The sequence below is a fragment of the Mytilus edulis genome, chromosome 13 (genome assembly GCF_963676685.1).
Source record: "Mytilus edulis chromosome 13, xbMytEdul2.2, whole genome shotgun sequence".
Classification (NCBI taxonomy): Eukaryota; Metazoa; Mollusca; class Bivalvia; order Mytilida; family Mytilidae; genus Mytilus; species Mytilus edulis.
Window position 1 is genome coordinate 51,664,672 of NC_092356.1, and position 116,380 is coordinate 51,781,051.

Sequence of the window (116,380 nt, forward strand, 5' to 3'; positions counted from 1 at the left end):
TCGGTAGTTAACATACAATATTTTGTTCCTATATACCGTCTATCAACAGTATTTGTCTATACCTACTGTCGGAAGATAACATACAATATAGTGCACCTTTATACTGTCTATCAACAGTATTTGTCTATACCTACCGTCGGTGGTTAACATACAATATAGTGCTCCTATATACCGTCTATCAGCAGTATTTGTCTATACCTACCGTCGGTGGTTAACATACAATATAGTGCTCCTATATACCGTCTATCACAAGTATTTGTCTAAACCTACTGTCGGTAGTTAACATACAATATAGTGCTCCTATATACCGTCTATCACCAGTATTTGTCTATACCTACCGTCGGTGATTAACATACGATATAGTGCTATTATACATACCGTCTATCAAGAGTTTTAGTCTTTACCTACTCTTGGTAGTTAACATACAATATAGTGCTCCTATATACCGTCTATCAACAGTATTTGTCCAAACCTACTGCCGGTAGTTAACATACAATATAGTGCTCCTACATGTGTATATACCGTCTATCAACAGTATTTGTCTATACCTACCGTCGGTGGTTAACATACAATATAGTGCTCCTATATAATCAAGAGTTTTAGTCTATACCTACTGTTGGTAGTTAACATACAATATAGTGCTCCTATGTACCGTCTATCAACAGTATTTGTCTATACCTACCGTCGGTGGTTAACATGCAATATAGTCCTCCTATATACTGTCTATCAACAGTATTTGTCTATACATTGTACATACCGTTGGTGGTTAACATGCCATACAGTACTCCTACATATCGTCTATCAACAGTATTTGTCTGTACCTACAGTCGGTGGTTAACATGCCATACAGTACTCCTATATACCGTATATCAACAGTACCTGTCTATACCTACCATCGGTGGTTAACAAGCATTACAGTACTCCTATATACCGTCTATCAATACTATTTTTCTCTACCTACCGTCGGTGGTTAACATATAATACAGTGCACCTATATACCGTCTATTATCAGTATTTTTCTAAACCTACCATATGTGGTTAATATGCAATATAGTGCTCCTACATATGTATATACCGTCTATCAACACTATGTTTCTAACCTGTTTCTATACCCACCGTCGGTGGTTAACATGCAATACAGTGCACCTATATACCGTATATCAACAGTATTTGTCTATACCTATCGTCGGTGGTTAACATGCAATATAGTCCTCCTGTATACTGTCTATCAACAGTATTTAGTCTATACCTACCGTCGGTGGTTAACATGACATACAGTACTCCTATATATATACCGTATATCAACAGTACCTGTTTATACCTACCATCGGTGGTTAACAAGCAATACAGTACTCCTATATACCGTATATCAAAAGTATTTGTCTATACCTACCGTCGGTGGTTAACGTAAAATATAGTGCTGTCTATAAAAATTATGTGTCTATACATACTGTCGGTGGTTAACATAAAATAAAGTGCTCCTATAAACCGTCTATCAACAGTTTTCATTTATACCTACCGTCGATGGTCAATATAACGTATTATATGGTCCGTATATAGTGCTCATATATACCGTCTGTCAAAAGTATCTGAATTTACCTACCGTCGGTGGTTAACATACATTCTAACATGACGTCCTTTAAACGCTTTGAGTACACACCCGTGGTAAAATATGAATATATTGCCAGTGCTGTTCCGATTGTACTCCCACGTCATATGCTTTTTTATGAATGAGATACCCGACGTCATAGAACAATGACGTTAGAATGTAAGCATTTTACGGGAAAATACACGCTTGTGAATCCGAAAATCATCACAAGGAAACATACACAAATGATGCTAAAATGTGGCAAAAGCCCTTTATTGTACATCATATAAGAAATATAAATAAATTATCATTCAAATTCATCCAAAACTGTCTAAATACATTATTTTAAATAGTTTAAACATGTCACTAATGCAGTTTGCTCCGTTCTTTTACGCTAGTTTATTAGTGCGTTTATTTATGGGAACGGCAAATATTTGCCTACACCTAGAGCGCTTCGATCCAAAAGAATTGCCGTATGTGTCCTATCAGAATCGAAATAATTCATGGGGGCTTGAATATATCTAGATTTTACCACGGGTTGTCCCTTTATGCCGATATTTTACCACTCGCTATCGCTCAGGGGTAAAATATTTGTCATATAGTGCTCCTATATACCGTCTATTAACAGTATTTCTTTATACCTACCGTCGGTGGTTAACGTAAAATATAGTGCTCTTTTATATACCGTCTTTCAATAGTATTTCTTTATACCTACTGTCGGTGGTTAACATAGAATTTAGTGCTCCTATATACCGTCTATCAACCGTATTTGTCTATACCTACCGGCGGTTGTTATCAAAACAAACTGTTTTCAATCGACAGTCCAAAGTTTCGTATCTATACTTCACTCTGAATGACTGATGACATTTATTTGACCAGTAGCATTCCCTATTGTATTCATTATTTAGTTTTCTCCCTGAACTTGTCTGAAATATTTGCGGCTGTACTGATGGCAAACAACAATCAATCAATTTCTTAAAGTACTTCTTAATCTAAATAATATATTATTTTTTAATCTAACCAGTAATATGTGATCGGTGAATGTACGTATGACAATTACGCCAATTTTGAAAAAGCATATTTTTTTTCATTTGCGCACATTGACATTTTTTAATTTGCGCCAAATTGATTCGAAAGGTTAGGTCTGATAAATTTAGATGATAAAATTAAACTTGTTTAACCAAACGCAGCAATTCAATGAACACAAGCTACAATATAGATAAATGTGTGTATAGACACATGTTGAGCTCATGGGTATCATCATTTAATCACACTTCTGGTACCCGAACATTTACTTTCATATATGGAACCGATGCCATAAAGAAAAAAACAGGCTTTAACTTATAAAAACTTATAAAATTTTGATAAAAAAGGGGATGCTTTATTGTAGGGAAGATATCACAAGGTTGCAGTTCAACAGAAGTGTTGCATGACAATACTCAGTTCAAAAAGAATTGTGCATATGCAAATGTGCTTTTTATGTCAAACTGTTACAATCTTATTTTATAAAGTGCTACTTCAAGTGTGATGTACACTTGCAATAAACTTATCCTGCTTTCAATCCGCCTCCTCCTCCTCCTCGTCACGTGTGAGCAAGTGGCAGGTGGCAAAAGGCCAGAATGAATATTTTTGTTATTTATTATATAAATAAATTCTATACATCTTATATGCCTCATGACTTGTGTTTACCTGTTAATTTGTGCAAATGAAGAAAATAAATTTGGCGCAAAGAAATAAAAAAAATAGGCGCTAATTAAGTGCAGATTGGCGCAAATGGAAAAAGCCGAAGCAAATATAATCTTTTCTCGTATCAAGATTTCAAGATTTTATTCATAACCTCAGACACATACTTGTGTACAAGAGGAAAATAATGTATACAACCATATTAAGATAATACATAGCGAGACAGGACAAACGAAACACAAAGACATAGTATATTTTAAAAGACAATTGGTATAATTAGATTAAGTATTTTATGATTTTCTTCACGAAAATTGATAATTTCCTTTGAACTTGTACGTTACATATAGACAACAAGCCAGTGAATTTCTTCTTCCTTGGATTCATTACATAGTAATTTGGTACAAACTTTGATCTAAGAGCAGAAACATCAGCATTTTTACAGGTAAACAATATATGAAACTCATCCCCTATTCCCTCATTAAATAATGTACATATTCTATTTTCCCTCGCGATCCCCGCCCATCTACCCGTCTCAATAGGTAACTTCAAATTCGAGCATCGAAGTTTAGATATGTAATATCTGTCCTTGGGTAATAATCGCAATAGATACGGTTCCAAACCAAACTCGAGTTTGAATTAATAAAGAATAGAATTCACCCCTATCAGATCAAATTGGTGTTTTCTTTCTTTTCTTCGTTCAGTTTCATCTAGTCCATTTGTTCATTTGACTCTGTCTCCATCACGACTAGGATGCATTTTAATTTATAATGTAAAGTCGTTCAGGTTTTTGTTTTATTATATATAAAAAAAAGAAGATATAGCATGATTGCCAATGAGACAACTCTCTAAAAGAGACAAAGTGACACCGGAATTAACTATTAAAAAAAACCTTTAACAGATCACGGTACGCTGACGGTACAGATGTCTGTAAATTCAGAAATTAATGCGAGGTTTTTATTATTGCGACAATAATTAAGACTCGCATTTTGAAGTATTGCGTTTGAATTAATCAGGATTTATTCTTAATCGTTGTAATCAAAATCTCATTTCAGGCTTTAATGACACTCATCGCATTAAATATTTAACAATTGCACGCAACAAATTTACATTCAAAGACTATGAATTTGATGTATATTTGACAAGATTAGTTCGTTCAAGTTGTATATATGGAAGTGTTTAACGACCTTGACTGGCTTTTCAGCCCTCGCACGGTCGGTAAAATTGCTAAAAATTCTATAATTAGTGTATTATTCTCCCAAGTTTATTTGAAAAGGTATAATTCCTCTATACAAATAGCAAAATCTTTCATAAAATATCCAGTAAGTTGGACAAACGTTTACCAAATCATCCCAATACAGTTTGATTTATATATTCATTTGCTATTCCGTTCTTGCACAGTGATATAGTTCATTTTGCGTCATCCCATATTCTAGCAAAGGGAGATTATCTCAGCATCACCGTTACATTAGTAATAGCTCTCGTACATACAATAGTTAGCTCGAACTGTATGATCCTGTGTGAATCTGATCTTTATATTAAAAGTGCATAAATGGTTCACATATGGGTCTTATTTAAACATTAAACAGTATCAAAACAATTAGTGCATTATGATATAACCAAATAGGCATGCAAAAAAGAATCAATAGGCAAAATATGCTTGTCTACCGTCTAATTCTAATTGCTAATATTTACTGTATTGTACATAGCTCAATTCCATTCCATTCCATTCAATTTTATTTATTTTTTAATTTTCAGCAGAAAACAGTATTTCTAACAATTAAATTGAATTAATTTGATATGACGTTGACACACGGTAATCACTCTCATGTTTTTATTTACATCGCTGTCAATCATCCGGTAAAGATGAATATTCATTACTACCCTCGGTAGTTAACGTCCCTCGATGGTTAACTTTAAGTGCCTACCCATTTATTGAAATGGGGCTCCAGTACATTTAAGCTGCTTGGAATTACGTTTTTAGTCGACCTAGATAGAACGATTAATTTAAATCATAGGCCAGTTTTAGATATAATATAGACAACACTTTGAAAAAATGGTCAAAACAGTATCTAACCCTCTTTGGAAAGATTACTATTTTAAAAACTTTGGTCATAGCTAAATTAAATCATTTGTTTCTATCTATCCCTAGTCCAGTTGAGAATATGTTACGTAATTTAACAAATAAAATGTATCATCGCTTTTATCTGGGATAATACACCAGATAAAATCAAGCGATATATTTCATACCCGTAGCCAGGGGGGGTTCGAGGGGTTCGGACGAACCCCCCCTTGAAAACTAATAAGCACTGTTAAAGTCGATGTTCTGTTCGAATTGTGACTGTTAAAGTCGAGTTTGTGAGTCAAACGAACCCCCCTTTGGAAAATCCTGGCTACGGGCCTGTATTTTATGTCAAGATTATTATAAGGGTGGTTTAAAAATGCTAAATTTAAAAGCATTTATACAGGGACAAAAACTTACATGGGTAAGACGTCTGTATAATTCGATTTCAAAGTGGGTGAGATTAGTCTCTATTGTGGAGCAAATAAATTTTATTGAAATAAGTTGTATTGGGCTTATCAAAAGGTCATCAAATAAATATCGGCAAGAAATTTTTGATACTTGAAAAACCCTTAATCAAATTAGAAAACAAAGATGCATTGATGAAATTCTATCGTATTCTTTATGGGAGGAAGCAAACTTTAAAATTGGTGGTTCAAGAGTCTACTATAAAAACTAGGCAAATGCGGGAATTTGGACAGTGCAAGATTTGTTAGATGACCAGGGCAAAGTTATTTCATTTCAAAATTTCCATTATAATTATCAATTTAGGCCAAATATTTTTCATCATTATGGAATAGTGCACTCGCTTAATGAGTGGTTAAACACGATCAATATTGAAGTAAAGGAGAAACAAAATTATGCAATACTACCTTTTAACATATAAGTATCTTTTTTGAATAAAAAAAAAGGGTTCAAAGGAAATGTACAAAGTATTGAATGAAAAATATGTTACATTTGCTGCAAATGAAAAATGGAAATCTCATTTATTTAGATATGTTTAGTAATTCAAGATCTGACTGCCCTGAAATTTTCAGACACATCAGGCAACCAGTTCTTGGGTTTCTGTCCCTGAATTGGTAATTTTAAGAAAACATTTGTGACATTCTGTTCACACATCATTGTCAATATAATGGAAATTGATGCAACTGTTGTACAAGTGAAAGGTTTAGCGTTATAAAACCAGGTTCAATCCCGTGACCATTTTCTACATTTGAAAATGCCTGTACCAAGTCAGGAATATGAAAGTTGCTGTCCATTCATTTGATGTGTTTTATCTTTTGATTTTGCCATTTGATTAGGGACTTTCCTTTTTGAATTTTCCTCCAAGTTCAGTATTTTTGTGTTTTTACTTTTTTGTATCCTAAGAATAATAATGAATTCACGGTAACAAAACCTGAAGCAGTAAAAGACAATCGGGGAAAAAATACTGTTTCTGCAAATTTATTGTTCATTTTATGAAAGAAAATATATCATTACAAGTTCAAAGTTTTTGATGGGGTTTGTGTTGCTTATTCTTTATTTTTCTATGGTGTGTCATACTATTGTTTGTCTGTTTTTTTTTTTCATTTTTACCCATAGCGTTGTCAGTTTATTTTCGATTTATAAATGAGTTTGACTGTCCCTCTGGTATCTTTCTTCCCTCTTTTATAACTGTGTTATACTAGTCTCAGTAATAGTTTATATAATGTATAAAGTTCAAATCCTTTTTAATACTTTGTCTGTGTTGTCATTACAGACGGTTCGATTTGACTTATTAGTCGGTCCGATTTGACTTGGTCCGAGTTTTCTCCGGGCCGAGTTATCCTAAATTCTTAATTTGAGTTGTCTTTCTTGTCAGCGGCCATTTGTAAACAAGTGCTTGCCAACAATTTTAGAAAATTTTCATAAAATTGATTCATATTATGGTAAGTTTGATGTTTGTGACCTTAAACTACACGAAGAACATATAAACGGATCTCCTGTTGTTGGTGATCGCAATACTGGTATACCAGTATTGTCGACAATACTGGTATAAAAATATTGTAATGTACCAGCTATATTTTAAGGTTCATCATAAGGAATTGAAGTGCCATTGAAAAATATGGCTGTGTTTACACCTCCAAAATTACTATGAGTACAGACAAACTGGTACATCCAGGAAAGTTTTAAGGCATGGCAGGAACTAGATATATAAAAGTTATATGAAGTCTACGTTTCAGAAAATTAAAAACTTACCTGGATTTTGATGTTCATTTTTTTCCAGTCTGCAGAAGATAGCAAAATAGACAAACACCCGAGTTTCATTTGATACGGTCCACTCAGTTACACAGTTTAAACCTGTTAAATCACCTATTGTTTACAGGTGTCTATTGTCCATCTATTGTCCATTTAAATCAATACTACTCACAACATTGATTATATGAGGGGAGCTTCTCAATCGTTTTCACTACTTAGTTAATTTTTGCACCTTCTGCAGGAACGAAAAAAAATGGATAGCAAAATCTAGAAAAGTTTATAATTTTCTGAAACATAAAATGCATTTAAAATTTATATATCTAGTTCCTGCCATCCCTTAAAACTGTTGCAGGTGTATAGGTTAGTCTGTACTCAGAGTAAAATTTGGGGTGTAAATACGGCCATTTTAGCCAAAAGGTTATGATGAACCTTAACTTTAAAAAACCCAAAAAAAACCCACAATACTGAGGGGGGATAGGACCCTTATCGGGACTCCGGGATCGGGTGTTTTTAAGCTCGGGATTTCGGGATCCGGGAATTCTTTTTTCCAATTTCGGGACCTCAGGATTTCGTTTTTTATAAGCCCGGGATTTCGATTTTTTTAAACTCGGGATTTCGGGATCAGGACCCCTCCTACCCTCCCTCAATAATGGTACATTACTAATCTACCAGTATTGTAGTTGTATTGTTGACTGTACTTTAAGGTGTACATGTATATTAACCCTTTCAACGCTATACACGGCATATGCTGCGATGACGTACGCCGTTCGCCACTGCTATTCGCGGCATATGCCGCGATGAAAAAGGATTTTTCATAAGGACTCTTAAACCATTCGGTTTTCATTCGGGTTCTCTCTAATTTTTCCTCGTTTGAATCTAGGATATGCAAGGTCTCATTTGCGCTTGAAATCCCGACAATTTTTATAGTAAAATCATGCAGTAGAAGGAAAATAGAAGGAAAATAAAAACAAATATTTTGACAAATGCAAATGGCGGAAATCGGAAACGAAGCTGTAAATATGGAAAAATTTCAGCATTTCCTTGGCGAAACTTACAACGAGGAATAGTTAAAAGGTTTCTTGTTATCTCAATGTGTTTATTACATAAAATTTGTGTGGGAAATATGATTTGATCGATCATTACGAGACGTAGAAAAAGGGGGAAAACGGAGGTTGACTGAAATTTTTTAGGACGGAGCTATTTATTTGTGCCACGATTACATAAAACGTTATGTATGGTACAATACGCTACGGAATCGGGCAACTGGTGTCTTCTTTACAATATGGCAGATAAAACAACAAAATAAATAAAGACTAAAAGTAGTTTTTATTCAAAATTCAACACAAATGTAATAAATTACACCTTTTACCTGTTAATTACCTGAAAACGCAGGTAACCTGATAAAAATTTCAGTAAAATAATTGCCTAACATTACAGTTCATGCTCTCCTGAGCATTTTTCATGCGATAACTTTCTCTGTATCTCATATAATAAAAAAGATACAGCAGTCTGAAAAGGAAAATACTGTTCTAATGAATGTACAAAAAAAAAAATGCAGCAGCAGCAGCCATTTTTCTATTTTTTTGTGTAGCGTTGAAAGGGTTAATGAAAAATGAATTTTAAGCAAAATATGATCATGATGATATTGAAGTTCAAAGTTATATTTAGTCCAAATAATTATGACGTCTTGAAAGGCTATTATATTTTTTTTCTTTGACGCCTTACGTCGAAGTAAGGCGTCAAAGAAAACATCCAATTAACACCTTCAACTTTGTACTCGCGTCAGACTATATAATTACACGCGCCATAATATACAATCTTTGTAAATAGTGAACACCTGACAGGCTGTTGAAAACTCGATTGTCATTGTCATTAATTCCCTTTAATCTTCAATCGATATGCATAAACATGATAAATATCATAAAATGAGGCAATACACAAAGTAAAATGATTTCACAATTTGTTTCTGTATTTCTGGACAATGATGCACAAATAATGCATTTTGCAAGTTTATTTATACATTGTATATGTACAAAGAGAGTTTTAAAAACAATTTATAAGATAAATACATGAAATATATTATGTTCTAAAACACAAGTAAAAGTAATAGGATACATGTCAACTGGTACTTTCGGCAACTCGTACTCAACCAACTCGTACCCTATTTTTACCAACTCGTACTTCTACTAAGTCGTACCCAATATTTTTTGACATTATAATATACAAATATAGCCTTTGTATGAGGTCGATACAAGGATATATTGACCTGAAAAGGATATATTGACCTGAAAGAAGTATATTGACTGAGGACGAAGTCCGAGGTAGATATACTTCTTTGGGTCGATATATCCTGTATTTACCTCATACAAAGGCTATATTTGTTATATTATTAATTTCCGACCATGTTTGTATCAAAATCGTTATTTAGGTTTGTTGGAACTTTATAGATATTACATTGTCTCCGTGACAATAACAACATATTAGTTGTTATTTCTTAACTTTATTTTTGGACATCTTATGTATTTGAAGATTTTTTTCCGTCAAATCATCGATCACAGATATCATTTGTTTCAAAACGTTAAACAATATCCTGAAATTCATTACATGACGTCACAAAGTGTATCGGTTTTTAGATATTCTAAAAATAACCGTGCAATATGCTTTTTGCCGGTCAATATGCTTTTTGCTATCCGCCGTTTTCTCTCTACCTTCGACTACCTTCGAAAATATAGTTTAACATGTGACTATCCCTAAACGAATCAAATTTGTTAAAATATAGGAATTAATAATATTATAAGTTACCGACGTTCATATCCGTAGATATGGATATTTTAACACCCTGAAGTAGATCCATAGAATATTTGAAAAGGATATTTTGTACTGAATATTGCGATGGACATGTCGTTGTTTTCCCGTGATAGAAGAAACTATTTTTCCATTATAATGCTTCATATTTTATTATTTTCTAGCTGTTCTACTGATAGGATTTATATCTAAAAAAATCCTCAAGTGTTTCGCTCGATCCATAGAATATTTGAAGAGATTTTTTACTGAATACTGTGATAGACACGTTTGTTTGTTGATGTGTTAATATTTGTGTTATATAAATATGGCAGTCAGTTCGTTTTCTCGTTTGAATTGTTTTACATTGTCATTTCGGGGCCTTTTATAGCTGACTGTATGTGGTATGGGTGGCCTTTGCTCATTGTTGAAAACCGTACGATTACATATAGCTTTTAATTTCTGTGTCATTTTGTCTCTTTTGTCTCTTCAGTGAGGATGGTGATTGTTTAAGTATAACTCAACGGCCTTTGATGTTCATAGTGCGCACTTATACCGAATTTTTGTTTTCTTTTACTTCTCTATGTTTATTCTACTTTTAACAAATCCATTCTTTTTTTGTAGGTATGTTATACACTAATGACCACTGATTAGTATATTGTGTACTCATAATTATTTTAATGTGCAATGCCGTCCAAACAATTTCAAACAATCAATTCTAAGGAATACTAATGATTATAATGATTTGCATTTGGTAAGCTTTGATATATTTAAAACAATTATGATTGCATTTTATTAACAATAAAAGTTTTTTTTATTTATACATGTATGTTGCTATAATGATATACGAAAGAAAATTACAACAACTATGCATATAAATAATATCAAATAAAGCAAGGGTACGAGTTGGTAAAAATAGGGTACGAGTTAGTTGAGTATGAGTTGCCGAAAGTACGAGTTGTCGTGTACACATAATGTCATAATACGTAACGACAGGGTAAATGTAATACTTGCTGTTATACATAATAAATAATAAAATATCATGTAAATAAACATGATAAATGTAGCAATTAGATCTATCATTGTCTATGTTTCAATTTTTTTTCTATCAATATTAACTTTCTTGTCACTAAAATTGTTTTCTTTTGTATATTCTTTTAATATTAGTTTGGAATAAGTTATTTTAATAAAAAAAATATTTTCTTGTCGCTAAATAGTTTCTTGTCGCTTCTTGACGCTTCTTGTCGCTTCTTGTCGCTAAAATTCTTCTTGTCACTAATTAGTAAGGCCAGTGAAATCAATAAACAACCAGTTAAAATTAATTACTAGTCACTTGTACAAAAAAACCAAAAGATTATACATGTAGTAATTACATGCATGTATCTCACATTATTCAAATAATTCATATAAATAATTGCTAATAATTTTATTACATTTCTATATTTTATTTGATTCAACTGAGATAAAATAAAAGGAAATAAAAGCTTAATTTGATTTTATTATCTGAGTTATTATTAATTCTAATAAATTCAAGCAAATTATTACACTTATAATATCGCTGTCAATTCAGCATTTTCATACATGTACATGGTATAGATGTACTAAGATCATATGCATTTGTTGGTCTTTATTTTCTTATTAATCTTTCTCAATAAACATGATAAAAGATATCAATATTCATTTAACATAAAAAGATAGAGAAACCTCAGCCTCAGTGCAGATTATAATCAAATTAACTATTTCGTCTACATAAATGTTAAGGTTAGTTTAAACAGTTGATTCAGACCATGGGCAATACAATTTGTAGCAGATATATCTACTGGTACAAATTCTCAAATACTAATACATGTATTAGACAAGCACTCCTACAGTAAGAGAGCCATACAGGTGCTATCTAAACAAGCTTGTTACTTGTAATCTAGTTAGCGTAAGAGAAAGTCCACAGACTGAATATCTAAACATCAATATAGGAAGTGGGGGTTACAGAAATGCGATCTGAAGCAGAAATAAACAATACAAATGCTGATGATACAGAAGCTATATCAGCATAAATGTCAAAATAAAATTCCCTAAAATACACAATTGAGTCTTGGAAAGAGAGAGCTGGAAGAAAACATAGAAGAATGTAAAGAGTTTGTTAAAATGCTTTTTAAAAGAAAAAAAAATGAGAAGATTTTGATTACAATCGATATCACAGTGTACCATAAATGGCATCATCAGTTAAACATACAATAATTCCATATACAATTGTCATGTCATATGTTAATATCATTATGCATATATATATATATGTGAAACTGTAATAAAAGATTAATTAATTGGTGAATATGTCAAAGCGACAACCATCCGACCATAGAGCAAACAACAGCCGAAGGCAACCAATGGGTCTTCAATGTAGCGAGAATTCCCGCACCCGTAGGTGTCCTTCAGCTGGCCCCTAAAATATGCATAATAGTACAGTGATAATGGACGTCATACTAAACTCCGAATTATACACAAGAAACTAAAATTTAAAATCATACAAGACTAACAAAGGCCAGAGGCTCCTGACTTGGGACAGGCGCAAAATTGCGGCGGGGTTAAACATGTTTATGAGATCTCAACCCTCCCCCTATACCTCTAGCCAATGTAGAAAAGTAAAAGAATAACAATACGCACATTAAAATTCAGTTTAAGAGAAGTCCGAGTCCGATGTCACAAGATGTAACAAAAGAAAATAAATAAAATGACAATAATACATAAATAACAACAGACTACTAGCAGTTAACTGACATGCCAGCTCCAGACCTCAATTAAACTGATTGAAAGATTATGTCTTCATCATATGAATATCAGGTACAATCCCTCCCGTTAGGGGTTTAGTATCATACTATCATAAAATATATGAGAAGAACATAACCCGTGTCATGCCAACAACTGTTTTTTTAGAAATAAATGTGTTTAGTTCCGATGCAAAGACCCTATCAGTGAATCAATGTTAAAGCCAAAATATGCAATCTTTAATGACCTGACAACAGTATCGTAACTATATCCCCTTTTAATAAGTCTATTTAAAGGTTTTGTTAGTTTCTGAGGAGAATACTGACATTTTTGTGCTTTATAAAGAATATTTCCATAAAATTTTGGATGTGAAATACCTGAACGTATAAGATGTCTGCATGTTGAGTTATATTTACGAATTATTTCCTTATACCGGTGATAAAATTTAGTAAATGTTTTGACCAGTTTGTGATATCGAAAACCCTGGTGTAATAATTTTTCAGTAATACACTGTACATAAATTTCTCTCGTTAAAATCTAATACATTGTTACATACACGAGCGAATCGTACAAGTTGAGATATATAAACACCATAAGATGGTGACAAGGGAACGTCACCATCTAAAAATGGATAATTAACAATAGGAAATGAAAAATCATCTCTTTTATCATAAATTTTTGTATTAAGCTTCCCGTTTATGATATAGATATCAAGATCGAGGAAAGGGCAGTGGTCATTGTTATCATTAGCTTTATTTAAAGTAAGTATGTATTGTTTATTTAAAAAAAGACACTACTGGTAAAATACTGGAATACATTTGTACAATACTGGTACAAATTTTTTATACCAGTATTGTGCACAATACTAGTATATATGTACATTTGTACCAGTATTGTGATCTCCAACTACAGGAGATCCATATAAACTACCACACTTATTTCTTCTTCTTCTTCCAGTATGTGGGGAAGGTCTATTAACAGGACAGATAAAACCAGAACAGTTATTTTCGATAGGTTTTTATTTGTTACTTTTGTATAACTCAACATATTGTTAAAAATTGAATTATATAATAAAGAACAGGGTGTTTACTTATAGTATTTATAAAATGGCTGGAATTGCTGAGAAAAGTTTACTTATAAATAAAATATTTTCTCCAAAACAACTGTCTGGCATAACATTTTTGTAGGATTATAAAGTTTATCATGTTTGTGGAATATTCATTCTAAAAATCTATGATTTAATATTTTTTTCGTCTTTTAAAGCTAAAAAAGTCTGCCAGGAGAGTAGCCTTTTACGTTAATTTTTTTTGTTGAATAAATTCATGAAGTTCAAAATCAAAATATAATGTTAAATATCTTCTTCAAAATAAATGTCTGATAATCAAATGTTAGTTCATTGGAAAGTTTATATCATTTGTGCATTGATAGTTTCATTTAAATTACATTACAGTCAGTTTAAATTGAGCTGTGAACTTTGTTATATGAGTCGCATTATGCTCAGAAAGGATGTTTTTAACTTCAAATTGACTAAGGATTAAGAATAAACAAAACAAAAGATTTCTGATCAACTTTTTTTGCTCTTTAAGAGAAATGTGGTGAAACCCAAAATTCAGAAAACCATTGATTTGTTGGTCTTAACTGATCATTTGAAATAATAGTAGGCTAGCCACATTTTAATCTTTTTTTGGAGCAAAAAGTCACATATTGCAAATTAAAAAATGATTTAATTAAAGATATATTTCATATAGTCTTGTTAAAAAATCTGAAATATGACCTACAAAATAGCAAAACTATATCAATCACTGTTTTGCTGTAGCCAGCAACAAAGTCTTGAGTTCTGTGTACAAAATCTTTTTTTACTTGGGCAAAAACAAAAATAATATGTATGTTTATGTCTATATATATAGTAAAATGATGTATTACAAAAATACTATTATATTTGTACATTAAATTCAGTTAAATTGCATTTGTATACAACTTACAATATGTATTGATATTTGCCAGTTAATAAGTATTTTATGTATGATAACACAATACATAATACTTTGAATTGAGCCATTACCAATAGACTATTTTCATATAATCTACTTTTGACTCCGGTTTATATTATTTTTAGACAGGTTACATTTCATGGGTGTGATATTTGAAGGGAAATTTTACTATTTTTCGCTAAGTTTGTCGTTTAAAGAAAATATGAAGCAGTATATTTTCCCAGAAGAATTGTACTAATTAAATGTTTGATTTTAGTTCTTTACGTTACTTTTAATTGACAGAGTACTAAGGTGTGGTAGGTAACCTGTTGAAAAATATTATAAACCAGAATCAAAAGTAGGTACATGTAATATGAAAATAATCTATTGTTATAATTGTGTTTGTACTCATATTTTTTTCTATTTTATGTTAATTCATTAGATTTAATTTTTTCAGTGTAAACATCTAAAGAGCTATTAGCAGAAATGTGGCAATATTTTTGGCCCCACTTTGTTTACCATCTGATGAGATGGTTTCCAAGAGACAACAGAAAGAAAATGTAAGTGGCACAACTAGTATATTACATGTACATGTATATTGAAAATGTGCTATCAGTATCTTCTTTGTAATCATGGTAACAGAAAGTGTTGTGCGCAGCACAGAACATTGAAGTATTAAAAATTAATTTGTCTAATATACATGCATGTAGATTTAAGGATTGTAGTTGACAGTAATTAAACATGGTAAACAAATAAGAAAAACATATTACAAATACATTTTACTATGATTGTTTGAATTACTATGCTTTTCTAATGTTTTTATTGTCAGAAAATTAATGTAGACAATTCATGTATTCATATTTTATAGTTTTAGACAAATTTTAAAATGACCATTCAAATCATAGTCATTTATTCATTGTGACAGACATGCAGATTTGAATTGTAGTACATTTATATATATATATCATGTACTGTAGTACACCGCTAGATTAAAACTGACGAGGAAAGGTAACACACGGCCAGCGAAAGCTCTTTTTTTGAGAGCCCAGGTGGTTGTGTGGTCTAGCGGAACGGCTGCAGTGCAGGCGATTTGGTGTCACAATATCATAGTAGCATGGGTTCGAATCCCGGCGTGGGAAGAACCAAAAATTTGCGAAAGCAAATTTACAGATCTAACATTGTTGGGTTGATGTTTAGACGAGTTGTATATACATTATGTACACAGCCATGTATCACCATCATTGATGGCAATCCGATGGATACATCTGATTTAGAGTTGTCACTGACTCAGACGTACTTATAAATATAATTATTTTCTGTGACTGTATATATTACATTAATTTGTAGGATCCTTTACTATAGATAATTTAGCTGATCTGTAACAATAACATCTTCATGCCTTATATATCATGTACTGTAGTACGCTGCTAGATTAAAACTGATGAGGAAAGGTAACACACGACCAGCGAAAGCTCTTTTTTTGAGAGCCCAGGTGGTCATGTGGTCTATTGGGACGGCTGCAGTGCAGGCGATTTGGTGTCACGATATCACAGTAGCATGGGTTCGAATCCCGACGAGGGAAGAAACAAAAATTTGCGAAAGCAAATTTACAGATCTAACATTGTTGGGTTGATGTTTAGACGAGTTATATACATGTATACATGTATATATATATTCATAAACATCATAAATTATCTTAAGTGAAAGCCTACTCTTGATAAATCATTAAAGAATTGATTTCTTCCTAAAACATGTTGAAGTTTTGATTTTTTAAATTCTGATTTGTAATATTTTTGTTTCAGATTTATATTGTTGGCCATCTTTTCCTTGGCCTTACTGGTACCCCAGTTTTATGTACTGGTTCTTAAGAAGACAACAAGATGGTGTATCCAGCCTTTGTTTCAACTTCTCATTGTATCCATAGTCTTCACCATGATTGCAATAGGTGAGGTTATACATGTATTACAAAATCTTTTACAAGCAGTTCAACGTCCTAAATAATAATTTTATGATAGCCGGTCAGTAGTTTGTGTATAATCTATGTCAATTTAGTGTTTGTAAAATAAATTGATATCGTCTTGTTTATTGATAAATTGTTTTTTTTAAGCTGCAATTTGATATCGATTAGTCTTATTGTTGTTTAAAACCAGATATATCATACAGAAAAGCATAGGCCTTATATAATAGTATCTACTTATAGTTCTCCTATAATATCAGTGTTCCCATTCAAATTCCCAAAGTTTTTTAGGATAGCAATATTAGAATAAGAAGATGTGGTCTTATTGCCCATGAGACAACAATCCACCCAAGTTCAAATGACATGAATGTAAGCAATCATACTTTATGGTAAATCTAATTATCTAGACTTAAATATATTTATACAGAAGAGGGAATGCATGGAACTATCAGATAATTATAACCTAAATAAAAAACAAAGGATGGTGTTTCCATACACAACACAAAATCATGCTCAGCAAAAAAAACCCACAAAAAAAGCAGAGAAACAGGGCTTTTGCTGTTCTTCATCTCAAAGTCACAGTGAGGCCTTCAATTAAATTAAATTAGATTATTGAAGGCCTCACTGTGACTTTGAGATGAAGAACACGTACAGCAAAAGCCCTGTTTCTCTAAAAAAAACTAAATATGAAGGTCAAGACTAGTTGAGACAGGTCAAGACTGGTCGAGACTAGTCTAGACTAGTCAAGACAGGTCGAGGCAGGTCGAGCCTTGGTCAAGACCATTTCAGACTACACAAAGATCAAATTTAATTAAAACAGAGCAATACATCCTCTAGCTTCAGGATGAGTGGAATAGGAGTATGAATTTAAGAACTTGACTAAAGTTTTCTAATAGCAATTCACTTTGTTTGAAATGTATCAACAATAAATAAAACTTTGATTTGATGTTTTTGTCATTGACAAAGCTGTTCATCATCTTGGAGGAAATGTATCAATTATAACCAGCAATACATAATGTTGATGTTCGTTTCAGGTTTCACATTACTGTTCATGTTGATGAACCCAGTACCAAGACTGATCAAATTTGTCTTCCATGTTTTTGGCGTTATTTGTTTCATAGAAGGTTTGGTACATATTGGTCTGACATCACAAGCTGCAGAATGCGTAAGTTTTTCTTTGGATGTTTTTGAACTTTTTTAGGAATTTCTTTATTATAAATATTTATATACCGTATTTAGTTGTTCTCCATTGTCTTTGAAGATAATAAAATTTAGAAATTTTCCACTTTGTTCTATTTTCTATTCATAAAGGTTAGCATCATGTATGAATTTTATGTTGCTTGATCATTTCAATCTTTTAATGATTTATTTCAAAATGGATTTTCATCTTTTTATTTATTAGAGCCAAGAAATTGCATTTTTAAACTATCCAAATGTTCTGATAAGAGAAGTAGTTTCACAAGTTTTTATTTATTTCTATTTGACCTTCTTTAATAATCCCATTAATTTTCCACCGTTACTTTTATGCAATTTTCAGTGTTTATCAATTTTTAGACTCCCGTAAAGTGTGGTTGAAAAAAAATGCTTTTCATGAAAACTATAAATAGTTTAAAAATATATGTGTTTAAGTAGAAGAAAGAAAGAAACCAGCTTTATTAAAGAATTGGATACTCAATTTTAAGTAAATTCATTGGGTTGTAAAAGCATTGACCAAAAGTACTAAAAATGTCTGCACTGTCAACGCTTTTACAACCCTATGAAATTACTAAAAGAAGCATTCAATACTTAAAATTACATATTTCGCTATGATCATGAAAGCATGATTACAATTTTGTATATAGATGTTTCCATTCTCTATTCTGTGTATGTTTTTACAGAAAAATACCACAGATGAATTATATCAGATATGTTACGGGTACAGCTGGGTGTGCGCTATTAGCATTAGTAAGTTTCATTATATGAATTCCAAATTATAAATAGAAGAAGATGTGGTATGATCATCAATTAAATCATAAAATGATTAAAGGCCAAATGATTTTAAAATTAGTGAAATTTCAGCATGTTTGCATAAATTAGACTTTCAGTTGTTACATTTAAAAATACAAATTTCAAGCTTTTCTCCAGACTACAGACTGAAACAGATTCTCTTATTTAGGGAGCTACCATTTGATTTTTATGGGGGGCTAGGATGAAAAATTTTGTCCTGCATTTTTTTTTAGCTGTAATCTCTGTCCTGCCTTTTTATTTTTCACTCTGTTCGGTCCTGCCTTTTTTTTTTTAGTTTATCCTGACATTTTTTTACCTTAATTGTCGTCCTGCCTTTTTTTTTTACTCAAGACTCCTGTCCTGCCTATTTTTTTCAAATTTCATCCTAGCCCCCCCATAAAAATCAAATGGTAGCTCCCTTAGTAAGGATTATATGTGTATTATAATGTAAAGATAATAGGAAGCTTTTAGTTAACATTTTGTGATCTTGTATATGCTCTATTGTCAGAGAAGTTGTTTTGAGACATAAACCCTCTGGTTCAATATGTCTAAATTGTACACACTATTTATAAATTACACAGGACTGATAGTCAAGCTTAGAATGTCACATCAGGGATCTCCATGGCCTGTTTAACGATGGCGCTCCGCCATCGTTCAAATGTCTTGCGCCATCGTCAAATGACCTGCGCCATTGTTCAAATGACCTGCGCCATTGTTCAAATGTCTTGCGCCATCGTCAAATGACCTGCGCCATCGTTAAATTGTCTTTCGCCATCGTTCAAAACTGTTATCGTTTTAATAGCCAGACGCCATTTTTTTAGCAATTATAATCAAATGCATGTAATTGCATAACCCTCAGGCTTTTTTATATTATAATGTCTATAATCCAATACAGTTCTAACACCTGAGGGATATCCGGATTAAGATCGCTAATCACTTGTACCTGAGCTTGTACAGGTAGATCAACAAACCAGACAGGAGAATACAATCTGAAGATAAACGATTCATTTGTCGAATTATTCAACTAAGTTTCCGCAAATTCTATGATAATTTAGATTGAATAAATAAATTAATAATCACAGTTACAAAGAAAACAGTTTAAAGAGTCGAACACATGCTTTTATTTTGACTTACGCAATCGACATCACCCTTTTTTGAGAAGTACAAAAAAAGATGTAAAACAGTTATTTTTATTTCATCTGAAATAACTCGAGTACTGCTGTATTGGAACGATAATATAGAATAACTTTAAAAGTTAAAAAATAAAAACTTTTATTTCCTGTAAAGAAATGTCGTATCGTAATTCCGAATTCATTTCGTAGTTTACAATCAAATTGATACATCCGCATTTCCGGTTTCTATTCAGACTCGAAAGATGCATGTTGCATAGCATCAATTTGCTAAATAACATGGATAAAATCATTAAAAACCTTTTCTTTTGTCAACGTTTGCTTTACAAATCTCTTTAACATTTTACATAACCCGTACAAATCGTTTTGTTGTTGCTGCAAATCAGCCATACCGGTAATGCGGTAATGGGTTCATGACTTCTAAATTAAGTATCCGTGAAAAATAAGCTCTACATGATTTTTAACCCCCATAACAATTACCAAAATAGCAAGAAAACTACATGTGGACCTTCATGACAGCTTTTGGTCATTCTCGACTAAAGTGGGGGCATGAAGGCTTGGCCTTTGAAGTTATACTTCTACATGTTCTATTTACAATGAAAATTCAAATAAATATAATTTAAATAAGCAATGAGTTAGCATGTTCACCAATCCTTATGTGGAGGGATGGTATACTTTCAATCACGCTTCACTGTACGTCGTACGCATGGTTTGTGATGGTGAAAGGAGTAGGGGCATTAAGGCCTGGTTTTGGCCCAAGAAAATAAAATGTTTGAGAACTTTTTCAAATTGGCACATACTGTATAGAAATGCATAGGGTCAAAAAATATAAATGAAAAACATTAAGATTTTTATGTGATGACGTCACAATTACGTCACAATATGTACCGTTTTCACAAAAACGATGAAAAATACAGCATTTATGCAGTTTTCTATATTTATTTCCAGTGTGGGAACATCGTGCGCAGCCAAGAAACAACAAAATAATTTAACAGAAGATTTGTTGTAACTATTGACAAAATTTCACCAAATATAAAGTTGTTTCTTGGGTGCGCACATACTTTTTCAATCCAAAATATACTTCAAATTTGATGAAAAACAAGGAAAATCTCGAAATTTTTATGAATATGCAAATTAAGTCATGATTTGTTGCCACTGGTAACTTGTTCAATGTCCAAAATTGTTTTGTTTTTCTTAATGTCTTGTACCGTAGTCAAGTTTTAAGTAATTTAAAAATATGTATGATAGCTTTTAAATTTGCAGTTATTTTTGGGCCAAATAAGGGCCTTATTGCCCCTACTCCTTTCCTCCATGGTGAAATTTTCATCCATGGAGATCCCTGCACATGGAATAATTCTTTGTGTACTAATTGTTCCTGCCAAAAAAGTGTCCTTTTTATAATATGAACAACTTAATTCATTAAACTTAGTACAAGAAAAGTTGCTTTGATTGAAAACTGATTCCCATTGGAACCAAATGAGATTTGTTTTTGCTACAAAATCTGAAAAATAGAGTAAATTTTATCAATGCATATAAGAAAATTTGGCATGATTGCGGATGAGACCATTTTCCTTGAGAGATTAAATGACAAAGAAATTTACATCTTTCTGTCACCATACACTCTTCAACAATGAGTAAAACTTTAACCCATACTGCATGGATAGCTATAAAAGGTATAACATCTTTGATTGAAAGATTTGACCAAATTTAAAACATTTTTTATGAATAAGTAATTTCAATTTACCAATTGACCCATTGAACCATTAACCCTTTACTATGAAGTAATATATAAAGCGTCTGCATCAGAAATGTATAGGGAAATGAGCTTATGAAAATCTTTTAAATGTAAGGAAGTTATTATTAACATGATATTTTATTTCAGTTTTCTTCTTTTTGATTCTTTTTCCTATAGTTTAAGAGCATATTAAATTTTAATATAAAATTGATATTTTATTTCAGTTTTCTACTTTTTGATTCTTTTTCTATATTTTTAAGAGCATATTAAATTTTAATATTAACATGATATTTTATTTCAGTTTTCTTCTTTTTGATGTTACCTTTCTGGGTTATTAATGTGGTGAAGAGAGACAGCGTGTTAGATCCCAGAATGAGAACAGGTGTATGCTATGAACCAGTCAGTTGTTGTTCCTGTCTTTGGCATGTCTAGTGACAAAATAGAGGAAAGAAACAACAGATGGGGCATTTAAGTCAGCCGTGTTTTCACTGAAATTTGCAATAATAATTTAAGATATCTGTGTAATTATGTTTTATAAGAATTTGGGAAAATTCAAGGAAAATCATGAAGTTTTGTATAGCCATCATGATATAAGAATTGATAAGACTATACTAGCATTTTAAGGCACCCTTGATGTACTTTGTGAGAATGTATTTGCATTCAAACTCTTGATTTTTGTCATTTGCAAGTACATTGTAATTAAATGAGGGAGTGCATACAAGAACTAACCAGATCATTTGCCATTGTAATGTATAATCAATAGATCCTGTATAATGAATAACCAGTTCATGATTATCATCAATGCTCTAGCTCACAGTTCTGTTACAGATTTATATTGGTGTAAAAATAAAGATATTTTTTATTTTATTTTCCTAAAATGAAATTGAATATTTTTAAAAGTATTTCAAAGACTTTTCAGTTCAGACTTTGAGAATGGCAATATTTTCAAATCAAAATTCTTTTTTAATTTTTTATATTTTCATCTAATATAGATATTTAGCATTTCATTATATAACCACATTCAGTATATAAAATTTGCGGCCTTGGATTTGTTCATATTGTAATCACTGTATGACTAGTTTTTTTTTTAATGTAAAACATAATTGAGAAATTTGCATTCCATTATTTTACGTTTTATTGTAGTCTAACTTAGTATCCTATCATATGCTTATTGAGCATCCATTGTACATTGTTTTCTACCATATAATACTCTATTTTTGAATAAGTTAAAAATTTTAAAAACATTTTGTGCAATGCTAATTGATGTCATTTAATGTTTTGCCCTTTTAACTTTAGATATATGTCAAAATCTTTTAAATAAAAAACAAGATTATGTCTAACACTATCACATTTGCATGTCTAGTTAACCACAGAGTCTAGATCAAAACCATAATTTGGCGTACATAATAAAGTACTTAAAACCTAACTTTGACCTTCATGTGGGACAGAAGGATGCGTGTACCATTAATTATAATGCCCTTATTTTAAACATATTTTTTATAGTGGATTGGGCAAAAATTTATTGGAACTTATATTAATCCCTCTCTACTTTGTGGGTGGGAGTGCTGCCTTGTAGTATCATTAGCCTGGTCTTTTTCGAAATCTACAAGGGTGTCTTTTACATGCAAGAGATATGACTCTCTTAACAAAGGTCAGCCGTTTATCATCCCCTTCGGACAGACTATCATCGTTTCCTCTATGCCATATCCCTTGTTATAATAGGTACGGTAAAAATAAGAAAATCAAATGATAACAATTTATCCTAAATTAACACTTTTTTCAAGCAAGTTAGTATTGTTTTTTAAAGTACAACAAAAAAGAGAATAGTGGGCCAAAAAAAATAAAGAATACAAAAAATGTGTGCCCAAAATTGAAAAACAGGAAACTTAGGGGATGCTGATTTCAGAGATAAAAGAACAGAGAATTATTGATAGATTTAAAAAAAAAAAGGCCTTTGCATGCTCCAGTAAGATGTTAGTAATTATAATGTTGAATTTAAAGACCAGTCTAGTATCTGTTTAAGTAATAATATACTGTAGTATCTGTTGTCTGTTGACTCTGTTCAATGCTTACAATGCTTCTTTGTAAATTGTTTGTCTTTAGTTTGATGTTTACCTCACAAATTGCAATAATTATTCAGCAAGTTCTTTCTGTTCCTTTATAATTATCAGGAATAAGGATTGTCATCTGAGCTGATCTTGTAACAATCAACATTCATGTGTGTTAAGTTTTCGACTTATGCTATGGTACATTTTAATATATATTTGTTATTAACTGTAGATTACAATACCTCCAGCTGGACTGGAGATTTATCTATTAAAATTTATAAATAAAAAGAATCTATATGAACTGATATGGCTTCTTTGTTTTTATTTCTCATGAAACTTCACATATTTAAGGTTTAGATAAGATGTTAGTAAATTTGCTGAGACTTTTCCTTAATACACCATGTACAAGATTGTTGAAAAAAACAAGAAGTAAAATCACAAAAATTCAAGACAGAATGTCTATAATCAAATCGCAAAATCACATGAAAAAACACATCAAACGAATGCATGGACAACAACTTTCATATTCCTGACTTAGTACAGGCATTTTTAATTGTTGAAAATGTGGACTGAACCTGGTTTTATAGCGCTAAACCTCTCAATTGTATGAAAGTTATTAATGATGGGAGTTTTTACGGGCCTTAACTGTCTATACAGCCCTTACACAGTCGGTTATTGTCAGAATAGACCAACACATTAAATTGTCAAGACAAAGTGAATTGGAAAGACTTATGGAATGAAGTCCATTTAGTTTAGTCTGAATCTTGACACAAAAAAGGAAAGTGAAAATAGTATTGGATTATTCCTTTAAAAAGCAAAAATCATGTTGACAATTGTATAAAGCATTTCTAAAGTAAATTTATTTAAAAAAAAATCCTGCTAAATCAAAAGCAATACCCTAGAATAGCCTAGAAAGGAATTTGTGATAGTACCAATAACCAAGAAATAATATCACAATTATACAGCGAAGCTTTCTACCAGTATTATTCAAAAGCTTAAACATGGACATGATCAACAACACATGAACTGAAAGCTGCTATTTGACAAAGGGTTCTACTCTGTATTTACTTCAATTACACTGCATTTTACGACGGGTGCCAAATGTGGAACAGGATCTGCTTACCCTTTTAGAGCACATGAGATCACCCCCATTTTTTGGTGGGGTTCTTGTTGCTTATTCATTAGTTTTCTATGTTGTGTCTGGTGTACTATTTTTTGTCTGTGTGTCTTTTTCTTTTTTAGCCATGATGTTGTTTATTTAATGAGTTTGACTGCTCCTCTGGTATCTTTATTTGAATATCTGCACATGGTATATTCTAGATAAGCTGCATTTTTTTAAAACTGACTGAGCAACAAGAACCCTTCCCAAAAATTGTGGTCAAAACTCGGGAGGGGGATCTAGGCGCCCCGAAAGGGTCAATATATCCTGCTCCATATGGTTTTCTCTCATATCAAATCCTTGTTGGTATGGATATCTTTCGAAAGTTCCATGTAGAGGATCCAATTATTATTTGTTAACATGTTCGATATATTTAATTGCAGATTACTTAAAATGATCTTAACATTTGATAGATAGCGTGTTTTCAGTCACGGTGCGTTGTTTCCTTGTATTATTTTTTTCGACAGCAGCAATAGTTTGGTCCACAATTTTTTGTTTCGCAACCAGGTAATCGATAGCGAAACGATGCAGGATATTTAAAAGCCGACTTGTCGTAGACGTTAATGGTTTCAAAACAATTGTATCTACAAAATAAATAACATTCACTATAGTAAAACCCTTTAGCTTATATGATAATGAAATATGCATTCCAATATTAAATAGATATAAGAAGAGAGGCAAAAGATACCCGAGGGACATTCAAACTCATAGATCAAAAACAAACAGACAACACCATGGCTAAACAAGAATGTGTCCATAGTACACGGATGCCCCACTCGCACTATAATTATCCATGTTCAGTGGACCGTGAAATTGGTGTCAAAACTTTAATTTGAAATTAAAATTAGAAAGATCATATCATAGGTAACATGTGTTTTAAGTTTCAAGTTGATGTGACTTCAACTTCATCAAAAACCACCTTGACTAAAAACTTTAACCTGAACGGACGCACGAACGGAGGCACAGACCAGAAAACATAATGCCCCTCTACTATCGTAGGTGGGACATAAAAAAGACAACAGAACACAAGACACAACATAAAAAAAAAACTAAAGACTAAGCAACACGAATCCCACCAAATTCCAACAAAAACTCAGGTACTCCGGAAGGGTAAACAGATCCTGCTCCACATGGACACCCGTCGTGTTGGTCGTGTTATTCATCCACGGTAAATAGTCTTATTTGGTAGGTCATTTTTGTAAAAATGGAACGAGGTTGTAGCTACGAGATAAGGAACATATCTGATATCATCTGTGAAACAGCTATTCCGTTACAGTCAACCAACACGTGATGACATCCTTAAAATGAACGAAGGTATGATTTTAACTTAACCATTTGGAACTCTTGGTTTAAATAAAGGCAACAGTAGTATACCGCTGTTCAAAACTCATAAATCCATGGACAAAAAACAAACTCGATCAGGGTAACAAACTAAAACTGAGGGAAACGCATTAAATATAAGAGAACAACGACACAACATTAAAATGTAACACACACACACACATACAAACACAGAAACGGACTAAGCATTAGACAAATCCTTTGAGAATAACAAATATAACATCTAAACCAAATACATGAATTTGGGACAGATAAGTACCGTGACACGTCTTATAGTAATGTGAATTCACACTCAAAAATAAGAAAAAACATAGCTTCCATGTGAGAATCAACCCTTTTAATATCACGGAAAGCACGAAAGAAATACAAGCCCTAGTATATAGTATCAATTGGGAGATGTATACTCCGTATGTAGGCGCTGCTGGTATGATGCTTCAAAGAAATGGAAAGCTGAAATCATCTCTTTTGTCGTAAAGTTTTATTTTCAACCAACCCTCATTGTCAATTTCTAAACGTAAGTCAAGATATGTGGCAGAATTAATTATATCTGTTAAATCCTTTATCTCTAGTTCGATGGGATACAGTAAATGCGTTCATATTAGTCACCAAATTTTGAATTATTTAGTGAGAGAACATCATCTACATAGCAGAAAATAAAGTTAAATGATATTGCTAACTTCTTTTTTCCTTCCTAAGAAGTTCCTGTATGAAGTCAGCCTCGTAAGATGTGGTATGAATGCTAATGAGACACCTCGCAATCCAAATCACAATATGTCACAGTAAACCGTTATAAGTCAAAGTATGGTACTCAACACGGAGCATTGGATCACACCAAACTATGTTAAAAGGCCTACAAAAAATGATAAGTGTAAAATCATTCCAACAGGACAAAACCAACCGTTAAAATTTTGTTTTTCTAAAAATGTCCATGACCAAGTTAGGCAAATGGCCATTGTTACATTATAGTTCGTTTCTGTGTGTGTTACATTTCAATGTTGTGTCATATTGTTCTCCTCTTATATTTGCCGCGTTTCCCTCAGTCTCAGTTTGTAGCCAAGATTTGTTTATTTCTCTATCGATTTATGAGTTTCGAACAGAGGTACACCATTGTTGTCTTTAAGTATATAAAAACGACAAACGACAAGGACTTATGAACCACATTAACATACGACAACGGTTCCACTGAACAATGGGGTTCCTGACTGTAGACAGATCCAAGCAAATGCAGCAGCTGTACACGTTCTAACAGGTACCAACCTTAATCCTTATCTGAAATAATAGTGTAACATCACAAAAAAACAAAAGACACACTATAAAATATCAATGGAAACAGCTAAACTCAATCAAAAGCTTAGGTCAGTATATATATATAATTTTAGATACACGTATGCAACATGTGTTTTATCATAAAGCGATGTTTTTTTTCTATCCAACTGTCAAATTTATTTAAAAAGTCTCATAATTTTATTTATCCTGATTTAGAGTAATTTCTCGCAATTTGATTGGCTTATATTGACCTAATAAATTTCAGTACAATTTTTTATTACGTCAATAGAAATTATCTCCCTTATTTATTACGTCAATTGGAATTATCTCCCTTATACCAATGACCTAATAAAAAATTAAAAAAAAAAGAGTTGCTTTATAGTTCTAATATTTTAAATTTTTAACAGGTTTAGATTAAATATCTTAAATATATTTGGTTGATATTGTACAAATATTGAATTTGAATATAATTATGTAATATTACAAAATCAGGATAAATTCGTTACACAGTGTTCAATTGTCCTAATACGGAATTTGTCGGGTCAATAAAATTCATATCGGGTTTGACTTCGCCTCACCCGATATGCATTTTATTGACCCGATAAATTCTCGTATTAGGACAATTGAACACTGTGTAACTAATATTATCAACCTGAAAACTGCATATTATAAGAATGGACGAATTTATAATGTACATTATCAAAAGAAGTTTTCTTTTATATTTTGATGCTTACCCGATTTTTCACGAACAGCCTATAACCATCTGTCAGATGAATCATTAATAGGTTGATATGCATTTCAGGAATAGAGTAAATTGTTGACATATAGTGACAAATCTAAGCCTTTATGGAATTTGATGGTATTATGCAAATTTTGAATTTAATATGCAAACTATGTAAATCATTCAAAGTCATTTAGCATTCATTTGTATAAGCATTTCAAACAGCCAGAAATTCTAATTCTTCATTATAACTGTACATCAAAACTCAAGTATACTTACGTTGGACCTATTTCTTTACAAATATCTTTACACGTCTTTCCTGTAGTCGAACATTTTCTTTTAACAGCAAGAATTCTCCCATAGTTTGTCCGAGGGTCAAATGACTCAGCCGTACAAAACGCAAGAGCTACTCCATCTTTGCTGAATTTTAGAACCACCCCTAAGATAAAAGTCAGAAAAAAGATTAAAATGCATTATCATATCATTGTCAATGTCACCAAATGAGTCAATCTATGAAAAGTCTAGAGATAATAATTTCCCGCCAAATTTTGAAAGACTTATACCTCCAAAACAAGCACAGTGACTATTTGATGTTTCTGGTATTTTAGTTCCATTATTTATATGCTATCAGTTTATAGCAGGCTTTTTAAAAGCTTGTTAATTTGAAACAGAAAAGCGAACATCCTTACCTAACTTGAAATATTCGTCTGCACATTTTTTTATGACTATTAGTTGATTTAATATTTAAAATCATCTACTCATGTTTGGGTTTTAAGGATATCTTTTTGCATACGAATGAACAATCTAGAAAAAAAACTGTATTCATACAGAGTATAAAGCTCTTTTTTCTATTTTTTCTCTATATAAACTCTTTGGTTTTCTGAATCGTTAAACACCACCAAATAATTAATACCTATAATTCTAATACGACGTTCTTCTTTATTTTTTTGGATACAAAGCCATGTTCTTATTCAAATAAAATATGGGCTGACGTGATTGACTTCACAATTTACAATTAACGTCAGATGAATTTTGAGATCAAAATGAACATTTTTGTTGGTGTTGCTCGCTAGGAAATTAAATAAAAACATTATAAATTCTTAAGTAAATTTAAAATGAATCTGTTCTTTTTTTATTGTTAAACTGTCGATTTTCTATAACTTTTTGGTTCGACAAATCGAGTTTGCGACATTTCGAGCGTGTATTATAGGTCCACTTCGAGGTACAAAAGTTTAAAATATTCCTATTAGAATCGAAATAATTCGACCATGCCCTGCTCTATGTTTTTTTTAACATGGGTGGGCATTATATTTTTTAACGTTTAATACCTCGCTTATTTTTGTTTACTTTTCTTGTGTTTAAGATTATAACACAAAGTTAACTGCTGTATCCCAACTTTGACTTTTACCCATTTTGTCTGTTCGTTTTGTTTACGCATCGATGTCAATACAATGGAAACGACGCGACTGTTATACAAGTGAGATGTTTATAGCGCTATAAAACCAGGTTCAACTCACCAATTTCTACGTAAACGTAAGAATAGAATATGACAGTTGTTATCCATTCGTTTGATGTGTTTGAGCTTTTGATTTTGCCATTTGATTAGGGACTTTTTAGGTATCTAATATTGACAAATAAATTTCCTTCTACTCATGTTAAAATGAGCATAGAGCATAGCATGGAAGAATTATTTTTTAATTAAAAATAACTAACTTACCATTCAAACAACACAAGAAAATCAGTAAATGCATTAACTTCGATGACATTTTGTAATGGTAATTCAATCGTCGGAAAAACGCAATCAGTGACAAGTTATATAATATTATATACATACCTGCTAATCCCATTCTTATAGGGAGATTATTCTGTCACAGTCAACGAAAAGCGGATGCAGCTCAAATCATAAAAATTATTACAATGAGTAATAAATCATCAGTGTCATAATAATAACAGACATTACAAAGTAAACATATTTTGCAGGAATGACAATGATGATAATAATAATGAAAAATTTATTTCTTAAAGTGTCACATATTGATTGCCATAAAACTTCTACATTTATATTATTTACAATCAACACATTAAGTATCCAGACATAAATACTGACTTATGAGACACTTATCATAACTAGTCATAATAAATCAGGATTTTTTTTTACTTATTACGGATTAAAAAAAAAAAAATAAGAAAAATAAGGAAGTTATATAATATTTTGTTTTATAGTTCTTTCATATTGTGAACTGGTGACAACTGTGTTAGTTTAAAAAGGTGATAGATTTTTCCAATAATATATTGTAATATATCGTTCCTTGGCATAATTCTAATATATTCACTAAGGGTCCAACGGAACCATGTGTTTCGCCTGCGATTGCTGCCATCAATTTAAATTGCAAGTCTACTTTTTTCGTAAAATACAGATGTGTATTTTATAAATCAAACCTTTCTTCAGATGCAATTTCTTGATCTTGTAGATAAGCTTTTATTCAAACTTCATAACAATCAACAAAGATGTATGATAAAAAAAAAGTAAAGATCCGAAAGCTGTTATATAGAAGGTTCCTCCTATGTACTTTTGTTCTCAAACAAAAATAAAATGTATGCATCTCATTATATATTTACACATGGCACACACAGGAGAAATTTTGTCATCCTTAGATGAGGTAGAAAAAATTTGAGCTGTAGGTGTGCTGTTTTCAGAGATTTAAGCATCAACAGAGTATAAGTTTGGGATTATGTCAGATTAAGAGAAACCACTAGTGGTATGTAATGCATTTGTATTAGAACTGGAACATATTATTTCCCTGAAATTATTTAGCCCGCTCAATCGACCATGGTCTGTTGACTATAGAACTCTTTCTTAGTTTACTTAATAGAGATGGTAATAAGATTAGTTTCAGTGGAATCACTAATTTCAAGTCAGTAATATTTATTATGCATTAGCAGAAGAACGGGGGATCACATTTATCACGGAGAGTGTTATGTATCCACCGTTTTCGAATTAAGAAAATGCCTGTACCAAGTCAGGATTTGACAGTTTTTATCTATTCTTTTGATGTATTCCAGATTTTGATATTGCCATTTGAAAAGGGACTTTCCTTTTTGACATTTCTTTGGAAATCAGTATTTTGGTGATTTTAATTTTTCCTCAATCATGTTCTATTGACTTCTCTTTATTAACATGTCAAAATTTCTTATTCAGTCTGTTTAAGATGAACCACTAATAGTTGATGATATTTGGTATGCAGTTGTGTGTAATAGTATTAGTATTAGGACTTCCAATTTTCAAGGAGATATCAATGGCACCACCTCGTCCGTTATTGTCTTTTGAATTTGAACATTTTGAATAATTTACATATTTCAGTATATGTTCAGGCTATTTTCAAGGGCATTGACCAACTGTGACTAGTCATTGATATTAGTATACAGTTGCATTATCATTAGTCATTTCCTCAGGGGTAATCTATCTCTGCACCTGTAATCAAGATCCCTTGAAGTTGAATTTTGTCATAGGTTAGTTAATGAATATTCATTTTTATTACAACATTTGCAATATACTATCAAATGATATAAACACTAAAATTCAGGTTTTTGTCTGGCTTGTGAAAAAAACTAGTTTTGTCAAATCGTTCACTTTTGCCTAACCGGTTACTCGGATAATCGTTCGACCGATTAACCGGTTAACCGGTAGTTTAAGTTGATGTTTGAAGGACTTATTTACAATACCCTACACATAGAAAATAGACATGTGGTATGAGTGTCAATGTGACAACCTTTCATCCGAGTAATACATTTATATTTTTATAATAAAAAGGACTGAAATTTGTCCTTTTGTCTGTGAGGATTCCTGTCGAAGTTTGAATTTTAATATTGAAATACACCGTATCGTCTATGGCGTTTGTATTTACCTCAGATTGAAAAATAAAAAAAACCTTATTGATCTCGTAGAATTTATTATGTCTGAAACTGATGATTCTTTCATTTACTCTTGTTGTCTCCGAAAACAATGTGGAGTGTTTCAATTTGAAATATTAAGCATGTTACTCGTACTATCAAGTATACATTGATTAAATTTCCATTGGTTTGCATTTCACAATGTTTAGTTAGCATTTTGTAAAGTATGACAAAGTATTGCACGAAGGAGATTGCACAGATGTAGGTCTACACAATATTAGATCAAAATTGAAATGATGAAGTAAATCGTAAACTTTAATTGTATTACTAGTTTAAAGTTACTGTTAAAAACCATGTTTACTAATTATGTTTCCTTAAGATCTTGCCCCAAGCTGAGAGACAAGTTCTAATCAATTTTATGTTTTTTTGGATTAACAATAGCAATCAATATACTGGACGATTGATCTGTCAAATTAATTACCAGGACGACAATTTTAAATAAAACATAACTATTTATTGATTTCAATACAGATTGATACCAAATCTATTAAAATTGAAAACAAATCCGGTTAACCGGTTTGCGTTTTTGGTATTCGGTATTCGGTCGTTCAAACGTTAACCGGTTAACTGTTGACAACACTAGAAAAAAAAACCATAGATGTATGACATAATGAGGCATAGTTAACCTTAACCGTATTTGGCACATTTGTTTGGAATTTGGGGTCATCAATGCACTTCAACTTTGTATTTGTTTGGATTTCTACCGTTTTATGATCTGAGCGTCACTGATGAGTCTTGGTTTGCGATAAGTTCTGTTACAGAGAAATCACGAGTGATGTGTAATGCAATTGAATAAGAACTGGTACATATTATTTCCCTGGAAATTATTTAGCCCGCTCCATCGACCATGGTCTGTTGACTTAAAACTATTTCTTAGTTTACTTGATAAAGGTCAGTTTCAGGGGAATAAGTGGTAAGTCAATAACATTTGCTGTGCAGTTGTAGAAGAACAAGGCAGCACATGTATCATGGACAGTGTTATGTATCCACCATTTTATAAATAAGAAAATACCTGTACCAAGTAAGGAATATAAAAGTTGTTATCCATTCGTTTGATAAAGTCACAAACAACATCGTGTTTATGTGTAAAACTCATTACATTAACGGCTTGATAAACGAATTAGGTATTGACAATTCACTTGGAAACTCAACATATACCCTCACGACACTTACCAAAGAGGAAATCCTTGATAATCATAGGTCTGATCTATGTTCCTTTGGAATTGCAACCAAAGATGAAGAACTGGATCTTCCATCTCTGTATTGGATACCTAAACTACATAAGTGTCCTTACAAACAACGGTATAATGCTGGGTCTTCCAAGTGCTCCACGAAACCTCTTTCGAAATTATTAACATCTATTTTATTAGCAATCAAAGACGGGCGTCAAAGTTATTGTGAAACTGCCTATTCTAGAGGTAGCGTGAATCAGATGTGGATACTTAAAAATTCCAAAGATCTTTTGGAGTACATACAATCTAACTCTCTTTCATCTTGTAACAGTATTAAAACATTTGACTTTTCTACTCTTTACACAAGTATTCCACATTCCAAACTAAAAGTCGGATTGAAAAAGTTGGTATTGCTTTGCTTGATAAAAAAGAATGGCCAACGTAGATACGAGTATCTTGTCTTAGGGAGGGATAAATCCTACTTTGTAAAGGATCACTCTGATTCAAAGAAAAAATTCTTTGAAACTGATATTATCAAGATGCTTGATTTCTTGATTGACAACATATTTGTTACGTTTGGAAGACGTTTTTTTCAACAGACTGTCGGCATTCCAAATGAAGGAAAAAAGATAAGAAGTTAGCAATATCCTTAAACTCTACTTTCCGCTATATAGATGATGTTCTTTCACTAAATAATTCAAAATTTGGTGATTATGTGGAACGCATCTATCCCATCGAACTAAAGATAAAGGATACTACAGATACAGTTAAGTCTACCTTATATCTTGACTTAAATCTTGAAATTGACAATGAGGGTCGGTTGAAAACAAAACTTTACGACAAAAGAGACGATTTCAGCTTTCCAATTGTGAACTTTCCATTTCTAAGTAGCAACATTCCAGCAGCACCTGCATACGGGATATACATCTCCCAATTGATACGATATTCCCGTGCTTGCATTTCCTATCATGATTTTCTTGATAGAGAGTTGCTGCTCACAGGGAAGCTATTAAACCAAGAGTTCCAAATGATGAAGTTGAAATCATCCCTTCGTTAATTTTACGGACGCCATCACGAATTGGTTGACCGTTATGGCATAACCGTTTCACAAATGATATCGGATATGTTCCTTACGTCGTAACTACAATCCCCTTCACTTTCATGAATATGACCTACCGACTATTTACCGGATTTGTTATCACATAAGAAACACGACGGGTGCCACATGTGGAGCAGGATCTGCTTACCCTTCCGGAGCACCTGAGATCACCCCTAGTTTTTGGTAGGGTTCGTGTTGTTTATTCTTTAGTTTTCTATGTTGTGTCATGTGTTCTATTGTTTGTCTGTTTGTCTTTTTCATTTTTAGCCATGGCGTTGTCAGTTTATTTTAGATATCTGAGTTTGACTGTCCCTTTGGTATCTTTCGTCTCTCCTTAATGTGTTTGAGCATTTGATGTTGCCTTTCTGATTAGGGACTTTCCTTTTTGTTTTTCCTCGGACTTCAGTACTTTTGTGATTTTACTTTTTCCTCAGTCATGTTCCATTGTAGTCTGTTAATTCTAATGAAGTCTGTTTAAGATGAACCAATAATAATCGATGATATTTGGTTTGTTTTAGTACTAGTAATAACACTTCCCATTTTCAAGTAGATTTTAATGGCACCACCTCGTCAGTCATGGTCTTTTGAATCTGAACATTTTGAATACATTACATGTTTAAGTATATGTTCAGGATGTTTTTAAGGGAATTAACCAATAATGACTAGCCAATGACATAAGTATATCGTTGTTTGTATTATCTTTAGCATTACTCATTCTCATAGGGATAATTTATCCCTGTACCTGTAGTCATGGTCTCTTGAATTTGAATTTGAATTTGTCATAGTTTAGTTAATATATATTCATTTTTATTACAATATTTGCTTTTTGCTTTCAAATAACATGAAGACAAAACTAACTCAATGTCAACAGTTCTTTCTATCATGGATGACTATTTATATCTTTCATATTACTCAATTTTACTAAAATTAAGGTATTTGTTGTCTTGTGAAAAAAATCATAGATGTATAACAGAAAGAAGCTCATACTATTTGTGTATAGCTTTTGTGATTTTTCACTGATTACGAGTACAATGCTATTGTTTTATTTGGTATAATTGATCCTCATGCAAATTCACATGTTTATAATAGAAGGTTCCTCTTTACCTTTGCCTAATTTCATGGATCAATGATCAATGTTCGGTGTACACGATGAGGTCAATATCAATAATATTTGGTGAATGGCATATATAGTTATCAAAGGTACCAGGATTATAATTTAGTACGCCAGACGCGCGTTTCGTCTACATAAGACTCACCAGTGACGCTCATATCAAAATATTTATGAAGCCGAACAAGTATAAAGTTGAAGAGCATTGAGGATCCAAAATTCCAAAAAGTTGTGCCAAATACGGCTAAGGTAATCATTGCCTGGGATAAGAAAATCCTTAGTTTTTCGAAAAATTTAAAGTTTTGTAAACAGGAAATTCCCACATTATTGATATTCATGTTAACACTGAAGTGTTGACCTACTGGGCTGGCGATACCCTTGGGAACGAAACGTCCAACAGCAGTGGCATCGACCCAGTGGTATAAATAGTTATCAAATGTACCAGGATTATAATTAAGTACGCAAAACGCGCGTTTTGTCTACATAATACTCATCAGTGACGCTCATATCAATATGTATAAAGCCAAACAAGTATATTTGGAAGATACTTAGTATACGTATATCCGTCGGATTGTTTTCATCTTATAGTTCGTTTCTGTGTGTGTTGCATTTTCGTTTGTGTTTTTTTCACTTGAGTATTTCTAGCGTTTCGTTGTTTTTCTTTTATAGTTGATGTGTTTCACTCGGTTTTAGTTTGAATCCAGATTGTTTTTGTCTCAATTGATATATTACTTTTGAACAGCTGTATACTTCTGTTGCCTTTATTCAAGCGACTATATATTTTTAAAAACATTTCAATTATGGCACTCTCAACGAAGTTAGTTTGACACATAATTGTTATTCCCCATTTCTATTTTTTGTCCACTCATTTGTCCAGCTTATAGCTCAGAATCGTCATACATCTATATATAATTCAATCATTTAAACCAGCATATACAGATATGCAATACGGGATGAACACTGCTAAAATGCGAGAAAAAACACGCATTTAGAAATTCTAATATGGCCGTCATTGCCATACAAATATAGGTAAATTTAAACATAACCTATGGAAAAATACTTTAAAATATCGTTTTTTAAGCGTATTTGATAAAACCCTTTAAATCTTTAAACATATGTGGAATTGCGTGGTCAATGTTACCTAGGTAACTGCAAAAATTAAACATTGTCCAAAATATAAAAACGCTCCAAACTTAAAATGATACCTTACAAGAAAGTTAACTGGAATGTGTAAATGTGCTGTTTGAATTTGGAATTACCAAAATGGCTGCTGATACCATGGCAATAGGTGGACGAGGGTGTTATCCGCTCTTGCTAACAATTACAAATCTAGTTTTGATTTGTGTTAAGTATTTCCTGTCTATTTATATTAAACTATCAATATCGATATTTTAATGTTAACGATAACAATGTGCAAATTACTATCAACGTCCTTATACTGAAAACCTGTATATCCGATAATAGAGTCCCCGTGATTTGCACTTCGACCTTTTGGGTATTTGAAAAGGAACATGCTTAATACCCACGGGTCCCTGTATAAAATCTAGGTATTATTGACGTGTATTAGTTATATCTTCTATCATTCCTATCCACATAATAACCGGTTTTACTTCATATAATTCAAAATTTAATTAAGCTTTTAATTAAGCTATAGACTGAAAATATCAACCATTGATTAATCAAATGTCAAACATACCAATTGAAGAATTTATTGAAGTTAAATAAAAACCAATGCGCACATAGATTTTTCCGTAACTGTTACTCTGTAATTTTGATTCTTCAAGAAATCATTTATAAAGGAAAATTATATTGTGTCTTTTCAGGTTAAAAACGACTAAACTACTCAAAAAAATAAATAATAAAAGTAACGACCTATATTATTCAATTCAAATCAAAATTAAGACTTTATTTAGTTTTGTTGGTATCGTATCTGATCAGGTGTTTCGTTGTATTTTAGAATTACAATTTTTACTGTTGCATTTTGCATATTAGATTATTGTTGGTATGCATGGGTATCTCTTTAAAATTCCATGCAGAGGATCCACATAATATTCATCATAATGTTTGAGATATTTAATTGCTGATTACAGTAACAATGATTCATACTTTTTTTTAAATAGTTCATTTCCTGTCACGGTGAGTTAAATCCTTTATCTATTGTCCGCAGCAGCAATAGTTTTGTCCACAATTTGTTGAATAGCAAACACCTAACACATAGCGATATGCTGCAAGGTATTTCCAAGTGGACCTGTTGTAAATGTGAACAGCGTCAAAACAGTGGTATCTAAAGAATAAATAATAGTTCACACTATTAACGTAACTGGTAAGAGAATTTAAATTGTAAGCATGTAGTGCAGCAATTCAAATAGAGGATATTTAATTGTACGAAAACAACCATTATGTTTTATTTCATTACCAGTTTTTTCTCTTCTAACCTGCTGATTTCTTGAAATTCTAGTAATTTTATATGCAAAATTAACAAAAGAAGTTCACCAATTTGTGTCTTTATAAGTGTTTGGAGTATTCTACATGTTAATGTCTTGAATAGTAGTGATAAATTTGCCACTTAAAAAAAACACATAAAAAACCTATAACATTTGAACTATGACTACTCAATTATTTTTGTCATTTAGACATAACAATAACTCTCTGGCGGGATTAATTTTCCAATTGATATTCTTGCATACAACTTGTTACTTTAAACTCATCTATAAAACAACTGATCAATATAAAGTTTCTCACAAGATCGTGCTATTAACACGTTCTTAATTTAATTATATATATTTAAGCAGGAATGATCTTTCTCTTTCATTTTGCCTAATATATCCTTTTAATTTTTATTTTTTTATATTACTTTGTCCAGTCTAAAAATAGAAATTTTCAATATCATTTCACACACCTAACATCCCTAAATAAATAACATTGTCAATTCATCAATCATGTCAAAACATTTTTCATCTCATCATTCACTCAAGACAGCTATGTGGAATATTAAAGGATTGACCACAGATAAATCACAAGATCCTTACTTTCTGGAAACTATTTCCAAGTTTCATATAGTCAGTTTTGTAGAAACTTGGAGTAATTCTGATCAAAAATTAAGTTTACCAGAATTTAATTTGAAATCTTCAAGTAGTAGGAAAAAACACAAAAAAGCCAGATGTCATTCTGGCGGTATCAACATATTTGTAAAAAAATCTTTAAATAATGGAGTAAAATCAATCCACAATGAGCACTCTGATATAGCTTGGGTTATACTTAATCATACATTCTTTAATTTAAAAAGAGATCTATATTTGGCTGCTGTTTATGTATCGCCTGAAAACTCCAGTTGTAATGTACCGGATCTTAACTCTGTATATGCACATTTACTGTCTGATATTGAAAAATATTGTAAACTAGGAGATATAATGGTGCAAGGTGATTTTAATGCCCACACAAATACCTCACCAGACTATGTGTTATTTGATGAATCTAAACAACCATATGTAGTTGATAATTATTATGTAGAAGACAGTATAATGCCAAGAAATAATCTTGACCCCAAACGAATTAATAATAGTGGTAGATGTTTGCTTGATCTTTGTAAAGAAACAAGCCTTACAATATTGAATGGTAGAACGATTGGTGATTTACATGGTAAACAATCATGCATAACATATAATGGATGCAGTCTAATAAAACCTTTGAATAGATTTATTAAGAAGGGATATAGTTACGATACTGTTGTCAGGTCATTAAATATTGCATATTTTGGCGTTAATATTGATTCACTTATAGGGTCTTTGCATCGGAACTAAACACATTTATTCAAAAACCAGTTGTTGGCATGACACGGGTTATTTTCTTCTCATATATGTTATGATGGTATGATACTAAACCCCTAACGGGAAGGATTGTGTCTGATGTTCATATGATGAAATCATAATCTTTCAGTCAGTTTAATTGAAGTCTGGAGCTGGCATGTCAGTTAACTGCTAGTAGTCTGTTGTTATTTATGTATTATTGTCATTTTGTTTATTTTCTTTACTTACATCTTCTGACATCAGACTCGGACTTCTCTTGAACTGAATTTTAATGTGCGTATTGTTATGCGTTTACTTTTCTACATTGGCTAGAGGTATAGGGGGAGGGTTGAGATCTCACAAACATGTTTAACCCCGCCGCATTTTTGCGCCTGTCCCAAGTCAGGAGCCTCTGGTTTTTGTTAGTCTTGTATTATTTTAATTTTAGTTTCTTGTGTACAATTTGGAAATTAGTATGGCGTTCATTATCACTGAACTAGTATATATTTGTTTAGGGGCCAGCTGAAGGCCGCCTCCAGTTGCGAGAATTTCTCGCTACATTGAAGACCTGTTGGTGACCTTCTGCTGTTGTTTTTTTTCTATGGTCGGGTTGTTGTCTCTTTGGCACATTCCCCATTTCCATTCTCAATTTTATTGTTGATTATACACTTGTGTCTTTTGATTTACTCAGCTTAGTTGGTTATTTTGAAATACATGACTTAACGTCACTATCAAACCATCATCCAATCAGTTGTACATTGTCAACTTTTTTCAGTTCCACAAATTTTGTTAACCAAACACAACTGGATCCCCTTCCAGGAAAATTTATTTGGTCACCTGGAGCCATAGAGTCATATGTGAAGGATATCACCAGTAAAGAAAATAAATCTAAATTAGCATTATTTACAAATAACTCTTTTAAAAGCAGTGATTCAGCTGTACAATCATTAACATCAATTTTATATGAAAGCGCAAAAAAATCAGCAAAATTAGTAAACAAAATGCCCCATAGAAAAAAAAAATCTGAAAGAAAGCCATGGTTTTCAGACTCTTGTAATGATTTGCGCAAAACAGTTAAAAGTTATGAAAAACTGGTTAACAAATTTCCATATAATAACACTTACAGAAAATCTTTTTACTCCTGCCGCTCTAAGTAAGTAAGAGCTTGTAAAAAGGCAGAAAGATCATACAAAAATTAAATATGTTCTGAAATAAGTGCAAATGTTAATAAAGACCCCAAAACATTTTGGAATCTTTTACAAAAACTAAGTAAATCTTGTAATAAGATTCTGTACATTTTGCACAAGATGAATTTATCAGCTATTTTTAAAAAGTAAACAAAACGGACGAGAGTTTTAACCCTTTCAAGATAAAATTCTCAAAAATTTAACATTATTTGATGATTTTCAAAAAATACAACAGGACAAATGACTTTCAGGAACACATTAAAACAAGTGAGATCGTAAAGGCAATTAAGTCCCTTAGAAATGGGAAAAGCACAGCTACTGATCTTATTTCAAATGAAATGTTGAAAAATAGAATATCAGTCTTAACCATTACAAAAGCTATTTAACTTTATTTTAAATAATGGAAGTTTTCCAAAAGTTTGGAATGAATCATTTTTAGTACTTCTACATAAAAAGGGAAGTAAAAGTGACCCTGGTAATTACAGAGGGATATCCATTACTTCGATCCTGGGAAAATTGTTTAATAAAATAATCCTCTCTCGATTACTTGCTCATATAAATGTAAACAAATTAATAAGTCATAACCAGATTGGCTTCAAAGAAGATAGTCGAACTGCAGACCACATCTTTTCCTTGAAATCTATTGTCAGCAATTATAAATCCAAAAACAAAAAAATATTTGCTGCTTTCATTGATCTTAGAAAAGCATTCGATACAATTTGGAGAATAGGATTATTTCATAAACTACTTCAAAGTAATGTACCAAAACATATTTTTAATATAATATTTTTAATGTACTCTAATACAACAGGTAGAATTAAATTTTCTAATGGTCTTAGCCCATCATTTGAATCAAACTGTGGTGTTAAACAAGGAGATGTATTGAGTCCTCTTCTCTTTAATTTTTTTATAAACGACATACTTAAAGACTTGGAAAATTTCAATGCAGATCCAGTTGTAGTTGGTGATGTTTCATTAAATGCACTTTTGTATGCCGATGATATTGTATTATTATCTGATAGCAAAGAGGGTTTGCAAAATTGTCTCAATACATTAAGTAATTATTGTTCTTCTTGGAAATTGCAAGTCAATACAGAGAAATCAAAAGTAATGGTTTTTAATTCAAACGGAAAGTCTTTTCTGAACGAGTTTTATTATAATGGCAAATCCTTAGAGACAGTTAATACTTATTGTTACTTGGGTATTGATATTAGATATAATGGCAGTTTTAATGTCGCCATCACTTCGCGTATGGAAAAAGCTAGGAAAGCATATTTTAAAATAAAGAAAACAATAGGATTAGATAACCCTTGTAAACTTCTGGAAACACTTTTTGATTCCTTAGTAGCCCCTATTCTCCTTTATTGTAGCGAAATCTGGGGGATCATTTCGACATTTAAAGACAGTGATGCCTATGAAAAGTTGCATATAAAATTTATTAAAGAAATCTTGGGAGAACACTGTAAGGCCTCGAATGATGCATGTCGTTCCGAACTTACAAGACTGCCATTGAAAAATAGTATAATGTTATCTAGCATTAAATTCTGGGATCATTTAATCACTTCAGAAGGAAGTTTAGTTCACCAAATATATAATGCTACAAAAAAAAGCAACCCATGGGTTAAAAGGTTAAACATTATTATTCAAAACTTAGGTTTATCTTATTTGTCAAATGATAACCTTACTATTAAACCCCTGTTTGGTTTTATAAAACAAAGAATAATTTACAAGGGTTTTCAGGAACAACATGCAAATATGTCAGCATCTCCAAAATTAACATTTTTCCAGAGTGTTTACAAAATGAGTGAACGGGCAGGTTATGTTGATGCTTTAAAAAATAGATCAGATCGATCATCATTATGTAAATTAAGAGTAAGTGCTCATAACCTTGCCATTGAAAGAGGAAGATATTTAAAAATGCCCAGAGATCAAAGAATTTGTGAAATCTGTAAAAGTGGCGAAATTGAAAATGAACAGCACATGCTGCTACACTGCAGAGTTTACTCCAGTATTAGAGAGACTTTTGTATTAAAAATGTTCAAAATTACAGGAAAAAGTGTAACCACATTGTGCGATAAAAATAAAATAAATCTCATACTTAATAATACATCTTATACGGCACTAAAACTATCTTCCTCTTTCGTAACAAATTGTTTAAATGCAAGAAGTAATCTATTGTAATTGTTTAATTATACCTTTAATCGTTTATTCACATATATATATATATATATATATATATATATATATATATATATATATAATTGTTTGTATTTTACTACCATGTATAGCAAATTGTTTATCCATTCGGTCATTACCATTTATTGTAAATGCGTTTGTGCCAATAAAATATTGTCTTGTCTTGTCTATTGTATTGTCTTTAAACTTAACATTGCTTCATGGTCTAAAAATATTTTCCTAAACTTATCACTGTAACAGTTATTGTAAATCTCCTGTGCAAGCCATGTACCGTACAAATGGTAATTTACAGATTTAAATTATAGTTTAAATACGATAAATAATTCCTGCCTACGTCAGGTGAAATATTTATAAAATACAAATCGAGAGAACAGAGATATGTTTAGAAATTACTGAGAGAACTGAGATATTTTTAAAAGATGTTTTAGCCAATCAGATAGGATATATAGGTAAAGTATTAATAAACTCGTTTTAAGCAGCAGATTTTAATTTTGTTTTTGATTCAGTTAACATTGTTAATGACATAAATAAGTTGTCTCAGTATATAAACTGCTGTGCATAAAACTATTAAGTGTTGGCTTACTCTGACTTTAGTATTAACTCAAATAAGTTATCATGTGTGATGTAAAAATATCAGGAAAAGGATCATGGAATAAACCTCGAACAATCCACGTGTTTATACTGCGAAGAAGTCTTCATTCATTCGATATGTGCTATTTAATATTTTGTTTTGGAGTTTTATTATTCATAGAACTGAGGTCTGTTTATTAATTTATTCACCTATATTGTATTTGAACATTACATTTATACACATGCACGGACGCAATGGGTCCGATTAGCATGATTAGGAAAAAGAAAAACAATAATGCAGTCTATAATCCTACATTACTTGAAAATTGGACAATTGCTAGACTGAAAGCAGAGTTAGAAAAAAAGAATATTGCTTTTCCTATAAATGCAAAACGTTTGACATTGGTACGTATTTTGAAACGATACGAACATTCCGATAGTGAAAGTATCACATCAAAAGCGAAGACACACGTGTTGAGGAACCCATAAATACCATCATGCATTGCCACTGCAAAACGCACGTGTTGATGGGGATCCGCGATCCCATGGTGTACCAAACACAAACAATAATAATGAAAACACGCCCAGTAATGACAATCGTGTTTTGATTGGAATTGTGTCAAAATTATCATTGACCAATCAATCCCTTTAACAGAATGTTTCTGGCTTAACAGGAAAGGTGAATTTTTTACTTCAAGCCAGATCAAATGAAAATACCAGTAGAATCGTAAAAACACCGAATGTATATGTCTCGGCTCCGGTTGTATCCAATCTCATTAATCATAATACCACAAATTCAAGTCAATCTTGGTCAAATTGTTAATCTACAGTCAGCATACAATGCATTGCAAAACACTCGAACTGCACCGAACGCAGCCACAGGAAGCTTTTAAATATTGGAAACTTATGGAACATGGTGAGAACAGCGCACGGCTATTCTGCAGAAACTCTACCGTTTGTGGAAACAATTTCACCCCAGTTACGAAAGAATATTATATCAGGTATGGACATTAATCTAACATCCTTACTGATACCATACTATTCTGGTAGTGGAACCTACGAGTTAAGCTTGAGTGGAGACAAAAACAACAAAACCGACCCTAGAAGTTCAACATGTTCAAGATCATTGTCTCTGGGCGAATTTATTCAGGCTTCTGGCATTTATAAGAACATAATTTGTACAACATTTCCACACCGTAGAAGTGAGCTGGATCTTTATGAACGTGATTTGGTTGATATGACCACCAGGTATCTGGGGAAGGGATTTTATGAGTACTATAAACGCTTTTCTGCTGATGCGGCAGCTCATTTAAGGCATAACAATATTCCTGTTGACTGGTCTATCAGAAATAACACTTTATTTTGCTATATTTTTGGGAACATTAAACCTAACACATGCAGCATTTGTAGTAGCTCTTTTCACTCAAGTATTTATTGTAATCAGTCAAACAACAGCAATGAGAATACGACAGGGTTATATATAGGCATACACGGCAGGGAAAGAAATTTGTATTAATTTCAACGGGAAAACAGGTTCTTCTTGACCTCTTTGTAGAAATTTACATATTTGACTTATTTGTAATGGAGAACACCCTAAAACAGTCTGTATGAGTTAAAAAAACGAGGCACTGGGACCCCACAAAATCGGGTCCAATATGCAGAGCAAAATGTAAACGATCAATTTTCCCTAAGTTTAGGAGTGATAACACCCATTATGATTAGTAATTTAGTTCATGAATTAGAAAATCTTCCAAATAAGGAATTTAAGAATTTACCTAGTTTCTGGGTTAAGACAAGGTTTTCCACAGGTATTACAACATTACCATCTTATTCTATTGAGTGCAAAAACTTAAGATCAGCGTTATCTCAACCAGCTTGACACATTTAAACCAGTGGATACAATGAGTAAGTACCTAGACGTCTCTAAGATATAACACTGGCGCTTTACCAAAATCTCCACTTTTTGTCGAGGATGAATTTCAATCATCGCCGATAAGTAGGGAAACATGTATTTCTTCACTGAGACAACTATTGGAGACACTTGGCTATAATACTTTTAAGTTGTGTGGTCACTCCTTTCGTATAGGAGCAGCTACATCTGCAGCAGCATGTGGTGTCGAGGATCATATTATTCAAACATTGGGAAGGTGGTCATCAGACTGTTACATACTATACATATTATTAAGTATTGAGAAGAGCTCAGCACGATATGTGTTTTCATAACTTATTCATTTGTGGTAGTTTAAAGCTTGAAATATCAAAAACATATCATTATTATTTCTTTATTATAGTATTACTCATATGTAATTTTTGTAACATTATGTGATATTTGAATGGTGAAAAAATGGTGAAATGATGGAGACAATTTTAAATCCATATTTTTGATAAATTTAGGTTAGATTTGATTCAATGTTCAAATTTTGGGTTTTATATATATATATGTATCTAACATTGTTGGGTTGATGTTTAGACGAGTTATAAGATTGTGTAACAATACTGGTTTGTAGATTCTTATAGACTCTCTCTATATATATATATGGCGATCCGATGGATACATCTGTTGTAGAGTTGTCACTGACTCAGACGTACTTATAAATATAATTATTTTCTGTGACTGTATATTACATTAATTTGTAGGATCCTTTACTATAGATAATTTAGCTGATCTGTAACAATAACATCTTCATGCCTTATATATCATGTACTGTAGTACGCCGCTAGATTAAAACTGACGAGGAAAGGTAACACACGGCCAGCGAAAGCTCTTTTATATGAGAGCCCAGATGGTCGTGTGGTCTAGCGGGACGACTGCAGTGCAGGCGATTTGGTTTCACGATATCACAGTAGCATGGGTTCGAATCCCGGCGAGGGAAGAACCAAAAATTTGCGAAAGCAAATTTACAGATCTAACATTGTTGGGTTGATGTTTAGACGAGTTGTATATATATAATATATATATAAATATATATACAACTCGTCTAAACATCAACCCAACAATGTTAGATCTGTAAATTTGCTATATATATATATATATATAACAATCAGTTGCTGCTGATTGTTTTAACATGGGAGAACACCCTCGCACATACTCACATTTACAAAAATAATATAAAATCATAATAAATGATGTATCTATCTTGGAGGCTTTCACTCATTTAATTGTATTAAATACGCTCAATTTAGCCATGTTAATTTCTGGGAAATTATTTTTTACCCCCAAGTCAATTATACATCAGTATAGTAAATATTCTTAATTATCAGTTCCAATTATTAATTTATTTTATAAGTAAGCATGGAATTATTTTGCATATCGTGCTGCTGGTAAACACCGCAGCCGACACCCCACTGCTAGTATCCACCGCAGCCCAAAACCCGCTGTTGGTATCCACCGCAGCCGACACAATGTTATAGGTATCCACCGCATCCTATAGTCAATAGTTTGTTTTTAGAATAATGTTTCAAATTGTTGTTTAGATTAGGTAGATTTTTTTATAAAGTGAGCAGCCCCCGAGAAAGCCAAAACATAGACACTTTTATTGTTATATTTATATATGTTGTCATGTAGTTTTAGCAATTATATAATGGAAGAAGTATAACTTGCTGTTTATTAGTCTAGATTATAAATATATATATCATTAAACTGATTAAGTATCGACCATCAACTCTTTAATGTAATTAACCACACTAGTAAAAAATCTGGCAGCAACTGTAGGGGATACCTATTGAACAGTCAAGGAGGATTCGAACGTCGCGGTGATAGTCACATGAGTCCGTTCGTTTTTCTATAATATGTTGCTGGAAGAATCGACACCACAAATAAAAATTGAAGACGATCTTAAATTATACCTTTCAGACAACAAAGGAAAATCAACAAAGCCATATCATAAGTGACATTTTGTAGTGTTTATTCAGCTGTCAGCAGACAAAAATCACAAACGCAATGAGTGATAGTTTATAAATATATATACCAAACCTTTCCTCAAAGGAAGCCGATTTTGTCACTGACATTCAACTTGTTATATCTATAGCTACGTCCTAAAATAACAAGCGGAAATTGGAAAGACATGAATTAAATAAAAATTGATAAACTGGGGAAAAAAATAATTAATGAATGCAAAGTTGACTATAGTATTAGTTCGTAGAGAAGATTTTGAATTGAAATGCAAAAGACCAGTATATACTAATTCAAAACGTATATTACACTACATTTTACTAGTAATTTCGAAGATCTGATTTTCTTTCATTTATTTCCGTTCTTCGTTTACTATTTTAAAAGTGCTATATTTACATAAAATAGTCGACTTTTCATGAGCGGAGGTGTTGAGAGATTTTTATATGCCTAGATATGATACCTAAAGATATCTCTGTGCAAATTCCATTCATAGTTCGTAGGTCGTTTATCGTTTAACAATGTTGTCTGCTGTACCCCATTTTTTGACATTTTTACCTATTATGTCTGTTTGTTTTATTCAAACATTGTTGTCAATATAAAGGAATTCTATTCGACTGTTGTATAAAAGAGGGACGAAAGATACCAAAGGGACAGTCAAACTCATAAATCCAAAACAAACTGACAACGCCATGGCTAAAAATGAAAAAGACAAACAGAAAAACAATAGTACACACGACACAACATAGAAAACTAAAGAATAAACAACACGAACCCCACCAAAAACTAGGGGTGATCTCAGGTGCTCCGGAAGGGTAAGCAGATCCTGCTCCACATGTGGCACCCGTCGTGTTGCTTTTGTGATTACAAATCCGGTAAATAGTCTAATTCGGTAGGTCATATTCATGAAAGGGAAGGGGATTGTAGTTACGACGTAAGGAACATATCTGATATCATCTGTGATATGGTTATTCCATGTATAAGCGAGTGGGAGAAGACAGCATAAGATTGATTAACTTATGTCTAATCCCTTTTGCATATTTAATCAAATAAAATATGTTTAATCTAAGTGAGAGGTTTATCTAGCTATAGAACCAGGTTTTATCCACCATTTTCAACATAAAGAAATGCCTGTACCAAGTCAGGAATATGACAGTTGTTTTCCATTCGACTGATGATGAGTTTAGGCATTTGATTCTGCCATTTGATAATGGACTTTCCCTTTTGAATTTTCCTTGGAGTTCTGTATTTTTGTTATTTTACTCTTTATCTTGTGACGGGCGATTACATATCTTATTTTTTCTAATATTTTGGCAATTTAATCCTTTCCGGACCCATTGTATTACAAATTTAATCAACGAGATGGATGCGGAGGATATCAAAAGATGATTAGATGTGTTTAAGAGTCATAACTTTAGTCACCTAACTGAATGAATTAAAATGTGATAACAGATGTTAATGATATGGACAACTTTACGGAATGTGGAAGGCACTTGAAGGGATTTTTCGTTTATCAAAAATTAAATTCGATAATCATTAGAGAAACATATTCTTACGTAGTTACTCGTGGATTATCAGATTTATCCAATTGTGAGACGCGGATGTGTAAAAACTATCTCGATTGGATAAACACGATAATCCACTGGTACCAATGTAAGAATCTATACAACCTGTTTGCTCTGATAAACTGGAGATAAGCCAAAGTAGAATCATTTCAAACCCACATCATGACGTAATATATATAACGTCACGGTACCCAAATTGCACCGAGTACCCAAATTGCACCTATGTAGTAAAAGTAGCAGCGGAAAACTTACATGTTTTCTTAGAGACGAAACAATTTGTATTTTTATTATTTGACATTATGCACGTCTTTCAACATAAATAAATATATTGTAAAATGCACAAAACGTTCACAGTATACATCAACAGATGAAGTATAACTGCAAAAGGTAAAATGTACAGAAATGTCGCTATGCGACGTCCTCCAAAAGGTCATCTTTTAAAAATGATCAAATAAAATATGTTACAAGCCTCTAATTATTAAGAAATGAATAGTAAGCATAGATTAATGTCTAATTGTTCCTAAAATTTGAAGAAATAACACAAATTATCCGTAATTCGATTTTTAAGGCTGCAAATTTAAGCATGGATATGGATGCAATTTGGGTACTCCTTATTTCAGAATCATGGACCGTTTGGAGGTCTATTCAAACCCATCTTTTTATTATTCAGTATAGATTCAAAATTAATTTGGTGGCACCATATAGTGATTAATGATACACTACTAAATAAACACAGAATGGGAACTTTTTTCTTTATCATAAGTAAACGTAGGTGAAAACACTGTCAAAATAGGTGCAATTTGGGTACCGTGACGTTATATATATATTTTAAAAGAATGACTGGTTCTGACAAGTCTGATACTTACGTTCAGTTCCATCAATTTATTATTTTTGTTATTTCTACGGATGAATTTGACGAGACGGACATTCGAAGTAAGGAGTTATTGTTAGACTGATAACTGAATTATCCTTCCCTCCTTACACAGCGTACATGCATCCACCACGTGTGCACAAATTGAAAATTAGATTTCCGGTCGTCAACAATGAGCCAAATCCATACCATATAATCAGCTATATAATTAAGGCTCCAGGAAAACAAAATGTTAAACACTTAAACATGTTAAAAAGAGGAAAACAACAATTACAGGGCCATTGCCCAATAGTATTAAACGAAAAAGTATTGACAAACAGCAACCGATGGCAATCACTGAACACGGTCTCGATCCTGGTTTAATGCAGTCATATAAAGAAATGTAGCTTTTTTAAACGTGATTGGGAAAACCTAATGATCTCCCTAACTTGCAAACAAATTGTGTAACAGTACGACATAAGCCCTTTGTGGATCCAGGATTTTTGAAAGTTGGCGTTATTCACGAAGTATATATATATATATATATAGATAAATAAATAAGCTAATCTGCTATCAATACTTAATGCCTAATATATCATGTACTTTGTTACAACTCTAGATTCTACTGACGTGGAAAGTTAACACTAGATCACCGAAAGCTGAACTTTTAGTTTAGTCTAGTTTGCCGAGTGGTCTATAACGCTGGACACAGTGCAGGCGGTGTTGTTTCGAGTGAAGAACAAAAATTTGCTTCCGCAAATTTGCAGATTTAACATTGTTGTGCTGATAATTAGCGTAGTTATGAATATATATACATGTACATACGACGCAATTTTTTGGATGATGTTATGCAAAAAATCATATCTTTGTCGATCAAAAAGGGGGTGGGGGTGTACGCCTTCTATGTTCCCTGCATTCACAACTGTAAGCACAAAGTGAAAATAAGCTGAAAAAAGATTGACAATAGATTGGTTCTTGGTACAACTAAAGACAACAGTACGCACCTAATGAAAACCATTATTGAATGATACCTGTATTGCTTAACAGCTATTCTTTAGGTGAATGAATATGTTCCTTGGCATTGAGTTAAAAGGTAGGTTTAATGTTAGAAGTCAGGATGACCAAAATGTATTGACAAGCTTTTTGTCTGACCTTGACTTTATTGTCATGGCTTATTGCTATAATTAAAGTTTTTGTTTCTTTGGTATAATTCTCAGATAGAATAAATAAATAAAATAGGTATACACTATTTGTTATATTGAATGATTGCAAGGCGTACATATATGTCTTGAATGCTTCATCTTTTTTTTAACCTCATATTCATGATTCGTTGGCAAATGAAAAATGAAAGCAGGGATCATCTTTGATGGAATTCATTATTCAGTTTTCCTGGTTAATTGGTCAATGCAATGCTTTCATGGTTTAGTCAGTGTCTCGGATACTATGTGTCAGGTACGTTAAGTTTGTAATGTTTGCAAGGTGAACAAGTCGGTACGGAATGTACACGTCCATCTGACCTTGATTGGTGTTATGTTCATGGTTCATTGGTTAATGCTAAGATTTCATGGTTATCATGGTTATGTCTTTTTTTCAGATACCAAAAGCAACAGGTCAATTACATTTGGTGTAATTGATAATTGAAGGTGTACATGTATATCTGGTAGGAATAATCTAATCTTGACAAAATTTTCAGGGTTCATTGGTCAATGTTTAGTTCTATGGTTAATATAAAAATGAAGATGTGGTATGATCGCCAATGAGACAACTCTCTACAAGAGACCAAAATAACACAGAAATTAACAATAATAGGTCACCGTACGGCCTTCAACAATGAGCAAAGCCCATACCGCATAGTCAGCTATAAAAGGCCCCGAAATGACAATATAAAACAATTCAAACGAGAAAACTACCGGCTTAATTTATGTACAATAAATGAACTAAAAACAAATATGTAACACATAAACAAACGACAACCACTGAATTACAGGCTCCTGACTTTGGACAGGCACATACACAGAGAATGTGGCGGGGTTAAACATGTGAGCGGGATCCCAACCCTCCCCCTAACCTGGGACAGTGGTATAACAGTACAACATAAGAATGAACTATAAAAATCAGTTGAAAAAGGCTTAACTCATCAGATTGATAAAAATACAAATGCTACAAATAAAAGTGGACGTGGCCGGGTACTTGTATATCCAAACAACAAAACGACACTAAGTAAAGATCTGAGAGTACTCGCAGTTACTGACAGCTAGTTCAAAACCACTAACAACTAATAAAAAAAATCATGCATCTAAGACTAAATTATCAATCAGTACACATCCAACATCCAATGGATTTAGTGTACAGACGTCATAAACAGTCAGAGAATAACATGACCTTGTGCATTGCCAAGATACAGGTATCGACATATTGTAGATCCATGAATGTGTATATGTATATAACAATAATATTTAGTTTGCTTTTAATTTACTGATCACAAAATCAATATTAATACCAATAAAAACAATATTCAGCGATCTAATTACAGTGTTGAATTGGTAACCTTTTATGATAAGTTTATTGAAAGGATCGATAAGTTTACCAGGATCGTTTCTTAATTTCCGGGCAGGGTAAACAATATTTCCGTAAAAATGAGGATGTGCTATCCCGTTTGAAATAAGTTTTTTACAGGTACAACCAAACTTCAAAACCAAATCTTTATATTTATGAAAGAATTTAATAAAGGTTTTAAGTAATTTGTGGTAACGAAATCTCTGGCTTTATAATTTACCAGTAATACATAGATTACGTTCGTTAAAATCAAAAACGTCACAACAGACACGGGCATAGCTTACGAGTTGGAAAATATAAACACCGTAAGACGGTGCCAATGGAACATCACCATCCAAAAAGGGAAAATCAACAATAGGGAACGAAAAATCGTCCCTTTTGTCGTAAATTTTAGTGTGGATTTTCCCGTTTAAAACCGAAATATCTAAATCTAGGAAAGGACAGTTATTACCGTTTAAATTTGATTTTTTCAAGGTTAGTTCCTTTGGGTAAATTTCCGCAGTATATTGAGAAAATCCTTGATTATTTAACGAAAAAATATCATCAAGATAATGGTAAGTGTTATTGAATTTATCAATTAAATGCAATTTAGACGGGCCTTGTTGAGTTTGGTCATAAACTGTGATTCATAACAGTATAAAAACAAGTCTGCTATTAAAGGGGCGCAATTAGTGCCCATAGGAATACCTACAACCTGTCGATAATCTTTGTTGCCGAAACGTACATAAATATTATCAAGGAGAACATTAGCAGCTTCAATCATCCCATCACACCTTCAGTAAGTATATCTAGCATATTTACCTTTCGCATAAGAGAAAAAGGCTTTAAATGAGTTGCAGCAAATATATTTGCATTAAGATTTACGTCCGTGTAGTATTTACGGCATACCACCACAACATTGTCGGCTGCTTTGTCGGCCGGTACAAACACAAACCGCTTTGAAAGTTCTTGAAGTTTATTTCTTATTCTGGAAATAGGCGTTTTTGTCTATTGTTTTCAGATATTGAAAGCAAGCGGTCAAACATGTTTGGGATATGGGATGATTGCAAGTTGTATATGTCTGTCCAGCAAGGTTAATTTGACCATGATCCCATTGAATGTCCCTTTGGTATCTTTCGCCTCTCTTTTTCATATTTCATTAGCCAAAGTTTTGTGATTTGATCTGTGTTTAATGCAATAGGTCAACGATTTTTAATTTATTGAATAATTACATCAAATTGAGATTTGTTATATATTTTAGAATAAGCCATAATATAGTGATTAAGTCATAGTAAACAAATGACGCTATGATATTGTGCATTTTAGTTTAGATTGAAATAAGTTTTGAAAATGGTATTGTTTTAACTGATTAGCCAACTTTGGACCTGGAATAGAGAAAAAATTGACAAAAACTTTTCCTATCTGCCTTTCTCTTTTGGATAAATCTACATCAACTTAAGGTTTATTAACGCTGATCTTAGTTTGTATATGATTTGGAAATAAGTGGAAAATTTTCATTGAATATGAAATCTTCTGATGTTAACAATATTATGGCCATATCCATCTATTGGGTCCAAAAAAGATTTAAAACTGTAACATGGCTTATTGATATTGGCATCAATATGTGTATGTTTACTATAGCAATATACAGTTAAATATTCACGTCCTTTTACTGTACAGTATTAAAACTAACTGCATTATTCGACTCAAATCGAAATTGATAAATAAATAAATTAAAGTTGAGAATGGAAATTAAGACTGTATTTATTTAGTTTTGTTGATATCTAAAATATAATAAATTATTCTGATCATATCGTATCTAATCAGTTTTTCGCTTCTCAATTAACAATTTTAACCACTGCATTTTGCATATAAAATTATTGTTGGTATGAGTATCTCTTGAAAATTTCATGCAGAGGATCCATATAATATTCATTAAAATGTTTGATATACTTAGTTGCAGATTACAGTAAAAATGTGTAATAAATTTAAAGAGTTTATTTCCTGTCACGATGTGTTAAATCCTTTATCTATTTTCCACAGCAGCAATAGTTTGGTCCACAAGATGTCGAATCGCAACCACTTGACAGATAGCGATACGCTTCAAGGTATTTCCAAGTGGACCTGTTGTAGATGTGAACGGCGTCAAAACACTGGAATCTAAAACATAATAACAGTTAACACAATTATCTTAAATGGTTAGTGAATGAACTTTTAAAACGTAAGCATGTAGTGCAGCGATTTAAAGGCATGATATATAATTGTATAAAAGCAACCATTATGTTTTATTTCATAAAGAGGCTTTTTCTTTGCTGGAAATTCTAGTCATTTTATATCCGAATCAAGTTGATTATTTGTGTCCTTATACTTCCCCCATTTTGGGGGGTATTTTACATTTTCATGTCTTGAATAGTAGTGATATAGTTGCCACTTAAAAAAAATAAAAGTTAAAGTTTCAAGTGTTCTCTTCAACCTCGAGCAAATAATAAAGAAGAGTGACAAATCATTAAACATCATTCATTTAAAAGCCGGGCTAAGTGTTGTAGAAGTTTTTGTTACTAGTATATAGTTTTGATTAAAAATATAGATACAATTTGACGGTGAAAAAAATGTAAACAAGAAAGTAAGTCTTCAGAATAGTGCTTTTCTAAATACAAAATGAACAAATTCAAATAAAATTATGTAGTTGTCAAAAAGCTCAATTCTTAATTGCAGGACTTTAACATCAAACTTTCTTAACTTGCCATGTAAAACCAAAACGCCCAAAGAATACTTACGATACCCCCTGTTCTTTGCAGATATCTTTACACTTTTTTCCTGGATTCGTACATGCTCTTCTTACAGCACGAACTCGTGCATAAAATGACATAGGACCGTTAGTTTCTGATGTGCAGATCGAAAGGGCTACTTCATCTTTGCTGTATGACAGTAAAACTCCTGAATTAGTAATCATAGAAATGTTAACAGATACATTTAAGTGTAAATATCAAAATTTTATTGTTATGAAAAAGTCAGCTATCTATGTGTTAGCAATAAAGCTTATTCAACATATCAATGTTTTCACTTTTGTTTTTAACACTCCGCGCTGATGTGTCATTCATTGTCAACTGCGCAAATTGTTTTATAGCTATCTTTTTGCATATATTTAAAAAAAATCTATAAAAACTATATACATACGGAATCTAAAGTTTTTTAACACACAATTATTTTCAAAAAAAAAGTACAAAAATTCGGAGTTTATGTCTCGATTTGTACATTAATGTCTTAATTCGCATTAATTGTGATTGTCCAAATAATACCCTTTAAAAGATGTTGCGAGGTAGACCAAAAATCGAACCAATAATTAAAATAAAGTCTTGTTATAGAAATCAACAAAATATAGATACATTTTTTGTTTTGAAAGCATAATGAACAGTCGTTCCAAACCAGATTTGATCTACTTTTTTTTACATATAAAAAGATGACTGTGAACTTCAAATATTTTACAAGAAATATCAGAAAATGGCAACATCAGCAAAATTACAACCAAAATTAGCGTCGTTCTTATTTCAAATATATACCGCAATTTCAAAAGAAATTTTAATCTAATTAAGAAAAATTATGCGTGGTCAGAGATTGACTTATTAGGTCATACACCTTTAATTACTACTCAACTTCAGCAGTGATTGTGACATTTGAACTATGACTACTAAATTCTTTTTTTTTGCTATTTGGACAGATAAAAAACCTCTCTGGCGGGATTAATTTTCCAATTGATATTCGTGCATACAACTTGTTATTTCTAATTCATCTATAAAACAACTGGCCATTATAAGGTTTCTCACAAGATCTTTCTATTAACACCTGTTCTTAATTTAGACTGAACATTGCTTTATGGTCATAGACTATTTATAAATGTTGTTGCAACTCTACTGTTCAACCTATGTACCGTATAAATTGTCACATTAATCAAGATGAAAGATCGTTAAACTGATTAAGTATTGACCATCTCATGATATTTTTTATGAATTTTTATGGTATGGAACGATCTACACCACAAATGAATTTGAAGACGATCTTAAATAATAACTTACCCTTCAGACAACAAAGGAAAATCAGCACATGCCATATCATATGAGACATTTTGCAGTGTTTCTTCAATCGTCAGCAGACAAGAAACACAAACGCAATGAGAAATATGATATAAATATATATACCAAACCCTTCCTCGTAGGAAACCGATTTTGTCACTAACCTTCAACTTGTAATATAATCATAACTACGTCTCAAAATCACAAGCGAATATTGAAAAGACATGAATTACATAAAACTTGATAAAACTGGGGAAAACTTATTGATTTATTAAAAAAGGCAAAGTTTGCCAGGTAATTAATAGAGCTCTATTCGTAGGGAAAATTATGAATAGGCGCAGAACAAATTGCATGAATTCTAAAATTCTAGCGCATACCCATTCTACAATTATATTGCACAACATTTTTCTGCTAATTTCAAAGTTCTGATTTTCTTTCATCGCATTGCGTCCTTTGTTTAAAAAAATTGCTATATTTGCATAAAATAGTCGACTTTTCATGAGCAAAGATGTTGAGAGATTTCAAGATGCATAGATTGCATACCTAGAGGTATCTCCATGCAAAGTCTACTTATCGTTCGTATCGTTAAGCTGACAACAGACGATTTATTCGGTGATTGTTATATTATCTTTACCTCGAAATTGTACCTAAATCGATGACAAGCGAGAATTTAATTTCTCTCACATAAGCAGCAAATTACAAACTTCACCTGTATATAGGATATAATTTTCAAACTCATTCGGTATTGAACAGCTTCCTGCTGCTACTTAGACTTTATAAATAGTCACCAGTGTATTCGCAGAAAGTTGACGAACCAGGGTTTTGGCAAAGAACATAACGTCCTTCTTGTAAAAAAAAGTTCATCGGAAGATACCAATATGTAAAATAACAGAACTACCCAACTCCAAGTAAGTTCAAAACGAAAATTATCGAGTGACAAAATCAACAGCTCAAACACGTCAAATGAAGGGAAAATAACTGTCATATTCCTGACTTGGTACAGGCATTGCCTTACGCACAAACGGAAAATTAGTTGGAAATAGATTGACATTATATTAATTATTCTTAGTACGACTAAAGACAAAAGTACACACCTATTGAAAATCGATTTTGCATCAGCTATCATTTGGGTGAAGGAATATGTTCCATGACATTGATTTAAAAGTAGGTTTTAGAAGCCACGTTGACCAAATTGTATTGACAAGCTTTTCGTCTGACCATGACATTATTGCCTATTAAAGTTTTTTTGTTTGGTATATTTCTCAGATACAAATAAAAATAGGTATAAAATACTTGTTGCATTGAATGATTGTAGGCGTACATATAGATGCATGTCTTAAATGTTTTATCTGTTTTTGACCTCAATTTCATGATTCGTTGGCAAATGCTACATTTTTAGTGTTGGGATCGTTTCCTGATACATACTAACACCATACCCAATAGGTCAATATAATTTTATGTGGAATGATTGTGAGGTGCACATGTCAGCCTAGCAGGGATCATCTGTGCTTGAACTCATGTTTCAATTTTCCTAGTTCATTGGTTAATGTTATGTTTTCATGGTTTAGTAAGTGTCTCAGATACTGTAAGCTATGTGTCAATTAAGTTTAGTTTGTAATGGTTACAAGGTGTACAAGTCTGTCAGACATTTACAGATCAAGAGACCTTGTTTTGTGTCATGTTCATGGTTCATTGGTCAATGGTAATATTTCATGGTTATCGGGGTTTTGTCTGTTTATCAGATATCAAAAGCAACAGGTCAATTAAATTTGGTGTAATTGATGTTTGCAACGTGTATATGTATATCTGGTAGGAATAATCTGATCTTGACCTCATTTCATGGTTCATTGGTCAATGTTGAGTTTCATGGTTATGTCTTTTTTTTGTTCTAAATTTGAAAGCAATCGGTCAAAAATATTTGGAATATGGAATGATTGCAAGGACATGTCTGTCTGGCAAGGTTGATTTGACAATGACCTCATTTTCATGCTTCATAAACCAAAGTTTTAGGAGTAGATATGTGTTTTATGCAATTAGTCAACGATTTATTGAATAATTATATCAAATATAGATTTTGTCAAATATTCTAGAATAAGCCTTTTTTATTGCAAGAATATCATAGTATACTCATGACGCTGTGATAATCATGATATTGTGCATTTTTGTTAAGATTGAAATACTTTTGGAAAATGGTATTTGTTTAACAACTGATTAGTCAACCTGGAATAAAACGAGAAATTGAAAAATTACTTTTCCTATTTGCATTTTCAATTATGTAGATCTACAGCAATATCGACTTAAGGATTTTTAACGTTAATCTTAGTTTGTTTATGATTTGGAAATGGGTAGTAAATTGTCGTTGAGTATGGTTTGCTTCTGATGTTAAAATTATAATTGCCATATCTATCTATTGGGTTCAAACAAAGATTTTAAACTGTAACATAGCTTATTGATTAAAAAATCGATACTGAAGAGGGGTACTTTATAAAGTGTGCTGACAAAACGACACAAAGTTGTTTTTGAATCAGGATCCGATGACAGAGGGTTGCAGCGTACGTCATCAATAGACGGTGGAATTCTTTAAAATTGGGCGAAAACTCTTCTGCAAAATGTATGCAAAAAATACCTATTTTGCATAACAGTTGATTATTCATCTTTATATGCTTTCAACTTTCAAACTGCCTAATTGCTTAGCACCATTGAAGAACAAAGCATTCCCGATTAAAATTGAAAGATAATCACACAAAACACAAGACGGATATGACTAAATTTGTAAATAAAGATGACGAACATCATTTTATCAATGTATTGTTTACAAGAGGTCTTAAATGTTTCTTCACTGAATTTATGTAGACATTTGTATTGGGTATGATTGCACAAGATGGTGTCTTCCTGTACTTCTTTGGTGATGTTGCTTAGAGATTTTACTCATGAACATAGCTACCAATATAAGTGCTAAAGACGACACGAAAACACACAATCTAAATGTCTTTTGACGAACTTTGTATTGATGACACATTGTTGGTAGTCTTGATTTAATTTGTTGTCAGCTTTTTTAGGACCGAAAATTTTATAGATTAGTCTATACTATTGTATATTGTTTCTAGTGCAACTGTCTTTTGTTTGCCAAGCATAATCGTGTTCATTTAAAACACAAAGTCTTTGTAGTTTTCTTAGGGATGTTTAACGCAATCAAATATGATCGACGAAGAGACAATATTGTATCTATTATAAATCATTGCTGTAATTGGAGTTTTAAACTTTAGTCCTTATTTATTCAATTGAACCAAAGCCTGGTAAGCGAATATTTAACCAGTGTTTTTTATCTTCATATATTCTGTTTTTTGTGTGTATATCATTATCAACGTTTGCCAACTTAATTCGCATCAATATGTGTATGTTTACTATAGCAATGTACAAATAACTATCGACTTCCTTATACTCTACTGAAACAATTTTTTACCTTTATGGCATTTCAAAAAAGGCATATGATGTATACCCACGTTTCTGTGTAAAGAGTCAATGTCTTCTTGGAGTTTGATATTGGTATCTGCTAATTTTCCTATCCACAAAATGACCTCTTGATTCATTTAATTAAAAGCTGAATAATGTATTGATATCAGATTAAGTCTTAATGCATTTTTTTCTCTAAATTAAATGCAAAACATAGCATTGAAGAACTTATTTGAATTGAACAATAGCCATTGCATAGTTCAGATTTTTTTTCGAAATCATTCCTTTGAAATTTTGATTCTTTCATAAATCCATTGTATCAAAGTTTTATTATTGAAAAAAAAATGGATTCATTTCAGGTCCAAAAAATGACTGACAGATAGTTCATCAGAAATGAAATACCTTCATTGTTCGACTCAAATCGAAATTAAGACTGTATTTATTTAGTTTGATTGATATATACAATATAATAAATTAATTTATTATACTTCACGTTAATAATGCCATATTTTGATTGGCTAATAAGAGTGTGAAACTTTACTCTATCACATGTATCATCAAGTAATTAAATACACTGATTAAGTTCTACGTTTTGGCTCAATTTTATTATTTGACTGTCAAAATAAAACATTTTGCTTCACTTCTGTTGATTTTTCTAATACCCATAACGTTGTTATATATGTAAGTGACATCATAGAAAATACTTTTAAATACAATTCATCTGTAAAAGACAATAACGATACGACATTCAGTATAATAAATCAAATAACACATGGCTGAGAGGGTGATAGAGCAGATTGGTACCCTCGAAAAAGCATTGTCAACCTTGGCTTCGCCGCGGTTGACAATGTTTTCTCGGGGTAACAATCTGCTCTATCACCATCTTAGCTATGTGTTATTTATAAACTCATCATATGGTATCTAATCAGTTTTTCGCTGTTTTCAAATAACAATATTAACCGCTGCATCTCGCAAATCAAATTATTGTTGATATTGGTATATCCTCAAAATTACACTAAGAGAATTCAGATAATATTCATTAAAATTTTTTGTATATTCAATTGCTGATTTTAGTAAGAATGATCCATAACTTTTTTAGTTTATTTCCTGTCACAGTGTGTTAGATACTTATATATTTTTCACAGCAGCAATACTTTGCATTATTAGTTGTCGAATTGCAACCATATATAACACATAAAAATCAGTCGTGTTGAAGCTGTGATTGGTGTCAAAACAATGGTAGCTAAAAGATAAATCAAAGTTAACAATATTAATTAAAATGGTAAGTAAATGAACATTCAAATCGCAGTGGAGAAATTAATGATTGATTGATTGTTGGTGTTTTAACGACACTTTTAAGTGGCATTTTGGGCTATTTCGTGGCGGCCAGTTTTTATTGGCGGGGAAAGCCGGAGTGCCCGGAAAAAACAACCGACTTTCGATAAGAAAACTGACTATCCTAGTTAATTATGATTGGAGTCGAGTGCACCTGCATGAACCGGTTCGAACTCACAACCTCAGTGCTGACTGGCTAGTGATTATAGTAGTAGAACTACTAAGACCACTTGGCCACCGAGGCCCCGTGGAGAAATTAAAATGCAGGATATATTAATTATTGTATAAAGCAAACATTATGTTTTATTTTTTATCTCGAGCTTTTCCTTAAGGTTCATCATAACCTTTTGGCTAAAATGGCCGTATTTACACCCCAAATTTTACTCTGAGTACAGACTAACCTATACACCTGCAACAGTTTTAAGGGATGGCAGGAACTAGATATATAAATTTTAAATGCATTTTATGTTTCAGAAAATTATAAACTTTTCTAGATTTTGCTATCCATTTTTTTTCGTTCCTGCAGAAGGTGCAAAAATTAACTAAGTAGTGAAAACGATTGAGAAGCTCCCCTCATATAATCAATGTTGTGAGTAGTATTGATTTAAATGGACAATAGATGGACAATAGACACCTGTAAACAATAGGTGATTTAACAGGTTTAAACTGTGTAACTGAGTGGACCGTATCAAATGAAACTCGGGTGTTTGTTTATTTTGCTATCTTCTGCAGACTGGAAAAAAATGAAAATCAAAATCCAGGTAAGTTTTTAATTTTCTGAAACGTAGACTTCATATAACTTTTATATATCTAGTTCCTGCCATGCCTTAAAACTTTCCTGGATGTACCAGTTTGTCTGTACTCATAGTAATTTTGGAGGTGTAAACGCGGCCATATTTTTCAATTCCTTATGATGAACCTTAAGAGATTTCTTGAAATTCTAGTCATTTTCTATGTGAAGTGACTATTTGCGTCCCGATACTTCCCCAGTTTGTGGAATTTTACATGTTAAAGTGTTGATTGGTATTGATAGTGTTGGCACTTAAACAAAAATTACTATTTGCTGATTTTGAAAGTTGAAGTTTCATGTGTTCTCTTCAACATAAAGTAAATTATTACTTTAAAATCAGGATAAATGACACAGAAGTTTTTCCAATATAGTTTTGATAAAAAATATAGGTACGATATGGCAGTGAAAAATAATATCGCGAACACATACAAGTATGTATTTAAAGTAGTTTTTTAAAAAGTGTTAAATGACCAAATTCAAACATGCAGTTGTCAAAATCCTCCATTCTTGATTATTGTACTGTATATCAAACTTTCTTGACTTCCTAATGTCAAAACTATTTCAGAATACTTACAATGAAACCATTTCTTTGCAAATATCTTTACATTTTTTCCCTTGAAAATAAGAAGATGTTCTTCTAACAGCAGAAACTGACCCATAAACTAACATGGTAAACTTAGCTTCTGCCTTGCAAACCATAAGAGCAACTTCATCGTTGCTGTATGATAGTACAACTCCTAAAATAGTAATACAAAAAAAAGTTCATTTTTTTATTCTCTGTGTTAACCGATTGATTTGAGTGAAAATATCAAAATTTCATTGGTATGAAAAAGTCAGTCACTTATGCATTTTCAATAAGTCTTATTAACCTATCAATGTTTTTACTTTTGTTCTTATCAGTAATAGCTGATGTGTATAAATAAACTCATTATATATACCAGGATTGCAATTTTGTATTTGCACGAGACGCGCGTTTCGTCTACAAAAGACTCATCAGTGACGTTCGAATCAAAGCTAGTTAAAAAGACCTAATGAAGTACGAAGTTGAAGAGCATTGTGTCATTCTTTATTAACAGCACATATTTCAAATTTTAAAGTTATTTTTTTGGTACATGAATGAAAAAAAACCATTGATACACACATAATTTAAAGTACTTTCCACACAACAGTTTTCTGTATTTGCTTCTGGTAAAAAAATCACACAAATTATGAATTCAAGTCGTCTCGATTTGCACTTTATTGTGCGGTCTTGATTCGCATTACTTATGCATGTCCAGAATAAAGCCCTTGAATAAATGTTGCGAATTAGGACACTAACCCAAAACTTCTCTTTTGTGGTAAAGATTTTTTGGTTCTTTCAGTCATAAGAAATGATATCTGACAATTTTAAGAAATTCATTCCCTGAAATCTCAAGTTAAACAAATGAACGTTCGTGTTTTACATTTGATTTGTTTTTACATTGCTATTTTTCTCCTATAAAATTTCTATTCACGACTGAAGCGTAATCATAAACTGAATATTACTTATATACTGTTACGTATACATTTCGATATAAGTGTTATTTTAGTTTTATATCTCTAGCTGATTTATTTTATAACTTAATTTAACGTCCAGTATCAAAATGTTCACTAGGACAGTTCGTAGATATATAAAGCTGTTAATGTTCTTTATAATGATAAATAGATGAATAGTCTTGCACACGTTTGGTTCTGTCTTGAATTAAATTGTGTAATCGCAGATACGAACACTTTGAACGGTAAAATGTTCATAGTTTCTTTATAACATAGAAAAATATATAAAAACAGTTCATCGCTGATGTAAAGACATCATTTTTAATGTTTTAAATGTAACTCACGCTGTGGTTAGCCACGAATTGTTCCTTTGGACAACGTGTCCGCTGAATGTTCCCTGCAGTTGTGCACACGGCCAGTTTTCGTCATCCAGAAGAGAGGGGAAAGTTACACGGTTTCCAGTATAAAACTCCTATAACCGGAGCACGTAAAGCGATGTACACAATGAAACATAACAATATAAAATGATGATCAAATGAAGAACAAATGATGAATTAGTTCCAGAACATATCTCGTTTTCATTTTAATCTTTTAGGTTGAGTACATCGCCTCGATATAACCTGTTATTTTAAATTATGCTGTTAAAATAAAAATAAAACTTGAAGATGATATGTAGTAATAAAATTACCTTTCAAACAGCAAAGGAAAATCAGCACACGTCATAACATAGAAAACATTTTGATCCACGAACAAATCAAAAACACAAATGCAGAACGTGATAAATATATTTATATATAATAATATATGTATACCAAATTCTTCCTAGAAGGAAGCATATTTTGTCACTGACATCCAACTTGTTATATATATAACTACGTCTCAAAATTTAACAGCGGATTTTGAAAGACATGAACCAAATAAAAATTGAGAAAACTGAAGAAAAAAAATTCTTTGTTAAAGAATGCAAAGTTTGCTAGGTTATCAATATATCTCTACTCGTAAGGAAAACTATGAATCGGCGCAGAATAGATCGAATTCCAATAACAAGCGCATAGAAATTCTAAACGATATTGCACTACATTTATTTTGCTCCTTTCGCAGTTCTCATTTTGTTTTACATCGCTTTGCGTCCTTGAAACTTTGCGTAGACTCTAAAATGCCTAAATTGCATACCTTGAGATATCTCCGTGCAATGTAAACATATCATGTGAATCGTTTTGCTAAGCTAGCACGATTTATACAGATATTTTTAATGTTGTCTTTGCTTTTTCGCAAAAGTCTAAGCTACACAATTTTTACTATGAATTTGTTTGAGACTTTTAAGACATAGTACGTAATATTTCATCTTGTAATGGGCGATTATATATCTTATAATAGTTTTCGTGTACTGTAAAATTTGAAGAAACTGTAAACCAACTTATTTTCGCAATTATTTTTCTCTACTTTCGTGAGTAGAAAAATAACGCGAATATAGATCGTCGAGAATTTGTTCAATTTGGATCTTTCCTTATTTGACTACATTACGTAAATTTCAAAATCGCGAAATGAAATCGACCCGAAGTAGGTAGAAACGGGCTAAACACGAGAAAATAAACTTTCTGTGAAAATAATTTGGTTTACAGTAACCAAGATTTTAATAATTGATATCCGGCCGTCAACAATGAACAAAATCCATACCATATAATTAGCTTTATAATTAAGGCTATAGGAAAACAATGTGAAAAAACTCAAACATGTTAAAAAGAAAAGAAAAAAAACCATCATCTACCGAGCCATCGCCATCGTAATTAACGAAAAAGTATTGACAGACAGAAATCGATGACTATCACTGAACACAGTTTCGATCCTGGTTTTGGGCAGTAGCATAAAGAAATAAAACTATATTATACGTGATTGGGAAAAACCAAATGATCTGCCTACTATGTGCGACAGTGGTGTAACGGTACCACATAAGCCCTTGGCGAATCAATTTGAAAAAGGGCGTAAATGATATATTTTTTCGATCAAAAGGGGGAGATTACGTCTTTTTTTACCCCCAAATTCACTACTAAAAGCACAAAATGAAAATAAGTTGAAAATTGATTGACATTAGATTGGTTCTTGGCACGACTAAAGACAAGCATATTCTGTGCTTGAACTTATTAATCAATTTTCTGAATTCATTTAATAGTTAATGTTATGTTTTCATGGTTTAGTCAGTGACTAGGTTTAATGGGTGCAAGGTGTAAAACTCTGTCCGACATTTAAAAGTCCATCTGGCCTTGAGTAATGACAACGTCATGGTACATTGGTCAATGCTAATATGATTTTATGGTTATCATCTACATCAATAGCGAGTATTTAAGCCAATTTTAGCATGTTTATATTTGGAAGTACTACAGGATAGTAAATTTTTTTTGAGTATCATATGCCTCTGATGTAAACATAAAAAAGCCATTCCCTTCTTCTTGGTCCAAAATATATGTTAAATTGTAATACAGCTTATTGATAGTAAATTCTATCATATAATGGATACTTTATAAAGTGTTCTGACAAAACGGCTCAAAGTTGTTCTCAAGAGCTCGGCGTAATTAAGTCATTAATAGTCTAGTCAAAATAAAGTTTAACGTCAAACAAATTGCAACAAAAGATTTTTGTGGATTTTCAATAATAAATTATGTCTAAACAACATATCAAAAATCGTCAAAAATCGATCGGCTTGTTTTACAAATTTGCTAATAACTTTCATGGAAATTACGTAACGTTCGGGCTACAGTCACAAAAGGGAAGTAACCGCAATGTAGCAGACGAATTTGCTGTTTTGGTATCTTCGATTTTTCCGGTATTGTTAAGTATTTTAAAAGAATAAAAGACAATAAGTTGTATTATACGTATGTTTATAATGTTCAATGCATATATAGACGTTCATCAATAACATTTTTTTTGTCAGTAAATGTCTTGTTCACTAAGTGTAATTTTGAACTCGTTATTTAGCACTTGGACATGCAATCATACAGGCAACAAAGCAAAGAAGTGTAATAGCACCCTTGCAGATTGGCTTAGGTATTCAATTGCACCAACACTTAGGTTACCGTTTCCTTGTCGACACATTGTATAATCTTGGGTTTAGTTCTTCATACAGTGAGGTACAGAAATTTGAGATGAACGCTGCTGTGTCAAGAAGCACAGAAAATGAAAATGACCATCAATCAGTTGTACAGTTCGTTGCAGATAATGTAGACCACAACAAATCATCTTAAGATGGGTTCGGAACTTTTTCATAGGATAGGTATTATACAGTCTCCATTCCTGTCATAAAAACAGCAAGAGACCATTGTAAATGTATGAAAAAATTCCACAGTTTGTCTCATAGCAGTATAAGAACTACAAATTAAAATGTAAAATGACTCAGTAATTAACTGACACCGTATTTCAATTATCGCTCTAAAAGAAATTATCACCAAATTTTATTTTTTTAATGATATCTTTTGACCATCATAGATAGACACATTTGTTAAAGTATAGTCTCATAGCATTACAAGATCTACAAATCAAAATGGAAAATGACCCAACCATTAACTGACACCGTATTTCAATTATCGCTCTAAAAGAAATTATCACCAAATTTATTGTTTTTTTTTTTATTGATATCTTTTGACCATCATAGATAGACACATTTGTTAAAGTAGTCTCATAGCAGTACAAGATCTACAAACTAAAATGGAAAATGACTCAACCATTAACTGACACCGTATTTGAGTAATCGATCAGAAAGCAATTATGACCAAACTTAATGTTCTTTTAATAATATTGTTTGACCATCATAGATAGATACAACAGATTGACAGCAAACACGAGCACATATACAAGATCTACAAAACAATTAAGCAATTGAAACTGTCAATTGACTGTTTATTTGAGTAATTACCCTTAAAAGACTATTGTTACTTCTTTGTATTTTTGTTTTAAATATCTGCACAGCTGACAGTTTCAAACATTTTGAAAGCAAATAGGCAGTAATTATCTTTAGCTTGTGCATTGATACTTAAGTACAATCTATTATTGAACACGGCGGTCATCACTCAAAACATAAAATAGGCATAACATGCAATGTATTGTCCAATGTATAGAACAATGTAGTATAAAGCTTCAAGATAACATATAGCGGATTCACAAAAATTCTCTCTGTTTTCAACATTGAAACCGTCTACTCACGAGATTCCTCTAAAACAAAACATTAGGCATGTTATGAACGATGAGCAAAAGTTATTGTCAGTATATACTGTTAATCTATCATAGTTGTGACAGATTTACTATTCTTGATAGAAGTTAAAGCCTTTTAAAAATGGTTTCAATTATTGCGTCTGCGATAAAAAAAGAATGTTATATAAGCCAAACAAAGCTATCGTGCAACTCGTCGTCATCGTCGTCGTCGTATCATTTATAGGTCCAGTCTGTAGCTGATAAGAAGCCTTTGAAAGTGAATTACTTTGGTCATGATTTTGACTTATATATTATAACATTGTAATGTTGTCGAATGAGCAAACAGGCTGGCTTATTGGAACGAACTTTATTTGGTTTATTAATAAATGTGATACTTAAAGCTGTTGTTCCATCACTACGACAGGTATTCAATTTGACAAACATTGTTTTGCTAATTTATCATAATTTATTGTTAAAATAATTTAATGTTGCTTAAATGAATTTCTGTAATAACTTATTTTGAGCATTGTATACGATTGTGTCTTTGTACTTTGTCTGTTACGATGTTGCAGTGATGTTTGTCTCAGAATTATACATAACGACATCGGAGTGGAAGACGGGAGGAATTCATAATAACTTGTTATCATTTAAAGAATTTGGATTCTTAAAAGACTCAGGCCCAACAAAATAATACGTGTGTTTCCTATTACATCTTCGAATCAAAGAGCTGAAAGCTCTGAGGAAAAATGACGCCACTCTCTCTAATATTGGGATATTTTTAATGCAAGTCTTGATTTTCACATACCGTTATTAGTTTAACAATGCAACATGTCTCGTAAGAATTGATATTCGTATATGTGTGTGTGTGTGAAGTGAAGATGACAACTGGCTGTTTTTTTTAAGACAAATGAATAGGTCAAGACTACCTGAATTGTACAAATAAATACCGTAGAAAGACTTCTATATTTCTCACTGGTACATAGTCCCGACCCCCTTCTCCCCACAAAAATTTAGGTAAATAATCTTTTTGTTATTGTTATCAAAGGTCTAATGAAACTCAGGTAATTTCAAAGAATTCTACTCAAATCGGCACCTGGTTAAATTGGCACCCGGTATAGTCAAATCGACACCTGATATAGTCAATTCGTCATCCATGTTAAATATATATTTTTAACAGTATTTTAAGCAAAAAGAGTAAACATAAGAAAGGGGTTGCCAGAATTTTGTTCAGTATTTAAGCAAAAAGAGTTAAATACCTAAGGAAGGGATTGTCAAAAAATATTTACTTTCACATTTTTGGGGGTTCCTGTACATTTTGTATGTATTTATTTTTCTCAACCAAATGTGTATTTTTAATCATATATTTGAGGTATTGGCTATTCTTTATGCATTTTTTAACCAGTTGAGCATTTTACAGGATTGTTGGTTTAATGCTGTATAAACTTAAAAAACACCTTAAATTTGCTAATGATTTGGCATGAAAGTTTGATTTATTGAAAGTGACTCATAGTTTTCCATTTTATTTTTCTAATTGTCTCATTGTTAAAACAACAGCTTGGGTAAGGGCTTTGTTGTTTACCTTTATACACAACAGCATATTAACTATGTACTTGGCAAAAATTATTAATCAATTGAATAGAAAATATTATAACAAATATTATTGGATGCCGAATTGACTTCAAATAAGTGCCGATTTGACTTGTACATTTCAAATCCTCTGCGATCGTTTGCGGTATTTTCTTGAGGAAACCTGTTTTCCATCATCAAACAGAAGTAGAAACTGCTTTAAAATGATTCTAGAACGCTTCACGTTTGTTAGAATAAGTTTAATTCACTTAAAAAACAATTTTGAAACTTGGGATGTTTAAACAGGAAGTTTAAAAAGCACGTGTAAAAGAAGAAATTAACCGGTGAGAGTCGAAATCCGTACATTACAGATATCAGTATAATACGACTTTGAAAGTAAAACAGTTCCATCCTCTTATAAAACAGTCTTTATTATACCTATTACATTAATGTTTGAAGGGTGTTAAGCTTATACAAACCATATAAGTCTGTATGAAACACCAAAACGGAATGAACAATAACTGATTACGTTTTGTAGTTTACAAATTCTAAGCTGGTTTACGGTTGTCTTTTTTACTATGTTTGGATCGTTTCAATCTAGCAGATACCAGTTTATTTCAATTGCATTGAAAAGAAACGAGAAATTTGTAATGAAAGGTTTAGTTTTTATATTAATCAGTTTTAATTTGATATTAAATAGAAATAACTTATTAATATGGATGAGTTAAAATTATTAGTTTGAAAAATGATGAGAACGCCCTCTACAATATCAATGATGGCGGAATGTAAACAACCACCTCGCCGCGAAATTGAACGTGTTCTCTTATTTCTTGCTAATTGTACTCTATAGTCCGCACCCCCTCTGGAAGGTCCAGTTTTGGAGAATAAAACCGCGGACTAGTCTATACAAGCCATTCTAGGTCAACATTTTTGTTGGAAATAAAATAAAGTATGTAAACTGGTTCCCTTCCAACTACAACACTTTGTTCGAGTGAAGCGGAATACAAGCAGATACCAGTTAGTTTGTAAAATAGTAAATATGAAACCGAGTGCGGCAAGCGGAGGCAATAATCGACTTCCTGTTGTTCTGATCAATGGTATCGGAACAATGCCGCTGAAGCGTCATTTTCCAAAAATTAGAGTAGATAGGTAGGGATTTGTTTTTTATTTTACTTCTTTTTTTTTTACGTTGAGTTTATAGGAGGAACATTCTGACTTTAACAGTGTTTATTGAAAACTGACAAAAAACTACTAGGGTAGACTATTTTTTAGAGTACCGTAATAGGAAACACACATCTTTTTTATTTGGCCTTAAGACTTAGTAGATTCACAGATCGACTTTACATCGGTCTATACTGTTGTAGACCGAATATTGTTTCTTCGAAGATTTTTTTTCGTAAGTAACGAAAACGTATACACTTCTCATAATTGTATTCATACAATGAATATAGGTTTAGTTTTCTGAAGGATGTCTAAATTTAATCAAATATGATCGACGAATGGAATTTAATGACAATATTTCTTATCTATTTATCAGTGCTATGATATGAGTTTTAAACGTTCCTGTCTATTGATATTAAATAATCTATGTTGCCAACTTGGCATCAATATGTTTGTTTACTATAGTAATGTAGAGTTAACCATTTAAAGTCGGTAGTGATCTCAGGTACTCTGGATCCTGCTCCACATGTGGCACCCGTTGTGTTGCTCATTTCATATCAATTATGTTTCAATCAAATGCCAAACACCGCAATTGAAGAAATTTTTTGAGTTAAATGTAAACCATTGCATAGTTAGATTTGGGAGGAATTTTTTCCCTGTAATTTTGATTCTTTAAGAAATAAATTTTATCACAGTTCGTTATTGAAAAAACCGACTTTCAGATAGTTCCGAAAGAAATAAATGAAACGACATGCATTATTCCGCTTGAATCAACAGATATTAAAAGTTATTGGCATCGTAGCTAGCTAGTTTTATGTTTGTAGAAATTATAAAAATTTCCAGTTTTATCTCGCACATTGAATTATTGTTCAAAATACCTTACCGAGGATCCATAAAAAATCATTAAAATGTTTGATACCTTTTATTGCAATAAAAGTAAAACTGATTCATAACTATTTTCAATAGTTAATACTCCCACAGGTTCCTGTTTCGGTGTGTTAGATCCTGTATCTATTTTCCACAGCAGCAATAGTTTGGTCCACAATATGTCACATCGCAACCACGTAACAGATACCGATGTGCTGCAAGGTATTTCAAATTGGACCTGTTGTAAATGTGAACAGCGTCAAAACAATGGTATCTAAAATTAAAAAATAGTTTAAGGTGCATTAACTGTCAAAAGCATGTTCATCAATTTGACTCCAAATTATCATATTTGATTTAAAACATACTAGAACGTATATCCAAATAAACTCATCATAGATACCAGGACTAAATTTTATTTAAACGCTAGACGCGCGTTTCGTCTACAAAAAACTCATCAGTGACGCTCGAATCCCCAAAAATGAAAAGGCCAAATAAAGTACGAAGTTGAAGAGCTTTGAGGACCAAAATTCCTAAAAGTTTTGTCAAATACAGCTAAGGTAATCTATGCCTGAGGTATATTACAATAAGTTTGATATAAACAATTAACAATGCACAGACTCTATGATATTTATATCAGCATTTCGTGTACAATTTTAGTCTAGACGCCATATAATTAACTTTTAAGATGACCTCCGAAGAATGTCGACAATCACATAACCCGATATAAACATAAACATAAATATAAATAGATTGTAAATGTATAATTCATCAGCGATGTTTCTTAGCTTTTTTTTGGCAAAATTGAACTTAACTGCACTCACTTTTTCACTTTCATAAATGATTAAAAAAAAGTTCATATTTTATAATTTTTATATCTCGTAGCTCATGCTCCTTAAACACTGTTAGCTACTATGGTTAGTGTATGAACATTAGCTTGTTAAAGAGAGGCGAAACATACTAAAAGGACATTTAAACTCATAAGTTGAAAAAAAACCTGACAATTAACGCCATGGCTTAAAAAGAAACAGACCAACATACAAACAATAGTGCACAAAACACAATATAGAAAGACTGAGCAACACGAACCCCACCAAAAACTGTTGATGATGTAATGCATCAATCTAAAGACAGGATATATAATTGTATAAAAGCAACCATTATGTTTTATTTCATTAAGAGTTTTTTTTTTTATTTCTAACAGATATCTTGAAATTCGCCTCATTTTATATGTTAAATTAACAAAATGAAGTTGGCTATTTGTGTCCTGACAATTTCCCAATTTTTGGGTTATTTTACATGTTTATGTCTTAAATTGTAAATAGTGTTGCCACTCTCAAGAAGACGAACAACCTATAACCATTCACCAATTTATAAAGTTCAAGTTCAAAGAGTTCTCTTTAACGTAGAGAATAAAATAAAGCAGAGTGACACAATTTCATACATGTATCATTAATTCAAAAACCGGGCTAAGTCTTGTAGAATTGTTTTATATAGTGTTGATCGAAAATATAGGTACGATATGGCGATGAAAAAAGGTCGGGGACAAAAGAAAGTAAGTTTTCAGAGTAGTGGTTAAGAAATGAAAAATGATGAAATTTAAACCAGTAGTTGTCAAATACCTCAATTCGTAAATGCAGGACTTTTACATTAAAATTTCTTGACATGGCAATGTGAAACCAATACGCCTTCAGAATACTTACGAACCCTGTTCTTTGCAAATGTCCTTACACTTTTTCCCTGGTTTCGTACATTTTCTTCTAACAGCAAGAACTCGCCCATAGAATGTCATGGAACCGTTAGTTTCTGCTGTGCAAATTGCAAGTGCTGTTTGATCTTTGCTGTATGATAGTACAACTCCTGAAATAATAATCATAGAAAATGCATTTCTTATTCAATTTCCAGTTTTAAACGGCCACATTTTTGTGTTAATATCAAAATATATTGGAGTCAATTAGTCGGTCCCCTTACCGCTTATTTGTTTGCTAAGTCTTGTTTAACTACTTTTGTGGGTGAACTAGTGTCTGTTCTCTGTTAGATGATGAGGTATTCATAACCAACTGCACTATAATTATTATTAGTATACAGTATTTATAAAAGCGCAATAACTTATATTTAATTACCCAAAGCGATGTACAACATATATCCATTCACATATATAAGTATATAAAACAATAAAATGTATGAGAGTCCATGTTATAAAATCCTAAAACTTAAAAAAAATATTGCATATTAAACTATACTATTAAATTTACTGATAAACAATACAATTTATATAAATTGGGCATGGTAAAATCAAGGAGATATCAAAACCGTACCAATAAAAGTAAGCTAAAACTTCAAAAATTACAATGATATAGAAATATTTTAAGAACTATTAAAAGCATGACTGAATAAATGAGTTTTCATGTTTTTCTTAAAGACGTTCACAGAATGAACATTTCGTAGATCATCCCACAGAACGGCTGCCGCTTTGTCGAATCTTCTTCTTTCCCTATATGTTTTAGTTCTTACACGTGGCGTTGTTAAGATCATGGCATTTTCAGATCTAATTAGAGCTTGCAATGGTTTATACATATGAACGAGTTCTTGTAGGTAGACCTGTGCCTCATCGTGCAAAGCCTTGAACACATACACAAGACGTTTATACTGGCATCGACGTATTCTGGGTCTTTAAGATATCCTTTTTGTAAATAAACATTTCGGAAAACGTTTATACGTACAGAATCGTACGCTTTTCCGATTTTCTTTTTAAAAAAATCGACCCCAATGTAACGGATACATTGTAAATGCATAGTTAACAACCTTTCCAAACCAGATCTGATATAAGTTAATTTGTTAACGTATAAATATCACTGTACCCTTCAAATAGAAAATAGCAAACAAGTAAATTCAGCAATATCACCACCAAAATTAACGTCATTCTTTTAAAAGATATAGCGCAACGCTTGTTATATCGGTAGAAACTTAATTCGGGAGGTCAGAGGTTGAATATTTCTGTCAAAAACTTTATCAAAATTGGGTAATTTACGTGACCTTCGATGACTAAAATAGCCTTTTTAAAAAAAAAAAAATGAGGAATGTGTCCATGGGACACAGATGATGCCCCCGCTTGCATATCATATAAAGTTATAAAGGGACAAAACTGAATAACATTAATCAAAGTGCTTATAAGCACAGAATGGTAAATATTGTTTTAATTTTTTCAATGAACATTGCATTGTATAAAGCATTGGTTGTAGTCGATTTAACTACAATTAAGGACAAAGGAATATAACACCAATTTTAAAAATTACTTTTGACAATTACATCATTGATATTTTTAGAACAGATATTAGATTCCTGCACCTTGAGCAAATATGTAATTTTCTTGACAAGTAAAACATATTATGGTGATTTGAATATCTAAGCATATATTTCATTGACAAATTTCTTGAATGTTCATGGATAGAAAGTATAGAATGTTTGATCAATGCGCTATATTTTGTGTATCTCAAAGTTCGTGATAAACTTGGAAGATTTTGATATCAAGTCAGTCCAACAGGTTTTTATTGCATTTCATGCAATCTTTACCCAAATAGTGACCCTTACCCATTTTTACTTGATCGGAGTTTTGTGGTAATAAGTATTCTGTATAAGTTTCATAACATTTGGTTGAGGCAAACTTTAGTTAGAGAACAGAAACGAAAAATTCAGCTATTTTTCCATTTGTAAACTTGCATAACTTTAGAACAGTACAAGTGACACCACCAAAATTCAAACTTGATCTTTGTTTTGTGGTAATAAGCATTGTGTGAAGTTTCATAACATTTGGTTGATATTCAAACTAAAGTTACAGAACGGAAACAAAAAAATCCGCAATTTTTATGTTTATAAAGGGCCATAACTCTAGAACGGTTATAGTGACGCGACAAAAATTCAAACTCGATCTGTAATTTGTGGTAATAAGCATTGTTTCCTAACATTTGGTTAAGGCAAACTGAAGTTAGAGAATGCATGAAACCAACTTTGGGACGTACAGACGGACAAGGGTAAAACTTAATGCCCCTTCCCCTACGGCGAGGGCATAAAAAACGATCACATATTTCAAAGTTCACAAATTTAATGATAAATCTGCCAAACTGTATTTTCATCATCTCGTTGTACCGCAAAGAATCCTAATTTTCCAGTTGTCATTTAAACAAAACCACCTTAGTGGTAAAAGTTATGTGGTCAATTTATTCTTACCATAAAGAGTATATAAGGACCCGTTAAATATGTTAAACTTCCATTAGACACCATCCCCCACATTTGCTTGGAAGATATATTTTGCTTAGATCGTCATTCAGGAAGAAGAATGAAAATTGATTGATTGATTGATTGATGGTTGCTTTAAGTCACATCAGCGAAAAAGGCTATATAGCCACAAGAGTTATTTCGAATATTTTAACAAAAGGCAGTTTTGAAAATCAGTCAAAAGGTCTTTCCTTTCTTTCCCCGAGAATGCATCGATTTTTTGTGTTGTTGTTTTAGAGTGTAAAACACAACGAAAAAGATAAAAATAGAAGCTTACCTTTCAGACAGCAAAGGAAAATCAGTACTTGCCATAATTGTGAAGACATTTTGCAGTGTTTAACCTTCAACAAACAAAAACACAATCCGTGAAAGTAGAAATTATATATATATATACATGCCAAACCCTACTTAGAATGAAACTGATACTGTTACTGACATTCAACTTGTAATTATTAATACCGTTGACAAATTCACACACGCATAAGATAATTCAGAAAGAGACTCGGTGCGGATCTAGGGTCTGAGAAAGGGGACATAATTGTCCAAAATGGCGGAAATACTGGCGAGCGAAAGTGGCGAAATTTTTTAAACGATCTGATTTTAGGCCAAAAAAAAAATCCAATTAAAAAGGGTGTGTATGTCCTCTACGCACATCCCGTCACTGAATCCATCAATTTATCATAAAGAATTGCAAAATATGCCCGGTAATTTTTTTCTCTCCTTTAGTCAGCAAATTAAGGAATCGGCAAAATCATTCTATTGCAGGACAATACAAAACTTATGCATGTATTGCCAGAGGCGGAATTAGGTGATGGTTGTGGGTGGGTGGGTGGGGGGGGGGGGGGGGTCCAAGGGGCCCGGGCCCCCTTTTGTCTGAAAGAAATTGGTTGATAATGTAGAGAATCACTGAAGCATAATACAGGGAATCACTGAAGCATGACTGGAGCGGTTCTTCTCTTAGGCCGTCAGATTGCACTGCACTTTTCATGAACGAAGGTATTGAGAGACTCCTAGTTGCCTATATTGAATGCCATGAGATACAATGCTCATGAACGTATCCCTCAAGTCGTTTTGTTAAGGGAACGAACATTTAACCTCAAAAGTGGTGGAGAGGTTATGGTTTTGTTATGATCTAAAATATTCTGGTAAGGCAGATGATAAAACAAAAAATATTCTGAATCCAGACTTTCCCCATACCTTATAGTATTGAATATTGAAAAAATTATTTGAAAAAGTAAAAAAGATCAAAAATTTTCGGACTTAAATTAAAAAACTATAACCATCGTTGAAGTTAAATGGTTGCTCCCTTAGCTGGAAGAATACGATATAAACAGTGATCACTTACGTTATTGTCGTGGCTGTTCGCCAAATAGAGAAGTCCAAGCGATGCAGGCTACACTTTGCATCAAAATATACTGACAATTTATCTTTGACTAAGATTGAATATTGAATATCTTATTAATTATTTTAGTATGAATGTACTAACTGTTTGGTTGATCCAGCTCTTTAATACTTGTACATTAAGCATCACTGAAGACTTTATTGTCGAAATGCGAATTTGGCGCAATAGAATTATAACTATCAAAGTTATTATCAATGTTTCCAAGGAAAGAAAAACATTACAAAAATACTGAATTCCAAGGCAAGTTAAGAAGGGGTGTTATCCATATAAAAAGCTATCAATTCACGGGAGATAACTCAAACTTTTATCATATTACATATTTGGATTTATAAAAATTACTAAATCTGAAAATTTGGTTCAGTACAACAAATTCAGAACTTGTGTCGATTCAACGAAACCCTATCATGAGCCGTGCGAATCACACACGATACAAAATTTGTTTTTTTTTTCAAAAAAATTGAATCGCCATATTGAAGTTATTTTTTTTGAAATAAGACTGAGAACTGAACTTTACACATTACAATGAATTGAATAGAGAAGAATATTTTATTCGCCAAAATAGGGTCCAAAGAGGTCATATAACACAGAAACAATATCATTAAAAACATAATACATGCAATGCAATCTATTCAAGAGAGACCAACACATAACCAACACTAAGACAAGTAAATATTTTTGAAAATGAAGAAAAAAAAAACCAACCCACACACTCCAAAATAACAACAACAAATAATAATTCAATAAATATCAGTTGCGGATCCAGGAATTTTCAAAGTGGGGAACCACTGACTGCCTATTAAAGATAGTCATGCTTCAGTTATTCCCTAAATAATCAATCCATTGCAAATTTTTCTCATAAAAGTGGAGGGGTTCTGTATATTATGTTGATATATATGTTGACATAGACTCAAGTGCACAATGTAAGAGTATTTTGAATTGAATTAAACAACTTGTTTAATTACTGAATTTTAAGTAAATTACAGATGCGGAGTAATAAACAAGAATATGTCCATAGTACACGGATACCCCACTCGCGATATCATTTTATATGTTCAGTGGACTGTGAAATTTGGGTCGAAACGCTTTTTTGTCATAAAATAAAAAAGATCATATCATAGGGAACATGTATATCCTGATGTTCATATGATGAAATCATAATCTTTCAGTCAGTTTAGTTGAAGTCTGGAGCTGGCATGTCAGTTAACTGCTAGTAGTCTGTTGTTATTTATGTATTATTGTCATTTTGTTTATTTTCTTTGGTTACATCTTCTGACATCAGACTCGGATTTCTCTTGAACTGAATTTTAATGTGCGTATTGTTATGCGTTTACTTTACTACATTGGTTAGAGGTATAGGGGGAGGGTTGAGATCTCACAAACATGTTTAACCCCGCCGCATTTTTGCGCCTGTCCCAAGTCAGGAGCCTCTGGCCTTTGTTAGTCTTGTATTATTTTAATTTTAGTTTCTTGTGTACAATTTGGAAATTAGTATGGCGTTCATTATCACTGGACTAGTATATATTTGTTTAGGGGCCAGCTGAAGAACGCCTCCGGGTGCGGGAATTTCTCGCTACATTGAAGACCTGTTGGTGACCCTCTGCTGTTGTTTTTTATTTGGGCGGGTTGTTGTCTCTTTGACACATTCCCCATTTCCATTCTCAATTTTATTTTTATATACTAATTTTCAAGTTGATTGGACTTCCACTTAGTCAAAAACAACCTTGACTAAAATCTTCGACCTCAAACGGGACAGACGGATGGACGAACAATCGAACGGACGCACAGACCGACTAAACATAATGCCCCTAGGTGGGTCATAAACACAACACAAAACCACCCAAAAATATCCACATATAATGTAACTAGCTATTACCAGTCGTCCATAATGAGCAAAATTCATACCAGCTATATACAGGCTATCCCGTGACAAAATGTGACACGATTATAAAAAGAAAGTCAATGGTATTAAACAAAAGAAACAATAATTCACGATCACCAATCAATGATTATAACTGGACTGCAGCTTCGTGGTTTACATGTAGTACAGGAATATAAAGAATGTAGCCGTGATTGGGAATAGTTATTACTCTACCCGCCCCCTATAAACCTGCGACAGCGATCTAATTAAAATATCGATCTCTGATTTCGTTATACTATATATGAGATATGTAGTATAACGAAATCAGATTTCTATATTTTAATCAGGTTGCGACAGAGGAGGAGGCGGTGGCAGGCTATCTTCCTATTGCGGAGGTGGGGGAGGAGGCGGCGGAATCGGAGCGGGATATATATCATTACTCTGTAGATATGGTTTACTAATTCCATGTTTATTTCTATGATGTCGCAACATATTATCTTTTCTTGAAAATCCTATTTTACACACGGGACATATTTTTCCATCCATCTGTTCTCTTACATAAGCATCTGTAAAATGATACATCTTCTCAAAATTTCCATTTATGTATATACATATGCCTAGTAAATATGAATATCTACTACACGATTTTATGATTTTTTTAACAGAGTGGAGAGGTCGGCCTCCGCAGCCCCACGTTCGAACCATGTATAAAAATATAAGCGCGGGGCCCTTAAATATGCCCTATTGTAACGACTGCGGAGTAGTGCTAGACAGCATGCACGTTTTACAAAGACATATCAAACAATGATGTCCAGAAAACGAACCTTTAAAAAGAAAGAGAGGCGACGAAGACCTTGATGATGACAATTCTGCAAATGAAATGAAAATTCAATGGATTGAATATGATAGTGGCTCAGATAATAATAGTGAAGTTAGAGGAGATAATATAGACGAAAGTGAAGGATACAAAACCTTATAAAGTACAGCTGTTGATACAACAGAAAAAAAACACTTGGGATAAGAAATATGACAAGTATGTGAACGAAGGAATGAATAAGGACGACGCCTTTCAGCAATGTAATTACAAAATAAGTTATTCTCCTGAAAAATCGTCATCAATTTAATGAATTATTCGATAATAATTGCTTTTAATAGCGAAAATGAGGCTGGCGACAATGATGAGGAGGATAGTGATTCTGACCACGATATACAGCAGAACATTATTGTATTTAATCTACTGTATTACACCGACTTCATTAAATCCATAGTTACACTTGTGTTGACAACATGTCTGCATGGGAGAATACTATTATCTGTCAAATCCTGTCAAATCCTACTAGCTTTTCGGGACCAGACAAACTTCATACCTTTGTACAAAAAAAGAGGAAATACAAACATTGCTACAAAGTCATGAACCATACAGTTTACAACGACAATTAAGAAGACCACAGAATAGAATGGAAATCATAAAGTTGATGGCATAGATGACCAATGGTCTGCCGATCTCAAAAGACGATTCCTGGTGGAAAATTGAGAAAGTGATAAAAACTAAAGGAAGAGGATCCTGTCCAACAATATACTACTTAATGATTACATTGGCCTCACAAGCTTAATTCTGGGGTTAAAGCCAGTGACATTGAGAACTCTTAGTGTACATGCTGTATTGAAATATACTATTATTATACATTATTTCTTCTATAGTTGTTTTACAAATAAAAGCTTAAAATAAAACACAGTGTATTGTTTTTAATAACAACATTTCCAATGCCCTTCTTATACAAGAAACGTTCGGAAGATGTTACGCTGACTCCTAAAATGGTGGAGTTCCCCCCCTCGATAAACGAGACCGTGCATGTGTAGGATCGAATGAATAGTCAAACTCCTACAGTGGACAGATCATGTCAAGCACCAAATACTTGTATCATTTACCCTAGAATACATCGTTTACTGTAAGCAGATGTAAACTGGAACAATCTAGTTATTCATCTGTCGTTATCATGCCACGCCATGTCCACTCTGTGTAGTATTTGTATTTGTATCCATCTGATGAGTTAAGTCTTTTTCAACTGATTTTTATAGTTCGTACTTATGTTGTACTGTTACATCACTTTCCCAGGTTAGGGGGAGGATTGGGATCCCGCTAACATGTTTAACCCAGCCACATTCTAAATGTATGTGCCTGTCCCAAGTTAGGAGTCTGTAATTAAGTGGTTGTCGTTTGTTTATGTGTTACATATTTGTTTTTCGTTTATTTTTTGTACATAAATTAGGCCGTTAGTTTTGTCATTTCAATTGTTTTACATTGTCATTTCGAGGTCTTTTATAGCCAACTATCCCGGAATGGGATTTGCTCATTGTTGAAGGCTGTACGGTGACCTATAGTTTTTAATTTCTGTGAAATTTGGTCTCTTGTGGAGAGTTGTATCATTGGCAATCATTTCACATCTACTTTATTATAAGTAAAGTATTATTTGCATTAAAATTTTTCCATAAAATGGCATTTATTGCGACAAAAACATCTATACTTACAATTAAAACTGTCCCAAAAGTTGCTGATACAAACTAAGCAAATGCTATCAATTTTCTACACTTTTGCTAATATATCCTTTAAAGAATTTCTTGCATTACGTAATAAATGCACAGATTTATTTGAGCATGAGGGAAAATGATGCAATAGCGCTTTGGTTCCATTGGCTATACAAGAATGATGCAATATCGCTTTGATTATATTGGCTAGACAAGAAGTACACGGAAGCGCACAATTTATTAGAAAAAAATAAAAAATAAATCCATAGAAATATGTAAGCAGCATATGCAACCACTATTGAAAAGTTCATGAATCATGTAAAAATGTACTTTCAGTTAATAAAAAAAGAAATTAACATGTTACGTAACATTTACATGTAACATTGATCAAGATTGTATACTATAAAGTAAGTTAAAATTGTATTCGAGATTGTATTGTGTATTGAAAGAAAAAAGTGTCTAACAAATATAACCACACAGTCAAACTCTTTTACTCCGAATGTTTGGTTGAAGTTTTTTGTTAGTGGTACAAATAGATTGAGGTCAAACATATCTTGAATATGCCATGCTAGCCATTGACCAAATGATATAAATTAGTTTGATTTATTTTCCAAAAAAAATTAGTTCGGGATAATCAGATAAGAATACAGCTTAGAATTTTGAATTATTTTCAAACTAGCTACACAAACAAATAAATATGATTAATTTCATTAAATTTCTTCACATTTGCATTTCGACTATAGCCAGAAAACTAACTTTAATTAAAAAAATTTAAAAAAAAGCACCACAGAATGAACATACATAGGATGACTCTAAAGCGGTGATAGATAAGCAGATTCTTTTAACAAGAATATTTTGCCCCACATTGCACAGCAGTTACATTGACAAGCCATGTCAGTTTCTATATCTTATAGAGTTACCCTCTGTTTTAGTTTATTACCCGTATTTGTTTTTGCTTAATGGAATAATAGCGGTATACTATTGTTGTCTTTATTTATACAACAGAAAGAAGCAACAACCATGGATCTTTTCTTCATAATTTTTCGGCGGATCCATGATTCTAGAAAGTGGTCGAATTACCAGAAATATATATAAACCACAAAACATTTTGGATGATGTTATGCAAGAATTATATTTTGTTCTATCAAAAGGTGGCACGGTACGGCGAAAGACAATACACGCCTACTTAAATCCATTTGTGCGCGAGACCCGTATTGCTTACAAAGTATTATTTGGGTATATGTATTAACAATAAACTCATCTTAGAAAACAGGATTAAAATTTATATTTACGCCAGACGGGTGTTTTGTCTACAAAAGACTCATCAGTGACATTCGAATCAAAATTGATAAAAAGGCCGGCCAAATAAAGTACCAAGTTGAAGAGCATAGAGGACCAAAAATTCCTAAAACAAGCATTTTGTGTGATTTTGATTTTATTGTCATCTTTTATTAATGATTAATTTTTTTAATGTTTGATATATTTCTCAGATCAATTAATGTTAGGTATAATCAAATCATAATCAAATATGTTTATTTCCTAATCAAAGGGCCCTTATAGGCATATTAATTACAAACAAATACAATATGTGTTGTATTGAACGATTTTAAGGTGTATATATCTTATGCATTGATTGTTTCATCCGTCCTTTCGCCTCATTTTCATGATTCATTGACAAATGCTAAATTACTGCGGTTTGGCCCGTTAACTGATACTACTACCAAGAGGTCAATAAAATTTTGTGTATGGAATAATTGTAAGGTGCACATACCTGCATTACTTGAACTCAATAATTAGTATTCCGGATTTATTGGTCAATGTTATGTTATGGTTCTCGTTGTAATGTTTGCAAGATGTACAACTCTCTCTGGCATTTACAAATCCATCTGACCTTGATTGATGTCATGTTAATGGTACAAAAGTCAATGCTAAAATTTCATGGTTATCATCTTCAACAATAGCAATGTCATGAGTATAAAAGACAATTGTAGCATGTTTATTTTTGGAAGTACTACAGAGAGGTCCAAAATACATATTAAATTGTAAGACAACTTTTTGTTGTAAATCCGATCATGAAATGGATAGTTCATAAAGGGTGCTCGCAAAACGGAAGTTGTTCTGGTGTCAGATGTGCTCTGCGTAAATCTAAGAGACCATTGCTAAATGTATGAACATTAAAGCATATCAACAAATTCTTGAACGTGATAGGTCTATAAACGTCTATATTTTTACACTTCTATTAACCATGTTGCTGAAACTACTTCTGGTGCTTCTGTGTCTATACTACATGGATGCCCCATCCGCATTATCATTTTCTATGTTCAATTGACCGTGAAAATGGGGGAAATCTCTAATTTGGCATTAAAATTAAAAAGATCATAACATAGGAAACATGTGTACTAAGTGGCAAGTTGATTGGACTTCGGCTTCATCAAAAACTACCTTAACCAAAAACTTTAACCTGAAGCGGGACAGACGAACGGACGGACGAACGGTCGATATACTAGAAAACAATATGTCCATAAATGAGGCATATAAAATAACGAATTAAAATGAACTGGTTTCGAAGTATGAGTATTAAACACATTTGGTATGCCACCGCCGTTATGCGATTTGGGCATTTAGTCTTGTCCTTGTCCTTGTCCTTGTCCGTCCAGTCCATCCGTCGTGTACGTTCCCAGAACTAGTTTAAACCTGTCTCACCCAAATGTTATAAATCTTACCTTTACACACTGCTAAAAGAGGGACAAAAGATACCAAAGGGACAGTCAAACTCATAAATCTAAAACAAACTGACAACGCCATGGCAAAAAATGAAAAAGACAAACAAACAACAGCACACATGACACAACATAGAAAACTAAAGAATAAACAACACGAACCCCACCAAAAAACTAGGGGTGATCTCAGGTGCTCCGGAAGGGTAAGCAGATCCTGCTCCACATGTGGCACCCGTCGTGTTGCTTATGTGATAACAAATCCGGTAAATAGTCTAATTCAGTAGGTCACATTCATGAAAGGGAAGGGGATTATAGTTACGACGTAAGGAACATATCCGATATATTTGTGAAACGGTTATTCCATAAAGGTCAACCAACTCGTGATGGCGTCCGTAAAATTGCCAATTTCTACAAAAAAAGATCATATTTGAAATTGAATGGCGTCTCTTTTACCGTTCTTGAGCAATGCCCCTTTATGAATGGAAAAGAATAAGCGCTAAATCGGTCGTTTTCGGTCTCTACATTTAGTTCGCCTTCACCAAATGTTATTGAATAACAGTTACTACACAATGTTAATAAACATAAAACACAGATCAAGTTTGAAATAAGGTGTCGTCACTTTTACCGTTCTTGAGTTGTGTCCATTTATTGCCCAATTACTAAAACGAAAAAAAAAACAACGTTCCCAAGTAAGTGATTCAATCTTTTTTGCTTATTTTTCAAATAAAAACCATATTGTTAAATTGCTGGTGTTCAATATTTTCCAGCGGATATCAGAATAATTGATCACTTTATGGTAAAAGTATGAAACTTGGCATAGTGAAAGATTAAGGGGTATAGACAAAATTCAGATATGGAGCCACGAAAAAAAAAATCCAATATGGCCGCCAAATTCAAGATGGCCGACATAAGTATAACATCATTCATTTGATGAAGACTTCCAATTTTAATGAGTTCAGAAGATGTCACAAACTTAATGAAATACAATTAAGATATGTCAGTTATTATTTTCGTAAACCTTATAATAAAGAAATCATCAAAATGGCGTCCAAATTCAAAATGGCGCGTCAAAGTGTCTAAGTTTGAAAGTATTCGTAAGTGTACATTATCATTGTGTGATAGAAAGTTACCAAATCCGTGAAACTGATCATTTGATATAAATACAGGCCTACAGTGTTTCAACAATACATAGGTGCAAAGATTATATTTCCAAAATTGCAGCAATATTCAAAATGGCGCCGTTTAACATGTCAAAATTTTACGTTTCTTTTTAAATATGGTATAAAAATGATTAAAAAATACTTGATCATTTTTTCAATACAAGCACGTATATACAAACATATTATTTTATGTAATAAGTGACATAAGCTATGAAATAAAAATGGTCGATTCAACTCAAAATGGCGTCTTTGACGAGTTTTTTCCCCCCCACAGTTACAGGTAATAACCTTAGAAAATTTTACAATTTTCCTGAAATGAAAAAAAAACAACAACATATGCAGTATTTAATTCTACAAAGAGAATTTACTTTTTAGAAATGAGGTAAGAAATAAAAAAAAACTCCCAAGTAGCTATTTAACATAAACATAGATAAAAATTATAATGACAATATGATCAAAATGCAGGAAAATCGAAATAAAGCACAGTGACTCAATCAGTTTCTCTTTCACAGTCCGTTTAGCAGTTACATATTGCTGTGCATTTTAATGCTGCTTTCAAGCATTTACATGCTCCTCGACATCATTTCTTACAGTGGATGAGATCTTGGCATGACATTGAAGCGTCAGCAAGCACAGACAAGAATGGTACCCAAGTACCATCAAGTTTTTGCCAACCAAATAAATCTGGTGTTGGCATACTTGGATTTGCACCTAAACAATTGCCCCAAATAACACTACCTTGGTAAGCTGTATGTTGAAGAAGTTCATCACGTGTTGGTGGGATATTGTCAATTGTTCTTGTCTTCTGTGTGAATAACTATTTTCTTAACTCATTCATCGTATAATTTGTACTAGACCGATCATACAAAAGCACAACATACCGTTCTATTACTTTTAACACTTTTAAAATTTCCACTTCATTTGGATTCTCAATAACCTGAAGAAATGCTTCTGAAAACTCCTCATATACGGACCATGTGTCCCAAGCTGATTTCTTACCTTTCCCAGAAAAAGCTGAGACTGTGTCACAACCGGTAAAGGCATGACACAGTGAAATGACTTTCGATTCAATGGTCCTAGGACAAGGCACCATCCATGAACTTATATATCGGAAGTTCTTCCTAGTGCCAAAACCTATCCACAGCTATTCAATCTGCAGTCTGTTTGGAATGATTCTTGGAAGGATAATATTTGTTCATGATGAGGTTTATTAGATTCGTTAGTGTATACAAAGCATTTTGAAATTGGTGGCCATTATGGAATTATTTGTATTGTTCCATATTCAGAAAAGATTAATTATCATCATAACTAGCAATATGCAAAGTTTTGTGTTTTTATTTTCAAATGATAAATTATACTATATTTTTAGACTCTGCTTTATGACTGTTGGCGGCCATTTTGAAATTGGCGGCCATTGTGGAATTTTTTTTTGATGGCTCCATATCCAAAAATATTTATAAACATCATAACTAACACTGTGCAAAGTTTCATGCTTTTACCACAAAGTGATCAATTGTCCCAAAATATTGGACTTAGCTGCTGGACTATATTGTTTCACTTTGGCTAAAAGGTTTCAGTGATAAAGATTTTCGTAAAAGTAAATGAACAGCGACAGAAGCAAAATGCTTATTTAACCCCTCGTCCAGGTGAGCTAAAAATCTGTGATAATGAATTTTAATTCGAAATCACAAATTACAAAAAAAATGTGATAACTAACTTCACAAATTCGTTATCACGGATTAGTTATACCAAATACCAAAAAAAATAATAACGAATTTAGTTCGTAATAACGAATTACAAAATCTGTTATAACGATTTCCACCAATTCGTTATCAGAAATTAAATCTGTAAAAAACGAATAATAGAATTCGTGATAACGATATAAATTCGTGATTTCGAATTCAAATCATATTTTTGGCAGGTCCTAAATTGGCGTCCGTAGTTTTTGGCTATTTTCAATTAACAATATTAACCGCTGCTACTAGCATATCAAACTATTGTGGATATCGGTATATCCTCAAAGTGAATAAACTCATCATAGATACGAGGACGCGCGTTTCGTCTACAAAAAATTCCAAAAGTGACGCTCGAATAAACAAAATATTAAAAAGCCAATAAAGTACGAAGTTGAGGAGAATTAAGGACCAAAAACTCCTAAAAGGTTTTGCCAAATACAGATAGAAAAGCCTTATTATTTCAAAAGTTCGAAATTTTGTTAACAGTTAATTTATAATTATGAACATATCAATGATAACCCAAGTCAACACAGAAGTGCTGAATCCTGGGCTGGTGATAACCTCGGGGAAATAAATCTTCACCAGCAGTCAGAATATCAAAATAATATTTATTTAAATGTTTTGTATATTTGCTGATTGTAGTATAAGAACAATCCATAACTTTTTTAGTAGTATATTTCATGTCACATTGTGTTAGACTCCAAGATATCTTTCACAGCAGCAATAGTTTGCATAAGGAGTTGTCGAATCGCAACCATATAATGTATAGTACATAGTCGTGTTGAAGCTGTGAATGGTTTCAAAACAGTGATATCTAAAAAAAAAAATAGATAAAAGTTAACACTGTTAATTTATATGTTAGGTAAATGAACATTTAAATCGTAATGGAGCAATTAATGGTTGATTGATTGATTGATTGTATGTGCTTTAACGTCATTTTAAAGCGCCATTTCGGGCTATTTCGTGGCGACCAGTTTTTATTGGTGGAGGAAGCCAGAATGGTCGGAAAATTCACCGACCTTCGATAAGAAAACTGACAATCTAGTCAATAGATTGGAGTCGAGTGCGTCCGAACGGGCGGGGTTCGAACTCACAACATCATTGTTGATTGGCTAGTGATTATAGTAATAGAACTTCTTAGACCAATTGGCCACCGAGGACCCGTGGAGCTATTAAAAGGCAGGATATATTAATATTTATATAAAGCAATCAATATGTTATTTTTTTTATAACGAGCTTTTTCTTAAGAGATTTCTTGAAATTCTAGTCATATTATATGTGAAGTTGACTATTAGTGTCCTGATACCTCCCCAATTTGTGGATAGTTTACATGACAAGTGTTGATAGGTAGTGATAGTGTTTGCACTTTAAAAATTGACCATTTGCCGATTTTAAAAGTTGAAGTTTCATGTGTTCTCTTTAACATAAAGTATATTATCGCTATTTTACGAAATTTTCCTTGATTCTTGCTGACTGATAACTTCCTTTCCCAGCGGAGTCGAGTGATATGAAAAAGTATCGCTAGAAACTAAGGGCGCACGCACCCGTTGTCAGTGAAATTAAAACGTCGTCATAGGTAAAATAGCAATAAACAGATATTCTCATTTTCGCCGTTCCAGCTGAAGGGAGAAATCAATCTAGTTGAGATGATCAAAAATAATCTAAAATTATAACTTTAAAATCAGGATAAGTGATACATATGTTTGTCCAATATAGTTTTGATAGAAAATGTAGGTACGATATGGCAGTGAAAAATAATATCGAAGACACATATAGAAAATTATATAGATTTGTTTTTTCAGTGTGAAATGGCAAAATTCAAATATGCAGTTGCCAGAATCCTCTATTCTTAGTTATTGTACTATATATCAAACTTTCTTGACTTGCTAATGTCAAAACTTTTTAAGAATACTTACATTGAACCCATTTCTTTGTAAATATCTTTACATTTTTTTCATGAAAAGGAAAAGAAGAAGATGCTCTTCTAACAGCAGAAACTGACCCATAAATTTAACATGGTAAACTTAGCTTCTGCCTTGCAAACCCCAAGGGCAACTTCATCGTTGTAGTATGATGGTACAACTCCTAAAATAGATTAAAAGAAAAAAGTTTATTCTCTGTGTTAACCGATTGATTTGAGTGAAAATATCAAAAATTCATTGGTATGAAAAAGTCGGTGACTTAATATGCGTCTTATCAACCTTTCACCGTAATTATTTTTGTCAGTAATAGCTGAATTTTTTTTATTATTAACCGCACATATTTCGAATTTTAAAGTTAATTTTTTTGGCATATTAATAAAAAAAAAATCTAAATACATACAGCATTTACAATACTTTCCACGCAATAATTTTTTGTATTTGCTACTGGTAAAAAAAAATCATAGAAATTATGAGTTTTAAGTCTTTACGATTTGCACATTATTGTGCGGTCTTGGTTCGCATTACTTGTGCTTAATATTACACGACGGGTGCCACATGTGGAGCAGTATCTGCTTACCCTTCCAGAGCACCTGAGATCACCCCAGTTTTTGGCGGGGTTCGTGTTGCTTAGTCTTTAGTTTTCTATGTTGTGTCTTCTGTACTATTATTTGTCTGTTTGTCTTTATATTTTTAGCCATGACGTTGTCAATTTATTTTCTATCTATGATAAAATTGAGAATGGAAATGGGGAATGTGCCAAAGAGACAACAACCCGACCATAGAAAAAAACAACAGCAGAAGATCACCAACAGGTCTTCAATGTAGCGAGAAATTCCCGCACCCGGAGGCGTCCTTCAACTGGCCCCTAAACAAATATATACTAGTTCAGGGATAATGAACGCCATACTAATTTCCAAATTGTACACAAGAAACTAAAATTAAAATAATACAAGATTAACAAAGGCCAGAGGCTCCTGACTTGGGACAGGTGCAAAAATGCGGCGGGGTTAAACATGTTTGTGAGATCTCAACCCTCCCCTATACCTCTAGCCAATGTAGAAAAGTAAACGCATAACAATACGCACATTAAAATTCAGTTCAAGAGAAGTCCGAGTCTGATGTCAGAAGATGTAACCAAAGAAAATAAACAAAATGACAATAATACATAAATAACAACAGACTACTAGCAGTTAACTGACATGCCAGCTCCAGACTTCAATTAAACTGACTGAAAGATTATGATTTTATTCATATGAACATCAGGCACAATCCTTCCCGTTAGGGGTTTAGTATCATACCATCATAACATATATGAGAAGAACATAACCCGTGTCATGCCAACAACTGGTTTTTGAATAAATGTGTTTAGTTCCGATGCAAAGACCCTATAAGTGGATAGATATAGGAAGATGTGGTGTGAGTGCCAATGAGATCAATATTAACGCCAAAATATTCAATCTTTAATGACCTGACAACAGTATCGTAACTATATCCCTTCTTAATAAGTCTATTCAAAGGTTTTGTTAGTTTTTGCGGTGAATACTGACACCTTTGTGCTTTATAAAAAATATTTCCATAAAAAATTGGATGTGAAATACCTGAATGTATAAGAAGTCTGCATGTTGCGCTAGATTTACGAATGATGTCCTTATACCGATGATAAAATTTAGTAAATGTTTTGACTAGTTTGTGATATCGAAAACCCTGGTGTAATATTTTTTCAGTAATACATAAATTTCTCTCGTTAAAATCTAAAACATTGTTACATACACGAGCAAATCGTACAAGTTGAGATACATAAACACCGTAAGATGGTGACAAGGGAACGTCACCATCTAAAAATGAATAATTAACGATAGGAAATGAAAAATCATCTCTTTTATCATAAATTTTAGTATTCAGCTTTCCGTTAGTGATATAGATATCAAGAGATCGATGAAAGGGCAGTGGTCATTGTTAGTATTAGCTTTATTTAAAGTAAGTTCAACAGGATAAATTTCTTTAATATACATACTGAAGTCGTCATTATTGAGAGCCAAAATATCATCCAAATATCTAAAAGTATTATTAAATTTGTTTATCAGATGTTGTTTTGATGGGTCTTTGCTTATTTTTGTCATAAATTGTAACTTATAGCAATACAAAACAGGAGTTTGACTTCCCTCTGGTATCGTTCGTCTCTCTTTTTTATGTATGTCCCACATAAAACCCTTTCATAAATGTTGCGAATTAGAACCCAAACCCAAAACTTCTTTGGAGGTAAAGATTACTTGGTTCCTTCAGTCATTTATGTGACCACTTTGGGAATTTCATTCTCTAAAATCTCATATGAACGGTAGGTATTACTTTTCATTGGTTTTTACATTCTCCAAAATTTCTATTCACGAATGAAGCGTATGCAAAAACTGAATATTACTCATTTACTTTAACATTTCTAATTTGATATAAGTGCTATAAAAGAAATAATTATGTCATGCCATGCTCTATGCTCATTTTAACATGGTAAGACATAATATTTGTCAATATATTTAATAATACCAAGCGTTAGCGAGGTATTAAATGTTGGCAAATGTAATGCCTACCAATGGTAAAATGAGCATTCTTGTCCATTCGTTTTTGATGTGTTTTGTCATTTGATTTTATCATGTGATCATGGACTTTCCGATTAGACTTTCCTCTGAGTTCAGTTTTTTTGTGATTTTACTTTTTATAAAGCATGGCATGATAGATTTTTTTCGATTCTAATAGGAATATTTTGAAATTTGGTACATCAAAGCGGACCTAAAATACACACTCTAAATGTCGCCATTTGCATTTGAAGAACAAAACTTTATAGAAAATCAACAGTCTAACGATAATAAAAGAACAGACACATGTAAACTTACTTTTAGAATGTTGGCGTTTAATTTCCTAACGAGTAACACCCACAAATATCAAAATGTCCATATTGTGACTTCAATTACCACGGTGGGTATGGTTGTCCTGCGAGAGAACGTTCTGTGCTGGTGACTCGGTCCTGACGGGTGCTGGTGATCAATGAAAAAATGTAAACAAAGACGAAAATGATGATTTTTGACGTTTTCACTCATAAAAAATGGAAGAAAACAGTTGAGATTTTTCAATTTTGTTTTTTATGGGTTCATATGTAAACCATTAAAAAGTTGACCCTCTAAACTGTTTCAGTAAGCGTAACACAAAAATGCTCATTTTCAGAAAATCTAGAACTGAAAAAATAAAACAAAAATGCTCATAGAGTCCGCTTTCTATACCACAATCCACACGACAAAACTATTTTGTGAAAAAACATTGCAATTTATTAAAATTTAGCATTTTCTCAATTTATTCATGTCCTGATACTGTGCTGGTGGGTTCTGTCATTGTGCTGGTGGGTCCTGATACGGTGCTGGTGATTTTGGATAAGAAATTGGTCATATTTGAAACAAATGTTACAAAATCAATAAAATTGGGCAGATAATTGTTGTCAATAGGATCTATGACTCCTATTTTAGCTCTTGTGCATCCATTTGGCTGTTTAATAGGACTGTGTTTTCAAATGATCGTAACTTGTATTACATAATTACATAAAAGGGCAACATCTTTCGTCCAATATCAGATAACAATATATAGTATCTAAAATAAGAATAGTTTTGTTAAGATATTAAATGCCCCTTACATTGATGCTTCAACAATGATCAAAGCCCATGCCGCATAGACATGTTTGTTAGCGCTCCGCATACCCCTCCCCACTTCCACCCAACCAACCCTCCTCATTTCCTCCTTCATTGTTACAGTGGTGTACCAACACAACAATTTATCACATAAAATAATAACACAAAGACACACATTATTGAACAACGAATGCTCGCAGGTACTGAAAGCTAGTTCAAAGCCGCATTTTTAACTAATAGATAAACCATGTTCTCATATACAAAAATCCCAATCGTGTCGATTAAAAAAGGTTCAAAACTTAAGTTCACATTTTAAAGTTTGATGAAGCAGAACTTTAAAAGTGTACAGTGAATCTTGTGCTCACAACAGTTATTGTTAAGGAATTAAGAAGGTACCAAGAAATGTTTTACAGTTCAATTTAATGATCATGAATTGAAGGAAATGGTTTGGAAGTTTACATAGGACATATTTTTTGGCGAAAGACTTAAACGCTTCTTTGCATTATATAGTACAGCTCTTCTATAAAAGCATGCAAAAAAAAACTTTAATTGACTTGCTTGCTATGTTTGCTTGGATGTCCTAGGTCAGGAATCTGATGTACAGTAGTTGTCGTTTGTTTGTGTAATTTATACGTGTTTCTCGTTTCTCGTTTTTTATATAGATTAGACCTTTGGTTTTCCCGTTTGAATGGTTTTACACAAATAATTTTGGGGCCCTTCATAGCTTGTTGTTCGGTGTAAGTCAAGGTTCCGTGTTGAAGGCCGTTCATTGACCTATAATGGTTTACTTTTATAAGTTGTTATTTGGATGGAGAGTTGTCTCATTGGCACTCACGCCACATCTTCCTCTATCTATAAAAAAAGTACGAAATTGTATAAAATTACCTTTCAAACAGCAAAGGAATATCAGCACATTCCATAACATAGAAAAACATTGTGATCCACAGATAAATCAATAAACACAAGTACAGTATGTGATAAGTATATACACTCTCATATATACTATATACATATACTTCCTGGAAGGAAGTTCATCACTGACGTCCAACTTGTAATAAAACCAACTACGTCTTAAAATCACACAGGGTATTTCGAAAGACATGAACTTTCGTGAGTAGAACTAGAGGCTCTCTCAATTGTTATGGATCTATACCACAATTATGTTACCCATCATATGTGCCATCCGAGGATTGCATTTTCAAGATGGCTGCCATTGCCATGGACAATGCAAAATGCCCAAAAAAATATTTAAAAATTCCAAAATGGCCGTCACCAACACCCGGGGAAAATTTAACATGTACGCTATGGGAAAATTCATCAAACTTACATTTTCGTAAAGAGTAAATGATCAAACCTAATAAAACTTTATAGATATGTAACATGGCATGGTCAAGGTTATCATGGAAACAGTAAATATGTCAAAAATATGAAAATGCTCCTAAAATGATACTTTACTTAAAGGATAAATGACAGGAGCAGATGTGCTGTTTGAAATTGGAATTAACAAAATGCATGGCTGCTCATACCATGGCAATAGGTAGACGAGGGTCTATCTGCTAATGCTACTGAGCCATTGCAAATCTTGTTGATTGGTGTTTAATATTTCCTGTCTATTTATATTAAACTATCAACACCGACATTTTAATTTTTACGATAACAATGTTCAAATTACTATCATTTAGTGCGGTGACAGAAGTGTAAAAAGTCGTCTAGATCGCGAGTTTAATCTCCCCAAATAACACACGGCTAAAAATGGTCTTAACGTAAAGACAAATATGTCTTCTTTAGTTTTTGCCCTGTCGTCAGAATTTCGTACGGTCACATTTTTCTAAAAAGTCGTTTTAATGATTGGTAGTATATTGGAGAGTTTTAACCCCCTTTTTCAAAATGAAAAAAATGGGTATGTTTGCTTACATTTAATTGAAATAGTTTTTCCTGAAGCTATTTTTACATGTCAAAATATGCTATTCAGTATTTTATTTTCTTCTAATCTATAAAATTTGTGAAGTTCAGACTATTTAAAATTGAGGTAATTTTAATTGCAAATACAAACTTAAACTTTAGTTTCTTCTTCATAGTAGTTATATAAATTATCCCATAATATTTTAAGCATATAGTATTTAATAAAACTAATAAGTGATAAAAATTTCGGAACCAAAATATGAAAAAAAAACTTCAGAAATCAATGGAAAAAGAATGGAGTAAAAATCTTCAATTTCAACACGGAACTCAATCACTTGCCTTCCGTCCCATTTTGTGTATTAGTCAATAATTTGCTCTCAATAGGGAAAACGGTACTATTTATTCTGCCATAGGCGACAATGTTAACATTTTCTAAATTTACCACTTTTTAAGATAAAAACCTGGATAAAACAGTTATATGTTGTGTTAGTACTTTACTATTCTGTTTTAAAAATTAAAGCCAAATAGTATCATGACCAACTTCCAACGGAGCTTGTTTATGTTATCCATGCCCACCGTCATTTTGCACCAAATTTATGAAATTTTGCAAGTCTTTTCGAATAATTCTCTAGAAAATATTTCAATAGGTTTTAAAATTTATGTTGTAAATATACACACTGCAGTTATTCATAGATAAATAAAAAAATATATTGTACCCTTACATCCAATCACAGCGCTCCCAATTTGACTTCCTTCACCGCCTTGGGTACACAAAAGGCCAACCTAATGCTGGGAAAATTTAATACTACCATTTTCCCTCAAATGATATATGAAATTACTACCTTTTTTGCTATTATATGCACATATTTTCAATTAAAGTGCACTGATATATGCCATATACTATGTTTGTATATGTTTATATTCTATGTTTTTTTGTTATAAAGCATCAAATATACTTTGTCAGAAAAGTCTTATTGTAAAATCAAAATAACGACGGATAGTTTCAGTAAATATTCCGTGATATGTCAAGTCCTTTGCAACTTGCTCGATTAAGTCCAAAGAACAGACAAAAGTCGTTAAATTTTATGCAGTGAATAAAAAATATGCTAAAAAAACCTCGATTGAAATTATAAGTCAATTTACCAGTTTAGGGAAGTCGACTTTTGTATCTGCATTGCATAAAAGATTGGATGAGGGGAATATCAACATGTTTCATGCGATAGCTGTTACTTTGAAGAACTCCGTGCAGGAAGTTTGACGACATACAATTATCTGACTGTTGTCCGTCAGTTTTGGGTATTCAGTGTACACGTTCTAGAATGCAGTCGTTCATCTGGAGCGCTTGTATATTTTGTTGCAACAAAACATTTTAGAAAGATAAAAAATTACTCAAGTTTGAATCAGATGAGCGCATTAAAAATGTTTTATCCGTGTCAGATAAAGTTAAAGTTGAAATAGTTTCCCGTCCATCTTTTAAACTTCAAGCACTCTGTCATTTTGGTTGCATTACAAAATATTTGCTAAAAACGAAAAAAAATAAATCCAAACCCGCGGAAGCAGATATTTCAGAACACGATACTGCTTTTACTAATTCTATTTTGGCTATTGACAACGATTTAATGGTCATTCCTCATGGCACCGTTACTTGATAAATATAGATCATTTCTTCAGGCTGATTCTAATTTAAATATTCTACATGAAAAATGCAGTCTAAACTCATTTATTTCTATATAAATTCAGTTGTCAAACAACTTCAACAAGTTCAAGGCAAATATAACATATTATTTAGTAGCAAATTAACTATTTTAGATGCCATATAAGCTTCTAGTCAATTGAAAACCGACCTCAAAATCTCAATGTCAACTGTAATAGACACAAATAACGGACAGATATTTAATTCCGCTGCAAGTTTACTTAGAAAAGACATCGAAACTCTTAAGAAGACTACCCAACTTTGGATGAATTGTTTCTTTCTTCTCAATTCAGTCAATGCCTTCGTATTTATTGCAATTCATTCTATGGTTACTCAATGAAACTGCATACAGCCAAGACTATTCTCAGGAAATGGCACCAGAGAAATTGTGGAAATGCATAGCAATTGTTGAGGCAATCTTTTTTATTTTACTCCTTTTCATTTAGGATTGGCTTTACAAATTTTTAAATGTACCGTGAGTTTGGTTCAAAACACCTTGTTGAAACATTGAATGCCAATGAATTTTATGCTTCTTAAAATAAAGTGCGACGCTATCTAATGCGTTGCCAACCATGAAATTCAGCGAATTCAAGATAGTCTGTACTTCTCGTATGATGTTTCCCCAGCATCTTTGCAGACAAGCATATGGATGCCATCACACCTACCTAAACCCCCTTATAGATCTCTGTTAAATCTTGAATGAATTGATAGGGATGGTTTGAAGCTGGTAATTTTTAGGAACAAATGTCTTCGGACTTCCTACAATACCTTGTCTGTACTTGTAAAGAAAAACTCAAAATAACGTGTTTGCTTTGAGCAGAACCTTTCATGTGCAGACCTGTGGCCATGAGTGAAATGTGTAGAAATATTAAAACATTTCAAAATGTTAGAAATTATTATAAATTAAGGAATTTATCTCCCTCATGCAAAGCTCTGATTCATTTCACGGATTTGGCTATACTTTTTGGAACTTTTGGATTACAGCTCTTCATCTTTAATATAAGCTTTGGATTTCACATATTTTGGCCACGAGCATCACTGAAGAGACATGTATTTTCGAAATGCGCATCTGGTGCAGAAAAATGGTACAGTTATTGTTATTGTGACAGTTGATGAAAATGAACATGTTGGAGATAAGGGTTGATTTGGTATAAAACTTGTTGCACTGGTACACACGAATCCAGTCCCGAGGTTAGGGGATTGTTGGCGTGCCCTTAAAAAAGTTTAATCCCGCCACTATCTGTATGGGTCAGTTTTAAGTTACGAGACGGTAATGCAGTGTTTGTCGTTTGTTTCTATATACTATATTGGTTTCTTTATTATTTATTTTGTACATTAATCAGGCCGTTAGATTTTTTGTTTGTTTTACATTATTCGTTTCGGGAATTGAAGACTTTGCAGTATGACTTTTACTCATTGTTGAAACCCGTACGGGACCTATAATTGTTTTATGTCTCATTTGGTCCCATTTGGAGAGTTGTCTTATTTGCAATCATATCACATCTTCTTCTTTTATATGGAATACATTTGAAGTCTGTGGTACGTTGCAAGGGTAAAAAGAGGGGATATAGTTACAAAACCTATAATGTAATAGATATTAACCAGAGTTAAATACACAACAAAAGATAATACTATGGTAGCAGTAATAATTGTGGAAAAAAAAAGAAAAAGAAACGAGTAGTCTATAAAAAAAACCTGAAGTATCCGCAAATTCAATTTGAGGTCGTATTTGACTGTAGTGTTCTATGGCTTTGGTTTGATACCTCACCCACTATGATAGTTTAAAAAATAATTTTAAAGTATTGTCCTGCATGACACTTGATTTTTACCTGAAATTGATATTTTTCTAAGGTTTAGGTGCTCTTAACATTTTATAGGTTGAAAACTTGATTTTTTGAAGTTTTGTTTATATAACGTCGTTTTAGGATTTTTTTTGATAAAAAAAATCTCAATGATTAAGGTTTATGTATAACAACAAACATTACTAAAGCCAAAACAGCATCATTTGTATTTAGGTAGAGTTTAGAAATAGAAAAAAATGTCAAAATTGAAACCCACCCAAATTTTCACAAAACCAAATTTTCACAAAATTTTACATATGACCTTTGACCTCGATTTTAAAAAAATGTGAACATATCAAGTCCTGACGACAGGCATATTATCATAGCACACGATTTCCTCTTTCCAATGATATATTATGTAGGTGTGTGTTCGGTGGGGAGATTAAATTCCAAAAACATCTGCCTTCAGTCACCGCACTAATTCTCCTTATACTGAAAAACCTGTATAAAATCCATGTGATAATCACTTCCACCTTTTCGGTATTTGAAAAAAAAAACCATCTGCTTTATACCCACGGGATTTTGTATAAAACTGAGGTGTCATTGACGTTAACTAGTTATATATTCTATCATTTCTATGCACATACTAACCGTTTTTAAATCATTTATTCAAATTTGATTATTAAGCTTTTACTTAAGGTTAAACTATTGTTGGTATACATGGTTATCTCTTCGAAATTCCATGCAGTGGATCAAGAAAATATTCATCAAAATGTTTGACTTCTTTAATTGCAGGCTACATTAAATATGATTTATAACTTTTTTTAAATAGTTAATTTCATGTCACGGTGTGTTCGATCCAGTATCTATTGTCCACAGCAGCAATAGTTTGGACCACAATATGTCGCATCGCAACCATGTAACAGATAGCGATGTGCTGCAAGGTATTTCAAGGTGGACCTGTTGTAAATGTGAACAGCGTCAAAACAGTGGTATCTGAAAAAAAAATTTGTTCACAATTATAGTTTATCTGTTAAGTGAATGAACATTTGAATTGTGAGAATGTTGTGCAGCCATTTCAATGCATGGTGTATAATTCTATGAAAGCAACCATTATGTTTTATTTCATTACCAGTTTTTCTCCTGTTGATATCTTGAAATTCTAGTCAATTGATATGCGAAATTAACAAAAGAAGTTTACCGATTTGTGTCCGGTTAATTCCACAAAGTTGTGCGTTATTTGCATTTTAATGTCTTAAATAGTAGCGATATAGTTGCACTTAAATTTTAAATACCCCCCCCCCCCCCCCCCCCAAAAAAAAAGAAAAAAAAAAGAAAAACCATTGGCCAAATTTAAGAGTAAATGTGTCAAGACAACTTAGAGCAAATATAAAGAAGAAGGATACAACTGTTGATCTCATTAATTTAAAAGTCGGGCAAAATATTGGAGATTTTTTTTATATAGTTTTGATTGAAAATATAGGTACATTATGGTGATTACATGTCGAGGACACAAGAAAGTAATTTTTCAGAGTAGTGAGTAGGAATAAAAAAGAATTTCAAACATGTAGTTGTCAAAAACCTCAATTCTTAATTGCGGGACTCTTACTTCAAACTTTCTTGACTTGCCAATACGTCCCATAATACTTACGTTGCACCTTGTTCTTTGCAAATGTCTTTACACTTCTTTCCTGGATTCCTACATGTTCTTCTAACCGCAAGAACTCGCCCATAGAATGTCATGGAACCGTTAGTTTCTGCTGTGCAAATCGCAAGGGCAACTTCATCTTTACTATATGATAGTACAACTCCTGAAATAGTAATCAAAGAAGCATTTCGTTAAACAAAAAGTAAAAAATATTCTGGGTTTAAAAAAAAAGGACAAAGTACTGTTCTAGTTCGCACCATCGTGATTACCCAAATAAAACCCTATCGTAGATGTTGAGAGTTAAAATCGAACCAATATTTAGAATAAAGTCTCGTTATAGAAATCAACAAAATGAAGAATTTGTTTTTGTTTTGAAAACATTATGAACAATCTTTCCAAATCAGATTCTATCCTTTTTTTTACATATCGAAAGATGACTGATACCTTCAAATATTTAATTTGAAATGGCAGAAAATGGCAATATCATCAAAATCACCGCCAAAATAAGCCTTGTTCATATTTCAAATATATAGACGTCGCGTACGGTGTTGGTGATAATACGGGTTTTACTTTCTAGTTCGCCTTTATTGCATTTGTTAGAAGTTTCGGAATTGATAACTATATACATGTATATATCAAAATGTGCGTAATTAAAAGTAGAAATGGAATATGCCTTAAAATCAATACTTTTATCATTTTGTTACTCAAATGATCCCTAATAACACTGATTTTGAGCGTGTAGACAAGTAACACCGCGACATATGATCAGCGTTGCTTTGAAGTTATTCTTGTCATTTTTTAAACTTATTAAAAAAAAGTTGTACTGCTAACAAGGGTAGTCTTTGGTGTTAATGGTGTATGTTTTATTTATGACGTCATCGTTAACTGGACGCGTCTGACCAGGACGAAAAGTTCACTTTGTTTTGTGGTCAAGCCGAAAATTGAAAAAAAAATATGGATAGGGGTGAAGTTAAGAGTGATTTTTAAAGGTAATTCAAATAGATTATTCCGAAAATGATATTTCTTTTTATTCCGTATATAATAAGGAAAAAAATTATAAAAAGTTGTGTTACAACATTTGAAAAGATCGTGGCAGAATCAATGATTTTTTGAAATTTGTATTTCTGTCACAAAACCCAAATCTCGCATATTTTTTGGAGCTCTTCAAAATTCGAACGAATGCTGCAGATCCAAACCACAATTTACATATCCACCCTTTCTGTGTCAAAATTATACAATAAATATACAACTTTCTATGTCTTCAATTAGTAAGTATTGTTTAAATTATGTCCTAAATTGTTCATTTTATTAAATCCGTTGAAATGTCACACTCGCCGTTTTCTGACGTTTTGGCGTATTTGTTAAGTGTCTTATGAAAAGTAATAGGCAGTTGCATTCTTTTCTACGATATGAAATTTTATTCAAACGTGTAAACTTTTTTTTTAAGTGTATGAAAAAAAAATATGTCGTTTTAAGTTTTAAGTGAAAATATTGAAAAAAAATTTAAACGCGATCTCTTTGTTTTTGTCTAGTCAAAATGTCACAAAACGCCGTTTTTTACATTTTTGTTACAAGTATGATAAGTCATATTATACAGTTTTGAAGGGGGGAAATTTTGAAATTATAATAGCACAAAAAATACTATATAACATTAAAATCTACTGTTCAGGGATTTTTTTGAACCCATTTTCGATCACATGTCGGAAGTATTAACGACACAGTCAGCGACTACTTTTGTCTAGTCATAATGTCACACCATGCTTTTTTACATGCGAGTATGATAGTCTTGTGAAACAATTATAGTCCGTCGGCAGGGGCCGATAAATGACTGACCCGTGTTTTATTAAGAGAGAGCAATATCTCTTGCACATAAAATTCACCCTTTTAGATTTCGGAAAGAGCAGGCTAAGGCTACAAGGAAGTACTCGCACCCTCAAAGTTGAAACGGATTAATATAAGTTGTAATAACTTGTTTCCCAATCCACTATAAATAAATATGTTTAAACTAAAAGAAAAAGCAGCAGAAAAGACAGTGGTTTAAACTTGTTTTTTTTTAAATATCCTGTTTCAATCAAAAGAAAGAGAAAATATCTTTGCTCCAAGGGGATACTATAATGTAAATGAATATTATTTTTCCGTTTTATTTTAACTGTACTTAAAAAAAATGTGTGTCACTTTTGCATTTCGGTTCTATACGTAGCAAGTCAAGCAAACCGCTCATATAAATTATGCTGTATGATTGAGCTGCACGAAATAAAAAAAAGTACGACGTTATTTATACAATGCATGAAAAATAACGTCTAAATAACGTTACCAAAACTAACACCAACATCGTATACTGTAATTTAAATAGAACATTTAATTTATTTAAGAAAAATAATGTATGGTCAGAGATTGACGTATTATGTCAAACATCTTTCATTACTATGCAATTTCATCAGTAATTGTGACCTTTAAACTATGAATTCTAAATTCTTGTTTGTTATTTTGGCATAAAGAAAACTGCCGGTAATAATTTTCCTATTGATATTCGTACGGGGCGCCGAATGGGACTCGTATGATTTTGTACTCGAAATTCAATTTTGTACGGACAAAAGTGAGCTTTGTTCAACAAAAATGAGTTCAGTTTAACAAAATTTGTAGCATACTAAAAATTTAAAATTTTGTCATACAAAATTATCTTTCAGTGGACAAAAGTTACTTTTGTCATGACAAAATTAATTTTTGTAACACAGACTTTTTTTGTTAACTAATTTGAAAATTGGGCTACAAAAGTCAATTTTGTATGCAAATTTGTTTAGTTTGGATTCTGTTAACTAATTTGCATACAAAATCGACTTTTGTGACACAAAATTGACTTTTGTGAGACAAAATTGACATTAGTGAGACAAAATTGACATTTGTGAGACAAAATTGACATTTGTGAGACAAAATTGACTTTCGTGAGACAAAATTGACAAAATTTGTCTCACAAAAGTCAATTTTGTCTCACAAAGTCAATTTTGCATGCAAATTTGTTTAGTTTGGATTCTGTGAACTAATTTGCATACAAAATTGACTTTTGTGAGACATTTGTGAGACAAAATTTACTTCAAAGTTTAAAAATTCTGGAAAAAGGGGGGCCAAAAAGGGCCCTTATCATACCTTGTCCAAATTTACTGATAAACAATAAAATTTATATAAAATGGGCATGGTAGAATCAAGGAGGTATTAAAACCGTACCAATAAAAATAAGTTGAAACTTCAAAAATATTTGCCAAAAAAAATAAAAAAAAAATAAAATAATTAAGTTTAAAATTAAAAAAAATAATTGCTTAAACGTTGTTAAAGTCATATGAAACGAGTGAGTGGTGGAAAAAAATGTTTATCTAATTCTTGAACCAATGCATGTATATATCATAAACTAAGTCCTCTGCATGTGCACGATTTTCTCATTTTTTACGCAAATATATCGTATAATCGTCATTTTTTTTTCTCTCTCTGTCTGTTATGATTTAAAAAATATGGATGCTCATTAAATATCGTGTTTTGAAGTCGAAGTTTACCGATTGTCACCTTATAGTAAACAAATAACAATTTAGCACGTGTTTAACATGCATATATATATATGTACAATCAGATTTGTTTATTTTAATGACAGATCCATGCGTATCTTTACCGGAATTTTACGAGGAGGGTTACGCTCAGGTAACTATGCATACGGAAAATATGTCGGCGAATTGCTTCCTGGAATGAAGCAATTAAAAATAAGATAACTTTTTGTAAATGTGGACAAATTAAAGAATTTTCCTCAGAAAAAGTATATGTACATAAGTTAACTTGTATAATGAAAACTATCCATTTAGTAATATAAAAACATATGTATATTTTTTTTAATTGGAGGTTTCTTATGACTTTAAAATTCCAAAATTATTACAATTATATAGAAATATTTTAAGAACTATTAAAAGAATGTCTGTATAAATGAGTTTTCAGTTTTTCTTTAACTGTTAACATAATGGATGTTTAGATCACATGGCAAATCATTCCACAGATCGGCTGACGCTTTGTCGAATCTTCTTGTCCCATATGTTTTAGTTCTTACACGTGGGTTGTTAAGTTCATGGCATTTGCAGATCCAAGTGCTCGCATTGGTTTGTATATCTGAACGAGTTCTTGTGTGTATACCGGTGCCTCCTCGTGCAAAGCCTTGCATGAACACATACACAAGAAGTTTATACTGGCAACGATGTATTCCGGGTCTTAATCAAAAGATATCATTTTTGGGATACCGTTTATACGAACAGAATCTTACGCTTTCCCGATTTTTGTTATTTAATGAAAATAAAAACCTAGGTCCACAGGGCGCAGCTTTATACGACCGCAGTGGTCGAACCCTGAACAGTTGGGGCAAATTTGGTCACAAGATTCAAGCTTGATACTGTCTGAATTTGGATTGTGATCAAAGTTTTGACATAATATAGGTTTTTGTCACAATATAAATGTGGTCAAGATCTAACAAATCTATTACACAATACTATGCAATTTCTTCTCTAAACTTTTGAAAACAAGCAGTGTAAGGGAGGTAATCAAGTAATCAAACACATAACAGTATTCTTTAAATTTTAATTGCATTACCTCCCTTACACTGCTTTTAAATTGTCTAAATTGTCCTTTAACCAGAAAAATCCTTGTTTTACCCCTTTTTTGCCCCTATTTGCTTAATGATTTGAGCCATAACCCCCATAACCATCCCTTTGTAGTATGGAAACTAGTGGTATAATTTCAGGGAGATTTATACACTTAAACACAAGTTATTGACTGAAAACTACAAAAATGCTTATTTGAGGCCCTTTTTTTAACCCCTCACTTATAGAAATCCCCCTCCCACCTTGGAGCAAGGACCCCAAAACTCAATTCCAGTCTTTCCTTTGTAGTAAGAAACCGTGTAACATAATTTCAGAGAGATCCATTCACTTAATTAAGGAAGCTCGCGGGTACAAAAATTTCGGCAAAAAAATAAACATTTGTATTTTCATTACAAATCTTATTTATTACACTATTAGTTATTAATTTATGATATGGTCCAAAAATCAACCAAAAAAATCGATTCGGTTTGGCCCCAGATGACTTTTAAAATGTGTTTATCATGGAAAAAGCTCCAAATTATCTCCCTTTGGTGCAAAAAATGCCATTTTTGGGCATTAAAATTCTAATATCTTTTTTAACTCACCGGTGACCTATATTTTTATTATTGTTTTCAAATAAACTAAATAATTGTAAAATTTTAGCGATTTCTGTAATTTAGTTCTTTTTTTATTTCGATATTACCTTTATTTCTCCTATTAGATCAACAGAACTCATGAACTCGACTTTAACAGTCACAATTTGAACAAAACGTTGACTTTAACAGTGCTTATTTGACTACGGGTATGTTCTATTTACTTATACTAAAGTAATTATCCTGAAACCATCCGTCTTCGGACGACGCTGACCACGACGACGACATGATACTAATATGAGTTATTGAACCTGATCATGACAGACGTCAGGAATTTTGAGTAGACAAAAATATGATTTAAAGTGTAATTAATGGAATATATCAGAAGTAAATTTGGACTTAACTAGTGCAAATAGGATTATTCTATATTATTATATGTGCATATTAGCAAAAAACTGTCGCTGAAAGAAGTTTTCATTGTTTTCATTGGTATGAGTAGACGAATCCAGAGAAAAGGTAAACAACATTGTATACAAAGACACATGAGCATAGTTCAAACGATCGTTTAAATCAATGTGGACACATATATATATAGTTTACCGTTATGACGAAGAACAGGCGTCCTGGTCAAAATAAAACTATTAACCCTTCTTCATCAAAATATAATGACCCTACAAAGTTACCACAAAGCAACGACACAGCAACGTTACCACAAAAAAGCGACTCAACGAAGACAAGTAGCACTTCAAATCCACAAAAGAAACGTAAAAAAGACGAGGTTTCCGATAGTAGCGCTTCACAATCTACTTTAAGCCTGGACAACAGTAAAGTAGCTAATATTGACAAGGAGGACTCAATATCGAACACTATGTCTTTCGCCTTATCTTGTATGAACAGTTTAAATGAACATACCTATGCAACCCCGAATAAAACAGCAGGATATACACATCAGCTTGCTACTAGTACACCAATATATCCGCCACAGTATTTACAATATCCACCACCCCAACCTCAAAATGTGCCTAATCATGTACCGATGCTATTCCAAACCCCCCTCCAAACACAGCAGTCTCCGCCGTTGTTACCTCATCAACAACCTAATGATTTTAGTATGATATTAACGGAAGTACTTAGCCGACTGAACGGTCTTGACCAGAAACTAGGTCGTCTCGATGAAATTGATAAAAAACTATTAAAGCTTGACACTGTTTCAACCAACTTAGGAAAAATAAACAACCAAGTGAAAAATTTAGAAGGAAATTTAGCTACAGTTAATAAACGGTTAGGAGATGTTGAGAAAAGTTCAGTTTTTGTAAGCGGCAAACTTGACGATATTACGAAAGAGAATAAAAATAGTATGGCAGTCTCAAAAAACCAAAATAAAATTTTGCACGAGAGAATAGCTTCAATCGAAAAGCAAAACGTTGTTTTTAAAGCGGAAATTTCGAAAATAGCAAAGGAAAAAATATCTAAATCTGACAATATTAGTTTAGATTGCCTAAATGTTATAAAAACAGATAACGAGCGCTTGAGATCGTCCGTACTAGACTTGCAGTGTCAAAAGCTGAACGAAAATTTAGTTTTTAATGGTATTGACGAACAAACGGGTGAAGTAACTGATGACGTAGTTAAAGCCTTTGTTAGAACTGAGCTCGAGATCGTTCGTGAAATTCATATTGTCAAATCTTACAGAATAGGAAAACATTTTGATGGGAAAATAAGACCAATTGTTGTCAAATTTGAAAACAGGAATGATCGACAAGACATTCGTTTTGCAGCCCCAAAACACCTAAAGGGGAAACCTTTCGGAGTAAATGAACATTTTCCCCATGAAGTTGTGAAAATCCGTAAAGAGCTACTACCAATACACAAAGAAGCACGCAAGCAAAATCTCAAATCAGTACTTAAACGTGATAAATTGTATATTGATGGTGAACTTTTTGACAAATCCAAACACAGTCACTTAATAAAACAGCCTGAGGCTATGGATGAAGGGGGCGCTCAAGGTGGTGGAAACGGGAACTAGGACAGACGGGAAGTTTTCTTACCAGATAGTAATATTAAATTCCTAGCATGGAATGTCAACGGTGGTTTGCAGAATAAACTGGATGATGAAGCTTTTGTTAGTTATTTAAAAACTTACGATATTGTTATACTTTCGGAATGTTGGATAAGTAATGATTTTACTTTTGACATAGAAGGGTTTATGTGTAAACCAGTTCCGAGAAATAAATCAAAATGTACGCAAGGCGGTGGATTATGTGTGATGATAAATACCATATACAGTCCGTATATTTCCTTTATTGAATCTATAGCTGATACATTCGTGTGGTTAAAATTCGACAAAGTGCTATTTGATTTTGATCAGGACTTGTATGTATGTGGTGCCTATATACCCCCAATTAACTCAAAGTACCATACATTATACGAGTGTGATATTTTTCGATTAATGGAAGACAACATAATTTCATATTCGTCCAAAGGAAAAATATGTCTTGTTGGTGATTTGAACTGCAGAACGTCAAATGCCTCTGACTTCATTGAAGATGATTCAGTCCATATAACATTACAAAATCAACTACCGAATCTATTTAATTATAGTAATGACCATTCGTTATCTACACGCATAAATCCAGATACTATATCCAATGATTATGGATCGAAACTAATAAAATTATGTAAATCGACAGGATTAAGGATATTAAATGGTCGTCATAAAGATGGATTATCAAATGACTACACATATTGCGGCCCAAAGTCATTTTCAGTTATTGATTATTTTTTAACAACTGTTGATTTATTCAGCACTATTGACAAATTTATTATATCCAGCTTTACGCAATTTTCTGATCACGCAAGTTTGCACCTAGAAATAAAAATCAAGAATGTGAATTTTACGGATGAATTAATTACTGATTGTGAACCTGATTATGGAGTTGAAAGGAAAACTTTTAAATGGAGGGATGAATACAAATCTCAATGCAAAGAAACATTGGCTAATAATATTGACAATCTCAACTCATTGTGTGAAAATTTAAATTTTGAATCACAGGATGGCATAGATAAAACTGTTTCCGACTTCAGTGAATTTTTAAATGGAATCATGTCTCCTTACTTTAAAGTTAGGCCAAAAGTGAGTACGTCTAGGAAGAAACAGGACAGAATTATGCCCGTAATTGAAGACAAACCTTGGTTTAATGATGAATGTAAACGTCGGTATAATCTTTATAAAAAATTTCTAAATGTGTTTAACCATAGCAAGTGTAGTACACATCATCTGAACTTAGTAACAGCAAAACGAAATTATAAATCACTTGAAGCAAAACTGAAACGGAATTATAAAAAGCAACAAGGAAATATGTTAGAAGGCTTAAAGAGACACAATCCTAAATTATTCTATAGAAAATTTTCATCTAAGCGTAAAGTTAAACCTAAAGCTACGGGGAAAGAATTTTTTGATCATTTTAAACGAATAGCGTCCGAAATTAATTCAGAGGAAAATTCAAGAAATGGAAATTCAAATAATGATGAAATACCGGTATATGAGGAATTAGATTGTGTTATTACCAATAAAGAAATACTATGTGCTATATCTAGTTTAAAGAGAAGTAAGAGTCACGGTATTGATGGTTTGTTAAATGAATATTTCATCGAATTCCAGGATATGTTGATGCCAGTGTTTAGTAAATTATTTAATGGTATATTGGTTTCAGGACTTTTTCCAGAATCATGGTCTATTGCAGTTATGGTACCAGTCTTCAAACGCGGTGACCCAAGTGACCCGAATAACTTTCGAGGCATAAGCCTAGTCAGTTGCTTAGCCAAACTTTTTACACACATTATAAACAATAGACTAATTAAATGGGCAAACACGTATGATACAATAACTGATGCTCAATTTGGATTTAGAAACGGACTTTCCACTGTTGATGCAATTTTTGCTCTGCAAAGTATTATTTCAAAAACATTGTCGGAAAAGAAGAAACTGTATTGCTGTTTTGTTGACTATACAAAAGCTTTTGACACTATTGATCGAATGAATTTATGGTTTAAATTGTCTAAAATTGGTATACAAGGAAAATTACTGTCTGTTATTAAGTCTATGTATTTAAATGTCAAATCATGTGTTACAATAAATGGGTTTTATACAGATTTTTTCAAAAATAATGTTGGTTTAATGCAAGGGGAGGTATTATCGCCCATTTTGTTTGCTTTGTATGTTAATGATTGTGAAATGGAGTTTATAAACAATAATTGTAAAGCTGTAGAGTTGAAAGAATTAAGTTTATTTTTATTAATGTATGCAGATGACATGGTCATTTTTTCGGAAACCAAAGATGGTTTGCAAGAGATGTTAAATGCATTGTATATTTATACCAAGAAATGGAAATTAACTGTAAATATTGATAAAACCAAAATTGTAATTTTTAGAAATGGTGGCGTAGTAAAGGATGAAGATAAATGGTTTTATGATGATGTACAAATAGATATTGTTAACAAATTTACTTATCTAGGTATTGTTCTTAATTTTAATGGAAAATTTGCTGTTGCACAAAAAAAAGTTGCAGAACAAGGTAGAAAAGCTATGTTTTGTTTATTTAGTAATATTAGACAATTTTCATTTAATTATGCCACGTTATTGTCATTATTTGATACATATGTGAGTAGTATTCTATGTTATGGTTCTGAAATATGGGGTTTTCATAAAGCGCAAGACGTAGAAAAGATACATATTGATTTTTGTAAAAGAATTTTGAATGTTAAAACAAGTACACCAAATGTCATGGTCTATTGTGAACTTGGAAGATTTCCAATGATAGTAACCAGGAAATTACGTATATTTAAATATTGGATAAAAATTTGAATAATAACAATTGTATATTACATGGTTGTTACAATTATTTATATGATATGTGTTTAAAGAATCCAAATGACAAAAATAACTGGGTTTGTAATATACGAAAGGAATTGTTCCATCTTGGTTTAAATGATTTGTGGTATTCACAAAATTCTTTATGTAAAGATCATATTATTGTTATTAAACAGAGACTTTGTGATATTGTCAAACAAGAGTTTGATGCTACTTTAGAAAGTTCATCAAAATGTTTTTTGTATAGATATATGATATCCAATTTTTCTTTGCAGTCATATTTGTGTAAACCCATACCCGATATTTATAAAAAGTGTATTGTTAAATTAAGATTGTCATCACATAATCTAGCTATAGAGAAGGGAAGGTATTCCAATGTTAATAGAAACCTTAGAACCTGTACATTGTGTATTGATGATATTGAGGATGAAATGCATTTTATTTTATCATGTCCATTATATTCTAATCTGCGTGAATGTTTGATTAAACCATATTATTGGCGTAAGCCATCTGTTTATAAACTGTTACAATTATTAAGCACTACTAATGTAAAAGACTTGTGCAACTTGGGAAAATATATATTTAGAGCACTGAAGCTCAGAAATGACTGTTTTTAGCAAATATTTGCTCTTTGGAATTATATTTATATGTATTTATTTTATGTGTATTTAAAACTTCTGTCTGTTTTGTCATGATCGTATATTTTTGTAATATATATTTAGTATATATTGATTATACATGTACCTATATGTTGTAAAACATTTGGTTAATAAAGAATTGAATTGAATAATATAATACGACCATTTTTTTCATTTTTTTCAGTCGTATAAAAAAACGAGCACAAGGTATTCGTATTGTCACTAGATTTTTATTTATGAACATATTGGGTTTAAAAGCAATGTCTCATATTGTTTCAGTTTTAAAATAAAAATCACGAACATAATTAGTCAAAGTTGTCTGGATTTGCACATAATCCACATTAGTGGTTAAAGTTATGTGGTCAATTTACTCTTATCATAGAAAGTAAAAGGCTCCGTTAAATAGATTAAACTTCCAGTAGACACCATTCCCCATTTAACTTGGAATATGGATATTTTGCTTAGATGGTCAATCAAGTAGAAGGATTAAATGTGAAGTTGATGGATCAATTGATGATTGCTTTTAATAACACCAGCGGGAAAAGGCCTATATCGCGGCAAGAGCTACATGTATTTCGAATATTTTAACCGTTGTGAAATGTCTTTAAAATCTCACAAAAGGTCTTTCAATTTTCTTCACGTGAATGCATCGATATTTTGGTGTTAATGGTCTTTAAAGCGTAAAGCAGAACCAAAATTAAATAAATATTAACTTACCTTTCAGACAGCAAAGGAAAATCAGTACATGCCATATCAAAGGAGACATTTTGCAGTGTTCAGCCTTCAAAAATCACCATTAATGAAAGTTCAAATGATATTATCAGATTATTACATGGCATTTTTCATATCGCATGTATTATCAGCCCTAGGTTCAATATCAGCCCAAGAGCCGCACGGCTCGAGGGCTGATATTGACCGAGGGCTGATAATACATGCGATATGAAAAATGACATGTTATGATCTTTTTATCATATGCTTCAACAGTAGAGAAAAATAACAGATTCATATATTGATCCTTTTACGTGGTTCCCGAAGTTTAAAGAGCAAAAAAGTTCACGGCCGTCGGGCCTAAAATTTGATACATTCAATATGAAATCTTTCTATCATATGCCTCAACAGAGAGAGAGAGAGAGAAAAAAAAACATTTTAATATGGACGAATCAGCAAAAAAATAATTCAACAATATACCTAATAATCATTGTTTGGAAAAGTCAACTTTTTAAAGAAACTTTCTAAATTATGTTTCAGAAAAACTTAAAAAATGCATTTATTAAATAATTTGTTTGTTTTTGTTTTTGTTTTTGTTTTTTAATTTTTTTTATTATTTTAAACAATATACTTTCCAGTATTGAAATAATTGTTTTGTACACTACTTTGTAATGTTTTTCACTGAAAACGTAGCATTGAGGTGTATTTTCCGGAATTGACCGAGTATTACCGGAATGCCATGTGATAACGTTACGGAAAGGCATGTGATAACAATCGAAGCATGTGATTAACTTTTCATATCAGCCCGTTAAGCACCGATTCAAAAAATATGGAATTTACGTCAATTTCATGCTATTATCATACGGTAAAATTTATATGTTATTTAGTCTAAGTATATGATAAATATATATATACATGCTAAACCCTACTTAAAATGAAATTGATATTGTAGAATGACATTTAAATTGTAATGATCTATATACTACTGACAAATCAACGCACGTATAAGATAATTAAGAGAAAGGGACATTATTGTCTAAAAAGGCGAAGATACTGGCGAGCGAACGAGGCGAATTTTTTTAAACGATCTAATTCAAAGCCCCCGATTTTTGTACGCACCTTCCCTCGGTAATCCACCACTAGGGAGTGAACCCAATTTTTAATAAAGAACTGCAAAATATGCCCGTTAATCGTTTTCTGTTCGTTTGTCAGCAAATTATGGAATCGGCGAATTAAACTGCAATACCGTTCTATTGCAGAACGATACAAAACTTATATTGCATTTCATGTTCTTGTACAGATTTTGCATTACTGATAAACTGTTTAAAAAATGTCTACATATCGTATTGTTTGAGGGCATACATATTGGATACAGCATTTTTTTACGGTGCATTTACACAAAATCTTCCACACTTTTCATTAACGAAAGTATTGAGAGACTCATTTGCATACCATGAGATGCTATACCCGTTAACTTACCCTTCATGTCGTTCTGTTAAGCTGGATGAAGCCAATGTAAACAGTGATCCTTTTTTACCAATAGAGAAGTCTTATGGATTCTAGCTACACTTTGCTTCAAAATATTCGTACAATTTAATTTTGATTATGATTGAAAATTGAATATCTTTTTAAATACTTTAGGTATATATATATGTATTGGTTGGTTGCATTGAAGGATACAATATTTGTACATAAACCTCACCGAAGACATTGTAGGCGAATTCGGACAATATAATTTGTACTGTTAATGTAAATATTAATTGTTCCACGGTAAAAAAAAAATGCATAGCAAAAAGACTGAATTCCAAGGCAATTAAAAAGGGGTGAGTCCATACAAACTAACGAAATCAAAAGCAATCAATCAACGGGAAATAACTCAATCTTTTATAATGTTTTATCAGAATGAATGATTCTGACAAGCCAGAAAGTTACGTTTAGCAAGAGAGTAAAGAGAAGAATATGTTTTCATCAAATATGGCGAAGTGAGGGCATGTAACACAAAAACAATATCACTTTTAATAATAATATATCCATACCATATCAACAGCTAAATACAGGATACTCCACAACAAAATATAAAAAAAGACAAGTACAAGTTTTGACAATCGTCAATCAATGATTAAAGCTCGTCTACAGCCTTATATGGTTTGGTACAGGAACACACAGAATTATGCCGTGTAAAACATGATTGGGAAACCGGCCAAACCATTCCCATACTAGGACATCAGATCGATTCATTTTGAACTGCTACGTATTGTCAAAAGCATTTATCAATATTTTGTAATTTTTTGTTGTTGATGTTACTAATGGACAGTTCTTTATACTCGAATATATAAGGCAATAACGCCATGTTTCATTGTAGCAATGTCAAGTACTGAATACCAAAGTCCATCAATGTACCTATGAAATACACGCGACTCCATATACATACAACCGAACAACTATCCCAACGTTTTGTACGCGTAAAAGAAGTTTTACTTATAATTATTTCATTTTTCCTATATATTCTCAACACAAAAGTATATAGTTTGATAAATTGCCATTCAAAAAATGGTATTATTTTACGATAACGACTTCATCTGAGGGAATATCAGCTCACTCTAAATAGCGGGCTCGCTTGATATTCTTGCCAATATAGTCTATATCAAAACCAAAATATGTCATTATTCTATATGTATTAGAGGTGTGTATAAACATTTTCATGTTGCTCGGTCCTTGGATTTCACAAGGATTTGTATAGTATCCTCAAGTTCTGTTGTGTTTTTGTATTGGTGTTTGTCTTTCGATTATTGTGAAGGCAGTCAACTGTTTTTTCGACAAATGAGGTTGAATGTTCCATTTTAGCCTCTTCTTTTCATAGTTGGTTTACATCCTAGATTTCACAATATCAAGTTTACGAAACCATTCAAAGCCAGATTATTTAAAAGTGTATTTAAGATTTCAATATGCGAAGTTGGTTCTGACAGTCATTATTTTAAGTGTAATTTTTGTTAAAAACATGCAATAGACTGGGTTTTTTTTAGCTATGGGGAAGCTCGAAATCAGGCTCGTAACCAGGAATTCCCCCCCCCACCCCCCCCCCAAAAAAAAGGGGGGGGTGGTATTTGGACTCACGAAATCAACTTTCACAGACACAATTCAAACAGAACCTTGACGTTGAGTGCTTTTTTTTCAAAAGGGGGAGGGGGTCGGACGAACCGAATGTAGGACAGAAAGTCACAGGATAAAAAGTCACAATTCATTTTTTCTGACTATTTTCATTGAATAAAAAACGCTTATTTCTACAAAAAATATTTTTGTATTTTTCTTGAACTATTGTATAAAATCTAACTTTGTAAACAAAATTTATCAAAAAATATCAAAGTAAATCAAATAATTGTTAAAAAAAAACAAAATCAAAGTGGCTTGGCACTTTAATGGCTTCATTGTGCCAATAAATCTTTCTTTTGCATGATTAAAATTAAATAAATCTTCATTTATCAAGTATAATGACACATTTCCTAAACTTTAATAGGAATATATGCATTAATAAAGGGCTGCGCTTTAGCGCATGATACACCCGTTGCTCTTTTAAATCGTCGTTTATGCTTTAAATGAATTTATATGATCAACTAGAAATATTTATATATACAAATCAAAAGGGATGTTACATTTATATATTCACCAAAGTTTCATAAAATCCCCCTTTTTTAAGTATAAAAATTCATTACTTAAGAAAATGTAAAATCTAAAATTTAAAAAAATGGAAAGGGAGCTTATGTCAATAGATATAAACAATTTATCAAAGTTGCATAAAATTTTGTGAAAATGTTAGTTATTGTCCCAAAATTGGAAAATCCCCCCTTTTTTAAGTATAAAAATTCATAACACGGAAATGTAAAATCTGAAATTTATAAAAATTGAAAGGGAGCTTACATCAATAGATATAAACAATTTACCAAAGTTTCATGGACATTGGTGACGCCTTTTTGAGTTATTGTCCGAAGTGTTGAAAATCCCCCTTTTTTATGAATAAAGCCCCATAAATCCAAAACTTAAAATCTGAAATTTATAAAAATTGAAAGGGAGCTTACATCAATAGATATAAATAATTCACCAAAGTTTCATGGACATTGGTGAAAGCCTTTTTGAGTTATTGTCCGAAGTGTTGAAAATCCCCCTTTTTTTATGAATAAAGCCCAATAAATCCCAAACTTAAAATCTGAAATTTATAAAAATTGAAAGGGAGCTTACATCAATAGATATAAACAATTAACCAAAGTTTCATTGACATTGGTGAAAGCTTTTTTGAGTTATTGTCCGAAGTGTTGAAAATCCCCCCTTTTTTATGAATAAAGCCCCATAAATCCAAAACTTAAAATCTGAAATAAAAAAAAAACGAAAGGGAGCTTACGTCAATAGATATAAACAATTCACTTAAGTTTCATGGAAATTGGTGAAAGTGTTTTTGAGTTATTGTCCGAAGTGTGGACGACGGACGGACAGACGGACGGACAACGGTATACCATAATACGTCCCGTCTAAAAGACGACGGGCGTATAAAAAGTAAATATTTCAAGAAATTTCTCTTATATATTCTAACAATTGTCAACATATTATTTGTGACTTTTTGTCCTACCAAATTTGTGACTTTCTGTCCGTTTACCGGACGAACCACCGAGTCTACGGGTATGAATATATATTATATGGACCATCTTTGTGCAATTCCTAAGATAAATGAGAATTTATTCAAATAAAATCAGCTAAAAGTTTCGAGACATGCCAAACAGTCCAACCTATCCTGCTTTTTAAACAACAAAATAATTAACATTATTTACCGTATCAACTTTACTGTGCCAAATTCACAATTCAGCAATGTGCGTCTTTTCGATCGTTGGCAGCTCAATGTATATTAGTCGATAACCACCAAACAATACAAACTTTGAAGACAATATAACCAAATAAAGACCCAACATATTTCATTCCTGAATTTTAAATGATCAAGTGCAAAAACCACATATTCTGAAACAATATCTGTTCATTTTATGATTACAAATAACAATTAACATTTTGAGCTTTATTACAGCTTTGGTGTTAATCAAATGTTATGAAATGTATACACCATGCTTGTAATCGTCTCATGGTTCACACAGCGTGAATCCTGCATCTGTTGTCTGTACACATATTCCAGGTCATTTAGTTCTTCAGTCAACTACATGTAGCACTCTTCTGACCAGACTATACTGATGACTCATTGACAAAACAATGTTTAAAGCCAGGTCTAAATAAACTGTTTACACCAATATATGTCTTGTATTTATGCAATTACATCACAATGCAAGTGTTGAAATTAAAACGACAATTTTAAGCAAGTAATTTAGAGTTAAACATTCGAAGTCAATGAACTATCACTCAAAGTTCAGTGTCTATTAACCTTCATCGAAATACAAATG

The 116,380-nt window shown here is 32.2% G+C and overlaps 2 protein-coding genes and 5 long non-coding RNA genes across 7 annotated transcripts; 1 reads left to right on the top strand and 6 right to left on the bottom strand.

Annotated features, from left to right (window-relative positions):
* Positions 1–7,128: 7,128 nt before the first annotated feature.
* Positions 7,129–22,447, top strand: LOC139502131 (uncharacterized). Its single transcript, XM_071291504.1, has 6 exons — positions 7,129–7,237; positions 15,516–15,618; positions 16,861–17,003; positions 18,050–18,180; positions 18,893–18,959; positions 22,168–22,447. Exons 2-6 carry the CDS (start codon positions 15,545–15,547, stop codon positions 22,296–22,298), a joined length of 546 nt encoding a protein of 181 aa, XP_071147605.1. The 5' UTR covers positions 7,129–7,237; positions 15,516–15,544; the 3' UTR covers positions 22,299–22,447.
* A 2,971-nt stretch (positions 22,448–25,418) lies between these two features.
* Positions 25,419–28,836, bottom strand: LOC139501561 (uncharacterized). Its single transcript, XR_011658601.1, has 2 exons — positions 28,681–28,836; positions 25,419–25,657 (listed from the first exon to the last, which is right to left on the bottom strand). It is a non-coding gene; the product is annotated as an uncharacterized lncRNA (long non-coding RNA).
* An 8,572-nt stretch (positions 28,837–37,408) lies between these two features.
* LOC139502034 (uncharacterized) lies at positions 37,409–56,509 on the bottom strand. The gene is made up of 4 exons (XR_011658714.1): positions 56,382–56,509; positions 55,086–55,245; positions 53,987–54,468; positions 37,409–37,570 (listed from the first exon to the last, which is right to left on the bottom strand). It is a non-coding gene; the product is annotated as an uncharacterized lncRNA (long non-coding RNA).
* A 3,940-nt stretch (positions 56,510–60,449) lies between these two features.
* LOC139502035 (uncharacterized) lies at positions 60,450–63,899 on the bottom strand. The gene is made up of 3 exons (XR_011658715.1): positions 63,813–63,899; positions 62,531–62,693; positions 60,450–61,074 (listed from the first exon to the last, which is right to left on the bottom strand). It is a non-coding gene; the product is annotated as an uncharacterized lncRNA (long non-coding RNA).
* Positions 63,900–71,285: 7,386 nt separating this feature from the next.
* Positions 71,286–81,421, bottom strand: LOC139502036 (uncharacterized). Its single transcript, XR_011658716.1, has 4 exons — positions 81,306–81,421; positions 75,794–75,857; positions 72,945–73,101; positions 71,286–71,518 (listed from the first exon to the last, which is right to left on the bottom strand). It is a non-coding gene; the product is annotated as an uncharacterized lncRNA (long non-coding RNA).
* A 6,091-nt stretch (positions 81,422–87,512) lies between these two features.
* LOC139502037 (uncharacterized) lies at positions 87,513–93,524 on the bottom strand. The gene is made up of 3 exons (XR_011658717.1): positions 93,394–93,524; positions 88,835–89,003; positions 87,513–87,732 (listed from the first exon to the last, which is right to left on the bottom strand). It is a non-coding gene; the product is annotated as an uncharacterized lncRNA (long non-coding RNA).
* Positions 93,525–98,654: 5,130 nt separating this feature from the next.
* LOC139502038 (uncharacterized) lies at positions 98,655–111,051 on the bottom strand. The gene is made up of 3 exons (XM_071291358.1): positions 110,958–111,051; positions 99,536–99,695; positions 98,655–98,880 (listed from the first exon to the last, which is right to left on the bottom strand). Exons 1-3 carry the CDS (start codon positions 111,004–111,006, stop codon positions 98,751–98,753), a joined length of 339 nt encoding a protein of 112 aa, XP_071147459.1. The 5' UTR covers positions 111,007–111,051; the 3' UTR covers positions 98,655–98,750.
* Positions 111,052–116,380: the final 5,329 nt, after the last annotated feature.

What these genes read in the sequence shown, in the direction of transcription:
- LOC139502131 (XM_071291504.1), top strand. Translation starts at nt 15,545, where the DNA reads ATGTGGCAATATTTTTGGCCCCACTTTGTTTACCATCTGATGAGATGG. An exon ending in AGAGACAACAGAAAGAAAAT is followed by an intron (nt 15,619 to 16,860) that starts GTAAGTGGCACA and finishes TTTTTGTTTCAG; the next exon opens with ATTTATATTGTTGGCCATCT. An exon ending in CTTCACCATGATTGCAATAG is followed by an intron (nt 17,004 to 18,049) that starts GTGAGGTTATAC and finishes TGTTCGTTTCAG; the next exon opens with GTTTCACATTACTGTTCATG.
- LOC139502038 (XM_071291358.1), bottom strand. Translation starts at nt 111,006, where the DNA reads ATGTCTCCTTTGATATGGCATGTACTGATTTTCCTTTGCTGTCTGAAA. An exon ending in TTTCCTTTGCTGTCTGAAAG is followed by an intron (nt 99,696 to 110,957) that starts GTAAGTTAATAT and finishes TTACTATTTCAG; the next exon opens with GAGTTGTACTATCATATAGT. An exon ending in TGCAAAGAACAAGGTGCAAC is followed by an intron (nt 98,881 to 99,535) that starts GTAAGTATTATG and finishes TTTTTTTTTCAG; the next exon opens with ATACCACTGTTTTGACGCTG.